At 42.1% G+C, this 139,048-nt stretch overlaps 2 protein-coding genes across 2 annotated transcripts; one reads left to right on the top strand and one right to left on the bottom strand.

Moving 5' to 3' along the window:
- Positions 1-35,521: 35,521 nt before the first annotated feature.
- On the top strand, positions 35,522-103,016 carry LOC139213326 (cell adhesion molecule DSCAM-like). The gene is made up of 34 exons (XM_070844003.1): positions 35,522-35,564; positions 36,146-36,178; positions 36,933-37,250; positions 37,382-37,531; positions 72,772-72,918; positions 73,784-74,062; positions 74,231-74,506; positions 75,046-75,342; positions 76,690-76,965; positions 78,205-78,483; positions 78,799-78,918; positions 80,206-80,385; positions 88,374-88,570; positions 88,972-89,068; positions 89,162-89,290; positions 89,537-89,704; positions 90,394-90,464; positions 91,519-91,762; positions 92,150-92,296; positions 94,778-94,933; positions 95,383-95,516; positions 96,171-96,324; positions 97,099-97,216; positions 97,349-97,512; positions 97,735-97,833; positions 97,955-98,143; positions 98,317-98,607; positions 99,490-99,666; positions 99,761-99,791; positions 99,914-100,029; positions 100,126-100,275; positions 100,743-100,940; positions 101,107-101,409; positions 102,637-103,016. Exons 1-34 carry the CDS (start codon positions 35,522-35,524, stop codon positions 103,014-103,016), a joined length of 6,111 nt encoding a protein of 2,036 aa, XP_070700104.1.
- A 6,396-nt stretch (positions 103,017-109,412) lies between these two features.
- LOC139213472 (calmodulin regulator protein PCP4-like) lies at positions 109,413-130,011 on the bottom strand. The gene is made up of 3 exons (XM_070844176.1): positions 129,907-130,011; positions 114,920-114,971; positions 109,413-109,600 (listed from the first exon to the last, which is right to left on the bottom strand). The coding sequence occupies exons 1-3, from the start codon at positions 129,913-129,915 to the stop codon at positions 109,470-109,472; spliced, it is 192 nt and encodes a 63-aa protein (XP_070700277.1). The 5' UTR covers positions 129,916-130,011; the 3' UTR covers positions 109,413-109,469.
- Positions 130,012-139,048: the final 9,037 nt, after the last annotated feature.

The following is a 139,048-nucleotide window of genomic DNA, read 5'->3' as shown; positions in this document are numbered from 1 at the left end:
TATGGTGTGGCTAGCAGTGCTAGCACCAGCAGCCTGCAGGTTAACATCCTCATGCCTGTGCTGAATGTGGTTACTCATTGCCCCGGTCAAGTGGTTACATACCAGTATTTTCTGACACACACACATTTTCTCAACGTAATCAATAATTATCAGGACGTTAGTATGACCGTGACCATGACAAACCTCACGATGCCATTGACTCTCTATCATATTATTATTAATACAGTCTTTTAGAAAAATCTGTCAGGCTTTTAGGTTTGGTTGCTTATTTCCGCCTTGAAGTGATATTATTACCTTATTTTGGTGATTCGGTTCCTTAAGCAACAAATCAGTAAAGACACAAATAATTGATAGAAAAGAAAGCTATACATAACTTTTACAAAAAATGCAAAATGGATGATATATTCATTGGTTTGTCTTTCTCTTTTTCCAAGCTTTCTCTTTATAAAGTGTCCTCTCCTCTCCTCTCCTCTCCTCTCCTCTCCTCTCCTCTCCTCTCCTCTCCTCTTTCATCTCTCTCCATCAGCTTGGCTGTCTAATCACCGCTCATGGAGGTTGGCTCACTAAATGGCAGATGCTCAATCCCAGAGCCTACATCTGCTACCTGTTTGTACCAATTAACAGACCCGTGATACAGCACTGACACCTCTTCAGTGGGTTAACAGATGCCACAATTAGCCACTCATTTCAATAGCTGCCTGCTTAGCAAGAGGACCCTTGGTGCATCATCTCCAACTGTGGGGACCGCCTTTCATCTATTTGCCTTTTTCTTTCCTTTTCTTTTTGCTGCCTCTCAAATGAGGCGTGGGAAGGCCAGGGAACCCCGGTGTGTTGAGGAAACAGTCTTTTCACCAGATCCCTAAATTAGCTCTCCAGACTCACTGTTGCAGCTGAGGAGTAGCTGTGCCGTAAAGTTGCATAGCAAAATGCACTGCCTACATGAAAGAAGAGCTGCTCAGTGGTCTTGCACGTGATCACATTTGACTCATTTCAGGCATGCTGTGCTTCTTTTAGTGAGAACAGGAGATGATACTACCTCTGTGTTCCACGATGTTCCACGTGTACAGTTGGTCAGCGTGTGACAGCTCCTGCCTGAGTTTGGTCTGTGTTTAAGGTGCCAGGAGAGCCTCATTATGCATGCATCATTCCATATGCTGAATGCATCTGTAGCATGAGCCATTCCTAAAGTTTCAAACATCTTAAATTCTTTTGCATCATAATCTCTTTGCATGTTTACTAAAGAGCACTACATACCAGAGATCAGGATTATTGCCTCATGTTTACTCAAGCATTGTTTAAAGTTCTGTTTCTCACTGTGACCTTTGTGGTTTTCATGTACAGTGGATGTTGAAAAATTCAAACCTAAAACCTAAACAGACCCCTGATTGTTCAAGATATAGAGAGGCATAGGTTTTTTATAGAGCTGATTGATTGACTGGTTGATTGATTGCAATAAGCAGGGTGACAGTAGTCCCAGTATGACAAAACTGACATGAAACTAATAAATGATGAAAGTGAAGGAGCGCTGCACGTATACATCACGGTGCACAGTGTGTGCACAGCGTGAGCATGTAATGGTGTAGCAGTTTACCAAACAATCCATGCATGTGTTACCGTGTTCCACAGATGAAGCGGTCTGAAGCTGATTATTCTAAAAATGATTATTTATTATATCAAATAATTATTACTGTGAAGTGCATCACATTCATACTGAACTATGATTGGCTTCCAAACTAGCTGTGATGTCACAAAACACTGCTCATATTTAAATGTGTTAAACTGAGATTCAGGGTGAACACAGAAACATTCAGCAGATGAGTGTGCAACCAGTCTTTCTTCACACACGTCATTCTGACAGTAAAGCTCAAACATCCCAGTGAAGTAACAATGTGTAAACACAGTTTAAAGTGGAGTTAGACTATAATGATGGTACAAAGTCAAAAGTGTAAATGCATACATTTTGATATTGGCCAATAGAGAAGAATATTTAGAATCATGAGTCTTAGCGTTAAAAGTTGAAAATCATTTTTACTATGGTTGTGTTTTTTTTTTAAACTTCATAGTTCTTGTCAACACGGTCACGTAGTTCCTAGAATCTGACAAAATGAGGAAGCTCCTGTGTGTGGTCAGCTAAGACTCTGAGGACCCCTTCATCGTGTCCTGTTTATGGTTCTGGTAGAGTTTCTCATTGTCCTTACATTTCATATGTATGATATGGATGCTGCTGTGGTCCCAGCTTTGACAGCTTTTCTATCACATCATTATCATCAAATCTTCAAGCTATTCTATGTTTTGAAACTTGATATGTAATCACCATGCGACAAAAACATGCTGTATGCTCTGTCATGCTATAACGGCAAGCTCTTCATATTTTTAATATTATCAGTGTCCAAAGACCAAATCTTACAGTTCCTATTGAGCGGACATAAAGAAGTATGCAGTAACACACATTCTGTGAGTTCTTCAGATTCAAGATTCAAGATTCAAAGCGTTTATTGTCAAGTGTACAGTGCAGAAACGGGTTTCCCTGTACAATGAAAATCTTACTTTGCCATCCACACTGAATGCCAAAGAGTAAAAAAAAAAGAAGAGGATAGAATAAAATATAAGAACATATAAATATAAACTACTATTGCTAAATAAACTGCTATTGCTTAACATATAAATATATTTACAAAATGTGCAACTTAACATGAAGTACAGTCAATGTGCAGATGAATGTGCAGTACAGTCACATTCTGTTGTATTGCTAGTCAACCTGCACACACTGTAGCCACTGAGGCCAAGTGGACTTGTCGATTCTTTTATGATTAATTGAAAGAAAATCATCAGATTAATCAATGATGACAGTACTCGTTAGTTGCAGCCCTACATCCTTTGTTGCCAGATGATGTTCACAAAAGTCCTAGTACCAATCATAAGTTCATTTACCATAAAATGTCATTTTTTTCCAAAGTTTGATTTGATAGGAAATGGGAAACCTGTCTTGTCCCTCTTCTTGAGACTCAGTCAGCTACAACCCAGCCATGGTTAACATCATTTAAAATGTCTTTTGACTTAAAAAGTGAGAAAACGTCCATGTTGTTGGAAATTTCATCTTAAATAAATGTTCTTAACCAAAAGAATAAACTATGTGCTGCTGCGAAAAGCAGCCAATTATGGAAGAGGGAGTAGTGTTTACATAAAGTATGAACCACGGTGGGTGACGTGTAACAACAAAATGACAGCACTGTTACTAGGGGCTAAGTGCTAATCTTGGATGGGGGAAAACTGAATTCTCAGTAGATATTTAAGTAAAAAAGAGGCTTACTGGCGTAGTTCTGCCCTAGTTCTCACCAGTACTCTGTCAGTGTGTGACTGTGAGATGTGTGTATGTGTAATTGTGTGTGTTTGTGAGGATGATAGTGTGTGTGTTTGTGCACGTCTAAGCCTCAGACCGTGCATGCGCACTCACAAACTGCTGTGTGTGTGAGCATGTTACTGTAATCCTGCCTGTGTGTGTGTAGATCAAAACCTCATGTGTCATTTTTGCACAAAGAGTATGATCAATGCAACATTCTTCAGCAGCCAATGAGGAGAGAGCCCTTGTTACTGGGCAGTTATGTGTTTATTCCCCCCCCCCCCCGTTCTTTCGTGAGGTCGATGTCACGCGTCAAGCCTCATAGACTCTCAGATCAGCATGAGTCTTTACGACACACCAGGGTCCTGCGGTTGTGATGAACATCAGCACTCTCACTGGTTTTGTAGGTCAACCAGTATTGAGCTACGGGTACAGCCCAGCTCACAACACATGTACTTGTGTGCGCAGCCTTTGTACACAGAGCAAAGGTCATATAGGAAATTCTATTCACAAAAATCCAGGATATTGGCTGGAGTTTGTGATGGAAAATCTCCATTGATTTTTTTGACAAGAATCTACAAATCTAATTTCTCTAATTTCTTAGTAACTAAAATGAGCTCTTTCACAAGGTGAGGACACTGTTTCCAGTGTTTCCTCAAAAGCATTATCAGTTTTTGGTTAATATTGGGGGATCACTGTCATGATTATCACTGTCGACAGATGAGCTACATTCTTATTGCATTCCATATTTGCTGTAAGTTGTGACAAAATATTGGCTTCAGTACTCATTGCCAGTGGTGGAAGAAGTCCCGAAATCTTTTACTTAAGTAAGTAACGTAAGATTTAGCACAAACTTGTGCTTATATGACTGATGCCTTAATGTGCAGGCTTTATGAACTGCTGGGTGGTTTCATCTATAACAGGCTGTCATGTTTTATTAGCATATGTTCTTTGAACTGTAACAAATTGATTTGCCAACTATTATATTATTAACACATATATAATAATTGCTGGTCCCACCCTCTCAAATGTGAGGATTTCCTGCCATTTTCTATTTTATATCACTGTAAATTGAATATCTTTACATTTTGGTTTTGAACTCACAACATTTCATAATTTATTCATTGATTTAACTGAATCTGGTTAATTAAACTGGTAATCCTAATGTAGGATACTGAAACAGTCAAGTTTGAGATGCTGAGATCATGTCCTCAGTGTCCCCAGTGGTACTGTAGATACAGCACTGGCTCTGGATGCTTGTGATGGCCATTTTTAACTGTTTTCCTGCATTTTATAGTTTATACGATTAATGAAACAAATAATCAACCGATCAGGTGATAATGAAGCTAACTAAGCTTTACTAAGCTGTTAGTTGAGGCCCTAATGATTTGTATGAAAAAGTATTGATAATGATGCAAGTCTTGAAAATTGAACAGCAAAATGTCGATGAGTAAAAAGAATACTTCCCTTTTAAATTCAGCCAAGTTCCAATCAGTGTAGTACTCCAGAAAAGTGTCTCAAAGTTGTACGGCAGTACAGTACTTGAGCAGATGTACTTATTTTTTTGCTTTATTTAATATCAAATATATTGCATGTAGTGGTTAAGTGATTAAACTCTTTTCTAAAAAAAAACTATATTTTCAAGAGTACATTCTCAGAGTCGTCTATTCTTGTAAAGTTTGACAAGTAACACAAACTGCTAACAATTCTGAGCTAAAATATAATGCTGTAAACTTGAGCTTTATGAATTACCACATGTAAAGAAACTAAACAATATAAAACACTTGATTACCAGTCCTGATAGAGCAGGACTCACAGTGCTCCACCAGCAACACCACCCCTGACCACATGGTGGCAGCAGTCCTCACTGACTCAGGCCTTGAATTCAGCAGCAGTGATGAGCTGAATGGAGAGAAATCCTCTTTAGTGGAAAGGTTCAACTTTAATCTTAACAATCTCTTTTCACCCTTCATGTAAAAACCATAAGTCAATAACAATAACAATAAGGCAAGCACATCTGTCTGAGCCCCTCAGACAAGTAAACAGGAGGAACAACAAAGGGATTTACAAATGAGCCAGCTAGTTACAGTGCTAGGAACCTGATCTCCTTCTATATTAACGTGTCCATCTTATTTACTGAAGATAAACACATGTATTTTACATACACAAAGGAATAACCTTATTTTGTGTACTGCTGAGGTTTCCCACCGGGGGGGTGAATTTGTCCTACTGTATGAAACAATGAAATAGCCATTGGAGACATGGATCCCCAGTTGAGGTATTTTAACTGATGCCGTTTTTGCAGAGTTAAATGTTTGTGTCCCCAGTGTTCTCCTTTGGTTGGTCAGTGTAGGATTGCTGTTGACAATTTTGAATTTAGGTCAGTGTGGCCCCCTCAGGGTCTGACAAACCACTTTCTCCCTGAGTCCCCATGATTGACACATTTTCTTATGCCAAATGAAGTCTTGCTCCTCCGGTTTTAAATTCTTGATGAGTAACATGTTATAAAATGCAACACTAAACGCTGCTGTTGGTGCATTCTCATTTAGATGTCCCTGAATACCATTTAGTTATCCCCCCAATACCACTGATAATAGTACTTATAACAATGCCAATAACATTGGAATGATCTAACAAGCTATCTGTCTATCTGAGCGTTGTATTCCCTGAATGTTAATCTCATCACTCCGTCATATACTACAAACAGACATATGTCCCCTTTGGGTCTTGAAGATCGTGTTTTGCTTAGACTGGAGCACCACGTGATCCAGGCAGCGAAGGCTACCTGTTGTCCTCTGTGCTGCCTCTCATCCTCACCACTTCTAGACACTGTGGTAATAATCAGCAGCCTGACAAAAACTAGAATTACCAGGACATCCTCTAAGAACATAATGCCTGTCTTAGACACTGGGCATCTGTTGGCATTTCGTTGCGTTGTTCTGGATACAGGGGAGGGGGTGAGGTGAGGAGGAGGAGGGAGGAAGGGCGTGGGGAGGGAGGGAGGGAGCTTCATGCTGGGATTAAGGGGGAGCTGTGAAGGGGGCGAAGAGAAGGAGAAGAGATGACCTGACCACATGCTCCATCCGTAAAGCGCTTTTCTTCTGTGCTGGTCCTATGCCCTGGACAGCCAGTCCAGGTCAAACGCAGAGCCCCCACTGAGCGATGCCCCATGCTGCAGTCAGCAGCCACTGTGATCTGCAGGGCTCCCAATCGGCCTCCCTAGTCTGATGATGCGGTTTGGGGAGGATCTTGGGAGGTCTGCGGCTTAATTCTTCACTCAGTGCTCGGCTAAAACATTGTGTTGAATTGGTAAGCATAAGGGTAGAGGGTGATACGATAGAATACACTGGATTTTAATACAATATATCTGCAACTGGTTTGGAAACTACTTCTTATGCAGCACTAGCAGTTGTAACTTAATGTATTCATAAGAGACTGATCTGATTGTCTTTGAATAATAATTTGGTAAAGAAAATAAATACATACAGTATTTATCTATACACAGCCCATATAACATGGAATAAGTCCTAATTCAGTGTAATAAGTAAGCTAATTTCTATATTTTTACACTGTCATCAAAGGTGCAAGCTCATCTTGTGACAAAGGGGAGAGTTAACACTTCAATACTTTACTACATGTTGGATTTTAATAAGGTCAGAAGAAAATAAAAGTTGTTTAAACCAAAAAAAAAAATTACTCATTAATTTGCCTCTTATTTTCTTACAGTCTAAAAAAACATATTCAGGTTCCTATATTAACTGGCAAAAGCATCACATCCTCACACTTGGGAAGCTGACGCCAAGCAATGTTTGGCATTTTTACTTGAAAAATAATGTTCTGAAAGTTTTGCTTGAAACATTTAATTGATCATTAAGATAGATTGATCTTCTGTCAATCGACCAATCATTGCACCTCTACACAAAGTACTGGGATCTGTGTGAACATAAAGAAATGTGTATCTAAAGAGTCAAGTTAAGAGTCTATTTAAATGGTGGACATTTTATGTAACCACACAGGCGTGCATGGAAAATGTCATGTCAAAATGACACAATCATCCTCAATGGAAGCCAAGCTCCAGAGACATTTATCAGGAAAGCTGGTCAGCGTCTGACAGTAACCCAAAACAGAAGGGCTGCTGTGTTAAAACTATTTTTTAAATACATTTCTTCAGTAACGTTCAATCACAATGCTAACTGCATCGTTTTTCACATTGGTTTCTAATACAAAATCCCTACATTTAGTGGTAATTATTATCTTTGTCTCTTTTACCAGCAAATGATATGAATCAGGCTTGCTGGAAACTGATCACGGTTAAACACACCTTGCTGTACCTTATTACAGTAATATGTCTGCTGATGCCTTCATGTCACTCTAGGAAGACTGTCTTTTTACAGTCAGTCAGACCATTTTCGAGAAGGCTGAGCAGCACTTAATTGAGCACTGAGCTGATTATTCTGAACATTTCTGGAAATTTGATATTTGGCTGTTCATTTATTTGTCCCTGAATTGGCCCTTAGAACAATGATTTAGGAAAAAACATTTTTATTTCGCTGTTGCGCAGTGATGGGGGGTGTTGGCTGTCTTCTGACTGTTTGCGTTGTTTCTGTTTGTTGAACCGAATAGATGGATTTTTATTCCCACTTTGTGTCCCTAGGAAGCTAGTGCAGACTACGAACAACAACAATTTACAGGAAAAAAGAAGAAACATTGGATGTAGAACAATATGCAGTCATTTTGTTGCACATACTGGGCTGCATTCTCTGTACATATTTATAAAGAGTAATCATAGTATGTCAGCTATACCCAACATGACACACCACATGAAAAAACACAGCTGATGAGATGAAACCTCTGGGACTGTTCTAAGACTACAGCATATAACCTGACCAGAATCAGGGTCGAGCTATGGCAAGCTGTTGCCTTGGGATCAAGTTAGTTAGTTCCCATTCTTGTCCTTCCACTGTCTGCTGAAACTGCCCCCCCCATCCCCCACCCCCCACATTCAGCTCCAATGAAACCACCCAGAGAGTACAACGTTTTTGCGCAAGGTGACTTCCAACTCCTGACAGGCTTTCTGTCGAGTAAACGTTGAAGATGCCCCAGGGCAGAGTGCCAGCACCGAGGCCAGATGGGAGCCCCAGTCTCTACCTGCCACCCCCCTCCACCCAGTGCCAGTCCCCTTACACCCCCTCCTGCCATCTGTGCCGACCTGCCCCTAGCTGTCAACAGTTCAAGAGCGGGTTGTGGCGTTCCCGTCTGCGCGTGGCAGCCGACAACACAGCTGTGCAGATGTTGTCAGGGCAAAAAGATGGCGACGGCGGCGACAGCAAGGCTAACATCTGTGCTCCCTGTGGGAACAACAGAGCAGCACTTTGCAAGAAAGCCAGTCGCTGTGATACTGTGTCAATGAGCTGACAGACGTGGCGCTTAACGTCCTGTGTGGAATCATCAGCGCTGCTCCTGGCTCATAAAGGCTTTGGAAAACCCCACACAGTGATACTCAGGGCCACCACAGCATAATACTTTGTCAGTTCCATAAATATGTTCTGGGGATTAAACCCAGATTAAGACACTGTAAACTAGACAGATTTACGTCAACTAAGTAGATCACAGTGATGTGATACTGAAAACACCCCAGATCATAGGTTACACAACACGTAATCCAAATATCATTATGTTGCTTTAATCTGCATCCCTTGCATGTTTTTTATCTTTAGTGGCATGATGAAGATGTGAAGCTGCTGTAACACTTGCATCCTCTGTTTTCCTGTGTGACTTGTGACTGTGGCTGATTTTCCTGTCATTGGATGCTCTCCCCCACCTCACTCTCTTCATGCTGCTTGATGCAGTTTGTGGCATGTGTCAGGTATAGCCCTTCATTACCACCCTGCTGCTCCCCCCCCTCTCTCTCTCACACACACACAAGCAGAACACATTAGGATGTGTTTATCTGAACTGTGTGTGTGTGTGTGTGTGTGTGTGTGTGTGTGTGTGTGTAGGGTGGGAGGGGGCGTGTGGGGGTGGGGGAGGGGGTAAGAGAGAGAGCACAGCAGAGAAGGGAAAATGAATAAAAGGACTTCATACATTTTTATGACCGTACCGATAAGGTCAGTCATGTGCTGTGGTTACTAAGCAACACTGCCACCCCATGTTGGACAGTTACGGACCAGAAGAGTCAAACTCCAATACGTTTACTGTTGCTCTGTGAATGACAGTCGACCAGCCTCTTGCGTCTCTGGTCAGTAGTCTCACAGTCATAATAAGGTGAACACGGATAGCATGAACATTACATAAGCTCATCCCAATGCTGTGTTGTATAAAATTATAGAAAACCTCTACCGATAAATGAACCACCACAAGCCTCCATGTGTGGGATTTTTCTAACAAGCCTCAAATTGATCTTAAATCACTGTAAATCACAGTTAAATGTTGCTCAGTTAAATCAAATATGTGATGTGATGTGATTAGACTGCCGTATTGGTTTTCCCAATATATTGGCAAAATGTGTGTTTTAATGATTTTTTAAAGATCCATCTGTGATGGAAATTATGAAATTTACATACATATCTGTATATTAATAATAATAATTTGTTGACCAAGATTCATTGTCGTTCATATAGACTTTCTAGGAAATACTTTTTTGCTGTTTAGCCATTCTGGCTGTGAATGTCAGGTGACCTCAAACCTCTGGTTATTCCAGATTATTCAAAATTGTTGCAGGGAATTAAACCAAATTAATGATTAACTTTGATTGATTTGAACTTTGATCACTGTAAATAAATTGATTTCATTATGGAATATGTTTATCAGCTTGTTCGTTTGTAGAATCACATAATAACACTTATACTAGTTGTTAGTCATAAGTACATCTCAGTATCTTAATGAAATTATGCTTCTGTTTTAATGTTCAACTTTTCAATATCTTAATTAATGTGCATTGTACATCAGTATGACATTAGATTAGGTGGCCAGATAGATTAAGATCAAACTGCAGTACAGTGTACATGTACGTGTGAATGTACAGACTCTAAATGTTAATTCCCTGTAAAAATCAGTGCATCTCTCCCCATTATATTTACATTCCTTGGAGCCAGTTTTTGTGGATTAACAGTCCAGAGATAGATACTGGATTGCAGTGTGCGTACAAAATGGGATTAAGTTTTATGCATCACTGCGTCAATAATCAGCTCAGAGCACACCAAAGTTATGAATTCTGCTACTTAAATTCAAAAGCCTTGAAATCCTAGAATTACCTCTGGATGACCCTCCTGTCCACTTAATCAGGACTGGACAGGAGTGTATTGAGCCATGAGATGCAAAGTAGTCAATGAGGAGAATCAATATATAGATTAACTCAGGTGGGCCATCAAGGAGCTCTGCTTTGTCCACTCATTTGGTCGCTACCATATGAGGCAGGGTGATTATGGAAACCAATAAAGGAAAATTAGTGTTTTTCAGCCCTTTTAACCAGGGCTCTACCTGGCATTTAGTTAGCTCTGCGTTCCTGAAAAGAAGTGTCATGTATATTAGGATGACCACAGCTAATTTATAAAAGAAAAACAAGTTTAAGTCCTTGCATCTGTAACAGAGTGGTATAATTTGTGAATATCTCTCAGGAACATCCCGCTAGTCAATCAACATGCAAAAAGAAAAATACATTAAAAGTGTATGAATCTGTGTTTATTTTGTACAGTAATGCTATGGATAACTGCCGTCACATGAGACGTATCCATGTTCATTTTAAACTGAAAGTTCTTGAAAACTACACAAGTCTATATATAATATACTTTTTCATACACATAGTAATCCTGAAACTGTCACTTTGTCAGGTTTGGTCTCTCTTTTCCTTTTTTTAGCCATGATAGTGGCCTAGCTCTACATTGTAGATGGCAGGGTCAGTCTAAGGCTTTGGTGGCCCCTCAGTCCACCACATTGGTCCAGACTAAAATATCTTGACGACTTGAATGAGCTGTCATGAAATTTTGTACATTCATGGTCCCCAGATGATGAAAGTATTTTTAATCCTTTTCCTGTGTTTATCTTCTGGTCTGGGCTAGAACAGCAACTGTGAGTGTCATGTTTTCACAATTTTTTATCAATTTCGCTGTAACAAATGCATCACAGATCATAGAAGAGGAAGAAATATCCTACTAAGTTCCCTTCAGCAGTAACCTCAGTGGAGTTTAGGAAAAGGCTGCAGATGTGACTCTTTCTTGATTGGAAGATCATCAACAGATAGATGACAGTTATCCAAGGCTGAATTTGTCTTTTGAACTCTTTGTTTGTTTGGCTTTCAGAGCAGAGTATCAGCTTTTGTTACACAAAAACTGCAGTGCCAAGCTTATGGCACACAGCTTATTTTCAAGCAGACACAGCACTTTCCACCCTGTAATGGCGAAGAATTACTCTCAAAGGGAACACGTTTCCTCCATTTCTTTATTCTGGAGCCATGTCGACTCATTAAACTTGAATTGTGACTTTGTCTCACATTCCGCTCAGAATTTATGGGCAGAGAGAAGGATTCAAAGATGATCTAATAAAACGAGGGTCTCAGGATGTACATTAGACTACTGTTGCTCCATTTCTACCTCATAACGTGGTGTGAATTATTCAACAGTCTGACCCAGGCTGCAAAGCTCTCTTATTCCTTTTGAGTGGCAGATTGAGATGAACATGCCATCACTGGTCGTCTTTAAGACATTATCAGATATATATTTTATTGTTTGAATAGACTCAAAGTACTTGAGAGTATTTTGTTAATAAGAGCCATAAACGTTTCCCTTGGGGAATCCGGCTCTTTGTAGTGAAGATTAATGGTTATTATTATTCCCTATTGTATACTGCCGTCTTGTTGAACTCGTATACATACATTATGTTGTAAATGAGCCCCTACAAACCTGAGCCACACAGAAGAATGAAAGTAAAGAAAGCAACATTAATATAAAAATAGCTCAGTTGAACATTATTTTGCAAATCCTTAATGTAAAGCTTTATATAACGAACATAAACCTGTCCAAAGAATCCATCCATGGCTGCCAGTGGAAGTAAATGGTTGTGTTTTTGGTCGAGCCCAAATACTCACAACCTGAAGTGTTTGTCACAATGTGTGCTATGTGGGGTATTTATAGGGCTTGTGCTGGTCTCTGTGTTTAATAATAAGTACAGGCTCGCTGTTGTACTCACATTTCACTCACAGTGTTAATGTTCTCCCATTGGAGGATCTGTTCCATCCACTGACAACATAGTCTTTTGCTGCAGTGTTCTATAAGCTGAAAACAACATGTAGCTATGCTAGCAGTGTGTGGATTTCAGTCCACCACTCTTGTCCAGAGTGAAATATCTCAGCAACCAGTGGATGGATTGGTGGCGAATTTCTAACGATGTATCCTTCGGACTTTTTGATCCTGTGACTTTTCCTCTAGCATCACTGGGAAGATATTTCGGATTTTGAGTCAATCAACTATTGGATGGATAACCATCAAATTTGGTTCAGACATTCATTCCCCTGAAGACAAAATGCAATAACTGTGTTGATGCTCTGTATCTTCATCTAGCTAGAGCAAAACAAGGGCTGCCCCCTGGTCAAAGATTTTCCTGTAGTCATTAGTAGTCATTAGTTCAAGCCATTTGTAGACTAGTTGTTGCATGTTTGTGATATTAGTTCAATCATGAAGCTTGGGTCCTCTACCAGAGGCCTTGGAGTTTGATTGTACTGCGGAGTTTCTTAGCTGTTCCCGTGATTGCGCTCTTCTGGACAGAGACCTCAGATGTTGTACCAGGGATCTGCTGGAGCCACAGCACCACTCTTGCCTTCACTCCCCACTTCTTTTCCAGCTCCTCTTTTAGGCCTCGGTATTTTTCACACTTCACATGTTCCTTCTTCCTGATGTTGCTGTCACTCAGGATTGCTACGTCTATCACCACTGCCTTCTTCTGTTCAGTTGTTAGAAGTGACATTGTTAACACTGTGATTCCCTACAGAGTACAAGTCTGTAATAATGAGCCTTAAATATAAATTTTACAAGCGCACACAAGAAGTGAGCTTCCTGATATCCTGATAATGTGTCAGGATAATCCCCTCCACTCCTGTCTTCTGTCAACTTTACCCTGACTAGCACCAAAGGTAGGCTAGCATGATAATTCAAACCTTTCCAAATAAAACTCTGGCAAAACTGATTGGATTGGGCCATTTTTTTGACTGCGGACTCAGTAACAGGGTGTTCTTTGTGTGGACCCCATTCCAATATCATCCTGGCCCTAACAACAAGTTGCAGCTCTTGAGTGGAGTTTTTTCGATAATCAAACGACCAATGAAACCTTGGTCAAGAGTCGCTTCTCACGGACTAATGGTTGGGACAACTATTTGGGGACAGCCGTATCCCCATCAGCCTTAGCTGTACTTTGAACATAGTAAGCATTACACCTGCTAAAAGCAAGTTAGCATTGCCATTTTGAACATGTTAACATGGCATACGAACACCTCAGGTTCCGTCTAAACACATTAAATTCACCATCATAATGCATATTGTAATACCTGAATGAAGTATTCATTTTGTATGGAACAGTAAGGTTTCTGACATTTGGTGATGTTGGAAATATTCACAAAGTTGTCATTCATTTGCTTTTTATTTTTTACCATTTATATATTTTGAAATAATTATATATTGTAACATTTATAGTAGTTATATTAGACTTTTTGTCTCAGATTAACAGCACAGTACACCTCTTTATCAGTGCAGAAAAGAAGTCCCAGAAATGTCTGTAAAGGTTTAATATGTAAATAAAGGAAGGGTTTAAAGAGGATCATTCTTTTGATGTGATCATAACCTCACAACATATCATGGAGTTAAAGCGAAGATTAGAGAAATAGGGATTGAGCTCTTTATGACCATGTAGCCTGTGATTGTAATCCAATCTCTGGTCTGATACAGTCAGCTGGGATGATCACTGAAGAGAATCATTCACCATATGGCTGAATGAGTTGACATAGCAAAACAAAAACAGCCAACGGATCAAGAGACTTGGCTTCTGTGTGTATTTTATCAATAGCAGAAACCAGCAACTATGTATCTGCTGCAAATAGGTCACATTTACTTGTTTGGATTTTCTTCAGTCACATACATTTGGTCATACAGTAACCGTTAAATTGTGTATGTCTGGGTTGTGATGTTCTTTGGCATCAAATCCAAATACATTTCTGACTTGCAAAAATAGATGAAGAAAAATGTGACCATCGAAGAGTATAGCACTGACATAACAGAAATGAAACTCCAAAGTGTGCAGTAAAATATGAGAAGCTGTCAACGGGAAGGTTCTCTCATATTTACACACCGTCTCAGTTGGTACTTTACCTGCCTGCAACTGGAGCAAAATGTGTCCAGTGTAGTTTCTAAGAATAATCCATTTAAAAGGGTGGTGAGGTGTTGAGAGTGCCAGACTGCAGACCAGTGCTACAGTGGCAAGTAGAGGGAGAGGAGGCGTGCACATTAGAATGAACACAACACCAGAACTGGAGGAACAACAAACCCCCTCACTGCTGGGAGCCAATGAGACTGACAGGGAGGGGATTAGGCAAATTCAACACAAACAAAAAAATACTTTGTATTCAATGTGTGAGAAATAGCGCATGTTTTCCTCCCTGCCGCCTTGGTTCGGATGGTTGGAGTCAGTGATAATGATCTGTTTTATTTTGGGGATGCCTGGCTGGAAGCACATGCAGGGGCCAGACAGGCGGTGACAGGTCCTGTAGTCCTGGTGCAGAGCATGCTCATGTGCAGGTCTGATGTGGATGCTAAGTCTAAGAGACAGACACTGTATCTAGGCGGAGGACTAAAGCCTGGCTCCGGCTCGCCTGCTACAGTATTTGAACATAAATGGGCCACGCTAAATTCAAACAGTCACATGGCAGCGGATGTCACTGCAGTTTCCATTGTGTCAGTGCCTTCAAAATCATTTCAAATTCAACATAGAATGCAAATGTGACTTTCTTATCACAACACCGTGCCTGAGAAACATAACATGGATGTGTGCTCACTGAAGATTGAAAAGGAAACATTTATCCTCTGTCTTTCCCCTCATGTCTGTTTAGTAAAAGTGATCATTTAAAAATAAACGAGGTCCACATGTGACATTTTATTTTCATTAATCGTCGTTATATATTAACATGGAGGTCACACCTCATCGTTTCAAATAAATTATATTTACACCACCAACTAGTGCAGTAGTTGACTTGTTGAAGAAATGAGTGGAATAAATACGAGGAAATAGTGCGGCTAGAGAGGAAGAAAAGCGCAAGCTTGGATATTGAACGGAGCGGGGCGTGTGGATATTGGCTCTCATCTTTTCCCAACGCATCTTGAAAGCATGGGGCGCTTTTGTTTTCACACATTAATCCACAGCCTCCCTCCTGTGTGGCTTGAATGGAGGTGAACTCGTGCAGGGGGCTGTGGATGCCTGACATGGCCGCCGTTTGATGCCCCCTGGTGCATTGGGGGGGTCGCTGCTTATATTTGTCAAGGTCAATTAATGAATGCAGGGGTAAGGCTGCCAGGATCCCCAAAATGCCCCTGGGGCTCATAAATTATACAGAAAACACATTAAAAGACAGGATCTGATCTCCTCCAATTAAGATAATTTAGCATTTTTTCCCTCACCAAATCTCTACATAGTATCCAGTCAGGTGTAGCCTACATCACTCCCTCCCCCTCCCTCCCTCAGCATCCATCCTCCAGCCTGCTACAGCACAGCAGTGACAGCAAACCACAGAAGGACGTCCTGCATGGGCTAATTCTCTCTTGTTTATGTTAATGCACAGTTTCCCTCTCTGAGTGGGACACCGTGATCCGTCTTCACTGTGTTAAAACAAAAGAAAGAGTTGGGTTTTTTTTTTACCGCTCCTTAAGCTGTGCGCCCCCTCGCCCCCACCCCACCCCTGCACCTTTAAGGCAATGGAGAGGGAGAAAAGCGGCTGCGGAGAAGGAGGCGAGGGTTTATTCCACAGTGCTCTAAGGCAGGGCAGGTTTTAAGCGCAGGGACTAGTGTGCGCAGTTTGTGTGTGCGGCTGCGGGGGGAAGATGCGTGTGCTTGTTGCTCGCCGGACGGAGAGAGGCGGCGAAGAGAGAATGAGTTTTCAGCGCAGCTAACAATCAACTCCATGCGCTCCTTAATCCTCGAAATATATCCAACTTTTACGCATTTTTCCATATACCTGAGATGACGCGTCTGGCTGTTTTCAGTGCATAGACTTCTAATTTATTTATTTATTTATTATTGATTGTTTCCTTTATTCCGATTTTGGAGCTTTTTGTTTTTCGTTTTGTTGTTTTAATTGCTTAACCGTGGAGTTGGGTGTGCGCAGAGGCAGTTTGTCCTATGCGTCTCCAGCCTCTGACTCAGCAGCAGCAGCAGCAGCAGCAGCAGCAGCGGCACAGCTCACCTGGATCGGAGCGCACCGAGCCGAGCTCCCTCATGTTCCACGCAGAGCAGCGCTCCGACACGGGGGGACGGCTGCGCTGAGGCCCGGCGCGGTGCGGTGCGGTCAGTCCAGAAACGGGGAGACGCACAGTTGTGGATCATATACAATCTCCCGCCGTACCAGGAGACAATCAGCAGCAGGAAGAAGCTCAAACCTCCTCCTCTTCATCTTCTTCCCAACGTGAAGGATTGAGGGAAAGAGAGGGAGAAAGAGAGAGAGAGAGGGAGAGGGAGAGATATTTGCAAGCTCCCTTTTCTTTCATTGCAATTGACTTGTTGAAGAAATAAAAGGAAGAAACAACAAGAAGAAAGAGTGTGGGGAGAGAAGAAGAAAAAGCATAAGCTTGGATATTGAACGGAGCGGGGCATGTGGATATTGGCTCTCATCTTTTCCCAGTGCATCTTGAATGGTAGGTGATGCATTTGTGCACAATAAACTTCAAGTTTGTGTTAATTGGCCCACCTGACTGTGTGTACTAATAATATCCTAAATAGTTTGCAAGCATTTCCACATTGAAAATATTGATTTTTGTTTGTCCTGGAAATTTGAACGGAAGAACAGGCTGTTGCTATGTCCTGACACAGGCAGAGGGGTTTTTAGGGCTGTGATAGTTGCATCCACGTTAGCCTTTTCTAATGTAACAATGTTTAACCACTTGTGCAGTTTAAAATTTAAGAGTAACATTTTATCAAATAAAGATAGCCAGAGATACAGAGAGGCAGAGAGAGAGGGGAGAATTGTAGGTTGAATGATAGGTGCAGCCTGTGCTGCATGAGGAACAAGGCATTTTTAATGTTTTTTTTTTTTTCTTTACTTGAATCTTTGTATAGTGAATTTTTAGGAAATTCTAGGCTTAAAATAAAATCTCACAATTATTTAGTTTCATTCTCAGTTTGTACCGTACAGGATTATTTATCGTCTCTCATCAAACTGCATTGGGCCTCAGTCTGGGTGGATTTTCCTACATCATTTCTATGTGCTTAATGTGCACATTAATCGTTTTCAAACACTTTCCTCTGAATATAGCTTATGAAAAATGATCTTTTAGTAAATCATTTTGTTGCAACACATTGGCATGTTGACCTGGTGTATTCACACATTGTGTGCTTGAATCTCAAACCTGCCTGTAAGTTGCATTCATACAGAGCAATTATGCACCTAATTAAACTGATATAATTTCTCAAAAGACATTAATTTTTGATTCAGAAATCCACTCCTAAACAAAGACGTATGTTAATGAAAAATGTCGAATATTTACTTGCACGTTAGAATATAAGTAAATATGTTTAATATTTTAAGTATTAAATAATTTGCACATATGATTGCATGTCTGCATGCTTTCTCTTAGATCTATAGAGTATCTTCTAGAAAAAGGATTAAATAGGTTGGCTGTGCTTTTTTTCTGGCATTGCACCCGCCATATTAGAAGCACAGACATGGAGTCATTTTGGATTGGAAAAAAAGAGACAAGCCCTTATCACCCTTGCCCAAGTGCACATCTTGCAAAATGCATCCAGATCGTATTTTGTTCAAGGTGAAATCCTCAAAAGATTGGTTTGATAAGTGCCAATTGTGTTTGTTTTTGGACTAAAGGTGACTGATTTTTACAGCGAATACAAGAAGGGTGTGTGAGGAAGGGGGGCCAATGAGGAGGACAAGGGGCTGTGGGGTAGGGGGTGGGATGTGCGTGTGTTGGGGGGCAGAAATCAGCTCGAAAGAAAATTGGGGTATTTAGAAGATTTAGAAAACGGTAGACGATGGGAGGGGGGTTAAAAAATCCAAAGTGGACACAATGTAAACTGAGAGTAGAGGGCGATGCGTCAAGCAAAGATGACAGGAAAACCATTTTGTGGCCATGCTGAAGGGTTCAATGAAGGCAGTGGTTATTTATAGGAGAGAATGGAGTAAAAGCAGTGACGGTGGTGTAGCAAAGACACCTTTCTGTAACTGAGGCAAGACCATTTCTAGAGACAGAGGACACTGATGTCCTTTTCACAGCTCACTCAGTGCTGACTGTGTTTGCTGAGGACAATTTATTGCTTTGCTTTTGAATGGCTTTTTCAGTCTCTTTGGTCCAGGCAACAGCGTTGCAAAATGGCTGCTGCTACAGACATCTACATGGAAACTTTGAATGGCAGCAACAGCACTTGTAATTGTGGCGAATGCTACGTCTGTTGTCGCTGCTGATGCGGTGCCATTCATATCGACAGACTCGGTTCATTTGACAGTGACCTTTTCTATTGATGAAAAGATTCAAATGTTGGTTTTGCGGCAGAATTTAGAATTGCCTGGAGTGCATTATGACAGTCCTGTCTTTGTATTTTGTCTCTTTCTGCACCATGCTAAATTGAGTGAAGGCAGAATAAAAGGGCCATGATTGTTGATCTTAGACGGTATTCTTTCTGCTGCACGTTTGTTTTCCCTGAACAGACCTGCAAAGAAATCTTAATGAGCAGCTTCCATCAGAATCGTACATTTTGCACCACTTCTGGACGGAGAGATGTAGCTTCCTAAAATAAAGGCTTTTAGGGCTCTGGTCCAGTACAGGCGGCTGAGGTTGTCTCTATGGAGACCTGGGTAATGAGTGTTACTGCAGTGTGGGCTTTGGGCTTGAGCAACACTGCACTCTGTTCAGGTGACCCTGGTAGTGCTTCCTGATAGATTTCAGCCTGGCACTCTCCGGATAATAGTTATGGGAGTCACATTTCATTTCAGCACTTGATCTGATTTAAATGTTTGATTGCTCAAACGCATAAATAGAGTTTTGTCTCTTTAGGTTATCCTTTTACGGCTGTTTATGTAGACATTGATATTTGCATTGCCTGTTAGTAGAATATATCTTTAAAACGGCAGCTTTACTTTTTCGGTGGTCATTTATGAATAGTATCAACTGTAGAAGCTCCATTTTGCTCTGAATTGCCAGTTTGAGGACACATTTGGAAGCTCATCTACAGTAGATATAAACAATTCACAGCGATAGAGAATAAAATCTGCTGTAGAGTTCACTTTGGAGGTGCTTGAGCTTTTAAAGTGCTCTTGCAGAAGTGTCTATTAAAACCTAAATGGAACGGGAACAACATATTCCAGTTATGAAGAGATAAAATTGGGGAAATGGCATAATGTTGTTTTTGCTCAGCTACGCCAGGGGGGGAAATCTGACACATGCTCAATTGGACACTAATAAGCTGTGTAAATATACAGCAAGGCTCCCCAATTGGCTCTTAGTATCACTCTGTGCATGTGTATTTTTAGCTTTCAGTTTAGGACGGCGAGGGGCTGCTGGAGAAAAGGTACCTCTGCTTATTAAAACATAAGCATTTTCAGTATGACTTAATCCAGACTTCAAACATGATTAATGTAGAAGCAGAATTTAGTTTCTCTCTACATTTTTTTTCCACTTCAGCTCATCATAGCAACAGATTGAACACAGAGCTGTCTCCTAGCTCCTTCATGCTGAACAACGATTTTTGAGGATTAAAGATAGAAAACGCCTGAGCATCTGCATACCTGTCATCAGCAGTTAGACTGCTCGTTTTGATCAGGAGTAACCAAGGCATGGTATTAACCCTGATAAGGACAGTGATTAGAATCAATCAAGCACAGAGAGCAGGTTAGTTTGTAATGAATCACACAGAAGAGCAACTGATTTTTATACCTTTAGCATGTGTATCAGGTTACAAAACCTGTTCCAAACAAATTACAATGATATAAGACTCATTTGTTTTTTATCATTGTAATGAGGAAATGTTTTTAATGAAAGTGTCTACCAAGTTGCAGACTGTTCATGCTGGTTGTACCTGCACAGCCATCACTGACCAGGTGTTTCCTCCTCCTGGATTTGCTCATGCTATACAATGTTAGATGTTAAAAAAAGATTGTGAAAAGTGACTTAAAGCCTGATGCAGGACAAGTTTACCACTCACCACCCCCACCACCTTCTTGCAACTTCAGTGGTACAGAAACGCAGCACTTTTTCACTCAAAACATTATTTTTGCCGCTGAACATAATCCAGATTAGTAGTATAGAGTATGATCACAATTTCTAAGAGACAGGGTTATGTCACCATTTTAAGAGCCTCGTTTGTGTTTCTAATCCCGTTTGATCTTTCTTGGTGCTAAAAGTGAAACATTTGTCTGTATCTTTGCAATTTAATGTCGTATACCAAGTTTGGCTATATTTTATGGTTTAACCAATTATCACCAGTCAAAACAGCGTCGTTTAGAGGTCACATTAAGGCCAGTGGGAAACTAGGTCTGCGCAGGCTGGTGTCTTTTGGTATACATCTGTCACTTCACATAGAGCCAGGGCGGGTTGACAGAGTCACAGCAACACACATCAGCAAACAACAACTGAGCTCAGCTCCTCAGTCGCACATTAATATCAGCACACCAGTCAACACAATGTAGGCCACTGGAAATGCTGCAATTATTTAAGTGAGAAGTAGTTCTGCTTTGATGTGCTTTAGGTCTGAGCAAATCTACAGTGTATACATCACATAATGATTTTTCATATTGGTAGATTATTCATACATTTCTTTAACGCACATTTTTAACATCACATGTGATGATAAGTTGTAGTCACCACTGGCAATCATTGATTCACTCTAGTGCAGCTTAGTAATGAAAACAGACCGACTTTTCTCTATTGTTAAATACATGGAACTTCATCTCATATGTAGCCACTAGCCAGACTTTTCTCCCTCTACCAAAATTAAGCTAAATTACACTTTAAATGTCCTGGAGATTTTTCAAAGTTTTAGATTATTTTATAATAATTTCACAAAATGTTTTACTTGTATTCTGATTGTTTGAATCCAGGTTAGAGCTTTGATTCTTTATTGACTTTATATTTTCAGGCACTTAAAGGTTTTTAATTTAGCATCAGGCTTAATATTAGAGGGTATTAGTGACATGCTGTTTTCATGGACTCATTAATCACACCAGGATTTGTCAGTGCCATCAGGTCAAGATTTTTGTGTCACTGCTCTGTGTGTTCTTGCGCCTCAGCTTGGCTGTTCAGACGAGAGTAGACTCAAGCATATGTTAATGGGTGCACATTGAACTGTTAAAGGTTTCATTTAACCCAGACCAGAATGCTTAAGGAGATGATAGTGTGTAGTGAGGCAGAAAGAGAGGAGGAAGAGAGGGGGAAGAGGGACACAGAGTCAGCTTGTGTTATGTTGTATCTAAAGCTCAAAGACTCATATCAAATCAGCCTGGTTTTCCATGCAGACACACAACCATTATAGGCACTTTCCATTATTCCAGTATATCAGTTATAAGGTTGGACAAAGACTAAGGCTTCATAATCTTGATGTTATATGCCATAGGAAAAAACACAGCTTGTACTTGTGTTACCCGTATTGAATGCCACAATCTTCTTTTACTGGTATAAATAAGAAGCGTTGCTGTAGCCCTTTATTGCTGTATACTATGGTTAGATAATATTAAAACAATGCTTTCTACTGCATTTGCTGGTGACAATCTGTGATGCAACTGATATGAGAACAGCGTGATGATTTATTAAATGTCAGCAAAATATGAAATTGAATTTAATAAGGTCAAGGCAAATGGGGCAGAAACATGCTCTGCAGTCATTAGAAATCCAGTTACTACAACAGCTATTAAGAGACTTTGAAGCTTGTGAATGTTTTATAGATAAAATGAACATTGTTATAGATCCTTACTAAAATCTGGCATTCATCAACGTCGGCCACTTCACATGCATCTGACAATCACAGATTACTGGTCTTTAATTTGTTAATAACTCATCAACTATAACTGAATTTGCATCAAAAGCCAGAAGGCCCTCTTTTACGTTTTCTGTTTGAATGAGACAGTAATTGGCTGATGCATCACAACAATTTAGTGAGAGAGCAAAGCTTAGGCCAGAGTTTATTTTCATTTTGTGTGACGTGTATTTCCTGTGCAGAATTGCATTGCATGAATGTATAATAGTACAATAAGACAAAGTATTGGTGAGTAAACTATGTAAAAAAAACATGGATGATGGACTGTGACTTAACAAGATGACAATTAGTTGCGTTGTTTGTGTCTGTAGGCTTTCTTCATAAAATAGGGCAGTAGGTTAATGCTGCAGCCACGCAGCAAGATGTGAGCTGAGCTCAGGCAACTCTATAAGTAAATGCCATTGCCATTGCTATGTACACTACACTGTCTGGTTTAAAATTCTCATTGATGTACCAGCAGGCTAATTATATTTTTCATTTGGAGAAACTAAACTGTTCAGACCCTTACAGTGACATGTTTGGGCTAGATGGCAGCTCCAGCTCAGCTAAGATGACCCACTGCAACTATTCAGTACAACTGTGAGGATGCAGTGGTCATTTAGACTAACCTCAGCACATAATGTGTACATGTAAGGTACCCTATTCTATACAGCCTGTATCTTTACCCTGCTGTGGAAAGAGCCTGGAGCTTTGCTGTATTCACAGATGTTAGAGCAGAGATCAGCTCAGCTGCTGTCAGGTATGAGGTTAGTAAAATCAAGAGGAAATAAGAAGAGGAATCAGCTTTCTCTAAAGTTGTCTGCTTAATGAATGTTTACTGGCAACATTCAGAAACAGGGTGACAGTCATTAAGTTCTGTGAAATGGGTGAACACAGTGCTTGACCTTACTCCGGAGATCAGGGTTTGTGTTCATTATATTGGAAGCCAGCATTAATACTTCTGTATTCAACCAGAGGATATCTTTTCCTTAATTTTACCTAATGATTTTAGTTGAGTAACCCATATCATGCTTTAGTTACCTCGAGCACATTTCCTTGGAATTAAAAATTGAGATTTGGTGGTGCATGGGAAAATGTTGTTTTTGTGTATCTATATCTTGTGTACCTCTTTTTACTTTGAACATATCTGCAAAATATGTCGCCAATATGTATATATATATATATATATATATGTGTATATATATGTCATCAATGTTATTCTTAGGAGAAAAGAAAAGGTGATGGAGTTGTTGCCAAATGACCTGAACAGAGACTCTGGCCATTGGGTTGTCGGCCTAATATGTATTTTATAGCTATTTGTGTATGTCTTTGAATAGAGGAGAGGGGAGTGAGTAAAGCACTGATGCAGAGACTCTTCCCTTTTCTTTATAAACCCCAAAGAGCTACATACTACATGTACAGGTAGATGATGCTCTCTAAGCACGTGCTATTCCTCTATAAAAACCTGCATCAGTTCAACAGAGGCTTTTAACTAGCATGATAATTAGTAATAGTAACAGTAGAAACGTTTGAAGCCTAACGGTATCTGGCACTGAGTTTCTCATCATCATTCGTTTCTACTGTATAGAGTGGTATCACTGACAACATACTATACCCTGTGTCAGTGTCTCCTCTAACTTTGTGTAACCTTTGTGATTGGGCCAATGTAAGACCCAGACTCCTGCTGAAGTCCAAACAGAAGATCTTTGTAAAAGATATCCATGTAAAGATTCAGACATTTTAAATAACTTTTCTTCCACTTTAACATAATTCTTACACCTTCCGAGATGTAAAAAAGAAAAGGTTGTCCTGCACTGCAATGATTACGACCACTACACACCATTTATGTATATTTCAATACGATCAAACGTGTGTAGAGCATAACAAATGCAGTAGCTTGAAAGGTGTTTAAGCAACACATAATTCACATCAGTGATATTTTCCATCTTGTAAAAGACTTCTAATCTGTACTAGAGAATTCATGCTTATAACTCAGTATTTGTTCCTCAACCACAGACTAAAAGCAAATCAACAAGGCCAATAATGACACACACGATACTATAGCATCTCACCTATTTATTCTCTGTATCACCTGTTCATAATACAAGTTGTAGACTACATAGAATGTGATTTGTTAATTGCTAAATATGGATATCCCATTAGACTAGCCCTCAAATGTAAAATGTGAATGCACAGCCCCTTTGTTCTCTGTGTAAGTGGCCAACAACCAGGAAACTGTTAAACTGTTAGACTATTTATGCAATTGTTTTATCAACAAATGGGTAAATAAGGACAAGAAGCTTCAGTCAAGACATATATAGTGTAACTGGTGAAAACACAGTACATTTTGAACTTGGGACTCTCAAAAGGTCAAGTCCCTTTGCTCCAGTCTTTATAACAATAGGTAGAGTTACCCTGGGACTGCGACAGTAACAAAACATTGGTTGAAATACTTGTAATATGGAGCTCTACAAGGGCAAGGTGTGGCTTCATTAGATGGAATAGAGAGAGCGGGAATTAAATGAAAATAACAAAAATTAATGATAGTATTAAATGATAAAAAAAATAAATGTAGTAACAATCAAAGCATAAAAGATGTTACCAACAAGAAATTATAAAATCAGGCCCTCACTGGCAATCTCTTCCCCTGTGGCTGACTGTTGGACGTGTTCAGTAGGCATAACCAAACCTCGCTGATTAGCATTCAAAATCCAGCTCTGTTCCTGTAGCCTGAAATGTGTAACATTTTCAAACATTCTGGCAAATGTTTCATTAAAGTGTTGCTAGCCCCCAGCTCCATTCCGCTCCAGTCTCCACTTTATCAGGCCTTCCCCAGAAGTGATTATGCTAATTGCTGTTTGATCAGATGATTAAATTATAATTTGATTAATCCCAGGCTCTAAACGCTCTGAATACGTTGATATGTATTTTGCTGCCTGGCTGTGTTTGCAGAGCCCCTTGTCACCCGGCAGGCTGTCTGATACACACAATCCAGGTATAGGACAGAGAGAGATGAATGTAAGGCTGCATTGGGAGGTAGTTATGAACAAGAATGAAACACTGTTCTTGATGTACTGTGGTCGAGTAATCACACAAAAACATGATGATTAATAAAGGATCACTCTCGTCTGTGTGTGCAGATTGAGTGCAGCTCTAATGCAGATCGCTGCCATTTTCTCAGCCATTGCTCGTCTCTGTTACTCTCAATTGACTGTGTATCCATCAGGGTGATTTATAATAGTGCTGTATAGACAGGCTCCTGCAGGACTAAATAATGAGGGTCCTATATTATATGTCCACTATGGGATTCAATGCCACTCTGGCATCACAAGGTCTATTTTAGTATGACCATTCTGTGATAAACTGAAGAGTTAAAGACATGTTTTCACATTTTGAGATTTTGATCCACATATAGTAGCAATAAGGGAGGACTGTTTCCTGCAGTGGGGTTACTGAAGATGAAATACTCTCGCCTTTGAGGCAAATAGAGGGCTGTCGAGGGGAGGGGAGGCAGGGATGGAGGGAGAGTGTTGGCGGGAGGGTGGGGGCTGGGGGGGGTGATATTTTTCTGAGGCACAAGAGGATGGCTATGAGCGGAAAGGCAACAGTGTCTAGTCATCTGACCCACAATCCCATTTAACCCCAGGACTTTGATTTGCCCTCCACTGTCAACTGCTTATTTCGCCTCTTTGTTTCTCTCCTGCAAATGGCTTTTGTTTTCACCACCCCGAGATGATGCAAAACAATGCTACAATAAAGCACATTTGGAGCTCATTACAGAGCTAAAGAAAGAAAAGCACTCCAAAATCTTGGCGCTTTTAAAGTCACCAGTGATTTAGGTAATACTATATTCTGTTTATTCACTGTGATAGAATTTTTTGTAGTTACTTGGTAGTACATTGCATATTAAACACCACTATTATAAAGATGTAAGCAAATGTATTCTATGTTTATCTCTATAAATCAGAATCAGAATTCCTTTAATAATCCCCAGGGGGAAAGTGCTTTTGTTACACACAGCTCCAAAAAGAATAAGAACAAACTTCAAACACAAAAGTAAAAATATAATCTGTAAATGATTGTAAGTAATGCTTGCAACCATTGAAGGCAAAATGTGTTATCCAAAATTTGTATTTAAGTACTAATGTTTGCATGGACATCTCGTGCTTTATATACGGGTGCTAGATGCACAAAACCACAAAATAGAAACAATAAAGGCATTTGCTTTGAAATAATATTGACCTCTACCATGCATTTCTGCATTACTAAAAGGATTCAGTCACCTACCGCCTTCGTCTCTTTTGCATGCTTTGAGAAGGTGTGCTAGAAAAGTACACATTCCAAATGGGCCGTTTGTGTACCAATAGAGCATCTCACTGCTTCCTCAGTATGGATTATTGGTTCACAATCTCAAACAAGGCCCTCGGAAGCTGATGTATGTGTGTTATATAAACAGCGTTTTCATATCCCACACACTTGTGTTAGTGGCGAGGTGCCTGGCATGGAGTATTTGGCAGGTCTGATGCTGCAGCTGCACTGGTCACACAGGAATATGAGTGAGAGCGTTGCTTTATCTTGGTTTGTTTTGGAATTGATTAGATTCAAGAAAGGCCTCTTCAGTCCTACGAGTTCATCCTCTCCAACATTTCGTTGCACTTACTCATTCATGTCAACGTGTTGTTGTGTAGTCGATGCGTGCCTTCAGTCATATGCCAAATAAAGTCAAACTTATTCTAAAGAAAAACTATTAAAGGAAAAACAGGTTAGTCATTAAGAAGATTACTGAGTTTTCTTACAAGTGACCATTAGAAGAAAGCTTTGCTGACACAGCAAGTATTTTTAATGGCTAAGCCCATCCTCTAAAGCAGAATTCAATAGATTTCACATTAGTTAGTGCCCTGCTGCACTGTTGGAACTCCTGCAGGAGAAATAAACTCAAAACTCTCCTCAGATTTGTATTTAATATTGTAATTATTCTACCCGGGTGCATAAGGTATGTATATGTTGGCTATAGGCTCCTGCGCTGTGCTGTAATAATATGTAGATGATCTTCAAGCTGTCAGCCTTCCTCCTTCAGCTAATCTCCTCGTTCATCCCTCCCTGCTGGGTTTAATGTCCTTCCTCACAGCTCACCTGAGATCCACCTCCCCTCTCCCTCTCTCTGTCTATCAGCTCAGTCAGAGTTGCACTTGACAGTATAGCAGGCAGAGGTGGGAGGAATTTTACCAAAATAGAAATAATGCCTCTCTTCCACTCTCTAAAAGCATGAACAGCACAGTGTATGTTGTGCTGGCATATATTACACACACATCTGAGTCAAGCACTGCATAACTGTTCAGACAAAAAAGTCAGTAACTAACAGTTAGAACTAAAAATCCTCACACACTTGGTTGAATGACAAGACAAGACTATGACATCAAGTCTACATTGTGCTCATGTTAGCATTCTTGCCATGCGCAGGACAGTTAATCCATCAGTAATTTTCAACATAATCTTCAGTCATGTAAAAACAGAAGGGAATGCTCAAACTAATTTACTAGAAATAAACAGCTGGTTAGCCTAGCTTAGCGCAAACACTGGAAACAAAGGGAACAGCCTGGCTCCTTTTGAAAGGTAATTTAGCATTTTGTAATTAGCACTTAACACAAAGTACACTTGAGGCTGAAGGCAATGTTATTAGTTTTGCAGGTACTTGGTCATGAACCTTAACACTGCCCTAAATGATAAAGAAGAGGTCATGAATGGGAATGAATTTCATGGAAAGCCGTCCTGTAGATGTTGAAATATTTTACTGAAGTGAATACTTTGACCTTCTGGTGGCACTTGATAAAAAGTCAGGGGATCACCAGAGTCAATACACGCTATCCTCTGGGGACCGTGAATGTCAGTATAAAATTTCTTGGCAATCTATCCAGTAATTGTTGAGCTATTTCACTCTGGACAAAAGTGGTGAACTGTCTGTGCGTAGAGTCTCCAGCATGGCTTTCAACCTGTGTGAGGGGAACACAGGGATTAGTTATGATTAGTTTTTTGCCTCAGCCTAGACTAAATTAAGAAGATTTCAATCCCACAGACAAACAAGTCTCATGCAGTGTAATGTGTCAGAGGACAGGCACACATGGCTAGTGTATGTTGTGGGTTTAAATTGGCCCTGCAGTACAGTATGTGAGCTAACATCTGTGGCTCCAGAGCGCTGGAATGTAACCAGCATCTACATCAAGCTCTGATTCACACTTTGATATTCATGTGGAATAATATTAGAAGTTGCTACATCGGGTACATCCTGTCGTTTCAATGCTGTGTCACTTAGGAAGGGTAATGGAGCATTATGAATGTCTCATATGTTATTTTTTTTACCTCTTTCTCCTCTTTCTCTTGATGTGCCTTTGCATATTAGCTTCAGTGGCAGCAGCTAGAGTTTGTTTACTCACTCGCAGGAGTTTCTCCTATTCACTCTAGCCATCCCGCTTTCTTTTATTTCTCTCTCTCCCTCTGTCTTTGACGATTTGCAGTATTTGTCCACTTCCACCCTGGTGATGTAACTAATTAAGGTCTTCAAAATACCCAGCACATGGGAACTCCCTCCTCTACTGGTGATGCTCATGAAAATGAGCATTCATATGCATCAACTAACCCATTCCACAGTGACTCTCGTCTGGCCCTCCAGAGAGTTGACATCAGAGGAGGGTATCATTGGTTTTACATAGCGGCTGCATGGCACTGAACGCAATCCTCAACATTATTCATGAGGGCAAAATGGGAGCCAGTGATTTGGGAGTGAGGGGACCCTGTTCTCCGATCTGCATCTCGGATCAGCGCAGCACTTCTCTTTACTGCTTATTGTGTAAGCCCCTAGGGCAGGAGAGGAGGGGGTGGAGGTTGTGGGGGCGGAGGGGGGCTTGGATGCTTACTCACTGTCATCATGAGGCCGTCCTGTCCTCCACCCCATCTCCACCCCTCCCTATTCCTCCCCCCTTTGCACTCCCCACCCCCCACTCTGCCCTCCCTAGGCAGTCTCTGCAGAGCTCTGCCTTAATTACCTGCATTGCCTGCCATGAGCTGTCAGTGTGGCTCAGTGCTTGTTTGCCCCAGTGGAGTTGCCCTAATGTCTTGATGCCCGGGTGCCCACTGTAGCACCACAGAGATCTCTGACCTGCTGAGGGCCACACTGTGGCTGAGAGCCAGTTGGACTGTAATGTTTAAATACATTAGCGGCCCTGGGCACTGCAGACATGTTGTGGCTAATAGCTAATTCAATGTGATAAAATCACAGGAGAAAGGGTGAATATCAGGCTGTTGTTGCAGAAAGCCAAGCAGTCAATGAGGACATTATGAAATAATGTGAAGCATCAATGAGTTTTTTCATCATTTCAACAAGAAAACAGGAGGCCCTCAACCACATTCATGTAAGGCTGATTAATGGTGTTTGGTTGAGGTAAACACAGGCCGAGCAAAAAGCCCCTGACACATCAGTGGGCTAATGCACAGGCTAATGCATAGGCCTATTTATGTTGTGTGTTAGTGGGACGCCTATTGATCAGACATTTACTTAAATAAATTGCCTGGGTGATTTGGAAGCGACCACTGATGGGCATTGTCAGAGTGGAGGTTCACCGGTCTTACTCACCACACATCACAGGAAAATAAAGCCTGGTTTGCTTATTGTGTTGGAACAGGAATATTAATATGGATCTTTGCTACTGGTGCTTTTTCAAACCAGTGTCCCGATGTTTCATTATTATATAATGTGTTTGTCTACATATATCTACATGTATATTGGAAGAAACATTAAAAATATTCTCTGTAACAGTGGCAGGCTAAACCAGCAACATTACTAGCTGCACTGACTCTCACCTGTCAACCAAGCCCATGTCAACCTCTATGTTCATGGGCTCCCAGACATTAGCGCTCATCCCCCCACATCCCTCTGACATGCCCGCGTGCACTCTCTTTGACCAAAGTGTGTCTGGTGCCCTTGAGCTGCAGCAGAGGCTCCACAATGGGAGGATTGCATTAAGAGTCACCTGTGATCCACGATTAGACGCTTCAGCAGGGTCTGCCACCAATACATGCTGACATCTGGGACTGTGCCAAGCATTATTTCACAGCACACGAAGAAGGGACCACCCTCGCTGACCCAACAGGATCCGCTTCCTGCCCCTCTTCTGAGCTTTGCTAGGAAAGAAAACACAAAAAAAGAGAGTTCATCTATTATACATGTGTGGGATTCATAATTGAACAATATCACTTTTCCCTCTTTGTGGTTTTGGCTCATGGAAAACTAATGTCGATTAAGACAGGCTCTGCCACAGGCGGCCATATGGTGGCTGCTTGTGAGACCGTGTGTGTGTGGGCATGATAGGCATGGGAGTGCGTTGGTGTTCAGCATATTATTGTAATTGTAAATATTGTATGTGTGAGATGCCAAAGCCACATGAAGAAGGCTGACATAGAATGAGTTTAAGGATTCGTTCAGTTTGTACATTTGAGGAATTAAACATACTGTAAAAATAGGAGCAATAACTCGTTTTATCCTAAATCCATTCAGTCTGCACTGTGGGACAGGACACAATGAGGAACTTTAAATAAAAGGGAGGAAAGAAACAACCCAGTCATAGTTTTTAAAGTCTATTCAATAAGCAGCCAGAACATCCAAAGAAGATAAATGATTTTAAAGTAAGATTCATTCAGAAGACCAACACCATCAACAGAGACAGAGCAATCCTTTGAGATGTGGACCAAAGCGTTGCAGACTGCAGCCTTAATCTGCCAACCAGGCTGACGGCTGACCGACTATCGATAGGGTCCACATAAATCTTTCATCTCCTGTTTCAAGACTCAGTCTGCTCTTGTTTTGATCTTACTCCTGTCGTGTTCCCAGCATTATCAATAGATCCTCAAATGCGTACCTCTTCCCGCTGCAAAGCAACGCGGTACATTTCTCCCAGATGCACATTTGTATTTCTTACATCTTACTATTTTATGACAGCCGTTAATAAGATTATTGTTTAACGGTGCTGTACACAAACACACTTGATGACAGCCAACAGCCACCCACATACTGTCTCCTTTGCTTGCAAGCATTATGAGAAATTGGCCTGGTTTGTCTTAGGCCATTAATTTACAAATGAGTATTCAAATAATATCCCCCAAAAATACAAACTATGTTTATGTCATTTCTGTTTTATTAGATAATTCTCAGTGAAGGAAATCTACTCAAAGGAGTGTCTACCGTTTACTCTTTAACCAAGACTCAGCAGAGTGGATGTGATGTTTTCAAACATCTCCTACTGCACTTTCTGATTATAGTTGCAGGGACTTGTGATGGTCCAGTGATGGTAAACACAGATCAGCAGAGTCAGACCGTGGCCGGCTGGGTGCGGTGTGATTCGCTGACTTCCTTTCCACCTCTTCACATGCACCGTGTTTTTTGCACCTGCATCCTCGTGTAAAGGTGGAGCAAGTCAGAATGTGAGAGACAGGGCCAGAGGAGCGTGAAGGAGACCCGAAGGTTAGAAAGGAATGCCAACAAACAAAGCAGAGCTTGCAGAAAGAGAAGGAAGAGAAAAGGAATCAGGGGAAAAAATAATTCCTTTTTATGAGGTTGTGGAATACAACAGAGATGGAGCATGCCTTTGACCTCTGTCATGGCATCTCTCCTATCATTCTCCCTTTTCTTTACATTCTCTTCCTGTCTCTGTTAATAGCAGCGTGCATGTCGGTGTCGAAGTGCTTTCCAGCTTTCCCGCCTCCCCACTCAACCCCCACCATCACTGTTTTCCTTGGCACTGCACTGAAAAATAAATGCACTCCCACTGTATCTATCTGAACTATTGGGATCTGGCAGGGTTCTGCGTCCATCAGGCTCTCTCATCTTAAGGAATCAGCCACCCAGAAATGGGTGGTGGTGGAGGTGGTGGGGGTCTCAATTTTTTATGAGTTGGTGCAAAGCGGATTTAGACAAAAGCAGTTATGGGGCAGCCTCTTCTTTGCTCAGTCACCTTTCAAACACACTCAGACCAGAGGCTGCATGATGGCTGTTTGTCCTCATTTAGAGTGTCAGCTACCGCAGCACCCATCACGCTGCCTAAATAGATGTCCCTGATGGATGATTACAGTAAAACGTGACTTTTACGGGTCCAAAATACTGTACTAGGGATGTAGATGAACATGGATACATGATTGGCAGATGTACAGATAAGATTTGTGTCAGTTTTCTCATTATTTTTCATAGACACTTACATGCAAACTTTATTTTCATTTGGACCTCCTCCCATTGCATATATAAAAGTGCACAGTAGAGTGCAGATCTCTGCCAGGAAATCTGAGCTACTCCTAACGATAACCTAACCCAAACCTATAACCACTGTCAGCTTCACAACATCTTTTTGTAATCTTTCTAATTAAAACCTTTGGTCCTCCTGGCATGTTTGTAATTGTAGATTTGTACATGGTGTCTTAAATTTCTTGTATACTATAACTGTTTCAGATGAAGTTGTTAAGAAAAAGTACAGCCAAGATAGCAGTGAGGACAACAGAAACAGGGATTTAGTCATGTTGTATTGTTCTTAACTTCAGTGAATCAGTCCTTTCATCATATTCATTTATCAAATGGTTTGTCTATGGAGATAAGAAAGTAGCAAGTAGTTCTAAGTTATCTGTACAAATGAAGATTAATACTCAGCATGGACGTTTTGTAACATGTTTTTATTGAACCTTGATGATGAACTGATGATTACTTAGTGAGTAATCATATAGCTGGCCGAACTGGCAGTCAGTAAAAAATCCTCCAGAGCTGATGTGTGTCATGGCTCATCTGCCTTTTCTTACTGCCTCTTGGATAAAAAAGTACAGTCTTGTAGCCGTCGACAACTACAACCATTTGGCTTTCAACACCTCAAGGCCTGGCCCTCAGAGTACTGCATGTGTGAAGTGAGTGCAGCTCGAAATGTGCGGAAACATGTGTACACCGTGGTGTTTGTTTGTCGTAACAGGTTGAACGAGCAGTGGGTGGAAGTGGCCGGTGATTTGAGCGTGCTCATTAGGAATTTATGAAGCGCTAAAATGCTTGGTCTCCGGGGAGGGGGGATTGGCAGCTGTCGCACAGGCAGGCAGGCTGGCGACAGGAGGGAAGAGTCCACAGCAGAGAGAGCAGAGACTGTAGAGATACAGTAGAGATGCCTCAAGTGTTTACAGTGGGTCACTGGAAGTGGCTGTTCACAGATTACCACCATTAGCATTAACTTTAACGGCCAATACTGGACTTCTTGTCACCCATATCATTGCTGTGGAATTATCATTTGCAAATTAGCATTTTTTGTTTGGTTTGCCCTGCGGACGCAATTGATTTCAATAAAACAAGCCTACTAAACAGCACTTAACAGTGCAGTGTGTAGACACGCCTCAGTCAAGTTGTTTAGCTCGGCCATTCAGGATTTGTAGTATTTCAGACAAAGAGCTATTTCTAAAATGTGATTCCTCATATTTTTCTTGTAGTACCAATTTGTCATTATCCTCGTTTAGCCTTAGAAATGCAGAATTCAATCAGATCTGATCTTCTAATCTTCAAAAGGTTACTAGCCACTGTCACAGATATTGTGGTATGCCTCAAAGTGCTACAGCGAACACAGCTTTACATTGGGGCACATTAGAAAGGAGAAAACACAAATAGAGAAAACATAAGAAAATGCCAGAAACATCACCAGTAATTAGCATTTAGAAAAAATGCTGCAAACTGAGAAGCACATTCTCACAATTAGACAACATGCAGCACAACAAGGCACCCTGCAAATGTAGAAAACACATCCAAATACAGAAACACACCCTAGTTTCCTGCCCATCAGTGGGTTTGGAGAAAGACTGGTTTAAGTTGAATTCAGTTTTAAAATTCAGATTGAATGATTCAGATAATATTGCAGCTATAATAGAGTGAATCTATTATAACCTCAACCTATAACGTCTGCTGTGCTGTTGAGGGGGTCAGGGTCTCTTAAATGGAGTGGACAAAATCCACTCCAGTTATGCCACTGAGGCTAGGCTGAATACATATGTATTAGACTACGTTAGCTTCAGCTAGGTGTACCTAATAAACTGGCACCTGAGTGTATGTTTATAGCATGTATGTTGTACTGGCCAACATAGCCTGTATTGTGCCAAGAAAAGTGATGCCTTGAGGCACAAACCAAGATGACAGCTAGCATGTTCCAACGTGTTCCTCAATTTCTTTTGTTTGTTCATCAGTTTCTGCATTTCTCTATATGCTTCTGTTTTCTCTGTTTGCAGCTTTTTCTTTTGCGCTGAGTTGTCAAATAGGGGAAGATGTTTTCTTCACTGGATTGTGTTCTCCTCTGTTCGCATGTGTCTTTTCGTTGCAGTGCGTTAAGCTGTCAGGGCCACCATACATTAGGGCAAGCAACACGAGTAGTCAGCCTAAACTGTAGGAAAAAATGAAAAACTTCTGCAGAGTGTAATTACAACAGATTGTACGTGTTCACCTTTGCATTTACAATCAAATAATTTGGTTTTGAGCACTGGGTTAAAACATGTTTTTGTCTGAGCACTTGCGTTCTGGTCCAGCAATGTTACTGCATCCTCAGATCTCAGCAATTAATTTATAGATTGTTGTTATAAGTAGCATATAGGACAAAGGACTAATGGTAAAAAACTATGAACATAGCACCCTGGTTGTTAAAGGTGTTAATATTAATATTTTGCACAAAGTAGGCTACACTAATGTCCTTTGTGCATTCAGTCTTTCCAGGTACAGATCTTAACTACAATAAGTGACAGCAACTGTACACAAAGAGTTTTCAAAATGGCAGACTTCTAATAATGTGCTATAAACAGGGGTCTGCAGTCATCTCATATGATGTTTATTTTCTTCACTATTCAAACAACAGGCAAAAAATGAAAAAGGCAGTGGATGTACACGTCCTCCATGGTTCCTTGGGATCCAGCCAGTGTACATATCCTGGCTTCATGCCAGCAGACTGGGCTGTCCATTACAGCAAAGAGTTGCATTGTCAGTTTTTATCCAGCACAGTAACTTACTACGGTGGAAGTGCATCACATTACACTGACTTGCTTCATTAGTTAAGATGATTCTGCTGTACACTGTGTAGATGGACATGACAAATTGACTGCATTTCAGCTCTCAGGGCTTTTTTTTGCCAATATCCAAATTTTAATCATGGAAACTGATTCTCAGTGAGTGTTTGACACCACAGCAACAACATAATTGTCACAATGATCGATTACTTATTTAGATCAAAGATTAAACCTTTTTGGAGGCAGCAGAATCTATGACAGCTTTTAATTCTGATGAAAGCTCAGATGCAAATTAGTTTGTCAAGAGAGAATGTATGGTTGTTTGTCTCTGAGAGGGTAAACACAAAAACAGTAAAAAAAAAAAGAAGACAAACACCATCATGTGACTTTGTGAACATTGATGCTCACACAATACGTGTGCCACTACTATTATACATGTACTGTTTGTTTTTGGATGATTACTTAAGCTTGAATAATGATGCCTCTTTCCTCCGTATGTTTTCCAAGAAATGCCTCTATTGTTGGAAAATTAGCCCTGAAGCCACTGACAACAAGCACTAAGTGGATTTCTGAGAACTCTGCTGGGTGGTGTTTGCCCTTAGAGCTCTTCAAATGGTGCAGCAAAGGATTGAGGATATTTTTATATGTGTGTGTGTGTTCGGCCAATAAACAGCCAAAAACTAGTGAAAAAATGCCCATCACTACTTCACAAGGTGACATCGTCAAATGTCTTGTTTTGTTCAACCTAAACCCCTCAAATATTCAATTGACAATAATAAAGCAAGTAAAAGCAGTAAACCCTTTCATGTGAGAGGAACCAGGAGCCAGATGATGTGTGGCATTTTTTTCACAATTTTTGCTTGAAAAATGACATTTGATGAATGGATTAGTTCTGTTGTGTGCCGTATGCACTGATGGGCATGTTTCAGGGGAAGGGTGTGGCCACAGACATGCACGGAGTGTTGTGAAGGCATGTCTGCTGCTGTGCTGGCTCTGTTATTTCACATCCACTGCTGCTCTCCCAGAGTTTTGCTGCAATGTCTCTTCATAGACAACAAGAGACGCACTCCTGCAGCCTCCCTCCACTGCAGTGAGCACAAACACAATGGTCAACCAGGGAAAAACACACGGCCTAAATTCAAAAACAGGGTTGCGGGATAGCAGCACAGTTCTGTCGGATGTAATAGTTATTCTGCTGTTTTGGGGTTTAGTAACAGTGGGTACAGCATGACAGTTTAATTATGTGAAGACTTCCTCCTTACAGTGTTTAAGTTTGGATAGGATGTAAAGAACATCTCATTGTTTGTCTAACATGTCCGTTCGCTATCTCCTCTTTCTGCAGTTTTCTGTGAAGATCTACGTTCCAGCTTATATTTTGTCAATGCATCTGTGCAAGAGGTAGTGTTTGCCAGCACCACAGGGACATCGGTGCCCTGTCCCGCCGCAGGCGTGCCCCCTGTCTCACTGCGCTGGTACCTGGCCACCGGCGAGGAGATCTATGATGTGCCAGGGATCCGCCATGTGCACCCCAATGGCACCCTTCAGATCTTCCACATCCCCCCTTCCAGCTTCAGCAAACTCATCCACGACAACACCTACTATTGCACAGCGGAGAACCCCTCAGGGAGAATCAGGAGCCAAGATGTCCACATTAAGGCTGGTCAGTTTCTCTGCTCATCAATGTCTACACTACCCAAACAATCATGGTTCATTATGAGGAGTATCTTGTCTTAGCTCAGTATTAGCAGTACCATGTTATACACAAAACACCTCTCTGTCCCCTCCTCCCAGTCCTACGAGAGCCCTACACTGTTCGGGTGGAGGACCAGAAAGCCATGAGAGGCAATGTGGCGGTCTTCAAGTGCATTATCCCTGCCTCAGTGGAGGCCTACATCACTGTTGTGTCCTGGGAGAAAGACACAATGTCAATCAATGCTGAAAGTAAGTTATGACACCTTTCTTTACTACAGTAACTACTGCAGAATGTCTGAAAGGTTGAAGTCCAAGTGAGCATATGTGGTAGTGTGGTAGTTTGAAGCATCAGTGTTTAGTCACTGTTGAGGTTCTTGTTTGCCTCCTTGCTGAGCTGTTCTTTTAAGATTTGTACCGATGACTCATTGATTGTTATAGAGAGATTATACTAATGAACACAGTCAGGATTGATTTGATCTGGTGTGATTAGATTTGATGGTGATGTATTGTAGAATGCATACATGGTACCACCAAATCATTGTGAGCCATCGGTTCAGATGCGTTGGGAAATCTACTGAATGGTTTTACATCATGAAAGGTGATTTCTTTTATAGTATGAATTGGGCTACTGGATGGAAAAAGTGAAAAGTTGGTGGTAAACATGGTCTTATTTTTGAGGAATGCCGTAGCATGAACAGTACTGCAGGGGGGAGCATCTTTTGATCACAATCATACTAGAACATGAAAGTTAATGTCACAGTGTTGTGCCCTAAAAAACACCTTTAATGAAGTGTCTCCTGGCCGAATGACCAGTACAAGTAGTGTTGTCATGCGATGAGCATTGTGACAGCAGAGATGTGTGTGCTGTGAGTTGACCGTACGAGTCCTTTGACATGAACCTACACAGAGGCCCAGCTTGTACCAGCTAGCCAGGCCCATTCTGTGTGCGTCTGTGTCTGTGTGTCCACGTCTGTCTGACCCAATGACAGTGAGGTCCCGCTCCTCTTCCTCTGCCCAGTCTTCCACGAGAGCGCAGGCTGCCAGCCATGTCACTTAGTCTCAGTGTATTGACCCATTTCTCTGGCTGATAGGAAGCACTGCAGCACTCCGATCATTCAAATCACTTAAATGGAACGCTCGCCTGCGTGATTGTTTCCCAGCCCTGGGGGGCAAATTCACTTTATGTGGGGCATTTAGCAAACTCAATAGACAAGAGCTAATGTCATTTCGCTTTTGGATGGAGGGCAAATGCTGGCTAGCGACTGCTTTTTTTGTTGACGTTTCACATTTGTCCACTGAGGCGAAATCAGCCATGTTGAAATCTATAGCAATCTCTTTAATTGTCCATAAATGGATTTGCCGCAAGCATGTTTTCAGATATGGGTATGTCCAAGGGTTATGTTGCTGATGGAATATATACTGTAGGTTTCCTCATTTAGAATACATTCATGTGTTTGTACTTTTTGAACTTGTCACTTGAATTGTTGAATTGGTGTTTTACAGCATGGCTATAGGTTTTAACTGAACATTTTGGAATGCTAGGTCTATGAGAGAAAAAAAAAAGTTTCAGCACTGTCAAAACAAAGTGTTAGTATCTTGAGCGGTAAAAATCATCTGTAGCCGTCAGCCATGTAAATGCTGTCAGAAAAATCACCCAGCCACCAATCCACTGCTCTTCTCCATGCTAAATAATGGATGACGGAAGCCTATGAATCCATGAGCAAATGGTCTTTATTCACGTCTCAGTGCACGCATCCTACTGACGCACCGTCCATTCCCCTCATCCTCTACTACACACGTTTTAAGTGCACTTTGTGTGTGTGTATCCATGTCTGTAAGTCTATATGCACACTAACTGACAGCTCGACGCAAGATGGCTTAACCCCTCAGCTTGATGAGCGAGCTTCGACATTTTAATTTTTTATGAATAAAAATAATATCAACACTTGGACTTGAAACAAAAAACTTTGTGAAATATAGCTTTTCTGTCTTTGACATGAATAATTGAATTAGCTTTTCAGTTTGGAAAGTGTAGCATGATGTGCAGGGCCCCTCAGACAGGTCCTCTGTAAGTCTCACTGGACGTAGACCTTTTTAAGTTGTTGCAGGGTAGACTAACAAAGCACCACTTAAAGAGCCCTGGTGTCCATTAGAAAAGAATGGAAAATTATAATGAAAAATGCATTCAGTCAGTCAGGACATCCAATAAAAGTAGCAGTACAGTATAGCTTTGTGATGTAGTGGTTGTATAGTGGTCGGGGGGAGAGCCCTGCGCAGGACTATTTTTTAAACTCCACACTCCCCAGTCCCGCTGGACCCATAGAATCCTAACCCCATTGCAGTCCTGCAGTCCACTAATGCCTTCCTCTCAGTAACAGCAAAGCAAAATTACATTCTCCACCTCTACATTTAACTCACTCACTCACTAATTTCTACAATTGTCTATGTTCATGCCCATAGCAAAGTTTAAACTGCCCATTCCTGCAAGATCTGTATCCCTCTAGTTTGAGCTAGTTCATGCTCCAATGTTGACTCTTACACTTGTTTTTAAAAAAGATGATATCTGCTAATGAGGCTGGACAGTCTCAGTTTTCTAATGTATTTTTCTTTTTATAAAGAAACTTTTTGACAAATAGTTTTTTTGTTTTTTTTTTTGTTTCCACTCATTTCATACAAGACCAAAGTAAATCAGTTGTTTCCACAGATGAATATTGTTTTGCATTCTATTCTGTGCAACAGCTTAAGCAAATGTGCGGAAGGAAGGATTAGGCAGTACTGTTGTTCGCCATGACTGTCCAGCTAAACTGATTCTTGGACTTGTGAATCACTTGGTCCAATGTAATTATTTTACACTTGTGATTGGACCTGGGTTTAAACACTGATCTTAGCTGTGACTAACTATAAACTATAACTTGTATCTGTATTCAACGATGTAAAATGTTTGCACCCATTTATCTGTGAGCACCAAGGCAAGTTGGGGGAATGCATCAATTCAAAACTCACCCAACTAAGAGGATTTCAGTTATTGTTTAAAGAGGGGAGCCAATCAGGACCAAGCCTGATTGTGATGGGTTTACTGCGATTTGTGGACACAATAGAAGGATGGCTGTTATTGTATAATAAGGCGCTGAGAGAAAGTCCGTCATCACGAGGGATGAAAAAGGCAAAGTTGACTCCAACATGTGGTCAATAGTTGGTGCCACCTATGCATACTGTACACACTTGATTATTCATTTTAAGGCAAAACATGGATGCCAGGAAACACATAATGTATATTTTCAAGCTTCTTGCTTTAGAAAACCACAAGTTGCTAGGAATAAGAGTTGATGTTTTGTGGTAATTTACTTTACCACAAAATTCTAATGTACTTTTTCACTGCATTTCATAGGTCTTAATCATATACTCCAGAGTAGAAGATGAATAAGAATAGCACATGATTGTATTTATTTGTAAGTCTGGGTTTATGCTGAGATGGTGCTGAGAGACTGTCCTCTGCAGTCTGTGTGTAACACAGCAGAGCTGTTTTGAAACAGCTGTAGTTGGTAATGGTGGTATGCGTGTGTAGGTGATGTGTGCTACTGTGTGGTGGATGAACCATGTGTTAAATTACCAATGGCTAGCTTGCCTTTAAAACACTGTCTGCCATTGAAAAAGATGAGAAGGCCCGGATGGTTACTGTGATTAGATTTTTAGTGATAAGCAACAACATAGTTCACCAGGAGGAGATTTAAATGTTGCCTCAGAAAAAAACAAACTGAAACCTTGCACTTAAGTTATGGATGATGGTGAAAATATCTGCGCTTCCTGTGGTGTTGCTGTATGGGATGTGTTGTGATGGACTGTGGCTGTGTTGCTGTGCAGGACCATTCCCCAGGTGCAGCCTGTGCTGCAGTCACTGAGGAGGCCTTGTAGTCATTTGCCTTGGCCTAGCACTGCCTGCTCTGCATTCAGCACCAGTACGGCCAAGAGGGGGCCGACCCCCCAGCACTACTGCAGAGACACACACACACATAAAAACACACACGCACGCACACACACACACTGAGGCTTCTTTTTATTCAGCACACGAGCAAAGCACAAGGGCCGTCGGCCATCACACAGATTCTCTTTGCTCTGCTCAGCCCTCATCTTTTTTCTGTTTCAATCTCTTCTTTTTTTGCACACGCTCCCTCTTTGCACTCTGTTCCTATGTTATCTCATACATACATGCTGTCTATGAACTATTACACTGTGAAATATGCTTGTGAGATCTCCTTATTTCCTCCACTACACTGAATGAACACCAGTGATCAGTGTTTCTGTTATATACAATTTGCAGTGGTGGCTCACCACTTCAAAGTTATTGCTGCCACTGCTTCAGAATTTTATGAAATATAATGAAGTCACAATTATGCAACTCTGCAGAGCTGTCTGCTCCACTGAACTCAAACGAACGGTCGTCCCATCTCTCCCCACTTTTAGGATGAGTAACTGGAACATTGACAGGACGTCAGTCAGTCGCAAAGTCATGACAACCAAATAAACAAGAGCAAGAGCAGCATATTTCCTCAGGCAGAATTACAAGCAGGACAGAGGTTAGGATTTCACTATGAAAGAGCTACAAACCACCTAATGTTAAAGCAACTGGACGAAAGTGTGTTTCCCAGAATTAAGTGTTGGAAAGATGCAGATCTGGTTTGTTTTGCTCGACAAAGGCAGCTAACATTAGCTACACTCAACCAACATTAGCTGAAGTGTTAGCTAGCTGCGTTCTATCCACTAGTGTAAATGTATATACTGATGTAAAACCACGCCTTGCAGTATATTTCATGAATAAAATAAAATTAACCACAGTTCTCTCCACCTGTTGAATGACCCATCAAGGTTGACAAGGCCAGGATCACTTTTTTGGCTAAAAAGTGATCCTGCCCCACTCTTACCCATAACCACCAAACATAATGTCAAAAATAAAATTCTCTGTGAAGAAATCTTCTCCTGCTTCCTTTTCAGTTGTTCACACACCACTCACTGCAAAGCTCGGCCTGGGAAAATGTAAACATAAGCTCTTTCAGTCTGTGAGCTGGAGATTGTTTCATCTAATTTTGTTGGGAATCTGACCTGGGACAGGCATTTTGAATGACATAATAGAAATAGGCAAGCTTCTTGCTCTTATGGTCTGGAGTCCTTGTAGCTGTTTTAAATTAGATAGATTTAATAAACATTCGCAATGTATTCTCTATTGATGTTCATGGCTAACTAATTATTATTACTAGATAACTATATGAAAAGATAGATAGATAGATAGATAGATAGATAGATAGATAGATAGATAGATAGATAGATAGATAGATAGATAGATAGATAGATAGATAGATAGACAGATTCCTGATTACTATTCCTGATTGCATTTTCAGATGATTTAGTCAAAATATTTCTCCAATATTGCCCGCCCCCGGCCAAAAAACCTCCTAGAGAAAACAATGAGGATTTTACAGAAGACCCATTTAATGTCTTGTATTAACCGTCGCTCAGTGCTGCTGGGATGCTGGGTGCATGCAGAGACAGTTGTTTAAGGATATTGCAGATTGCTCTAACACTCTCTGTCTGGCCATTTACTAAAAGCCATCTTGTGCATTTCACACTTTCTTTCATGTTTGTTGACATTTGGAATGTGTGTTGGAGTTATTTCTACAGCCAGTCTCGATCCCCGCATGCCAAGAGGGAGAAGAGCCAGCCACACTATGTCGGCTTAATTGGCTGTGTATAATGGGCCTTTGAAGTAAATATCAAGAGTTACTATCAAAAGGCTGCTGGACGTTATCATGTGTTTCCACAGTGCCCACTGTTTCTCTTCCATTCCTCCTCCTCCATTTCAAGGCAGCTACAAAGCCGGGCTGGTATGGAGCCATGCAAATGTCTGTGGGTTTGGGGTTGCACAGTTGATGGCAGTTGATGTAAGGAAAACTAAGCTGACCTGTGTGTTTTCAACTCATCCCTGTCACTATGGATTCACTCAGTCAACCCTGAGGTGTCCTGAGGCTGCTGTGTTTGACCACACAGTGTTAACAGTAAAAATGTTATCAGTTAGAATGAATGCTTCATTAACATGTAGTAGTGACATAAATGAAAACAGAAGGGAGTTTATGTATGTTCATACTCTTTGCCTTCCTGCATCAAAGCCAGTGTGTATTTTTAGAGGGATTGTGACTTTCCTGTATCACTGCTGCCCTACTGTAAACATTTGTCTGGAGGGCAGAATGGAAGGTAATCATTTGCCTTATACTGTGTGTTGTAGCCTACAGGTAGTGTGGTATAATGAATGTCTTTTGTTGGTAGCAGCCTTGCAGCTCACTCGCTGTCGGTTTTGCCCTTTTCTTAGAATGCTATGTAGGAAGCGCAGCCATTGGTGCAGCACAACCTTGAGCTGGGGGCTGGGGTGGTAGGTAATGGTTTTACTGGTCTCTGTGTGGTAGAGATGTGAAGGGAGAGGGAGGGGAAGGTAAGGAGGGAGAGAGAAGAGAGAGGATAACTAAGTCCCTCTCTCTCTCTCTCTCTCTTTTCCTCTCCGTCCCTGCCTCGCTCTGTCGACAGGCAGGGCTGGGACGCTGACGTGTGACAAGCTGGATGTAGAGTCTTTTTCCAGCATTCGCCATTCTGTCTGCCCATGATTGGCTGGAGTATTGTTATTCACACAGAAAAATGGGTCAGGTGGCCTGTGGAGAATGGAGTGTTTGTATGGACGGATGGACGGACAGCACAAACACACACACACACACACATATGCATACCTACACATGCATCCCACACAGAGCAGGATTATACTCTGCAGCAGAGCAGTGGCGGCAGATAAATAACAGATACATGAAAATAAATCCAGGTTATGTGGTACGCGTCTCTCGTGTTGAATTCACTGTGTTCTTTCACAAGCTGCAAGCTGGTTCTCTCCTCACACCCAGTGGCAGGGGCTTAGTGAGATAAATAAAGGGTTGCACTGAAGGAAAAAAAAACTGGGAAGAAAATCAATACCTGTGTGCATGAATCTGGCTGCAGCTGCCACAAAGCATTATGGGAACATGACGGCTAGATACATTTGGGCTGGGCAGTGTGTTTGCAGCATGAAGAGCTGTAAGGGTAAAAGAAACCCAACAAAAACAGAGAGACACAATTTGACTGAGCCCCATGAAAATATATTATGTGAAATTATGTCACCTAAAAATATGATATGTTATAGTCAGTGCAAAGATAGAGAAATGATTACTTACAGAGTTAGAAATAACTGATTAGTATTAGTTTTGTTTAATATGAATTATTGGTGGTGCTGGTGCAATGATAGAATTCTATATAATAGAAAATATAAGATAAAATAAGCTTATTATTCATACAGGTAATGCGCATGCATGATTTTTAGCTTATGTAATAACATAATGTAATGATTGTACAGAATATGAGGGACTTTCTGGAAGCAGAGCACAAGCAATGTCTATTTTCTTTAGTGCCCCCGTATTGAAATCCAGGCAGCTGTAGTCATTTCAGAAATGTCTAAGTCATGTTTGGTGTGCTGTCATGGTATCAGACCTTACATTGCAATGAAGCATTGCTATGAATGCTACATTAAACCACTACAGGTAGAAAACGTGCATGAGTTTGGAGTTATAGTATTATAACATGCTCATCAATATGTCCAGTAACACTGTAAAACACCAGCATTAGATTATGCTCCTGCGCTCGCTACATCTCTCTCCACACAGCCTGCTGCTCCAGTCTTAGCCTGAAACTGACAGAGATATTATTTAAATTGGCTCATGCCCTTTCTCTCTCTTTACTGCACTGGCGCTGCAATGATCACACTCCCACCTCCGTACTGTGCTGTTTGCTCACCAATAACCGCAATTTGTTCTTTATTAAACTCTCAGGGCTGGGAACAATTAGGGTGTGAGCTGGAGGTGGTGTGTGTGTGTGTGTGCGTGCGTGTGTGTGTGTGTGTGTGTGTGTGTGTGTGCACGCATGCGTATATTTGAGAGCAGGCAGGAGGAGGAGGAGGAGGAGGAGGAGGAGGAGGAGGAGGGTCGGGGGAGAGATACTAAACACTGCTTAATCTTTGATAAACAGTGAGGTCTCCTTTGTGCCGCTGCAGTTTGGCACATCTTCTCCAGGCTGCTGCGCGCTGTGCTGGGCTAGCTCATGGCTGCTGCCTCCGCGGCTCCCAGACCTGGATGGAAGCCAGGTCATGCGTGGCCCCCTGCCAAGATACAGATTAGCTATAAGCGCAACATGAGCTAATCATGGAAGGAGCCACCAATTAATTGGCACTTAGACATTCTGTGGACTGTATGGATTTGGGGCTGAATGTTATCAGTGCATCAAAGTGATTGGCATGGATGTCACTGGCTGGTAGAAATATTCACATGTCACATACTGGGAAAAAACGATGTGTTGTGTGGGTGTATGTGTGATAAGGAGCTGAGGTTCCAGCTATATGTAAATCACAAGCCTGAAAGCTGGATATTAAGCCGTTGAGAGGGCTGGGGCCGGTTGTGTGCATTTGAGTTTGTGTGTGTTTGTATGGATATCATCCCACAGAGATGACTTCCTGTCTGGGCGGGAGAAGGCAGCATGACATGGATGACACATTCAGGCCTAAATATCTTTGGACTGTAAGGTGACGTAATGCAAGTTATGCTTTTGGTGCAGAGACAATGATCTTACCCAACTTCATAGCAAACTGTGATACACAAAAGACAGTCACAGAAGTTTAAACATCCTGCTGTCGTTATGGAACAGTCGTTATCAGGCAGCTCGTTTTTATATTTACTATCAGCAGAGAAGGCCAGATAAAATACATCTGAAATCAGCGCAGTAGAAATGCCACTATTGCTGCTTGCTGATTGCTCTATGTCAGCGATAAAAAAAAAAAAAAAAAAAAAAAGAGGTGATTCCCCCTACACCTCTATCCCATCCCTGTTTAACCCTGTTGTACCTTGATGTCAGAGGAATATTTGGAAAAGAAAAAAAAAACAACACAAAATGATTTGACTCTTGACAAAGGCTGCTTGAAATCGCAGCATCTGTGTAAGAACCTGCAGTGTGGCTGATGTGTATGTGTAAATGTGTGTGTGTGTGTGTGTGTGTGCGAGCGTGCGTGTGTGCTAGAGAGAAGAAACAGTGTAGTGGTGTGTGTGTTGGTGTGTAGGAGAAGGAAAAGGGGGAGTTGGCTGTGAATGGTTGCTCTTATCGCGTGCATGCAGCTGCTGCAGTGTCTTTGAGAGACAGAGGGGCTGTCCATGCATGCCACTCACTCTGCCTATTCACAGCCTCCCTCCCTCCCTCCCTCCCTGTGTCCCTCTCCCTCTCTCGCTTTCTGTCTGCATTTTATGGCACGGAAGTGAGTGAAAGAAAGGAAAAAAAATCATGACTTGAGGTTTAATGCAGACTCATGACGTGCAGGCCCTCAGTTTCACATCCTCACGGTGATTCTTACAACAAGGGACAGGCAAGAAATGAAATGTCATTGGACATCACCACACCACCCCGACGTACGTGTCATTGTTAATGCGAGTGCACACCAGTGTGCTCCTTTGGTCGACGCAGACATTTTAACATTTCAATAAATCATGCTTATTTATGTGCAAAACCTCAGCAGGCCTCAAATGCAGCTTAATCTATTATGATATGATTCAAAGATTTAGTTTCTTTCCTGTAAAGGAGTAAACATGCAATTAAATCACATTCATTTTTCTCCAAAAAATCACTTTAGCTGCACATTGTATTGCATAAGAATTTAGATAGTAAGTATATAAGATAAGTAAAAGTAGAATTTTAGGTACCAACCTTAACTGTCCCAAGTCAGTCAAAGTATAATAGCAATGAAGATTTCCTCCCCCTGCTCTGTGATGCTAATCAAAACTACGAATAATGAAGTGAATTCATTCAGTGGGGAGCCAGTGCCAGTATAAAGGTGACCTGTGGAAAGGTATTTCCAAGATGAGGCGCCATGGGAAATCACCTTGATAGATGGACGTCTCAGGCAGCAAGGGAAGTGATATCCCCAAGCAATGCATGGTGCATGCAGAGTGCATTCTGGGATTTGAAACCCACCCGCCTCACCCATCTTCGCCCAGGTGCCCTGTCATGTATCGCTACAGTCCCGCAGCCGTATTTTTCAAGCTGTGATATGTAACCTTGACTCTGAAAGAAGAGTGGAGGAGCAGATGGTGGGGAAGGATGATTAAGAATCAGTTTGGAGCAGAAGATCTGTGAGGCCTGGAGACAGACACTTCATGTGTTTATTTAAGGTGATTTGAAGAGAGGGGCTTTTTTTTTAAATTTAATATCAGCTAACCTGATTGTACTCAGCAACAAGAAATTACTTTCTGTTCATTATGTTAATTTAGTTATGGTGCACTGAAAGATGAACTGCAATTAGACTGTTAATGAATAATTTAAATGAACTGTCCAAGTAAAAAAATTAAATGCATTTTTGACATTTTTATAGGACTAAAACTAATTTATTACATATTCAAGGCCAAAAAGAAGCTGCATATTTTCTAAAATGTTGGATTCATCTAAATTAACTACATTTACAGTGAAGCAAAAAATTGTGTCACATTTTAGTATTTTTTTTGTTTAATAAAATGAAATTGATATTTATTGTAGGACTAATGATAACCAAGATTTCAGTGTTTAAATGCAAGATTTAAAATAATTATGCAGTATTTTGTTCAAGATATATTTATATGTTTGAACTGAATGGCTTGAAAGAATTACATTCTGCACACAAAGTCCTAGTACTGAAAACATTAAAAGAAAAATTTCCATTGGTCTTGCCAACCTACGCTTTATATTATTTTGTCTAAGGTGAAGAAACATAATTTTTTGGAAATGCTCGCATAATCCTTTAGTTCCACTTGGCAACTATAGAGAGAGATACAATACGGAGGGAGTCTGTGTAAAAATAATTCAGAGAACAAAGAAATTAAACTGATAAGTGAACGCATGAGGGGTTTTTTGCATAATCCGAGTTAATCCATAATGTAGAATACAAAGTGAACTGTCTAAAAATATCTCTGACAGCTTTCAGAAAGCTAAAGAAACATGTTTCATTAGCATGTTCGGTGCTACTCTCCTTTTTGCTGCTGTCGATGATAATCTATGGCATGTTTTATTTATACTTTGTCCCACACTAACTGGTAATAGTGCAGAAAAATATTAAATGCCACTAAAATTCAACAAATCTATTACATTCATGTATGAAGACAATTTATTTCATGTTTTGGTGTGTGTGGTTTGTTGGATGAGCAGTGATGAACCCCAAATAGATGTTTTTCTTGCATACAGTAAATAGTCATGTTGTTGCTGAGGGCCTGAGTTGACGCTGTCAGCTCCGTCTGATTGGCTGGAGCCTGCTATGACTCGTCGTGCGCTTAGCCAATGCGGTTTGCTCAGGTTCTGCTCCTTTTATTTTTTTTTCCCCACCCTAAATAAATTGCCTGGAGAAATTGAACAAAAAATTAGAGAAAGGAAGAGAGCCTTTCATCTAATTGAGAAGCTCGTATTAGCTGTGGTGGGAAGATAAGCTCCTCTCTCTCAGCAGCTATTAAGCTCACTGTATGTTAGCCAGTTTCTTCTTCTTTTTTTTTCTTACTCTAGCTTGATTCTTTAAGCTGTCACCTCGGTGCACCCAGCCTCAGTGACGTGCAGGTTTACAGTTATGCATGTGTGTGTTTCAGGTGTGTCTAACACCTGCACACATGCACAGCGCTCCAAAATGGAGACCAGATCATGTGACCTTGTGTAGTAATTTGAACACACTTTCCTCAGTTCAGCAGCTTTTTACTAATTTTGGCACCATCCTACACAGCACAAACTTCCACAAACATACACTGATGCATTAAATAAGATTCAGTTGTCTTTGACACACTCATACGTACATGCATGCAACCATGAAGTATTTTTAAAATAAGGTCTTTTCTTTTCTTGACAATAAATTATTTATTAGATGGGACTGTGAAAAATCTATTAAGTGTAGAAATGTAATTGAACATTTTGAAAATGTATGTGTGTTGTCCTCAGCATGCATGAGCGGCCAACATTCAGTAAGTGTGTCGTGTGTCAATTAACGTGTCCCAACATATGTTCTAATTGACATTGTGGATAAACCTCTGCTTGGATTTATCTTGTGGTCTGATTCTTGGGGTGTAGACGTTCTTCCTGATTACATTGTGTCCTCTAGTGCCTTGATCCCTTTAGCCCCCAAACCAGGATTACATTTCCACAAAATAATCCCGGTCGGGCAGCTTGGGGGTCACACAGCAACCCCCTAATGTCTTGGTGCGACGGTGATACCGTGGAACTCTTGAAGGGGGGAAAAAAAGCAATCAAGTGGCGGTTTACTGGCGATTTGTTAATCTTCTCTCAATACGAGTGAGGAAAGAGGGAGACCGGTAAAAGGTTTGCTCTGTCTAGGCTGCTGCTGCTGCTGCTGCTGCTGCTACTACTGCTCTGGCTTATTGCCTCTTTCAGTCCAAGGCAGCCATTTTGTGTCAGCCAGTCAGTGTTGCTCGAACAGTGCTGGTTCTCATTTCTCATTGAAAAGACGAGCTGATCAGACATAGCACAATTCTTTTTTTGATTCCTAACCAAGGCATTTTTTCTGCTTGGACAGAGAGCATTTAGTGAAATGATGCATTATTAATGTGGTGTAGGCTTTTTAGATACTGTATAATGAAAGGACAAAGTGATGAATGCCTGGGCTGTATCAGTCTAATTTCAGAGGCCGTTTGTGTACAGAAGCATTAGATAAATTCAAACAGTTGCGGCCTAATTCTCTATGCCAAAGCTGCCTAACACAAGCAAAGCGTAGCATCCAGTGATTCCTGCAGAGGTGCAGCTGCAATTTATTTCATGTTACAGCATCAAGCCTGTATTTTCAACTGGAGGTGAACACACACACACACACACACACAGCTATCCTCTCCAGAGGCAAGTGCACCGCTCATCACCTACAATCATTTTCCTGGAGTTCAAATAGTTCTTTATCTGTGTAGAAATAGTGGCGCTGTAGCGCGCCCGTGTAGGGCCCGAGCAAACACACCATCTATATAAGTGATCAGTCGGCCCATTCAGAGAGGCCCCATAATGGCCAGTTTCTTGTGGCCTTGTTTGCTGTGTGTTTTGTGGCTTTGGTGTCTGGCAGATGGGCCATCAGGGATTATACCTGCTAATGAAGAGAGGTGGTAGAAGGTGGGGGTGAGGGTTTATTACAAATTATGATGTGACCAAGCAGAGGACAAAACTACAGGTTCTTTACTGAACTCATGGGACTGGAAACATTTTTAGGTTGACAGTTTATGAATTTAGGTTTCCATCTTACCAGAGAATCTGTATTTATTTGTGATGTATGACATTTTATAGCTTTTGAGATTCAGGTTGCTTTGTTGTGAAACTCTGTGAAAGCAGATGCAGAGATCCCTCGTTTCCTTAACGTAACTATGGCAGCATTAGCAAGTGGAAAACACAAAAGTGATTATGAATATATGATGCATGAGACAGAGCTTATGTTTATATATACAGTATATATACCTGTATGTATGTGCTTTATAAAAATCTGATTTTGATGTACTTTTACATTTTCTTGGTCTACTTTGTATGTTAATGTACTTAGCCTTTTTAGACAGTTCTGTAAAACGTGATTCATCCCATGTCAACAGGCTGGAGCTCACAGCAGCCTGTAGTCAGATTCAGGGTGTACATGTGAGTGTTTCTTTTTTTTGGAAGGGGGGTGGTCATTGAGGTTATGATGGGGTCTCCTGGGGCCCAAAACTCCACACTGGACAGAGATTCACAATGACCAGCCCTTCCAGCGTGATTACACAAGGCGTATGTCCAGACAGGATGGCCTAATCCCTGACAACCCACACCCATACACACACTCACACACACACACACACTCCCCCCCTCCCTCGCCACCCCTTAACATATGGAGTTGGGAGGAATTAACACAGTGGAAGAAAATAAATGAGTCAAAGCGGCCAGCAGCTTAGATCCTACAATATTTGTTCTTGGGTGACCCGTCTGTGACTTTCTTAGAAGTGACGCACTCGTGGAGGAAAGCCTTTTGTCTTTACAGTTATTCTTGCCATTCAGCAATGAAAAAAAACCCAAAATATACATTTAGTGTATCCTGCACACACAGTTTGATTGTAGTGGTGACAGCCACTGAATATGCATCTGTGTCAGTGATTAGGGATGAGCACAGGCAGAGTTCAAGGGACATTGTTTGGGACCACACCTCCCACAAAGCCACAGCCTGACCCCGACGGGCTCCTCGTGTGACCCCACCAACACGTCCCACCACAGATTCAGCCCAGATCTTGTTAAATAGGATTAAGCTGGCTACCTGCCATTTAGTGGCTTGGACAGGACCTCTTATCTCCTGTCTTCAGATGGCTGCCAAGAACAACATAATGCACAGCGACCTACATTAAACAATGCCACGTTTAGTGCTGGGCCGATGCCTTGTGGTCACTGGAGGTATTGTCTTCCCCATGCTGATTTCCATGGCTAAGTGTAGGTTACTAGGTCATTTACATGCTTAATTGGGATCTAATGACTGGCGTAATGCTAAAAGACATTTTGGCTCAAGCCAATTAAATGTTTTGATGTGTGTGTAAGTTTATGTGTGTGGTCGTGTCTCTGGCTTATATATGATGTCTATGCAAGCAGAGCTGCATACATGTACTTGGTAAAGCATGTGCTAATTCCCTGCCCGTGTTCTGATACACACAAGTTTTGTGTATGTGTTTAGCAGGACGGGGCCCTGATAGAGACTAGAGAGCAGTAGAGTCCATGTCCTCCAAAGCACATGTGACATGTCTAGAGCACCCTCCCATACTCTCCCTCGAAGCAGGGACACCAATTCAGCGGCGTAAGAGGCTTTGTGGCCAAATCCCCAGTTGATCTTCATAAAGTTTGTGTCTTACAATTAAGTACAGATGGTTTGCAGCTGGTTGTAAGGCTAGTAAATAACTTGGGCCTCTATTTTCGCCAGGGATTTGGTGGGGTAATCCCTCTCTCTGACAGTTTACCAGATTCAAATCAGTCCGGGCTTTGCTTTCCTTCCTCCACTTCTTCAACCATTTTTTTCTCCTCCTATCCCCCTCATTCCATCAAAAGCTCCTTATCCTCATTTGAATAGGCGATCATTTGGTGGAAGCACACACACGACATGACTGTATCTAAGAACGTAGATGTGGGTGTTGCAAGAATCTCACTCAGTTACCCCTTAAAACCCCCTGAAAAGTCCAAAGTGTAGGTTGGAATCAGTTTTTATGGCACTATTGAGGAATCTGTAAAGGACAGTATGTACCCCAGGAAGAGTAGCAACTGCTATGGCAGACACTAACGGAGATCCAATAAAACAAACAAACACATTGCAAGCTTCCACACTGTACGTTTCTCCATATAAATATATTGTGTTTGCTGTTTGTCGTCTAATGAACAGAGGGTCTAGAAAGCAAACAGGTAGCCTTTTTTCATTTGTGACATTATTTCCTGCAAATGCTCTGTGGCTGAAATTACACTTTGTCTGTTCAACATGTTGGCTGTCACTTTGTTGACACCTAATTCTGTTCATTTGAAGGTCACAGAAACATTTACACACCATAGATTTTTTAAATTTAGGAATTCCTTCCAGGTATTTGGTCTTTAGAAGAATAAATGTTCATAGTTTTATTAAATGATTACAGATTTATTATAATTTATTAAGATGGTCTTTGGATCGGAGACACAAGGCAGATTTTTTTACACCGCACATTAAAATGTGGTACATTTCCAGTCTTCAGATGCCATATGCTCATAATTTGAAAGCTGATATCAATTTTAAAAAATCGTAGGACATGATGATATTATCACTATTGCTTAGCATTCCACCATATCTTCATAGCTCATATAATGCATGTCAGTGTGTACAGAGGACCCCTGTTAAGCAGATCTCTCTCCTGGGACGGTGCCGGGGGCCCAGAGGAAGGCAAACCCTAATGAGGACATAGTTATGGTACTCACACATCCTGAGAGAGCTGTGATCATTGGATGGTAAAAAGCAAACGCTCCCTAGGAAACAGCTTGACCCTGCTGCTCCTTGTTTCCCCATCCTGCCATTCCTATTATTCAAATATATTTATATATTTATATCATTATTTATCCGCTGTAAGTGGAAGGAGCCTGCACAGCAACACCTCATCTGCATAAGACAGTAGCTAACTGCCATAGTAGCGCCTCGGGGTACGAACAGATGGGAGTGTTTAGCAACCTTCCCCACCTACCCCTCCCACCCAAAACACACACATACCAGAACCCACACACACACCACCTCCACCTCTTCTTCCCCATCTCTCCTCTACCCTTTTTCTCCCTGTGCACCCCTACCACTCACTACCCCCCGCCAAATGTTCAGTTAACCTGTCACTTCTCATTGCCCAAAATTCAAGATGCCATATGCCGCGCTCTGACTTCTAACCCTCCACCACAGCTCTTCCCTGTCTCCTTCATGGTGACATGAAAGTCCCCCTTGATACACGAGGATGTCTCTCCTCTGCTGTTTGATTCAGAACGCCTGGCTGAGATCACAGCGATTGCAGACATAGCTTGTCTTGTATAATAAAAGCAGTCACTTAGCGCTACATGACGCAGTAGGAACGCATTTACCACAGCGGCATTGATGAGACTTTTGATGATCTACCTGGGTAAATACAACAAATAACTTATGATGTGCCGTCCTCAGCTTGTAATATGCTGTGTCGTGAAAGGGAAGGATGACTGATATGTGCAGCGTTTAATACAGAGCTCATGTGATCTCATCAGCTGGTTGAGGGATGAACATAAATGTTCCATTTCTCACTGAGACTGACTGATTGCTATAAGAAGCGTGCAATAAACCCCGGCAGTCCAAGAGCTTGTCCTGTGTTAGAATATCTAATAGCAGTCTCTTCTGTGAGCTTTGGCAGTCCTGTCCAGTGAATTCCAGGCCATTTGCCCTTGCACAGAGGGCAGCTCCCAGCAGGCCTGGCCACAGTGACAGTTTGTTGTTGTTTATAAGGTCATCCCCACCATAGGGGGCAGCATATTCATTACACCCACCCCATGGCTCTGTTTGTCTCTGGCAGTCTGTTTCTCTGTGGGCTCCTGTCATGAGGTCAGAGGGTACTTACTATCATCCTCCTCTTGTCTTCACAACAGGCCAGGAAAGTCATAATGCCTCTGGAGTTAAAAGGCTAATTGGCCTCATCTAAACAAAAATGCCAAGTTTACATTGAGAAGTGGGGGCTCAAGATTCAGGTAGATTATTGAAATGAGAGCTGCAGTGATTCATCAATTGATTCCAAAATAAATTATGATTGACGATTTGATAACTATTTTGACGATGGATTAATCATTAAAGTGACATTATGTAACTACTGACGGGGTAAATAGCACATTTTCATTGTAAGAAATAGTGATGTTTCATTCCCAAACCATACAACACACCACCAGTTCACTATGCTCAAGGTTTGCTGCTGTAGCACAGTTTAAGTAGATATTTCTGTGTAAGTGTAATTCTTGAGTCACTTTGCTAACATTGTGATTCTTCTCTACTTGTGATACAGTCAATATTTACCATAATCCCACAGTTGTCAATGGCTAAGTGAGACTGACATTTTTGGAATAGCAGCCACTGTAATTGGACATTTATGTAATAATAGTAACTGCTAGCATAGTTTAATACGCAATTCATCAAGGCATTGAACTGACTCACTGATGTCAGTTGTACAACAGTGTCTCTCTAAAATAAACCAGTATTAGATAACATTAGCTACCATAAGCTTGTAGTCATACCAGACTAAGAAAAACTGTACTGAAAGGTGCATTATATTGCATGTATAACATTTATAAGAGGAATAATGTGCCTTTATTTCTCCTTCCACAAGTTACATAGGCTCACTTTAAGTCATTTGTCAAGCAAAAAAGTGAACCATTTGTTGGGCCCGGCCTCTCAAATGTGAGAATTTGGCTCTTTCCGTTGTCGTTAACATCACAGTAAACTGAACATCCTTTTGGACTATTGGTAGAACAAAACAAGGCATTTGATGACGCCTCCGTGGATCTTAGGAGAATGATCTGGACAAATAATCGATTAATTACAATCAGCGCAAAATATATTTTACTAATTTTATTGCTCAAATCTAGCAGTTGGACCTCAACCAGTGGTAAGTTTTAATCTGAGAATCACCTGCAATAGACTCAGGCGCGTAGTGCTCTGAAAGAGAAACAGAGAGAGAGACATAGAGTAAGGAAGTGTCTGGGAGTGGGAGCAGCCAGCTAAGTGAGGTTGTTAGGAGGAAGCACTGACAGTCCAATCCAGCACAGCGACCATTCAAAAGACAGCTCCTTTTGTTTCTGCCTCCCTTTCTTCTGCCAGGGTAGAAAAAGAGGGTGAATCTCTCTGTGCGCAGTAACCCACTGACACCTCCCTCTGATCTGCCTCCTGCACTCTACCTCCTCCACCACCACCACCACCACCACCACCACCCTCCCCTCCCTCTACTACATCCCTTCACCAGCACTCTCCTCTCCCCACCTCCTCTCCCTCTACTGCTCCCTCTCTCTCTCTCTCTCTCTCTCTCCCTCCCTCCCTATGCATATGCCATTGCCTAAGAGTCATTCTCCTGGTTGCCACAGTAACCACCTTACCTCTCTCTCGCTGTCTTTCTCCCTCTAACAATGCACCTAAACAGGAGAATCTGTCTCAGTCTGACAGAGACAGAGAGAAGGGAAATTGGGGGGAGGCATATTTCAGAAAGATTGCTGTTGCACAATTGTCTTCCTTTCTCCAATTCTTATCTATACACGCACCACATAGCAGACAAGGCAAGGGAGAGAGAAAAGAGAAAAAACAAACAGGAGGGAATAAAGACATGATATAAAAGAGAGCTCTGAATAACTGGGAGACCACGTGTGTACAAACCAAGCGGTCCGAGAGTGACAACCTTTTTTCTCTTACATTCACAGCACCAGCGGCACCACTGCTAACCAGCATTCTCCACCTGCTCCAGCCACATTTCCCCATCCCCCTCCTCCGTGTCAGTCCTCCTACCTCCTTCATCCCCCTCTCCTCTCCCTTGTCATCTATGTGGGGCAGTCAGGTCGTGCATCTGCCAATACAGCATCGTCCCCGTCTCTGTCTGTCTGTCTGTCTGTCTGTTAGCATCTCTCTGTCTTTAAATGTGCCCAATGCCTAATTACACTCTCATTACCTCCTAATTACCCTGGACACAACAGCAACTGGTAGCACAATCACAAAGAGAGCAGAATGCAAATCAGTAACATTCGTTCTGACATTATTTGTGGGACTTTTTTTTCCACTGGGTGGTGGCATGTTAAATGTTCCCCCGGTGATTGTGGTAATTTAGAGCAATATGGTAATAGGGGTGCTGATGGCTATTTCTCCTCTCACCAGACGCTGTTTTTGTCCTTTCATGAGCTCTTGTGGGCCAAATTACATTGAAGGTTTAATTGGGTATGTTAGATCACAGTTGATGAATGATAAAAATCAGCTCAGTGATCATTGATTATCACTTTTCAGAGCATGCATCATAAATTAAACCATCATTGCCTCATGCTGTTTTATTCATATAAGCTAAATAAGAATATTAGGGCACAAAAAACACTATCTTTTATCTGTGTGCTACATAGCCTTCTTATCTCAAAGTTTCTATAACAACAACTTGGTTATAAAAAAAAAAGAAACCAACATCAGAAAGAAACAGTATTTTCTGTGCGAATGCCCAATGTTTTGTTGACCGATACATCCAACGCATCCTCAGTGTCTCTCAAACATCACACGATTTCCTACTTTGCTTCCAAGACAACAACCATACAGTTCTGCAGCCTCTGGAGGTTGAAGCCACTTTGCTGAAACAACAGATGCTATCATTTGTCTGGGGAGGTGTGTCTCCAACAATGTACGTTTTGTTAGAAACAGCCAAAAATATTACATGTTAGTACGTTATTACAACTGTTGTGTCATATTTACTGTTAGAACATAACATATCTTTGAAAATGCTGATCTATTTAGTGCCACAGCGGCACTTGGCCCTGCTGGTCTCCTTCTCTCTTATTGGCTAACTCAGTGCATGTTCCCGTTGTCTCAGTAGACCTTCCAGATCTGGTCAAGTTTCTTTCTCCGTGTGCTGATTTGAAAGGTTTTTACTAAACAAAGAGCAGCCGCTCTGCCCACACATCAATGCTTTAATTGCACAGTTGATCTTTTGCCAGATGCTACTCTGCTCCTCGATGAAGGCTGCACACCTTTATGGGTCTGAAAAAAAGAAGCCACGGAAAAGTACATGGAAGCATCACTGGCTGTCGTCTTCCCTTGTTGGTGCCAGCTTTTGCTTTATGGATAACAAATACGGGCTCCCGAACCTTGAAGTGCTTTCAGAAACAAAATACTGACTCCAATGCAGACGCCATATGGATACTTCCGTTAACATCCTCATGTTATGTAGAAAGCTAATAGAAAGCATCTGTCTGTTCCAACTGTTGCTGCAGAATGAGCTCCTCATCAAGGTGAAACATTTTAGCTTCATGTTTGCACCCCTCCCTTCCTATGTTTCATCAACTCTAATGGCCATATCCGGACAGATCAAGGCAGTCCACAACCTACTGTAGCTTAGAAAAAAAACACTTGAAGTGGTTCTAGGTGGTGGGATTTCTTCCAACGCCACTTATTTGCATTTGCAATCCTTCGGCCTTGTTACATTAAGCTGTAGGTTGTGTGGTTTGAAATAACATCTCACACATAACAGATTTTCTTTGGCCATGCTCAAGGCATAGTTCAGAGGATGGCGGTGCTCTGCTGGTTCAGCACAGTGGTCAAGACTGAAATATCTTAAGATGGATTTTCATGAAGTTTTGTACAGTCATTTATGCCCTGCAGAGGATGAAACTGGATGTCTTTAGTGATCCCCTCACTTTTCATGTGGCACCACCAGCAGTTTAAACTGTGTTCAGTGAAGTATCTGTACATCTGCAAGATTGATTGACATTTTGATCATTACTTTCACGGACCTCGGAGCATTAATCCTAAAGATGTTGGTGATCCCTTGACTTTTCCACTAGTGGCTCCAACAGGTCAGCGTTTGACTTTGTTCACTACATTGTTTTATGACCAAACAGTTAGTCTTGTTGAAGTGGTGGCAATGTAGCACCAGAATGAGCCATGTGCAGTGGCCACACTGGCCTATGTTAAAAATACTGTTCAAAAGTCAATTGATTCTTTAAACCAGTGATTCTTCTCTTGTGTGTCCATCCATCCCTCCTTCCTCCACCCATGCAGTCTGGTTTCTGGTTTTTATGGGCTTCCTCAGCAGGCGGGGTTGTTTAACGAGGGCAGGGGGACAGTGTGGCACTAATTGCTGTGTGTGATTTATACCAGGCTGGGACCAGGCAGGAACACAGGCAGACGATGGTACTCTGAGAGCAGCTGCTTCACCCAATATTTACTTAACCCTCCGCTGGCGGGCCTGGCACTAGTGCCACTGACGATGGGTCTGTGGGGAGTCATTTCACTGCTTAGTACTATGTATGCAGTGGGGTTGGGGCCATGTTTGGGGACAGGCTCGAAGTGGGAGTGTGTGCCGTATGGGAAGGTAGATTGGAGCAATTAGAGGGAAGAATGTGATTGGTCTCCTGACAGGTGGCTGACCCGGAGGAATTGTTGCTAGGTGATATAATCACAACAGATTTTTAAAATAGGATTTATTTTTTAGCCTTTTTTTCTCGCTCATGTCACTTTTTTGGTAACAAATAACCAAATGCTGTGTATGTAAGCAAAATATATATCAAAAATATCTCGCTACAAAGTTTCTTTCTGCATGAATGAACATAGTAGTCCTTAATGGTGATTAGTAGCGCTTTCAGTGCGGTCCTATATTGAGCAGCATGATTTGTACAGTGCTCACTCTTCTGCCATGTGTTAGCAGTGATAGACACTTCCATCCCACGCCTGTCTGCATGGCTCATCTGGAGTGATAGTCTGAGACATCGTGCCGTTTGCATCCGCAACTCAATTAGTCACACCTCAAACAAATTAAATAAATTAGCAGCAAAAAGTGCCTGTAATAGATCAGTCCAGGGACTTAAACAATACTAAATAACCACAGCTTGTGTGAGGTTAATGATCCATTTACACTTTCTAGAAACAAACAAACAGTGGATCATGTTCAGTCCATGAACAGTCACATACGAGACGAAGATGGTGGAAGGATATGAAGGGTGGAAAATGAAGGAGGGGGGCATGATTCTGTCTCCACAGCAACATTGATTGATATTCTTCAGGTGGAGCAGCTGTCAAGCGGCCTGACCACTGCAAGCTAATGCTCTGCGGGGACAGAGAGAGGTGGGAGCAGGAGGAGGAGGGCGGGGGAGGAGAGAACGGGAAACACCAAGGAAAAGGCAAGAGATGAAAAGCAAGGAGACAGAGGGAACAGCGACAAAGAAGCAGATGGGGAGGGCAGCGAGAGGAAATTGAAAAGCGATGATATAAAGGGAAGGAGAGATATTTTTTTATTGTGGTTTGAAGCCATTGTAGGAGAGGTGGAGGCTGCTGTGACAATTTGATTACGTGGTAGTTGAGTGGTCCTGTAAATGAGGGGTGTGTCTCCTTTTTTTCCTCTGGACGTGTAAAGGGGATAAACGGTGTGTAGCATCAGGCTGTTAAAGACTTGTCATATTGCTGAAACCTAACTTCAGGACAAATGGATTAGGATATACCATATACAATGATGAGATACTATCACACCAAACTGTGTAAAGCTGTTATGTGTTCAGATGATATCATTCAGTTTGTGTCACTATCTCTGAGTGTGGTCAATATGATGTGATTTGTTTAAGTGCATATTTGCTCTTGTACAGTATCACTCTGCTTGTCTGAAGCCTGTGGCCTAAATTTCCTGCAATGTGACGTTTTGTCAATCAGATGCCACAAAATACTTGTGCGTCTTGTCATTTCCTTTGACATGAAATTGGCCAAATTGAAATATTATCTGTCCACAGCTTTTTTTTTTATTTTGTCCAAACCTATTGGTGTCTGAATCACCCTGAAAAATCATTCTCCTCAAACACTAATATACACCAGATCTTAGAGTTCACGTGGAAACATGTGCACATGGGTGTGCAGGTTGCTCCACATCTGCATAGCTTAGTCATAAATATTCAGCCGGACCAATAAATGAAGGTGGGCCTCAGCGAAACAACATTGTAGTATAATTGCTGTTTGAAACCTTCACAAAGAAGACAGAGGAGCATCTATCTGGGAAGCTTCCTCAATCCTTTCTTTGTGCTCATGGAGAACACATATGATCAGTGAAGCTTGAGAAGATTCGTTCATTCAGTTGTTAATCAGTTTAGATCTCCATAATTACTCCAGGTGGACAACAGGTAGACAAAAGTATAATGTTCCAGCAGATCTTCACAAATGTTTTCTGTTTCTTCATCTTCAGAAGTGCAGAAATATGAATATGAAAACCAGCAGCAGTTTGTATAAAGAATATGATAAGCTTGATAATCAGCTGTTGCCCATTCAGTCCCATCTCACCATGTTTGCATCTTTTTCTCAGTGATAGAAAAGTCTGTACATGACTACTTGATTATGTGAAATAAACACACACAGACAATTACAGGAGTCTTTGCTCCAGCTTTGCATTAATAATTGAAGTTTGTTATTAAAGATAATTGAGTTTAGAATATGTGATATTTTGGATAGCTCGATACAACCAGAAGGAGGGGAAAACGGTAAATATTATTTTAAGAAGCTGGCAAAAAGAATTAATTTGCCTCAGAGGTTCATTTTGAAGGGTATTTTCACTTCACTGTACTTATGTGCCAGCTTACTGTACTTACTGTGCAGGTTGACATTTTATGAGTCTACACAATGAGCATATAAAATGGTGTATTGTTAAACTAAATTAAAGAACCCAACAGTACATACAATAGCAACACTCAGCTCCACCTACAACATTATGAATCCTGCCTCTGTGTATCAGTAATAATAGTAATAATAATACTACAGCAATATGATACACAATAATGTAACTGATAGAGACAATTTTCTCTGTCTCTGTCAATGTCTTCCACCTAAATCAAAATTTCATTTCAAATCATTTCAATTTTAGAAAAAACTTTCCCTAATCGTCCATAGTACAAATTAACAGAGGTAGCAAGTGCAGTTACTCCATTCTGGTGTTTGCGGTTATTGTGGCTGATTTGCAGACCTGCAGGTTGGATTGATTGCAGAGCTGCAGTATGTTGGGATTTACCTGAACACATGAAACTCCGTGTACTAGTAAGAATGATAAAGTTGTGACTTTATAGCCACAGTTGTAACCACAAAACTGAGTGGAGAGCGACAAAGATGCCAATCAAGCCCAGTCTGTGCACACCCACACAGTTGTGAGGCCTTGTGAAAAGGCCTAATGAGGCAAATAAGTGAAAATACCTGTGGGGGTGGACCGTGGGTGTGCAGGGTCTTTCAACTACCCAGCACAGTTCAAATGAGCTCTTTTTATGTCTAGATTTTTTTCTTAATAGTTTCCGTATATTTTTATGTAGATTCATGTGTTTCAGTAAATGACACATTAGCTTGAAACAATTCATTAGGATATAAGGATCAGGGTCATTTCTCTTGATTCAAGAGAACCCTTAAAACAAGCTGCTTTGCAGTGGAGATTAGCAAAATGATCTCGCTCCATTGGCAGACTTTGAAAAATATGGTTTTATGCCTGAACACTAGAGTAAATGTCATGTCAAGATGTAGTTTGTGTAATGTTGTGGAAGGAGGCTGTAGCTCCAGGCCATGATAAGACAGGATGACTCATTAGAGAGCAGCACTCTGTCTCTTCACTTCCTTCTACATAATCACTGTAATGTGGTTTTCAGTCTTTTCATTTATAGACTTTCATACTCACAGGCTGTCACAGTAGTTCTGACCTGTCAGGATGTCTTTTTTGAATGTTAAACTAGTTCCATTAGTAAGTAAAATAACAGTTTTAATTTCGAAGCTTCAATAGGTACGTACTGGCAGTCTAATGCAGAGCGGAAGAAGATTTTTTTTTTTGTCAATTTGTCAATGAGATGGTCTTTAAATGACTTCAGATGTTTGATTGTATAATCTTTATGTTCCTCACTGAGCAGTGACAGGTGAATTTGCTTTTAAGGTGTCCGTCTAATTAAACCAGTGGTGTATAATTGGTCGTTCCTGTGGCTCAGCATTGCACTTCCTTTCAACATGAGGAGGTCCGGTTTGTTTTGTTGTTTATTGAGCTCAGTGGTCCAAAAGAGATGCTTTTTTTTTAACAGTGACAAGTTGAATCATTTACTAGTACTTTTTATAACTGCTAATTTGGTAGGGACATTTTTTTCCACTGGACCAAAGTTGTGTAAGTGCATTTGCTTACATAATTACATTTACAGTTAAATTCTACAAAACAGTTGCTTTGTGAAATCTTTATTTGCCTATATAACTCTACCAAAGCATGACTTTCATCATTTGTTCTGTAAATGTATATCTGAGACTTAAATTACTCTTAAAAATGTATATGTGGTTGACTTTCACTCTGCTTGATGTGTCTGTCAGTTTAAACCTCAGCTGAGATTCTGTGTCCTCTCATTTATTCTATTGATTTGGCTGCACAACCTGAGAGTTTCCTGAAACTAATAAAAAAAAGTGTGTCATGACAGATTCACAGCCCAAACCTTTGCATGTATGTAAGCCTTCTGGAAAACATCCATATATATTTATTTTTCAATCAGCAGGCCACATGATGTCAGAGCTGCACCTGACAGCCTTACTCTCCAGTCTGTGTGTCTCTGTGCTGGTCAAGCTGCTGCTTCCAGGATCTAACTGATAAAACGATGCCAGACATTCACAAATTTAGCAACTGAACATGCTGCGGCTAATTCTGCATATAAATAACACCCACGTCATAATGACCCATACAATAGAAGATCATGATAGAACAAGGAGCACAGAGTTTGATAAATATTGTTGCTACACAAATAGCTTACAGGAGACACACACACCTCTTCATAGCCTTTACTTTACTGGTTTACCCGATACAGGGTTAAAAAGACACCATCATTTGAGACACTTCAGTCATGCCTTGACATTTGTGTACATGATGTGAGGACATCCAATTATTACCTGCAAAACTGTTCCCAGCACACACTTTCTGAATACATAAAAAGCGTTGTTTCTTCACAGTGGGGATCAAAGTAGATCTTTGTCTTTGTCAAGCAGCGCTCATATGCTTGGTCCCGCCAGGACTTCCTCCCACTGCCTTTCCCTTACTCCTCTCCACCTTCATCTTTCTCCTGCCGCTCCCTCCTTCCTCCCCTCCTCAGTGTGGCTTCTGAATATTTAATAAGCCTGAATTACTGAGGCCCTCAACCGTAATGACGGGGAAATCAGACAATTAAATCAGAAGGGCTCCGGCTTTAAGTCTCACCTCCCCCAGAGGAGCCAGAGATTATTTAAAGTGGCACACTGTTTGATTATCTAATCCTCCTCTTGCCCCCTCTGCTTTACTCACAGAGCGGCATCGCCTGCTCCACTTGCCACCACAAATTATCATGAAACACCAATGAGCACTGTATTTAAGTCCTTTTCCATAAGCGGGAATGTGGTGCCATGAAGTCTCAAGGGAATGGCACTATGGGAGTAACTCTTTTACACTCAAGTTATCACAGTTTAGCAAGGGCTTGAAGGGTTGTCTTGTTCTCACTTAGGAAATGTAATTAACAACCACGTTTAAATGTGCACATTTGCATGAAAACCTCTTCGGCATGAAGACGAACTGAAAATGTGTGGGCACAAACATCTTTTCTGAGTGTGTCAGAGGTATTCAAGACAAAGTTGGTTGCAGTCGATACCTCTCCTCTTCCTTAAGTGGTGCAAAGGCTATTCAGGCTTTTCCATTTTTCTCCAATCCTGAGCTTTCGTCAAACATGATTTCGCTCATGTTTGGGGAGCATGAAGCGTGTGTGTGTGTGTGTGTGTGTGTGTGGGTGTGTGTGCGTGCGTGTGTGTGTATGAGTGTAAATAAACAAAACAGTGAGAAAAAATTGTATGGGATCCACTAAGATCACCCTAACCTGCCACGTTGCTCTTTGAAGTGAAAGGCTGCAGCAGTGGAAACAGGCTCGGCTCTTCTTTTGCCCCTAAAACAAAGCCTGTTTTGTTTGGGTTTGGCAATAAGCAGAATTGTTGTCAGCTTGACTTATTATCCACACAAAGTGACTTGTGATAGGATTGTGATAGAGTAGATAGTAATAGCTTCCTTAATGCCCGCCAGCGCAGCACACACACAGAGGTTCTCACAGACAGAGATGAATATTCATGATTATACAGCTGAGGCTCAACACTGGCTCATTTAGTGTTGGCCAGAGAGAGGCCAATGATAGCATTGTAAACACACAACCATCAGGGGTTTAATAGCTCGACTCCAGTACTGGCTAATTACGCCGCACATGCAGCCCTCCACACACTGCGGAGAGAAACACACCGGCACGGATTTGAAAGCTATTGTGGTGGAGATTTCCCTCCTCAGTTTTGACTTCAGCAGACAAACATTTGTCTGGTAAAAAAAACCCTCACACAGCTGCCTCGAAACAGCCTGGTGGAGAATAGAGACATCCTATCATAGTATGTCACTGTCTGCCAAATAAGTCCTGCACAAATAAACTCCATTCTTACTCGGTCTGTTGTTTGATTCTGTTTATATTTGACGAGCTAGAGTTTCATTGGTCTGTCTACACAGCCTCTTATGCCCACAGTTTGCTGAACACAGACGCACTGCTGCTGACAAAGACTTTAAAGGGGAACTCCACTGCTTTTACATATCAAAGTCTGTTTACAAGTGTTTGGGAGTACTACTGCATAGTGAGGAAAAAAACTGGACAAAGCCTTTTGTGTTCCTAGAGGGCGTGTGTGAGATCTGATAAATTGCCTCAGGTGATGTCACTTGAGTCAGTCTATGTGGGGGCAGAGGGGTTAGATAGCGGTGAGCTTAGCCGGCCTCAGAGTCACAGTCGTATTTATTACCAAGTGAGTTTTTTACATACAAGGAAGAGAAAATAAAGAAGTGAAAAGCGAGGACTGCAGGTGAGGAGACACCATTATAAGCCCACTCCTCGTGTCTGATTGTGGCTGCTGCTACTAGCATGACACACCAACTCCGCCAGGACTGTCATTGGCTGAGGTGCATTGTGGGTAATGCAGGAAGCAAGTTTTCACAAGGAAGAAGAATGATCCTGATCCTCTGATTTTTGTCCATTGTTAGCTTGACAATGTTCTAAATTAGTGGGATACTCTTTTAATCCCAGAATCACAGCCACGCTGTGTCTCTCTTAGTGGGTTGAAGTGGGAGGTGTGCCTGTTTTAGGTAATATCATTTTTCTTTTTAAGACTGTGCCCTTTAAATGTTCAACCTTAAACCTTATACAAGTGGACAGTCGCCATCTGTCATATCACTCTTGCTCTTGTATTGTTTCATAGTGATCCAATGTCTTGTAGAGCATCTCTCTGAAGATAGACAGTATCTAAAATCTCTCTTCCCTTTAACACGACAAAGGAATGTGGGGCAACGTTGAGGCCAAGCGCTTCAGGGTTTAAGCTTCCCTGTTGCCTCCTGATTTGAATATCGTTCAACGTCCATTTGCATCTAGTCTTAATAGTGGTTTATTCAGTCAAGCAGAAGATGACATCTTTATCTGTGGTTGACATATGAGGCCGTTAGCCTCAGGCTAGCGTGTGTCTAGTTAATGAGCAGAGGGATGCTGCTGCTGATTAGGAGCGGCAATAAAAAAGCTCAGCCTTCTAGTCTGACTCAACTCTGTAGCGAGCAGATAGGGTCTAGACCCAGATAGGCTGCTTCAAGTTTGTAGTCCAGGTGTGAGGAGAAATTAGGGCAGGTGCTGGGTTTGTGTGTCTGTTTGTGTATTCCTGTATTAATGGGCCCAATATACTTCAAACTCTTTATGGAAGGGAGAGACAGAGAGAGATTCTTAAATCAGAGCCTGCCTTTGTAAGTCTGTGCGTGCAGTTCCAGGTTACAGTGTTTTTACAGTGGGTTTAGTGTAGTCTGGACTAGCTCATCTCATGGCTGTCTGTTGGATCAGTAGCAGCTTGTCTCAAAAATAAAAATTTACACTTTATATGTTTCTCAAGCTGAATTTATGGATAGAACAAGATTTCATAAATTCCTGTCTAGGGCTGCAAATAACAATTATTTCATCATTGATTAATCTATCATTTATTCTCCTGCAAATTATTTTCTCAAATAATGGATTCTCTAATTCATTGAGAATAAAAAAATTAAGAAGAATATAAAGATTTTTTTTACCTTTTCCATTTGGGCCTTACAATCTACAGAGCTTACAACACCCTCTATCCCCAGACATTGGTTTATGACATTAGCAGATAAGAATGAACAAAACGATTAAATCAAAGGAAATCAGAATGACATTAAACGGTAGATTGAAAATGAAAAATAAGTATTTTGGAACATTTCATTATCTAGGCTGATAACTTACATCAAAGTATAATTCTTTAGGCGAGCCATGCGGTGATGAGGAGTGTGTGTCTAAGCACTGAACCATTTGACTGGACAGTATCCGTGTGGGTGTTTCCACCTCTCCACCATTTACAGTACTGGGAATATTGCTAGCTAAGCGAATGGTGGCCAGTGTGTTGCCATGGCAACCGCAGCAGCTGTCAGTGTGCCTCCTGTAAGAATGACAAATGATTTTTATTATAGGAGCTCTAAATTGGTGGGATCCCCCTCTCCATAGAGATGCTTATCACAGCCTGATCAAACCAGAGTCACTCTGCCAATAACTCTGACCAGACCTAATTACAACACAGGCCCTCCTGGGCTCATCATACACTCATTATTACTCACAGACTACACCGGCAATTCTGGCGCCAGTCACTGTGTGACACTTCTCATAGTGGGAAACAATGTGGCGTGGCATATGGCAGGGTTATGGCTGCAGTTTCAGACTGTTAAAAAGACAGCACTTGCTATGTTCAAATTGTACTGAATGGGAATCACATTTTACAGTGCTTTTCATAAACGAAGAGATGTAAGAATTCATCCAGTATGTTTGTGATTTGTTTGTTTTTAGATATTTGTTCCCCTGTGTGAGCGTGATAACAGAGACAATCTGTCTGCAAAGTGAAGCTTTCAAAGTGCTATTGGTCTTAGAAAAAAGGGTGCATACATACAGGATTTAGGAAATGTTTTTTTTTTGTTGCTGAGTCTGTGAATGAACAACACCTTTGCCAAAATCTGCACACACCTAATCGCCTCAGTAAAGTCATTCTCCAAAACATAAACTCTATTTTTGCTCTATTGCTTAATTACAGTCCAGCACACACGTGGCTTTACATGTGCAATTGTTGGGTTCAGGTGAAAAGAAAAATCTCTAAGCTCATACACTCAAAATGTGCTGTCTTAATCTATTTTTGATACATCAACAATAAAATTCAATTCAAGATGGAGATAGGTTGTTTGTTAGTGTGCAACTGTGCAAGCATCATGGATTATCTTTTTTTTTTTTTTTTTTTGTCAAGCTGTGTGACTTTGAGTGGACAAGGTTACGGTGACACTGTAGGCCCCGGCTGTCTCCAGGGACAACACTCCACTTGCTAATACACTCCAAGACAGTTGCACAGTGGGGACACTGCCAGCAGAGTGATGAGGAAGCAATTTTTATCTGCATTGTTTAGCTGACTCCACCCTTGTTGGTGTTGATAGGTCAGACGATTCAAAGTTCTTCAGAGTCAGAGGATTGCAGGTTGAGGTGTTCAAGGTCAGAAGAGGAAAGTATCACTCCCAGTTTTTCTCACTGAGCAAAAAATGTGCCGTGTGGAAATAGGATCCCTGGTTTTAAACAGTATTTTTCTTTTGCTAAAATAATAGACTCAGAGGATTATGTGGTATGTAGACATAAGCAGGTTTACTCCAGTCAGTGCTCATGTGGGTTCTAGTTTTTCATTGTAACAATATCTTTACATTGTGCTATGTACAGTACTTGCTCTTCCTTTTATTGCATTGGAGGAAGACTGACAGAAGGTGTAAGAAACAGAGGTACTGGGTTCTTGTTGAGATCTGTCAGACAGACAAGGCTGACTTTTTTTTGGATAATTGCTCTGCCTAGCCATGATCTGAATTAGCATATGAAAGTTGTGTCTTTTTTTCATTCAGTGGGAGCGCGTAGCTGTAAGCTAATTTGTAAGTCATTTTAGATGACAGAGAGTGGTTGTATCCCAGAGGTGCTCTTTCCCTTTTGATCCTTTATTTTTTCTCTCACTCTCTCTCCTGCTTGCTCTCTCCATCTCTTCTCTCCCTCCTCCCATCTCATCTTTCCTCCAACCATGTCTCAGTTACAGAATATTGAAATCACTCAGGCAAACAAGGTGACTCTTTCAGATGTGTCGGGGCAGATGGTCGTCCAGCAAGCATAGGTCAAAGTGTTGTGCTATGTCCCCGTGTGTCATTGTGTTTCCACCTTATTGGAAATCTGTCTGTCTTAGTCCTTGTAACACGTTAACTTGTCCAGTGACAACACACCCACACCAGTGCAAACTGTCCTTGGTGAAAAGTAATTGTAATATAGACACATTTCAGCTTTTCTCACTGATTCTGTTACGTCTCACAAGCAGTTTAGGTTTCAGTGAAAAACTGAAAGGCCTTAGGCCAATTTGAATGAACAAAGAGTCCACTTGCAGGCTCAGTGTGGCTTATATGGGGATTAATTGAAGCTATTGAGCGTGGATCCACAGAAAGGGACTTGTGTTTGTGGCACCGGCGATGCCAAAGCAGCTGGGCGGGCCGAGGAAGGGAAGAGGCGACGACTGATAGACCAGCAAGCCACCTGGGGTGAAGTGAAGCCATAGTTTCAGAAATATACACTAATACACCCAGGTGTGGACACAAGCGCATGCGCATATGTCTAGCATGTTAACACACACACTGCAAGAACAGTGGAGGCTGTCTCTCAGGCGGTGTTAGTATGCAGTAGGCGGAGCAGAGAGGAGCAGGGAATAGCGTAGTGGAGCGCCTTCGATCGTTATTATTGACCATTCCTCCATGCAGCTGTATGCTGCATAAACACATTCACACTCACTTGCATTCGCACACGCATAGAAACACATATGTTCACACACACAAAGACTTTAATATGCAGACACACAAGCCAGTGGGATTTAAGATAACTGCAGTGGTACGAGCGTAACACAAAAATGCCCTCAGCTTACAAGGACATGCACATACAATACAGTGCTGTTGGCCTGCAGCTCTGTGTGAGACAATCAATTCTGTTTGTTGGTGGGGAGCACAAGCAGGTTTTGCGAAGCAGGAAATAGAATCTAACCAAGAATCAAGAACTTAATCAAATATAAACAGCCTTGAACATTTCTGTATTTTTAAATGAACACCAGCCACGACCTCCTTCTGTTCCCATTGCAGTGGTCTGAATATGCACCTTCTGAAAAAGGTCTTACTTAAATTCACCCCCTGCTGAAAAGCTCTAATCTTCAATTCTCAAAACTCTTTTTACTTTTCTACATGATGGCACTTCACAACATTTCAGATTTTAGCTGTCAGTCTGTTTAGTTTGGGCTCTCTCTGTGGGTTAAATAGGTTAGCCAAAGCTCACCAGTAATTATATTAACATTATGTTAAAACTGAAATGTAAAAATGTTACTGTAAGTTGTGCTGGTAGGTAGATTTTCTACCTTTGGACAGAGCCAAACTAGTTGTTTTCCCCTGCCAGTGCTAAGCTAAGCTAACCATCTCAGTGGTATCCCAGTGGTACCTGGGACCGTGGACAGTGGTATCAGTCTTATCAGCTAACTGTTGGTGAGTTACTCCTATTTCTAAATACTATTTCTTACAGTGTCTAACTATTCCTTGAAAGCATATTTCTGAGTTATGCTAGTGAAAACTGCAACGTTTCCAGTATCAAACATAGGCCTAAATATAATCCTTTAAATGAACCCCATTCTCCTCAGCGAGAAATTCACTAATAGTCTAGAGCCATTTTAAAATGCTGTTGAACAAGAGACAAGCACACACACACACACACACACACTCGTGCATGTAAACGCATGTGCGAGTGTGTCTACGGTCTGTTTTAACGTGCATTTAAAACACACTCCCCTCTCCCAGGCGTGGCCTTTTGTCACAGTGACAGGCGGTCTTTTCTAATGAAAGCCCATCTCATTCATGAGCCTGTCTTGTCAACTATTGATGCCAGACAACTTTTCGAGGAAAGAATGTGGAAAAAGGAGACAGGAGAAGCAGCCTGCACCCCCTTTTTCCTTTGATATCTGCTTTCTCTGAATTGTTTTCTCCCTTGAAAACTAACTGTGTTTGCAACCAGCAAAATTCAAATTTGCTAATACTCCATGGCCTGTGTCTGTGGTTATGACGACAGACTCGTATGGGTCCGTACTACCTCTCCGGCACCCCCCCCCCCGTTTTACCAATGCTTGTCTGTCACACACTGGAGCATCTCGACCACAAGCTGAAAAACCCCTTCAGGATATCAAATCCATGGTCTTTCTAACTAGGTCATCACTTGCTCACAATAGCATCCTCCTCTGTGTATTCCTCCCTCTCAGTTTCTCCCCCCATTTCTCTCTGTCCCCTCATTCATTCTATTCACATTGCACCATTACTGTAATCTGCAAACATGTTTCCATCTATCTGCCATTCGCTCCATCCACTCTGGCTGTGAGAAACATAAAGATTTCTTTCAACATTTTACTAAATATTTTGCTAATTTTGTACTAAAATAATATTTTTTTTCTCCCCTAAAGTGGCAGATCAGATTTCTTGTGATATTCAAAACATAATTGCAGATGTCGGTAGTGACCAAATGTAGTAATTGCAGAAATTCCTAATTTATTGTTGGGTTGTTGCAGATAACACCTTTAACACAACAATGATCATAACTTGCACTACACCTCTTTCTGTTATTTAGCTTTATTCTGTGCTAAACTGTCATGACAGGACTAAATGAGAGTAATTCAACACCCCATAAATTCTGCATTATGATATTTCTCCCAATATTGCCAGAATCCCCCACCGTACGACGTCCCATTTGATCCCCACCCCAGATAGGCTTCTCCATCATCTGTGACATGAAATACCACGGCAGCCACCGGCTACAGCACACATCACTCCTCATAAACACTGACTACCTCTCTCTACTTCCATGTGTTCACACAAATTAGCATAACATCAGCATGATATTAGCACATCCGACCTGCACAGCCATGCCTTATCAAAGCGCTCTGTGATCCCCGGCTCCCTGCGCTTTAGTCTGGAGCAGAGAAAGAAAGAGAAACTAAGAGAGAGAGACAGAGAGTTTCCCCCCAGAGAGAGAGGGAGAGAGAGAGGAGAGCGATGAGCTACATGATAACGAGCTGTGTTACACTGCTATACAACACACAGCCCTGTCACACCGCCTCAGAGCTGCGCTGAGCTAAATGGGCTGCAGCAGATGTTTTGCGACTACAATCACACAGCGCTGCGTACCTCACTTGACTTGCAAATATTTGCTAAGAGACTTCAAAATTGGATTTTCTGTATTTCCTTCTTTAGAATATGTAAGGTAGTGATTCCAGTGCATAAGAATGAATACACAGAGTAAGCTTTCTCTGCACACTACATGACCGGAGAATATTATTCGTTATAAAATGCTACTTGTCTCCTGTGATGAAATCTGGTGGCAGTTGATCTTTTATTTGTTTTTTTTCACGTGTCACACACAATGTTTCAGGCACCACTAGTTAGATTTTGGTGAAACATGGAGTGTATTTCATCCACCGGGGCATTTTCAGGATTTCAAAAGGTTCAAAAGATGATATTTGAGTTAGTTGTGCATGGTCCAGGGTGGTCTGCCTTCATCAGTGGGAGGAAATTTCTTTACCTACTTTGTCACTCACAATGTGTCTACTGGTAAATATGTTCTATAAAATGAACCAAATAGTAACACCACACCTTATTGTTTCTGTTTATGAAAATCTCATCACACATGTTATGAACAGCTGAGCTGAGTTTGGAGTCTGGGGATTAATCAAATGAGAGGATATGATGGATGCTGCTCTCTTGAGGTTGAGTCTGCAGACCATAGGCTCAGTGTCTCAGACGTGTTTTACAGAGCATCTGCAAGCTACAGATAGCTTCTTCAGAATGTTTAGCATTATGTTGATTGACCAGAGGCATTATAAAGTACTTGCAGGTCACATAATTGGGAGGTATTTGGTGCTGATTGGCCCACAGACAATGGGATACAGTGTTCACAGGAGCCCACATTTTCAAATTTTACTTTTGTTTCATCTTTTTATTAAGACCCACTGTGTACTGTAGCTGTTACATCAATAATGTTTTTTTAAAATCTATTTCCAGTGTCACGGTTTCTCATCACATCCACGGGAGCCCTGTATATCCTGGATGTGCAAATGGAAGACGGGCTGTACAACTACAGGTGCATGACACGCCATCGGTACACAGGAGAGACCCGACAGAGCAATAGCGCCCGCCTCATTGTCTCAGGTAAGAGGAACACCAGAATACGTACGGTGAAAATGATGCATCAGGCACAGTGTCAACAGGCTCTGCTGCAAAATTTCAATACGAGGCATCACATCATATCCTGCCATACTCATCGTTTATGAAATAGATATTAATACTTCACTACAAATTACACAAGTTACCAAAACGGACCATACAAAATTACACCAACCTCTGTAGAAAATTGTGTGTGTGTGTGTGTGTGTGTGTGTGTGTGTGTGTGTGTGTGTGTGTGTGTGTTTCTTTGTTTCATTTAGTTTAGTTTTGAGTGTAACTGTTCATTTTGGTTGGTTTCAAAATCTGTGTGTGCAAACTGACAGAGGACCATATGGAAAAAAATTGTACTTGTTAAAGAAGATCTAGATCATTTGAAAAAAATAGAGAGTGACAGGGAAAAAAAACACATGAATTAAAGAGGGGGTGACATGTGATAAAGGTCATTAGATCTGTGCCAACACAGTTTGTGGGAAGGACTTTCACAACAGAATATGCCCTTCCTTTCCTTAAACCATTTAAAAGGGAGTTTAAAAGACATTTACCAAGCAGGAATGGTCTTCACGAAAGACGCTATCGAGTTGCATTATGAGAATAGCAGGATCGGTTGTTTTTGGAGCTTGAACCATATTCTCTGGCCTCCGCTGCTTTGATTTTCACTATTCTTTTTTTTTGATCTGCCTGTTGCGAGTGCCCAAACACTATGTGCTGTGCTAAACTGTCCTTTAAGGAAAAGACTTTGCAAGCAGCTTTAAACTAGATGTGATACTTGATACGTATGAAAATGTCAGATTGGTGATCCAATAGGATCAATAAATCGAACCACTTACCGTTGCCTGTCACCCTCCTGCAGACCCCACCAACTCAGCGCCCCACATCCTGGACAGCTTTGAGCGGCGAGAGGTGATGGCGTCTCATCGAGTGGAGTTGCCTTGCAAGGCTTCCGGTCACCCCACACCCAAATACCGCTGGCTAAAGGACAACCGGCCGCTGGAGCCCGACACACGCTTCAGACAGAGTGTGACAGGCCTGCTGATAGAGAGAGCCCAGCCCAGCGACACAGGCACATATGTGTGCGAGGTGTGGAACGGATATGGCAACGCTGAGGTGGTTGGCAGGCTGCAAGTAAAAGGTCAGTGCCCACGGGCTGGTGGGTTGATTTTTAGCTAGGAATCTAAAGATGCTGCTTCAGGTTTTTACATGCAGTGGTTTTAAATTTTCACTGGGAAGGTCATTATGATATTAATAATGATATTCCAGTCTGCTGCGGCTAATGAACTCTAACCTCCCTAACCTACAGAGCCCCTGAAGGTTGTGGTGAGCCCACGGAAGGTGAAGGGCAGCGTGGGAAGCCAAGTTTCACTGTCCTGCAGCGTTACCGGCTCCGAGGAGTACCAGTTGTCCTGGTACCGCAACGGAGAGCTCATCTACCCCAGTAACAGTGTCCGCATGACAGGCCAAAACAGGGAGAATCTGGTCATGGCTGGTATGGCCAAGAGCGATGGAGGAGCTTATCAGTGCTTCGCCAGACACGGCAAGATGTCAGCCCAGGACTTTGTTCAAGTCATACTGGAAGGTCAGACTTTACAGTGAACTTGGTGGAGATGTGTGGTTGGGAGCAGTTATCCTTCAGTACTTTATATGGATAAACAACTGAATCAACTCGAATGCCTTTGATTTGTGAGTGCAGGTGTTTGTGTAGAGCATGGACATATGAATCTAAACTGTGTGTCTGTGAATTCTTGTTCAAATTTAGAGTGTGTACGTGACGCGGCAGTCAGTGGTGCACTACAGCTTAGCATTATTAGATTTTCTGAAAGAGGCAAGCACGCTGCTGCACAAGCTGTGTTGCTGCAGTGTCTGCCTCCCGTGACCACACCAATATTAGGAGGCTGTTGATAATCAATGATATTGTGAAGCCAGAGACAGAAACTGTATTAAACTGCTTTACACTTTGATTTGGCTTTTTATGCAGCAGACTAATCAGTCTGAATTCTGAACAGGTTCTCTTTCATAAAAGGCTTCAGATGTGTTTTTCTTGTGATCTGTAATAATAGTATTCGGTGTAGAATAATAAAATCTACATCGTCGTGTGTATCTCCTTCCAATGCCTAGATGGCACCCCCAAGATTCTGGCTTCATTCAGCGAGAAGGTCTACAACATCAATGAGTTTGTGTCCCTGTCATGCACGGTGAAGGGCACACCGGAGCCCAGGGTAACGTGGACTCTGGATGACGAGCCTGTGGTACGGGACAGCCGTCACCGCATCTCCCACTACACCAACGCCGAAGGCCATGTGGTCAGCCACCTCAACATCAGCCAGACCCAGGTGCCCGACGGAGGGGTGTATCGCTGCATCTGTAACAACTCAGCCGGGACAGTTTCCTACCAGGCGCGAATAAACGTAAGAGGTGCTTGTCAGATCAACTCTTCCAGCACACCATCACATATACACATCAACATGTCTTGATTTATTCTGTTTCTAAATGTTTTTAATTGGCTACGTTTAAAGCGCCTGGATGTCCAGATGCTGAAAGAATGCCTGACTAAGTTTGTCAAGAGCTTTTCAGTTTTAGTCATTAGATGTGTTTTGAGTTTGTAGCTTCAGTCTGATTCTTCTTGCTTAGAACAGGACAGACACTTCCACAGCCCCCTGTAGCATCTCCTCCTATCATCAGTCATTGGTGTCAGCATTTGCTTTTCTAATGCCTCGCATCGTACCCAGCACCTGCTGATAGCTTTATATTGGGACGCCATTAGGGTGATTTACTGTTAGCTCCAGTGTATGACTGTAGTGCTATCTGTTCTCTACAGGGACATGGTTGGCTGGATTGCTGTCGTCGTGTAGCAGTAATACTGGGGCGCTCAGGCTTTTGGTGCTTGGTGCAGAGCTATTAGTATTTCTCTATGGCAGAGAGAGAAGGGTACTTTCTGTACACTGATTGGTTTAATTTGATTGTGTTCATTCTTGCATGTTGTAAGGCTAAATAGGGCGATCCTCTAGCCCTTAAGCGTGGGTCCATGGATGCCGAAAGCAGCCAAGCAATGAAGATAAATCTCCACAGGTGCCATTGCTGAGAATGTGTAATGATTGTTTCTCACATCGTTGGCTCCTTAATCGTGCTAAAGAGAGTAGCAACCCAGGATATGCCTGTGCTCAAAGTACACTACAGAGCCTAGTTAAACTGTCTTCTACAGTACTTTAAAGAAAAGCCTAATAGTCCATTTCCCAGATAGACACTGAGCTATGGAAGCCTATTGGTTATTCTGTTGGTTTTTCACAAGTGTGCGAACAGCTGGCAACATGAGTAATGGTTTTGATAATAACTTCATGAGTGGAGAAAGGGAACATTCCACTCTAATGCTTGTCAGAGGCAATCACAGTCGGCACTGAAGAGCTGGGAGCGAAAGGTAATATTCACCACAGGCTCAAATAGAGGGGTACACAAGTCCCTGGTTCTGACAAGGCAAAAAGCCCATTTGATATGAAGGAAATAGAGCAGATTGGGTCCACTGCTAATGATTCTGAGCCTGATTTCCTTTTTTGAGTTGCTTAGATGCCTTTCTTTGAGTAACTACAAGGGTATCTTAGTCAGGCAGTCTCTTAAATAAATCTTTCGTACTACCAGAATGAATCAAAGTACATAAAGTTTGTGGTGTCTTGAAAACACACGCAACACAGCACAACTATCCTTTATACCACCCCCCCTGCCTCAAAATCATTTTAAGAGAGTTGTCTCTCCAATGTGTCCTTCAAGGGCCTGCCAGCATCAGACCAATGAAAAACCTCACTGCCATCGCTGGCCGGGACATGTACATTCACTGCCGTGTCATTGGCTACCCCTACTACTCCATCAAGTGGTACAAGGACTCCAATTTGCTGCCATACAACCACCGCCAGCGGGCCTTTGAGAACAACGGCACCCTGAAGCTGTTTGATGTGCAGAAGGACGTGGACGAAGGAGAATACACATGCAACGTGCTGGTGCAGCCTCAGCTCTCCACACACCAGAGTGTCTATGTTACTGTGAAAGGTATGAACCTCTGTCTTATCTGTCCGTCTTATCTTACAGTTCACGACTCCACACCGGACAGTAAGCCTAGACTTGATATTTAGAAAAATAAGATTTAGATTTAGTGGCTGTGGCTGTGTGTAATCATGGGTACTCCATCAGGGTCATTAACAATCTGAAGTGTCAAGTGAGCAGCATAGGCCATTTATTTGAGATGTACAGTACATGCACAATGCATCACACTCCATTTGTTGAGTACATTCGTGGTTACGTCATCGTTAATCTCTCAGTCTGTGGATAGTAATACAGAATCACTTTATCACTCTGCACACTGACCCTGTGTCTATCCGTCTGGCGTACATGCTGTACATCACATTTAAAGGATACATTAAAGCAGCACCTTAGTATCTCTGTTTCCTTGTCACAGAAAACACAGATATGCAGAGGTATATATTATATATCACAACCTGTAAAAAACACATTCACATCACTGATAGCAAAGCACCATCTCCATCATCCTGGCCACTTTATCTGGGCTCATCTGAATATGCAGCGGGATCTGAGCCAGATGATGATAACCTCAGATGGCTCTGTTTCTTCAATGACGCTGCATAATTTGAAATGTCGGATGGGCAACACCACCCCCCCCTCTCTGGCGGGTCTTGACGTGCTAACGAGTGTGCGAGGGGGAAATCACACGGCGTAGACAAAGCTATGCCGCCATTCCGCCTCGGCTAATTTGCCTCTCGGCTGCTTAGCATTCCACCACTGCCGAGAGGGAATCCCCAGGAGCCTATTATGCCTATTTTGTTGTGAATTAAATAAGCGCTGAAGTGCCGCTTATTCCAATTTTATTTTAAATCATTAATTTTCCAAAGCATCTGGTTCTCACGATGGCTACAGTGTCCCCAGAGAGCAAAAGAGAGTGAGAGAGAATGTTATATGCATGTTGTTTGAGAGAGAATTCAGGCACTCTATATGGTTAGAGATAATCAAATATTTCTCTCATTCCTGCAAAATCACAGCATAATGTTTTGATATTAGGAGCACTGTAATAAAGGGAAAAGTGTGACTAATGAGTTGCTTTATAAAGTACCTAGGCCATGATATATGTGAAACTGTTGTCTGTTTATATGCATGTGAATTATGACTCATATCGAGCATCATTCGCTGCTGTTGAACCTACATTATATGCATGTAACTCACAGGCCTAAGGTAAAACTCCTGAGGTCAACTCTAATCTGCATGTCTCTTCCCCAGTCCCACCTACCATCCACCCGTTTGAGTTCCCTCGGTTTTCTATCGGCCAGCGAGTCTTCATCCCTTGCGTGGTCATGTCCGGTGACCAACCCGTCTTCATCACCTGGCAGAAGGATGGTCGACCAATCCCAGCAAGCCTTGGTGTCACCATAGACAACATAGACTTTACCAGCTCCTTGCGTATCTCCAACCTCACACTGATGCACAACGGCAACTACACATGCATTGCACGCAACCAGGCTGCTGCCGTAGAGCACCAGAGCCAGCTCATCGTCCGAGGTGAGGAGGGGGAAACGGTGAGAGGGGATGGGGGTGATGAGGACGCAGGATAGGATAACAGATAAGGATAATGTTTAGATCCTAAAATAATTAGAGTTCATCACCCAACTATTATCTTTAAGGTAATATTGATTTTGACTTTGACTTGATCTTTCTCTGTGAATACAATGAAAAACACCATTAACCAAGATTTTGACCGACTGAAGACTGGCAGATCACAGATTCCTTGAGAGATTTCTTAGCTGTTAGTGATCAGTGGACATATATTTGATTTGGTGATGAGTGAGTTAAATCTAATGGCTACTTGATTTGCAGTTCCTCCCAAATTTGTGGTGCAACCTAAGGACCAGGATGGCATCTATGGAAAGGCAGTGATACTAAACTGCTCAGCTGAAGGTTATCCTGTTCCTACCATCCAGTGGGAGTACTCTAAAGGTAAACACACAGCATGACACACACATGAATATACATGTGAATGTACGCCACATGCACACATTGTCAGACATCACTATTAGACTTTTAACTGAAAAACGTCCCCGTCTTTTCTTTCGACAATCATGCTGAATAGTGTATGAAGGGTGTTTTTGTCCTCCAGCAAGCTTATTCTCTGCGGTAGATGATCTTTTTACGAATGCCAACACAACAACCATAATGTCCACAGCCTTGAGGTTGAATGCATAATAACACCCACCTCAAGTCTAAACCAGCACTGTGAGATTAGAAATAGCCTCAGTTCATGGAAGAGCTTCTTATTTCTCTGGAAGTAGGAAATAGGTACAAGATTATGTAAGCAGTAAACTTACATTATGCCACCGTGGCTGGACCCAGTACGAGTGTTCAGAAAGGATCGTAATTGACATGAATATCCCTTGGTTTGATTGTTGTCAGTTATGACATTGCTTACATAGTTCTCTGCCATTCAGTGAAGTGGTGACAATGTTTTAAATCACGAAAACATTTCGTTACATTTTATTTTACGTTTTATTGTTAATGGACAGAACTTTTAACCCTAAGGTTAACATCTATTTTTAGTTTGTCTGGCAATATAAACATTTGTAGTCATGCATGATGCTTGCTTTTTAGCTGTAGGTCGCCTGCCTTGGTCTAGATCTCCATAACTACGGGAAGTATTGCCTGTGGTTATGTAGATATAGAATTTTGTACAGACATCCATGGTCCCCAGGAGATGAATCCTACTGACCCTCTCAGCTGCACTTTTTGTTTAGCACTGATTAGCAAATGTTAGCATGTTGAACTCTAAAAATATACCTGCCAAACATCAGCATGTAAGCATTATAATTGTGAGCATGTCAGCATGCTGACATTAACATTTAGTTAAAATGTTAACGTCTGTCAAAGCCTCTTGGAGTTGAGTAGCATTGACAGAGACTCTTGATAAACAACATTTGAACTCCTTGAGCAGAGGTATGCTAACATGATATGGCCTCATTCTAGTGTTGTTCTTCAATAAGCCTTCACAATGTCTTTTTCCTCACGCTAATTTAAGACCATCAGTTGTAAGTGTGTTGGCATATCTGATATGGTCATGGAAAATTGATTCACTGTTTATAGTGGACATATTGTAGTAGGGTTTAAGTTTCAGTGATTGGGTTTGAGCAAGTTCTAAACCTTCAGACATCTCTGTGATAAGGGAGAAAAATATAGGCAGAGTGTGTATTTCAGTCAAACCCTGATCAGCACTCACTCTGTTCTCTCTGTCAGGCGCCGGGGTCCCTCAGTTTAAACCCATCGCCCTCAACTCAGGCTTTCGGATCGAGGTGCTGGTCAATGGCTCTCTGTTCATCAAGCACGTGCTGGAAGAAGACAGTGGCTTCTACCTGTGTAGAGTCAGCAACGACGTTGGAGCTGATGTCAGCAAGTCCATGTATCTCAATGTCAAAAGTAAGTCTCATGGGAAAAGACCACTTAATGTAAAATTTAAACTTGTTTCTAAGGTGTCTGTGAAGATTCTCAGTCATCCAGGTCATAGTTATTCCTTAGGAGTTGAGCAAAAGTCAACTGGACTTGTTGAAGGTACTTGAAGACGTTTCGCCTCCCATCCAAGAGGCTTCTTCAGTTCTAACTGACTGGTAGGGAGGTCAGGCATATACACTTTTCTAACCTCTCTAAGGTGCTTTAGGTGTCTGCATTAGATTATCTCTGTATTTACAGTTATGTGCGTAGTGTATTCTTTCATAGTCGGCTTTCCACAAGTAATTATTAGTCACACATGATTTTGTTGTTCAGTGCTGCTGGTAACGATAAAGTAAAAAGTTAACACTAAAGCACAAAGGTTAAGTGAGTTGAACTTTGAATCGGTTTTGTCTGTGACAGTCAGGCCACCAGCAAGATGCCGTCATGGGGCGAGCTCTGTGCTTTCTGCCTGAATGAATCCCACGAAAGCAACACACAGAGCCACCACCACTGCATCTCTTGGAGAACGTACAGCGTTTATCCGCTGTGTGGCCATGGATTTAGCTCCCCTCCATTAAGCCCTGAATTCTGCATGCCGGCAGGAGCTGCCATGTGGAAAAGAGGGCTGAGGGATGGAGGGAAAGGGAGTTGGAGGTGGAATAGGTTATCCATGTCCATGCAAGTGCAAGAGATACAGATTTTCCTATGTGTGGCCCCTGCTTACATGATGGACATCTGTGGCCTCCCTTTCATGCCTGACAAATGTTAAATTTGTTGAGCCTCCATGTTTTGATCACCACTGAGTGACATTATTAAAGGATTGGAGCTAACACCCATTGTGCTCACTCATTCATGCAACACGGATATCCATTTTTATTTTAACTGATCAGAGATCATGATCAGGACCACAAAATGACATATAAGGTGACATTATTTAGGTGCCTCCTGTACCAACTCAATCATATACGTGACACATAAACATTTTTTGCTGACTTGCTTTTAAATTCATGCGGTTCCCTGAAATTTCAATGTTTGCCTCCTGCTAAGTGTTTGTGTAATGATATTAAACTTTTTTCATTAGGAATACTGCCCTCTTGAGGTTCAAAAAGCACTTTATAAACCCTGGGAATCTAATACATGATTTGATTTGCCATAGCTTTCCAAAGAGAGAGATGCTAAAAGCAGAGGTTTGACATCCTACATACTTCCTCTGTGACACAAAACAACACAATGTTAAAATTGATATTGATCTGAATTCCACAAAAATACAGGACACGAGTTTTATGAGTTTGAGCTTGTGTTCATGATTGTGGAATTGTATGTGAGTGTGTGATCTGCAGCCAGTCTGCTGTGGCTGGGTGCTCATTTTGATCAGTCACTGCTAGATGAGGCTTATGCCCCCGTGGCTCTTATCAAGCCAGAGCAGAGTACTCCCTGCTGAGTGTCTCACTGTCTGCCAGCGACAGCCAAATAGGCTACCACTCCTCCGTGACCCCTCCTGACTCCAGCCTATCATGCTCCCTCACAGACAAACATGCATGCACGAAGACACAGAGGCACCAACTCTCAGTACAGTCCCTGTCATGAGTGATTTACAATTAAATACCTTAGAAGGTATTCCTTTGAAGCTTTTTTGTAATACTCTCGCGCCCACTGTAGGATGCTGCCAGTGAAACGTTCTCCATGATCTGAAATTGTTCTAAATCCATGCCTTTAGCTAGAGAAAGAGGTTGGAGTGCTTCCACATTTTTACATGAAAACATAATATATCTGACTGTTGATCAAATCCTATATACTCCATGTTTCTTGACTCTTTTCTTATTTCTCAAAATTCTAAAAGATCATGACACCATATACGGTGTGCAGGCCAGTCAGAATATCTCGTAAAATGAACCTATGGAAGGAGGGTGCTGGGACCTGTTGGAGCGCTGCATCATATTATATTAACATTGTTACAGGTGATTGAGTCACATGTAGTATTTAACTGCTGATTTGACAAAGTAGCAAAATACCCCCCCACCGGCAGCTACAAAGTGATAAACCACAGGACAAGTCGAGAAGGTCTTTATGGTAAAAAATGATTTTTTATTCACATGAGCATGAAGTAGTCTACAGAGTTGGACTGCAGCTGCCTAAAATTCGCACAATGACACAACCTTTTTTTTTACAGTCAAGAAAACTCTCTGCCTTTAGGTGTGGCCACTCAGTGAAGGCAATCCAATCTAGAGAAAAAATCCATGATGACAGATTATTGATCTTTGTCTTTTTATGTCTTATGGCCTGTGTGTGTGTGTGTGTGTGTGTGTGTCAGCAGTCCCTCAGGTGCATGCTCTGCTCTTAAAGTGTCATGCTGTTGTTGTGATAGTTGTGCTGTCCTGATTTGTGTCTCTTTGCTCTCTGTAGTAACCTGAATCTCCCTGGGCGCCAGGGGAGCCACACCTCATCCTATTTCTCATGCATGCGTGTGTGTGTGTGTGTGTGTGTGTGTGTGTGCGCGCACCAAGCTCATTAACCCTTAAAGCCTCTCCATGTTCTTAAAAAGCGCAGTGTTGAGCGTGTGCAGTCCACGATAACGTCTAAGACTGTAATGCTTGGTAATGTTGGAAACTGTGATGTTCTGTACACTCTGTGCTGTTTTTATGTTGTTTATCCAGGCCAGCCTACACCACTTGAGTAGTGGCAGCTACTTAAGAGGCTTAGGAGCCAATTAGGGAGACACACAAGCTGACGCATGCTGAAGTACTCACGTGATGGATAGTATGATCTTCGCTGTGTATTATTGGCTGTCCAAGTGTGGCTTGATGTATCAGTAAACAAACAGTGGAAAATCAATAGATTTAATCAGAAACTCTGAGAGGTATAGTATAGACACATGCATGGTGAAGATGCTTTCTGGTCAAACATGTAACGCAGGTGAGCAAACAGGCTCATAAGCACACACAAAGAGACACAAAGCCCCTCACATGTTAATGCAAAGCCATGATGTAAATGCACTGATACAGAGCAGCACAGTGCAGCCATTACAAAAGAATAATGGGCCAGGCGGCTAATGCTGTGGTTTAGATAGATAATAATAATAATAACAGCCTGCGCTTACTACACCAGGATTAAGTTGTGCATATCTGCATGTGTGAGTGCAAGTAGTGCACTTGTCTTTATGTTTATTTTCTCTCATAGGAGTTTTGTCATCACACTAGTTGCAGGTGCAGCCTTAAACAAATGATTTTTATGCAATTTCCAGTCAAGCATCCCTACCTCCAAAACAGATGCAATTCAGTCAATTCATTACCAATCCACAGCGGATGCTATCAGAGTCAGTCAACAGCCACTCAATGTTTATCAGGGCCAATTAAGACCAATCAAGCCTATTAGACATCATAATGTCGGCAGACACGGTGATGAGGGCAGAGCACTTAATGAGGCTTCACTGAAGAGATGTGGTAAATGGTCTTGTGGTCACTGAGCAGTCTCCCAAGCACAACGTCCTTCAGACAGCCATAAGGAAGTCCCCTCTTCCTCTGATCTCCATTTCTTTCATCTTATTTACTCATCTGCATCCAAGCCCCCTCCCTCCCACCTTTGCACAGAAGCACGCCCAGTCTGCAGGCATACATTTGGTATCATGCTCCATGTCCAAGCCAATTGTGCAGCTAAGGGAATTATTTCAGTACATTGCAGGCGCCCACTGAACCAGTCGTCTTTGTGCTGTCCCCAAAGAGCTCTCCCTTCCCCCCCATCCACGCCGTCTCTTCCCCAGCTCCCACTTACAGTGTGCCTCCAGGGCAGGGAGCTATACGCATCTCAGCTGGCCCCATTGAGCCGGGGCGCCCTGTGGCTTACACTGGCCAGCCAGGCAGCCAGTGACAGTGTTAGGTGAAATGTAGAGAGCATCCCAGCGGGGGTAGCTCATCAGAACAAAAGCTGGCAAACCATGTTTTTTTAATCAAACCTTTTCAACACGTAGGAAAATGATTTACTGAATACAACTTTGACAACAGGAATTGAAGTACCCACTGTAAGAAAAAAAAACTGGTGCACTGTGGGTAAAAGGTTTAAGTGTTGATGTATTCTTCATCAACAGAAAACCCAAGAGAAAGGACATCACATTATCTCATACAGTTAAAATAAAAAGTGATCTGCCCACATCAGAGACCTCATAACATCCTGAATCACCTGAATGACCATCATCATCAGTCATTTGCTTTTTGCAATATTTCCATTTGGCTTATTCTGTTTTCCACATCACTAACACCACCAGTTAGAGACACTAGAAACATTTGTATTTGTATCTCTTTTTTTGGCCCTGCATTGCGACATTCAGGGCGTGATTGTGTAATCACCATCACACTCCTGTGAAAATCAATGGCAGGTCCACGTTCTATTCCTGGCTACTAGAAATGGCCCTTTTTCTAAGGGTAGAGACTGGAGAGTGAGAGAGGAGAGGAGAGGAGGAGAGGAGAGGAGAGGAGAGGAGAGGAGAGGAGAGGAGAGGAGAGGAGAGACTGTCCGATGCTGGTTGGCATGGTAACCTGGCCAGGTGAAAGGGAGCCTGGGAGAAGGGAGGGAGGGGGGCTTTTGTCTCACGGGAGTAGCCTATCAGCAACCAGCCTATCCCCCACAATCCCCTGCAGGCTTATGCGTATCATCACTGCCCTCTGGGTTGCTGTGGAGGAACAGGGCTCTCCTCACCTCCACATAAAAGACACATTGTACTGTGCAGTAAACATACACTACACACTCTGCCTATTATTCCTTGGTTCACCAAAAACTGTAATGCTGATGTTTTTCTTTGTTTTCAACTAATGTAAGCTGCAGATTTCCAGGAATAATCACAGGATGAAAAATAGACATGTTTGGGACTGCAACACACTGGCGTACACACTGTTCTCTGTCATCATCCTCCCCTCTTCCTCAGACACATTACATCTTACTGGTTTCTGAAGAGGAGCAGGGTGTGAGTGTGTTTCCTGTGCATGTGTGCGAAGACCACTGAGCACTATTTAGTCATCTAGCTATGCTTGATTTGAGAATGTCAGTATGTCTTAAAAACCTAGATGTAGACTTTTCCAGACATGTTCATACAGCAAGTTATTGATAAAATAGTGGAATCCAGCCAGATACATAAACAATGATTTCCATGGCAGTATGAACTAGAGATGATTCAAAGTGACACACATAGACTGATAAGCTGTAAAATAAGACTGAAGGTGAAAGCCCCTTTTTCTGTCAGGCAGCTCAGCCCTGTGTGTTTACTGTGTGTTGTGTTCAAGCCTGAATTAGATTTCAGGAGAGCTGATGCCTAATGAGACAGGGGACTCCTATACCTCTTCTCTGTCTTTTTCTTTTTCTCTCTTCACTCCTCCCTGTAGTGCCCATAATTCCACTGGATATTAAAGAAATACATCAACACAGCAGTCACAGGGCCACAAAGTGCACCTCAGGGCCGGCTCAGCTGGGCTGCTTGCACACACACACACACACACACACACACACACACTTGTGCACGCATGCATATACATAGATATGAGCGGATGTATGTACAGAACCCTCATCGTGTTACATAGACTCTCCCTTTGTGAGTGTTTGTTTGCTTTTGTGACTCAGCCTTTTTTGACATCTATCTCAGATCATGATGTCATGTTGTAAAATAAATTTAGTTTGACATTTGCAATATATTAACTGCAGAGCTCCACATCAAACATAAAAGTGACTTTAGTGGTTTGATCAGAGAACTGAATAAAATAATAGTCAAGTCCGCAAAATGATTTTCTATGTGCCGATGTCAGTAACGGATTAATGACGCGGCATTAAATTGATATTTCATTCCGTGGTTCAGTGAAGGGTTGACTTCTCTTTGGGGTCTGACAAACAATTTCTGGAAATATTGGCTTTAACAGTTTGTACAACTATAATTCATCTTATATATGTATCAATTTGGCCTCAAACCCATCTATGTATGTATTGCCAGCACAGCTTTCTGTAGTGACAGGATGAACTTGAAAGTGTACACCAGCTACAGTATGCTTTTTGTGTCCTTCATGCACCAACGCTCTCAGATTTTAAACACATACTGTAAATCTAGAAACATCCCATGCTCGTGTTGTGTTTCAATCAATCAATCAATGTTGTTTGTTCCTGTTACCCCTCTCCCAACTAAAGAGCAGTATATGGCCATGTCTTGCAGCTTGGAAGAGCCACTGCTTTGATTGGCTGTGAGATCAAACACAACCCCCTCACTCCCCCCACGCCAAACTGAAGGTGATTGGTTGACTCCAGTTGGTTCACATTTCTACACCACCAGCTGATCGTGCTCACATGTTCCTCCATGAGGTGTCATGTTTTCTATAACTTAGAGAAAACAACACATAGTGAACATTCAAATAGCAAATACCACACCACCTATTTGTAAAATTAAAAAAAATGAAAACATAATCATATTGCTAGTAATATTTTTTATGATTACGCCAGTGCAGTATGTGTGTTTCTATACAATACAAAAACTTGCCCTCCAGATCTCAAATGCTGAAGTGTCTTTAATATTTACAGTACAGACATCCTCTACACACCTACCGGGCGGAGCCGTCTCCATCTTTTCACCAGCCTTGCTTTTTGTCACTTAGCACAGGATCCCACTCTGCCAGGAGTGTCAACAACATCGCCCTGTGCCACCTCTGAGCCACTTACACGGCAAAATGAAAGTAGCTGTGCACTTAAACGATAACATTTAAATAAAGCCTGGGCAGTTATTTTTCCCCTCACTTTTCCAAATGTGTCTCACAAAAAATTCATACTTGTCATGCAAAATAAATCAGCGTTCTTTTCCATAGCCGAGCCCCAAATGGCTGCAGAGTGAATAAGAGATGAGGCTTAAATGTTTGCAACCTCTTGCCTGACACTTCCCATCACATCACTGAGGTCACGCTTTGTGTGCTTGTGTGTGTGTGTGTGTGTGTGTGTGTGTGTGTGTGTGTGTGTGTGTGTGTGTGTGTGTGTGTGTGTGTGTGTGTGTGTGTGTGTGTGTGTGTGTGTGTGTTTGTGTGTGCGAGAGCAAGCATCACACATTTGTGTGTGTGTACGTGGGTGTGAGTGTGTGTAAGCATCTGGGAGCAGAGGGTTGTTATACACTCTGCTGTGGGTGTAATGAGGCATGTATGTCGTTAGTGTGCGTTTAGTGTTGTGTCTTCAGAGGGTTGTTAGAGCATCACTGTACCATTTAGGACCCTCAGATACAAGATACGTGGTGAGGCTGCTTGTTGCCTTCAGCGCAACATTAAAGGGAAGCTGTATGTTCAATTACAATACTGTAACAATGCTCGGAATACTTTCTTATTCCTTATTTGATTAAGACATGTCGAAATGTTTTTATTTTCTGTTTCACAAATGGAGTCGTTTTGACAAATAGCTTAGCACAAAGCTAACCCTTTCTCTGAGGAGCATCTTTGGATTGCTACAGAGGGAACTCTGGATCAACCAGCTAGTGCTGCCGTTACTACTGGCTCTTTACTTTGATGCTGAATAAGCTCACCAGGCTGCCTAGCTAGTTAGCTGGCGGGTCACCAGTAGGCAGCCTTGTTAAGCTACATGAAAAAGAGGCTAGTTACTGTGTTTGAACTGTGTTCATTTGCCTCTAGTTGATTGAGCTCTGCAGTCAAATCTGAAATCTGGTAACAGTTGAGTTGAGCTCACGATGATAGGCCAAAGGCAGGTTGAAAGTAAAGGGGGTTATGAAAAGTGACCTTATAAAATAAGAGCGACAAACAATTGTTAAATTAAAGCAGATTTTTTGGGGGAAAAGGGCATTTTGAAATACATTTTAAAAAATCTAATAAAAATGAACTCAAAACTGTTCCAATGAAAACTAGAGTGATGACACATTTTATAACAATGACTTGAGTTTTAATAATGTCTTTTCATCATTTCTGCTTATCGGTTTACTTAGATATTTTATCTTTTCTTTCTCTCCACCTTATTTGCAGTCCCTGCCATGATCACATCCTACCCCAACACCACACTGGCCACGCAGGGGGAAGAGAAGAAGATGAGCTGCACGGCCCACGGTGAGAAACCCATCATGGTACGCTGGGAGAAGGAGGAACGCATCATCAACCCAGAGACCAGCCGCTACGTGGTTTCTGTCAAGGAGGTGGGCGACGAAGTCATCTCCACCCTGCAGGTAGGAGCTTGTGCTACTTGGAAGTATGAAATTCAAGTGAGGGACTTGTGTGATATATGAAGCCATAGCATACTCCGAGGTTTTGTCTTTATTTACTGTGACTTGTAAAATCCTTCTAATGACACAGTTTTGAGTCTTTGGTTGAACTGTTCACTATTCGTGGCTACACAAGACTGAGAGCTGTGATGAGGGGACACAAGTTGACTTGGTTTCATTTTAAGCCAAAAGTTCATGGGAATGATAACTGCATAGAGCTGCTCTATAAAAGTTAATATATCAGATATTGACATCACTTTTTTAGCATCAGTATCACTAACCAGTGGACCAGTGGAAATTCACCTGCATATTACCTTTTGCTACATATCATTTCTAAACTCATCTTATTCCCGTGGGTGCATCAGATCATGCCCACAGTGAGGGAGGACTCCGGCTTCTTCTCCTGCCATGCCATTAACTCCTTTGGTGAAGACAGAGGAATCATACAGCTCACAGTGCAAGGTATTACCTTCACACCAATTGTAGATAACAGCAGATTGCCATTTCCCTTAAGTTCAGTAATACTGAAGTGCCTGATAACTATGTGCCTTGTAGAGCCCCCTGACCCCCCAGAGGTGGAGATCAGAGAAGTGAAGGACAGGACCATTGCACTGCGTTGGACTATGGGTTTTGATGGCAACAGCCCGATCACAGGCTTTGACATCGAGAGCAAAAACAAATCAGGTACAAGAAAATATTCAAAAGACATTTATATCTAAAATTAGATGGTATGATCATGCTATTACTTCATATAGTAGTTAAAAGGTGTTATCTTGTAGAAAATCATGTGCTTTGGTTGGTGAATCATGCCTGCGCTCACTTGGTCTCAGCACTATGATTTATTATAGCCTGTCCTAATGCACTTTGCCAGATTCAGCCTCTCCCCTGACTTCAGTAACCCCAGTAAACCTTGCCCTCTCCCCTCTACAGCCTCCTGGGACACCGCTCAGAAGACCAAAGATGTCTCACCTCAGCTCAACCAGGCCACCATCATCGACCTACACCCCTCCTCCACCTACAACATTCGTATGTTCGCTAAGAACCTGATCGGTAAAAGCGAGGCCAGCAACGAGCTCACCATCACCACTGATGAAGCAGGTGAGAATGCACCCACCCGTGAACATACAGTATCTACTGCAGAGTCTGTGTTGTATTCTTTACAGAACTAAATCATGCACAAATGTGGCATTTTCACTGTTTACTTTCATCTCCAAGTGCACAAATAAACAAGTACGGAAACAAGAATATAGCATAGAATAAATCTGATTTGTTACTATGACCCAGCAAATCAGAGTAACAGAAGGACAGCGTGAAAGACAAGAGTCAGATATGAGTGTAGCTGGTGAGTGAAAGACAAGAGGCAAAAGGAGGTAAAGGGCCAACTGAGTCAGTTCATTAACAGCCCAGTGACGTTAGCCCCATCAGCTCTGCTGCATTATTGAACACACGCTGACCCTGCACTAAAAGCAGAACTTTTCAATTAGCAGCCTCAGTAGTAAATGTCACACTACGGTCAACAGACGGAGGCTGGACCCCATCTGCAAATTACCCCCCTATCCCTTCACCTCCCATCTCTGCCACCCCCCAACAGAGCACTTCTCCTGCCCCTCTGCAGCCACCTATGAAAACAACCACCACATTTGTAAAAAGATCCAGATCGGGACTCTCTCTCACGTCTTGACATTTGTTTAGTGGGGTTTTGTGCAGAACTGTGTTGTTTTAAAAGTGTCTGTGTGACAGTTGTTGGTTTTTTTTATAATGTGCACATGTTGGTGATATGATCTCAGCTCCTGATGGACCACCTCAGGAGGTGCAGCTGGAAGCCCTCTCCTCTCAGAGCATCCGAGTCACTTGGCGGGTAAGTCAATCTGACCCTGTGGGATAAAAATGTTTGTATGTCTCCATGAAATGAGTATGTAGCTGTTGACAGATATGTACAATCGGGGATGACAGTGTTGAGTTTTGGCTTGTGGCTTAAAGATTTCTGTTTCTAAATCCCCTGAGGAATTCAGTTACTGTTTCCTCCTAAGGTAAGTCAATGAGTCTTTGAACTAAACACTTAACCTGCTGCTGCAAGCAAGCAGCGGCAAGCAATAGAAGATTGAAGCTGTACTGGTCGGCTCGCAGGTGTTGCTGTGTTTTACTTTAGAAATGTAAAGCAGAATATTGCAGGTAAACAGCATGTGTGCTCAGCTGGCTTTTCCTGAATAAATAAAGGTGTTAAAAGAATTGTGTGTGCGTGTAGCTACAGTATCTGTGAACATCATCAGTCTTTATCTCTATGTCTGGTGTTTTAGGTGAGAAACATCATCATTTCCATCGTTTTAACGTTAAATCTGGTCTTCCAGAGTTCATAAAATTGTGTGTAGATCGAAGAGAGACAAATTCATGTCACACATGGCCCCAGAATGTATCTAAATACACTCCTCACATGATGACTTCTCATCACATTTCACTTCCTGTCTCTCATTCAGTTTTAACATGGAAAACTGTGACTGCTGCTTAATAGAAAAAAGTGCACATTTCCACTCAGTCAAGACCAAGAGAGGAGGATTGTTCTGGCTGCTGTATGTGTTGCCTCATTTTGGGTGCCAACTTTGGTACTTTCAGTGAGTTTCTGGCAAAGACAAGCTGTTCTCGATGATTGCAATGTTATTCACATACCATAGTGCAAAAGTTCATGAGATCTGCCTTCAGCACAATCAGGAAAGCAATTGCATATGTGCATATGTCAGATCTGGATACATCCTCTATGTGGCTTGGGGTCTTTTGTTTTGGAGTATAGAGCTCTCCACGTAGTGGATATAAGCAGTTTTAATTCTTGTAAAATGTCTTACTTTTGCACTCGAATAAAAAAGAGCAAGAACGTTCATCAGCATTATCACAAATAACCCCCGACATTCTTTTGCCAGGCACCGAAGAAGCATCTCCAGAATGGAGCCATCAAAGGCTACCAGGTGGGCTACAGGGAGTACAGCTCTGGTGGAAACTACCAGTTCAGTGTCATCAGCGTGGAGACCACAGGGGACAATGCAGAAAACCTGGTACTGGACAACCTGAAGAAGTTCACCCAGTATGGAGTCGTGGTGCAAGCCAGCAACAGTGCTGGGACAGGGCCCTCTTCCACAGAGGTGGCTGCGACCACACTTGAGGACGGTAAGACAGGAGGGAGATGCTGTGTCAGAATATTGTGAATAACGCTATAACAAGAAAACACGAGTAAAGTCTGATACAACATACAAGAGAAAGATATTTAAAAGTGATCGCTCAGGGATACTGTAAGAACCAACAAAGGATTCTACAGTGACATCAGATGTTATATGTTGAATACATACTGTTCCCTAGCAGGGCTGATGCCAGCACAACACAACTGTGAATTTGCTGCTCTCAAAGAGGCAGACAGCCCCGTTCACTTTTGGAGAGATTTGTGAGGATATATCACAACCTAGTGGAGACCAGAGGGTGCTGCCACATGTTGTCAGTCCTGTAGTTTCTACAGAGTCCACGTTTTTCACAGTCTGTCTCCTGGTTCTTCCCCCACAGTGCCCAGCCGTCCTCCAGAGAATGTCCTGGCCACTGCCACGTCTCCAGAGGTCATCTCTCTGTCCTGGCTGACCCCTCCCAAAGACGCTCTGAATGGCAACCTGCTGGGCTTTAGGGTCATCTACTGGGCCAACCTGCCTGATGGAGGTACACATTTAGAACTGTGCAGTAGTTTAGACATTAACTGCAATCTTGTACACATGGATGGAAACAATGCTGGATTTAAAGTACGGATACACACAATATACACACACTGTGTGCTGAGTAATACTGAATGTACTCTCAGACTGAACCAATCATAGCAGGGCTGGAAAACACAGTCTTGTACTCCTATATAGGAGATACACCATGCATATGGGAAGGGCAAGAAGAAAAGAAATGATTGAGAAAAATATATATTGTACACTAACATATTGGATTTAATACATCACAAAGATTAAGTTCAATTAAATGTAATACATCAATCACACAAATGATCCAAAAAGAAATCAATCAAGTCGATCATTAAAACTACGACATAGACAAAGATATTAGATCGATCGATTAGATCATTATTTTATTACCAATGAATGCAGACACCCATGGCAGATTCCCACAAAGACCGCACAACTTCCCCTGATGTATCAGAGGGGTCAAACTGACACAAGACTTTGATTGTCTTACAACAAATTTGTTTCTATTTGCCTATTGGCTGTTCAGTCTCGATGTGAGTCAGTATTTATTCAGCCACTAATATCTGCTGAATACCAAAGGCTATGAGCTAAAAATTGTTATGCTGTGTTTATATAATGAGTAAAGTAATTGTTATCGGGGCTAATGAGTCAGCTATATCTAATAGTCACCTCGGTGTGTCCTGGATATCTGACTAACCTCCACTGCTGGCTGAAAGTCTACGTGGTCCTGTGACAGTCAGACAGCATGCCATGCCATTGTCACATGCCGGGTTTGTGTCAGTGGGATTGGTTGTGACAGCATGATTACCTTTGACCCCTGCACTGTCACATCATGTTGGCCTGCCTCTAGAACGCAAACGCTCAGGACTTGACAGCCACGACTAGTTTGCATGGTAACAGTCTGTAGCTCTGTGGGAGAAGGCTCAAAGTTCAATCACAAGGTTATCATTTTTAAATGGTCTGACTTCTATTGTATGTAAATATCACATTATGTAACACTGGTCAACTCCACAGATATAATAGAATTTGTTGTGAAACTGTTACCTATTCTAATCCTCTCAATCCCAGACAGGAGCAGCTCATCCTTGTGAGAATGTCTTTGACCAGCAGAGGGCAATACAAACCTGTTCTTAAAAAATAGTGCCACACGTTTTTTCAGTATGTGAGTGTCAACGGTAACAGTTCAGGGTTATATTAAGGTTACACTGAATCATTTCAGATGCTGCCAGGGAGCCGTATGTACACATACAGAGGTGCCACTTGCATTCATGCAAGTTATGTAAATGTGTGTAAAAAAAGACTTTACTGCAGATCAGTGTGATGTTTCTGATCCACAGATAGATCTCATGTTAATGATTTGTTCAGGGCCTATCATTCTCTAGTTTAGTCAATTCATTATTTTGTTGTAACATGTTAAAGAATGATTAACCACAGTCTCCCAGAGTCAATACTCAAATTACTTGTGAACTCCAAAAGCCAAAAGTATTCATGTTTTCAAAGGGTTCAAAGGATGAACCCCAGCAACCAGAACTGAAAACACTACAAAGCACAAACCAACCCACCAACTTTTCAGTGGCCTTCATGTTGGGTTGAACACTGATGAATAATCAGTAACCTGATTGTTAATACGCAAATCAACACAACAACCCTAAAAATGACAAGTTGCATTCTGAACCCTACGTCTGAACTAGGCAATAAAAACAGTAGTTAATACAGTTTAGGTAAGAAACAACATAGAAGTCATTTACAGTAATTGGTGACATTAAGAGTTGACAGCAGCACAGCACACATAAAGTGATTAACACCTGTTAAACTACTTAAATCAAGTAATGGTTTCAGAAAAGGATGTTTTAATTATTGTATCTGGACAGAGCAACTGGATATCAAGACACTTGAAAAACACACACACACACACACACACAATGATGCATGAAATGCATTTACTGTATGTTAAAACATCTGCAGTCCTGCAAGTGCGATTGGTATTCCAGACGTTTTAATTGCTCATTAAAAGCCAGAGCAGAAGAGATGCAGCTGGTCTCGTAGATCTCTGAGAAGAGGCGAAAAGAGAGAAAGGAGGGAGGAAGAACATCGTTAAAAAGGATAAGGACTGAGAGCAGTGGCACAGAAGGACATCAATAATTCAGACCTTAACAGCTGAGGGTAGCAGGTTGTCAGTCAAGGCCTGCCACCACTGCAGTGCAGACCTTGGACACAGGGTTGTTTAAACATTGTGATTGACTATGGCATTATATCCAAGGCTGCTCTATGGGCCTGATATCTACTTTTATGTATGTCATCTTACATATGATATATCAGTGTCATGTTTGGATCAGTGGCAGCTTGTCATATCATTGGATTATTTACAATCACAGACTTACATTGGATAAGGCCTTTGACCTGAGGTGTCCTCGCTAAATGTGACTTTTTTCTCCCACTCTGTCCTGTCCATCAGAGCTGGGAGAGATCAGGAACGTGACCACCTCTAAGCCCTCTCTGGAGCTGGATGGACTGGAGAAGTACACCAACTACAGCATCCAGGTGTTGGCCTTCACCAGAGCTGGAGACGGTGTTCGCAGTGAGCAGATTTACACCCGCACCAAGGAGGACGGTAGGAAGATTAAGTCACCCCTCCCAATAAAAGGCATAAGGGCAGCTGTCACATTGCACTTGGCAAGGCGAGCTCGTGTCTCACTGTGTTTTACAGATATGCTCAGACTTGTTACAGGCTGAAGTGTAAGTTTGACTCACTGCTGTAGGGCTTTAAGGAATTACACTATGTCTTTATATTAAATGGAGAAATGTCAGTTTTGCTAAATTGAGAATATTTTGCAGCAGTGAATGAACCTCTGTAGTAAAAATGAGGCAGAGTGGCAGCAAGGTTTTAAATATTCTTATTAAGTGGAGAGCTGTAATTCTTGCAAGTAGCAGGAAGTCCTGCAGACTATGACATGTGGCCATCTGTTATCTTGCTTTATAATCAGCACCATTAAACTCTTGTGAGTAATAATATTAACTTAATGTGGGAAATCCATCAACGAAATCATCTTTTCCTTTCAGTTCCTGGTCCTCCGGCGGGTGTGAAGGCAGCAGCTGCATCAAACTCAGTGGTGTTTGTGTCCTGGCTTCCTCCTCTCAAAGTGAACGGCATCATCAGGAAATATACTGTTTTCTGCTCCAACCCACACCCCACGGTAAATATTTAAAAAGATATCAGATAGATATTCAAATAGTTATTTTAGTTTGTGTATTACATACATTAGCACTTTGAATTGGGTCAATTTCAAATAATCCATCGCTGCCGTGTAACATAACTGACATAACTTAAAGGCTAAGGCTGGCATTACTCCATCTTTTCTTACCGTTAACAAATGAAAAGACCAAAACCAACAATCTCTCAAAAGTCTCTGACTGCCTTACTGCATCTGTGGCACTCACCTCCATTCATTCCTAAAATAAAGCATTTTAGTATTTTCAAGTAAAGTTGGTTAAAAGACAACTTAAAGCAGCATGATCAAAGTATGATCAAAATTATAATAAATTCCAGTGCGTTGAGGGGCAATGTAATGTATAATGCAAGCTGAACTTCCAGAGACCTGCTGTAAAGTATTGTGAAAAAGCCTCATCAGGAGGGTGTACATGTATGTTGGACTGACTAAAAACAGAACTATGTAACTCACTGATTAGTGTTAATAGTTTTTGAACACCTGAACTCTGTGGCACAGAGGAACACACACAGCACTTGTAGAATCAATTCAGTTCATTGTTGTTGGTTTTCATGTTTTCATGTCAGTGTGATCTGCAGCAGTGAGTTCTGACTGAATGTCTGAATGTCTTCCCTCACCCAGGTGAGCAGTGAGTTTGAGGCGGCCCCAGATGTGTTCTTCTACCGCATCCCCAACCTGAGCAGGAACCGTCAGTACAGCATCTGGGTGGTGGCCGTGACCGCCGCAGGCCGTGGAAACGCCAGTGAAATCATCACTGTCAAGCCCATGGCTGAGGGTAGGTGGAGCTGATCTTTGGCACAGTTTGACTGTCAGTGAGTTCTGAATAAGCTGAAATACTTGGACTGCTCTTTGTTCCACATTCGATCTGTGGAGAGCCTGATTTACTGGTCAATAAAGAAGTGAACAGTACCCTCCTAATGGTTTATGTCAGCCTGAAAAAGAGGTACATGACGGCCTAATCTGCACGCCTGATGGGACTTTAATGTGCATCATTTTGGGACACCTTCACTTTGATACACAGTGTTTTAATAGCACAGTTCAAATACAAACAGGATCCCTTGTTGGGGGGATGACTTTGCTTCACCGTCTTACCCCAACTCTCTTAACTAAGCCTCGCTGATGTGTAAAAGTAGCTGATTCCTGTTATCTCCTTATAAGAGGACAAGTAGGGGAGCACCAGTTAGATGTGAGTAACCCTGTGTTTGGCCCTGCCAACACTTAACATGTTTGATGATGAGAGCTGATAAGCTGATTGCACATGCTGATAGAGCCCATTGTGTCAGGACCCACAACTCCTATTAGACCACTCACATCTTGTGTGAGGTCTAGATGGTGGATGTCCCCTCCTCCCTGCTCCACTGCTCAGATGCAGAGAGAAACACCACCAGACTGTGGCCCCTGAGCCTGTAGCCCTCACTCAGTGAAAGTGAAAGTTAGAGAGTAAATGAAAGAACAACGTAGCATGTGTGGAAAAGTCTGTGTTTTCTAAAATCATTCAGAAAACACATGCCACTGCATCTCCTCTGACTAAACGGGTGTGTTTTTGCAGCTCCTGCTCGGATCCTGACCTTCAACAGGACAGTAACGACCCCCTGGATGAGGGACATTGTGCTGCCCTGTAAAGCAGTGGGGGATCCGTCCCCAACCATCAAGTGGCTGAAAGAGATGTGAGTACAGTACAAATACTATCATACAGTAGATGTTGCAGGGTTAAATACTTGCATATAAAGTCACCAGCACTCACTGAATTTGTAACGCTGAAAACATGACACCAATCTTTAAAAACGTCTGTGTCTCAGCAATGGAACCCCAGCACCTGTTGTGATTGACAGTCGGCGCAGCGTCCACGGTAACGGCAGCCTTGTTATTCGCACAGTGAAAGCAGAGGATTCTGGGAACTATACATGTGTGGCCAGTAACAGCTTTGGGTCGGACAAGATAGTCCTCAACCTGCAGGTTCAAGGTACGAAACACCACCTAGCGCCCATCAGAATGTATAACAGCTACTCCGACGATGTGAGCATGCTGCACCTGTGGGCCGGGGTTAATTCATTCACACACCTTGTTAAAGCAGCAAAGGCTCTGTGTGGGATGCAAACAAACTTTTCAGTTATACACATTTTGTAGTCCTTTGTAGTCCTTATAATTAGTAACTTGTGGGCTTTGACTGTTTTCTTTCCTTCAGTTCCACCTGACCAGCCTCGCCTCACAGTGACCAAGACAACCACCACCTCAATAACCCTCTCCTGGATCCCTGGAGACAACGGAGGCAGCTCCATCAGAGGTCAGACACACACACGCAGCCCAGTGTTTTTCTTTCTGTTGTTGTCTTTCTGTTTTCCTCCTCAGTAAAACTAGACGAGCTGTTCATCCAAGTTCATGTCTCCTCACGTGCTCTTTTCCAGGCTACATTCTGCAGTACTCTGAGGACAACAGCGAGCAGTGGGGTAACTTTGCCATCAGTCCCAGTGAGCGCTCCTATCGGCTGGAGAACCTCAAGTGTGGCACCTGGTACAAGTTCACACTGACAGCCCAGAATGCAGTGGGGCCTGGACGCATCAGTGAGATCATTGAAGCAAAGACCCATGGGAAAGGTATAAACAAGTCTTTTTAGAGGCACATGATATTATAGTGATAGATAGAATTGGTGAAAGTTAGATCATTTTCAGTTACCGCTAAGCACAGCTGCCATGGTTTGCAGGTTTTTACTTTCTCTGGGGTTCACTCTTACTACCTTGACTCACTGAGGTTTTCCCTCCCTCTACAGAACCTCAGTACGCTAAAGAACAGGAGCTCTTCACTAGCATCAACGCCACTCGGGTCAAGCTCAACCTGAATGGCTGGAATAATGGTGGATGTCCGATCACCTCCTTCACTTTGGAGTATCGGGCTGTAGACTCGCCCACGTGGACCACGGCACAGCGCACCTCCCTCACCAAGAGCTACATCCTGTACGACCTGCAGGAGGCCACCTGGTACGAGCTGCAGATGAAAGTCTACAACAGCGCCGGTTACGCTGAGAAGAGAGTCAAGTTTGCAACACTCAGCTATGATGGCAGTGAGTTAACACAACAGCAGGGGACGACACTGTTTCCCACTCATGTCTTTGCAGGGAACACAGTCACTGAAATATCTGGCATGGCCCGCTGCAACTGGCAGGGAACTGTACCTGTATGATTCACCAGCTCCTCCAGAGGTAGTTTAATGTGAACACTGACACTCTGTCGAATACGTAGAGAATCTGTGATGAAGGACCTTAGTTTCCAGTAACTGTACCACATTGGGTCTGGCTAACAGCAGTAGTTTGAAGCAAAGAGGAATAAATCACCCTCTCTGTTAATGGCAGAGCTCAGGAAAGGAGGTGATTGAGGCTCCCTTGATGAACGGGGCAATAAAAAGCACATTTCGTGCTGACTTTAGTGGCTGGGGCTGCTTATGACACTTCCATCACAAGCCCACTGAGTGCCACCGCCTGAGTTAAATAATGTCATGATCTCCTTTGATATAAAGGATGTGGTCAGCTTATATAGCTCAGTGGTATTCTGCCAAAAACCAGGCTGAGCCTTCAGCCATGACGGATGAGTTGATTGACATTTAAGTACAGTTTGGCAGATTTGAAACCAGATATCACTGCTAATTTGGGAAAAGGTCAAGTGCTGATATTACCAGAGTGCAGCAGTTTGGGGTGGAACAGTGTGTGTGATCACTTGGAAGAAAATGTTAGAGTTTTAAAGCTTTGAGCTGCTGATTGTCTAGAACAACTTTTATGCAATTTGACAAGTGACATTCAGCAGCTACCGTTGAAGGACAGAAATCAAATGGTTTTGTGGAGTGATTCCTACAGCAGCAAGTGTTCTCTATCATGTAAATGATGTCCTAAAGCACATGTGGGCTGAGCACCAGGATGCGTCATGACACAGATCATGTGATTTCTGCACAGGTACCATCGCGCCTTTGGTCAAGGCACCCAACGTGAGTGAGGAAAACTCTGGGGGCAGCGAAGGTTTGAAGATGATGGTGACTATTTCCTGTGTGTTGGTGGGCATCGTTGTAATCTTCATCGGGCTGCTGGTGCTGAGGAGGAGGAGGAGGGAGCAGAGGCTCAAGAGGCTCCGAGGTGAGACGAGAGAAGTCGTCTAACAGGACAAACTGTGGCCTCCGTTCTCCTGTGTTCAACAAGTAAAATGATGTGTTCTCTGTTTGTTTTATAGATGCTAAAAGTCTGGCTGAGATGCTTATGAGGTGAGATCTGTTCAACAACTTCACTGCTCAGCCTTTATCAGCACTGCACACAGGACTGTCACCTGAGGACAATTCATCATGATTCCAGTGGTTAAGTTCTCTTTTTGTTTCCTGTTCTCCAGTAAAAACACACGTCCAGCAGAGCCCATTAACAAACAGCAACAGACGCTCCGCATGCACATCGACATCCCCAGGGCCCAGCTCCTGATCGAGGAGAGAGACGCCATGGAGACTGTTGGTAAGCCCGCTGCTACTGTGTACTGCTGCCGTGCATGAAGCAGCAAACAAACCAGATTATTGCAGCGCTGAGCTTGTTCTTGTTGCTGTCCCACAGACGACAGGTCCACTGTGTTACTGACCGATAACGACTTTGGGGAGACCCAGAAACAGAAGTCTTCGACCGTCACCCACACAGTCCATTACCAGTCACTGTCCCAGGCCACCGGTCCACTGGTCGATGTGTCTGATGCCAGACCAGGAACCAGTAAGTCCAGTACGGACGCTTTTTTTTTTAAATGTCATAACACATAAAACGTACATGTGGTGTGTTTGTGCCTTTGGTTTAGCCAGCTGTGCTCCTTTTTCTTTTGCCTTTTGTTCACCTCTTCTGTGTGCTGAATGAATGAAGTGAAGCGAATATCTGTGCATGTATGATTTCTAACGGTTTCTAAACATCCTCTGAGTCACTAGTGCATTTTTTATCCTCAGCATCAGTTTCTACAGTTCCTGTATTTTTCACATGATCATTTGTCTCCAAAGTGGGAGCTGCCATGAGTTTTAGTCGGTCCGTGTCTTTCCAAAAAAGAAAACTGCAGGTTTTGCAAATGTTTTGGCAACTGATATGAGATTCAATGCATTTCCTACTATTACCTTTACTATCGTGACCATTTCATTAGATCTAGTCATGTCCTTCCTTGACCTGCATAAACAGAGTCCCATTCTCACTCTCAGACCCCACAGCCCGCCGCACAGCCAAAGCCGGCCCAGCTGCTCGCAACCGCTATGCCAGCCAGTGGACTCTAAACCGCCCACACCCCCCTGTCTCCTCCCACACTCTCAGCACTGACTGGAGGCTGCCCACACCCAGAGTTGCAGGGTCTGTTGACAAGGAAAGTGACAGCTACAGCGTCAGCCCATCTCAGGACACAGGTATGCGATATATCCAGATACAGCAGTTTTACACTGTAGCTGTAACAGTTTATAACACGACTCGTCAACGTCACTAACAATAAATCAGTAGCAATTAGTTACATCCCAACACTTGTTCCACTAACTCCTACCACTAATCCCTCCACTAACCCTGGCCTATGTCCAGACCGAGCGCGGAGCAGTATGGTGTCAACAGAGAGCGCGTCCTCCACCTACGAGGAGCTTGCCAGAGCCTATGAGCACGCCAAGATGGAGGAGCAGCTGCGCCACGCCAAATTCACCATCACCGAATGCTTCATCTCTGACACTTCCTCGGAGCAGATGACGGCGGGCACCAACGACTACACTGACAGCCTGACCTCCAGCACACCGTCCGAATCGGGCATCTGCCGTTTCACTGCTTCCCCGCCCAAGCCTCAGGACGTCAGCCGGGTCATGAACATGGCCGTGCCCAAGGCCCACAGACCGGGTGAGGCCATGCTGTCAAAGGCTCAGATCCGGCTCAGCCTGATCGCCGACCACATGCTAACCTTTACAACTGGCCTCATGACGAGGCTAATAACGCTAATCCCTAAACCTCAAGCTGTTGTCTAATACTGATAACTAACCATTAACTAATGCCGACAGTGAGTCCAGATGAAGTGACTGTCTCACAGCAGTTAGACTGAAAGTCGGCCCTTAAGAGAGAAACTGGGGAACCATTAAATGGAAAATTCAATCTGAGTTGAATAGAATAGGACATTCCAATATATTAGACAATGAATATTTCATACTGCTGGCATTCAATTTATGAGAACTCAATTATGAGAAAATCTGAAGTAGAGATGAGATGGACTTTATTGAAATTTACATGTTACAGCAGCAACAGAGGCAGGGCCAAGACGAGCACTAATACAAAAAATAAGCACTAGTAGAAAAGTTATGCAGGACAATGACAATGTTATTAACAATAATTAATATGTACACTATGTCCCCCTTTCACTCGTGTGCAGCATATTGATATGGTTGTTCATGAGTAAGGTGAAATGGAAAATGAATAGATAATTATTGCACAGACATGAATGGACAGTATGGATGAGGTGTTTTGAAATTAAGTAAATCTGTAGAAAACTGTAGCTGTGTATTTCTTTTATCCAGGTTTTACACCTAAATGAGCCTCACTTCACTTCACAGAGATGTTAAATCAGATCAGTGCCCACTGTCAGTGAAGGACACAACTGAGTTTGAAAAAGTGACAAATAATCCAAACCTGTTCTGATATGTGTCGATATAAGACGCTCAAGTGTGAAAATCAGGCTTTTTAGGATGGGCACGCTGGATGATACTACTGTTAAGAAAACAGTCCAATGTAATAGTCACATTAGTACATTATTATCACGGCAGTAATATTGTAAGTCTGACAGAGTGGCAGTGGGTGCAGGCTGAGTGTAAGATCTCACCGTTAAATTAGATGAGGTCAGTGTCAGTGAAGGACTTGTGTGTGTGTGTGTGTGTGTGATCATACTGAATAAACTCTGATTTATGGCTCTGAGAATAAAGCTGTGTTTTCATCACCTCTGAAGGTGAGTAAAGACTCCTGAGGGCCAAAAAGTGGACAAAGTCTTCTAAAACCAGCGACTTGATATTGTGAGCAGCTGTTGGAGTGGGGGAGTTGTGGCGATGTTTCTAACTCTGATGTGTGTGTGTTGTCCTGCAGGGGGCGAGTTGGTTCACCTTCCCCCGTACCTGCGCATGGACTTCCTGTTAAACCGAGGCATGTCCTGCTCGGGCTCCTCCAGGGGGACAGCTAGTGGGGAGAGAGCGGCCATGGGTCAGGCCTGTCTGGAGCCCCAGAAGAGTCGCTCACTGAAGCGGCCCTCGCGCATGGCGCCCCCAACGCCCACAGAGGCCCCTCAGGCCAGCAGGGACCCAGTGGCCCAGTGGCAGCCTGGCTCTGCGGCCACGCTCCCCCACAGAGAGGGCTCAGAGCTGGCCCAGGCCGCCAAGCTCAGCACCTCCCAGGAGTCCCTGCTGGACTCGCGAGGACATCTCAAACAGAGCAGCAACCCCTACGCAAAGTCCTACACGCTGGTATAACAGCAGGGGCACCTAGGGCGGGACTAGAACTCACTCTAACACTGGACTTAACACTCAAGTGCAGTAAACTGACTTTCACCACGCAGTTCTGTATATACGTCCCCCCCTGCAAGGGCGGGGTCACTTTTACTAATCTCCTTTTATTTATTTTAGAGCTTTCTTTTATCTCTTGTTTGTATTTCTTTTTTTTTTTTGTTTCACTTGAGAAAAATTCACTCATCGGAAACGACTCCATCCGGAGCTTTGCCAAACTAATTGAGTAATGAGGGAGCATTATTTATTCTTGATTATTGTTAATTCTTTATAATTAATCAGTGATTATTAATTGTTAGTTGTCAGCTATTAATGATCATTAATTATTGATTACCAAATGATCTATTATCAGCATTACTACAATGTTTTCATAAGAACCCGGACATCTTTGTTTTTCTGGAGTGGAAGATGACCATTTGGAGTCATTTTTTTTCCTATGGAATATCCTTCTGAAACACTGAATGAAACTTGGGAGAAATCTTGGAATGAAAGCAATTGACACCAGTCCAAACTTTTCAGCTGCTCTCAAATTGTTACTTTTTTTGAAGAAAAAAAAAATCTATTTCCTATGGATGCATGGGGACTGACCAATTAAAAGACAATGAGGATTACGATCGAGGCTGGACGGCCCAGTCGAGCATTTTGTCACACTATGAAATGATCCAATGTGAAGATTTATTATTCTTATTACTATAAATATATATATAAAAAGAGAAATCACTTTTATTTGTGGATATTACAGGGAAGAATTGATTTGGTTAATAAAGTCCTTAGTCATGTTTGCACATATCTCGTTTTAATTAGGAAATGGAGTCTCTGTTGATCTTTCTCTGTGTCCCATTCTCTGATGGTGCAATATGAAAAAAGATATGAAAAGTATATGAAAACTATTGCTCTATACTGTACTGTACTGATGAAAATAACTATGTTGTGAGTATACTTACAGGGCCGGACGCTCTCCAGCCATGTATTCAGGTGTAGTTTACCACTGCTTGTCTGCCAGGGTGGTAAATGATGTTAGCTAGAATAGGGAGGGTTTAGAGAACTAATGGTTTGCACTTCACAACACCCCGACTCAAGTGTGTCCGGATAGATCCCCCTACTCTCAGTGCACTAGGTAGAGTCTTCAGGGCTCTCACTCTCCTCAGTAGATTTACTGTTGCTGCATTGCAGTGACGCTCCTCTACAGGGAAAAAAAAAAACGTGAGACAATCCAGCAGAATCCCCCCTTCAAACCAAACCTATAATGTCTATGGGAAATATCTAAAAAAAATTGTGGATATACGTAAGAAGCTGTTTTTTGTTCCTGTCTACCCTGGCCCATTTCTGTTCTGTTTCTTTGAGTTAGCCTGAAGGGAGAAGAGTTTGATCCAAAATGCTGTGAGGTCATTATGTCAGTTTCTATGATTAGTTTCTATGATTAACTGTCTTCATTATGATTATACATTTTAACAAAAAAATGTCACTTTTTATTTTTAACATGAGTGTTCACCGTGGTGGCACTGGAATAAAGAGAAACTAACACAAAGTTCAAATTTGATTAATAAAATGGCTGTTCCCCAAAGTGTCCTCCACGGGTGTGACATGAGTGACTGGTGGCGGTGTGGAGGTGAAGCAGACTCACGCAGAGCAGAGCGGGTGGAGCCTGTCCTCTCCGGCCGTTTGACTCGTGAATCTCAGCAGGACATCCCAAATCTTCGCCTGGTTTTCATGAGGACAGCAGTGAGATGTCCTGAGGGTGGTCAGCAGCCTCAGTGACTCGTGCTGCTCAGTCAGACCCTGTTGTGTGAGTCTGTGCCTGCAGGGGGCAGTGTCGTCAAGAGTCACTCTGATCCAGCCTCCTCCATGAACTCTCATCCCAAATCATTTTAGAATTACGCCCAGTGCATGTTGGGATAAACTCCAGCTCTCGTCACCTAAATAAGAGGGGGGGGGTTTACACTTCACCTGTGGCCTCAGAAGAGCAGAGTGCAATGAAAGCAGAGCTGTGTTGGACTAAATGTGGTGTAGCTGTAAAAAACTACAGTTAAAGTAAAAAACTAAAGACACAGTAACTTAAGTTTTTAGTCTGACGTGTGTTCACGCTAGAGAAGTGACAAAATAAAGTTTCATTTAGAAGTGAGTATAGAGCAGATGTTTGTGCTGTTGATGGACGCTACTCCCAGAATGCATTGTATCACTGAGGAAAGAGTTTCTCACCGTTATGAAAAACCAAAACTAATCACGGATGGTGGTGCATCAGCTCTGTATCTATAAATGGTTTGGAAAACATTTGTCGCTTTGTTGAGTTGAAGTGACATCATTTCCTGTTAATATCCAATAGCTAAATGTGTTGATTTCTTACACACTAACCTGGTGGCTCCCATTTATGGAAGGGCTTTCAAAAGGCATTCTGGGAAATGTAGGCAATTATGGACTTACGTTACAACCATCCATCCATCCACTGTATGGGGTCTATACTGCTTATCCATCAGGATCGTGGGGGGGCTGGAGCCGATCCCAGCTGTCACTAACAAAATGTACTGAATATTCTGCTGAAATCCACCAGTTAAAGAGAGTCCTTCAGATTAAATCTGTCCTTTGATGAGTTAGTATAAATGTAATTCTTTATTAATTTGAATCTTATAGTAGCTGTGAAGAGTCACATGATTGTAATCATTATAAAGACTTTCCCTCCTAAAGTGGTTTAGTAATTGAAGACTTTCCAACCTGCCACACTGAAGCTTCTGCCTGAGCCTCACATGTCTTGCATGCTAAATTGCTTCCATGGTCTTATTTCACCAGACGGGGGGGTTAGCAGGAGGGTGTATTACTCAGTACGACAACTGCATCTGCCATCCACCTCTGAAGTCCACGGCAAATTAAGCATGGTAACAGAGATTTACTTGCAGCCTCCCTCGGCGGTTAATAACTGCTGTCAGGCTGCTGTCAGATTCAGGCAAACTGAATTCTTCCCTCTGATCAGCCTGAGAAATATGAAGCTGTCGCTGGCAGCGCTGGGAAATGATTCTGAAAATGTAAAGTAATAAACGCATCCTGGTGCAGAAGTGGAGCAATGAGCGCTGCCACTTCCTGAACAGTTTGCATCTGACAGCAGGCGCTGTTTATACTTCACTTCACAGATATTTTATCTCTTCTCAAATTCATTTATTGGATTATGGACAGAAAGACGGTGATTTCTACTAGATTGTATGTCCTGTGGCCCTGAGAAATCCCAACAGTGGATTACAGTATGATCTGGTCATCCTCACAGAGACAACTTCAGTAAGAACGCACACTTCAGCAGACCGTTAAGCATCCTTAAGAGAAAGTGATAAAGTCAGCCAGAGGATCAGATCTAATCTGACTGAAAAACAGGAGATAAAGTGGATCCGTTGTTAAGAACCATTTTAAATGAGAGATACCTTCACGCTGCTGCCTCGTGTCCACGACTTTATTCTTCTGTCTTTCCTCTTGTGAGCACTTTTTAACCCAATATGATCAATGATGTAACACACCTTTATTTGTAAAACTTTATTATGTAGATAAGCAGTCTTCTTTCACCAGCACTGATCTTAAATGACAAATTTCCCACATGCATAAAAAGATGCATTATTCATTTAAGCATTTAATTTCACCTTTATTTTGTTGTACTGGGTCGCTCATTTTTTAAACCTCACAGACACTCCTCCCCCCCCCTCTCCTCTGAAGCACAGATTAATAAGAGACACATGTGCTGTCTCAGTGGTCGCTGTGCAGCTGCCTCTGCTCACCAGGACTCAGTATCTTACTGACTACCTGGAAATAACCCCGTCTTACCGCGGAGCTGCCAGATTACACGAAACTCAAAAATCTAAGCAGCATTGTTGCCTTTAAGTGTCAGCTGTTGAAGTGGTGTCACTGTGATGTCAGCAGGTCTTTCTGTATGTGCGGTCTCTCTTTGGCCTGGTTTAAACACTTTTATAAAAGACAGACTTAAGTTAAGCATAAAAAACTAGCTAAAGAGCCATGTTTCCATGGTAACAATCAGTGACACTTGCTGACCAGTAGCACTAACTGACAATAACGACCAAAGCATGGCTCATAATTTGTGGTTTGCTAACGATGTTGTGAGCGAGTGACGAGAATGGGGAGGATTCTTAGAGAGCGCAGTGAGCTGTTGTTGTGAGGACGCCGTCAGTCAATTTATCCAAAGAAACTCTCCTGAGCCTGACTGACGAGTTGGCAGAAGCACTGAGTCCTGCCACATTAAGAAGCCTCAGCAGCTCTGCACCCTACCCTCTACTGGGTTTTCCCAGTTTGCTGGATGGCCTTTTTACCCAACAAGTAGTGCGAGAGAACAAAAAAAGGAAAGCAGACTAGAGTCTGGAATATAAATATTTCTGTTTGTTTTGTTGCAGAGCTGAACAGACAGTGACAAAATGTTTCAGTCCATGTTGGACTTTCCTCAGTGCAAACTGAAGCATGCATGATGAGTCGCCCTATGAGTGGGACACTCTGCAGGCGAACCTGATCAATGATCTGGGGTTTGATTGTCAGCAGGTCAGATTATAAACACACAGTCACACTTAAGCACTCACGTAAGATTTGATCCATGCTACCACCATGATGATTAGGAATCTTTATGTCAATGCCACAGAATGCTAAATCCTAAAAAGACTGATTTCCATCTGCAGAGTCAGCAGATTTAGGATCAGTGAGGAGAATTATGCTCACTGAAGTTTTCTCTTGGTTTTTCGTACATGTTGAATGTCACATCTGGTTAAATGAAGATGGCAGACAACATTACTATTTTTTATTTTAATCCAAATGTGATCAGGTTCGCCTACAGAGTGCCCACAGAAGGGTTACTGTTTCTGTTGTTTTGCACTGAGGAAAGTCCACTTTTGCACATTCTGTCACTGTCTGTTCAGCCCAATGCAGCAATGTCATAAATAGAAATATTCAAATTCCAGATCCAGAGTGTACAAAGCTGGTCTCTGTTAACCATAACCAGTCTTGTGGTTATCCAAATGTTGTAGGAGCCTGAAGTGAACCAACCATGTTGGGGCAGCAGATCAGAACGTGCTCATAGACATCAGGTCTGAACCATTAGTGGAGGTATGAGCTATGTGGGTATGAGGCATATTTGTTACTGCACTTCCTGCAGGCATTTTAGTGCACTAAATCAGACCATGTTCTAAAATCACTCAAGATCGCTTAATGTGCAATATATATGCAGTTTGCTGTAAAAGGGCATGAAAACCCATCAGCACAGTGCTTTAGAATCTTGTGCTGACCACAGTGTGTGTGGTCTCAGTGATTTAGTTCATTTCAAGGTCAAGGTCAAATAATCCACACTTCAGTCATTGGTTCGACTTTTTCTTCCAAAAAGGCCGCAATAGATCAGAATAAGTTTCAGTATGATCTACTGCACATGTAGTGTACGTGTCGAGTACGCTGGACAATAGGACTCATTACAACCACATTTGCTAACGAAAACTATTTGAAATAACAGAAATTGAATCAAATTGCACTCCTTTCCAATGTCTTTATTTCTTTCTCTGTATACCTGTATATGCTCGTGTGTGTGTGTGCATGCATGTGTGTGTGTGTGTGTGTGTGTGTGTGTGTGTGTGTGTGTGTGTGTGTGTGTGCGTCTGTGCAAGCTTGCATGCATAACTGTGTGTGCTTGTACAGTATACATGTGTTAGCCAACTGAACAGTGACATTTTTGAAATCACAAGAGCAAAGAAAGAAACACAACTGGGATCAAATCACAAGCACAACATCTACAGTCTCTACATAGACACACAGCTCATGCCGTCAGGTGGAACGATACGATGGACGTCCAAATACAAATTAGACACTGATTTGATCTTAAAAGCAGCAGTGATACAGCGTGAACGCACTGGTAACTGTGTGGGAGGATTTTAACCATCCAGAGGGAAATGCCACTAACAGACCTCCAGCAGAGCTATGACACACTTTGATTATGACGCCTTGCTAAGACTGTGGATGAAATCACGACCCCAGTTAAAAAGTCAATCACAGCAATGCATGTGGCTTTATATTCCCCCTGAATTAAAGATTATCACTGCTTGAAGACTCGTTTTAGTCTGTTGTTCACATGAGAATATTACACTGAATGTGACATAAGTTCTACTGAAGCTACACTCACTGAAGTAAAAAACAGAAACAGCGTAATTATAGGAAATATTTAAATACATACATCCAGAATTTGGTAACATATAATGTTTGTATATAATATTCATTATAAGCTAGTAATCACACACAGATTTTCACAAAGATACTATTTAGCCCATGATGACCCCACCCCCACCCCCAACCCCCCATCTTCAGGAGTCCCACCCCCACCCCTCCTTTCAGTTCATGACGGTGCAGTTTGATTGACATGCAAGATCAGGCCCACATCGAGATGCCACACTGACGGCGGCCGCTCTAAGACTTGAAATCCTGCTTCTTTTTCTGGAATTTCCTGAACTGCGACTGGATGGCCACTGCGGCCTTCTCCGTCTCCGGGTTTTCCATGTCGATGTCGAAGTCCTCGGGGACGTTGTTCTTCTTCTCATCTGAGGAGAGGAGAGGGGGAATGGTGAGAGGTGGCAGGACAGATGAGTCTCAGCAGCTTCATGAGTCTCCAGGAGTGAGATTCTGCTAGCACGGCTGTACACTCTGACATCTGCTGTATGATAATGGAGCTCAGCTGTGTGCACACTACACTTTAACAGAGGTGGGGAGGCCAACCAGACTAGCATGTGCCAATCATCCCTGAAATCTTCTGGAAAACCTCGACATACTGTTCAAACATGCATCAGATAAAGCGTGAATCTCATCTTTGTGGCTCCATACTGCCCTCTGAGGCAGACACAGGGGGCAATAATGTACCACTGTTCCAAACTTGTTCTCGGTTCTCGCAAACGTGAGATTCGCGCTTTATCAGAGTTTTCAAATATAGAAGAATTTTGATGACAAAAAATTTGACAGAAAGCACAAAACAAATTTTTTTTTTTAATTCAGTCTTCAAGTCAGGTAGTACAGGCGTGGGGTTTGTCGTCAGTATGCTTACAATTCATCAGTAAAATAAACACGTGCTCTGGTCTAATGTCTTTCTCCAGCTGTTCCGCTCAGCGCTGCCCCTAGAGGCCTGGAGCACTTCGCTTGTGTTGCAGCGGTTGACTTTGCATCATTTCAGTATTTGCAGCATGTTTGCTGTTGATGTATTTGTTTTGGCTTTCTGCAGCACGTTTCTCTTACTGCAAATGTTTTGGGCCAAATGTTTCCCTCGGCCACCATACGAACTGATCACTGATGTTTTACGATGAACAGGGGCTGTTCTGTATTTCTTCCTTGGTTTCTATCTTTGACTGTGTGGAAAAGCTTCTATTATTGAGTCCAGACAATCATTTGAGAGGGTAAACTCTGTGAGGGGAAGCTTATAAAAGAATAATTATTTTTACATAACTGAACAAATAAAAGAAACGTCATAAAACATGCAATATAATTTCACTGCCGGTTTTACAGTCGTTTCTCTGTTGCAGCGTTAAAGGAGCGACCTCACTCATGTCAGACGTTAATGTGATTACAGATGTCTGACATTCAATAAAAGGACAGGCCCACATATCGACACACAAGGCTAACGAGTGCTCTCCAGAGTCTAATAGATGAGACCTTTCATCATGCATTTAGAAATAAGCTGACACCTTTTCTACACAAGCAGCAGACAAACTTAATGTTCACACGCAATCCCCTCTAATGCTCCTCGTTCAAAATAAAAGAAATGCTGCTGATTTAAAGGTTCGATATCATAAAGACATAATACACAACAAAACCACATTCTCGGTGCTGAAGTGCACAAACAGTGAGTGCAGTCAAGTGTCAAGTCAGTGCCGACTGCTCCGGAAAAGCAAAACAAAAAAAACCAGACAGCATATATGTACTGAGATTAAAACAAGGGAGCAGGTTCAGTCTTACCCAATGTGACACAGTCAGATATTTGCTCAAGCAACATAGTTATGCGTCATGCGCTACAGTGCTCCGTGCATGATTGTGCTGACCTGCTGTGGAAGGCGTGCGCTCTAGCAGAAACGGAGATTTTTCCAACTGGCCTACTTACGTTTAGATGGAACCTTTTGTTGACCTTGAGGCCCTTGGATGGCACATGTGACAATGAAAACAAATTCATATTTGATGACTGTAGAAGCCACACACACCTCTCTCTCTCTCTCTCTCTCTCTCACACACACACACACACACACGCAGCTTCACACCTGCCCCACAGGGTCGATGCCCTTTACACCACACAGGGTGTAAGACTCCATAAGCCACCAACGTCACAGCTTCAGCAGTGTGTTGTGCTGCTGCATGAATGAACCAAATTGCCACAATGGATGATGGGATTATTTCCATAAGAGGTTTGTGAAAGGTCATGTTCAAATTGGTTCCTGTGAGATTTGAAGCAGCCTGTGAGTATATGGATTATGATTGATGAAGGCCCAGGCTTGAGCAACGAAAGCTCAAAAGGTGACCCGTGAAGCCGAGCAGTGAGTGAACCACAAGGTCTCTATCTGCTGGAGATATTTACAACGATGGAAAAGGAGCCTGTTTGTTCCCTGTAAAGTGCTGCGTCTATAGGAGAAGGGTAAGATTTTCATACATCATGGTGCTCTTTGAGTCAGTGCCAACAGGTCATGTCACCCTTATTCATGTGGCAGGTAGAGCTCCACTATAAGACTTGTGAAATGAAGAGGATCTTCATTGTATCTGCCATGAAGATGTCTGGGAAGATTGTTTCTGGGCCTTCAATTCTCTTTTTTTTTGCAAGAAATTCAAAGAGATACAATAAAGGACATTACATAGGCAACACAGATCACCTCATGTTCCCCCGTAGAGCTCCGTCATGAATTAACAGTAAACTGACAGCTGGGATTTTCCTTCATCAAATATACATTTATGTTGTGGTTGTGTGGAGCCCAGAGATTAGCACTGACATTAGTGTACATATGGGGGGTCAGTACAATACTTACCAGGGACCAATGCCGAGACAAATAAAGTCAATATAAGGGAACAATTTAGTGTTTAAGTGATGCTTAGAGATAAATCACAGTGTAAGTATGTTTTACAGTGCTGACTGACTGTTCAATGATTACAGTGGACAGTAATATTGTTGCAGTGTTGATATGAGTTATGGTATAATCTATAACATTTTTACATTTGAATTCTATACATACAAATATGCTTTACTTTGCTAAATCAAACTGTAAAGTTCCTAAATATCGTAGTATTGTTGCTGCAGGGGAACAAACCTGCCTGTTCCAGGTGAGTCCTGTCGGGTGTTTCTGGGTCCCTCCAGAACACAAATGTGTTTCACTGGCACCACGTGTTCAGAGTATTTACACTAAATATGAGCTGTCATCTCAACTGTTTGTTAGAGATCCAGGCCAGTTTTACTGGAGGTGCCGTCTGCCGAGGAGACCTCAGACTCACGTAGATCTACGCTGGACAACCTTCGCTTCTTAGCAAGAAAATGAGTGACACAGGATCTACAGCAGCCTCTGACGAATCTCTTGCCAAGCGAACTGATTGGATTAGTGACCTAATGCAAAGATGGAGGGGCACACTGGATGGATGTGATACGTATCACAAGAGGACTCTTGTGTATACAGCAGTCGTTGGGGGACGGTGTGTAAATGTATGCAAACATCTTTACTGTACAAGGGATCCATTTTCATATCACTCCCTTCTTTTCCACATTCTAGGCCTGCAGTATGGTTTCAATTGTGATAATATCTTGAGAGTAGTATAAATAAATGTAATATGTAAAATGTAACCTGTACTTTTCCTAATCCGTACATTTATTAGAGTGAATTAAAGTTCAGTATCTCACCGAAACCAGAAACTATTTAAAGGGGCAGAAAGTGTGACAATAGGCAAATGTGAAATGAATTCACACCTCTATCAATTTCAATCGAGCAAATCCCTCCCCATCACTGACGAGATGTTTCCCTCTGGACCGAGCCTGAGCTGCCTCATCATACACCTCATCGGCCCGGGGGCTGGGACAGAATCCATTTCAACACGGGCTCTTCACGGTGTTATCAGCAGCCCCAGGGAGAGAGGAGAGGTGACACATGGTCTCCAGGTACACCAGGCTGCGGTATGTGCTGAATGGGGCCATGGAGCCGTTTAGCGGTGAATGGGCTGCTATTAGCCTGCTGCATCTATTGTGTTAGGAGAAGGTTGACTTCAAGGAGTGGAGGAGATTACATTCAGTGATTCCTTGGTGTACTGTATCATACGCTGCCAAGAAACCTCATTTTGTAAATGTGCAGACTGCACTCAGTATCTGCTGCACGGCTGACACACAGAAAGCAGCACAGCGCCTAAGCGTCTAAATGGATATTCATGATAGCGTATCAGCTTTTTTCAAAGCTTAGTTAGCATCTGTTAATTCTACAAGCCGCAGAGGAAAATGTCAGACTGATTCACATTCGTCTCACCTGAGCTGAGGTCATGAGAAGAACGATCCGCTGGTCTGAGGTTCATTAGAAACAGGCCTTTGTTCTTGCATACTCTCATTTTGCCACGATGACAGTTCTGCACTTAACACCATTTACGAATTTCAAAGGATCCTGCCAAGGACCAATTTTACCGTTCATAACTCGAGGGATTTGAATTACATTATTATGCCAACAATCCCATGGCCCAGTTTGCAAAGTAGGTCTTCCTGTGAATTGTTTCCATGGTAGAGGAAACCTTCCTATCGCCGTAACCACTGTGGTGTGGGGTTTCTCATGTAAAAGCAGAAAAGAGATTCAACTCAACCATCCTGTCAGATTCTCTCTGATCTCTACAGTTGATCTGGTGATGTTGGGACATTTTTAGAAGAAATAAGTGAACAAACTGATCACGTGTTCACACGATGACCCCCTCAGAGGAATCGTCTCATTTTCAAAAGGGGCCTGACAAGTCATCGCATTTGACCTGCTATTAGGTGGTGCACACAGAAAAAAACAAAATCGTTGTTCTGACATTAATTCATAATTCTGAATGTGAACATTACGGCTGGGGTGTTAGGGATTCAGTGTGACGCTGAATTATTCCAGTCAACTCCAGTCTTAAAACAGTGTTTTGCTTTTTTTGGTTTTTTTAATGTTGAACCAGTTTGTGTGAGGACAAGCTGCTTTAGAGCAGAAAAAACTGCTTTAAAGCTGTAAACTGCTTTCAATAAAATCATTGAAGTGAATGTGTGAATGCAATTTTCTTATGACATTTAAAGGCTCATACATATGATAGGATAATAATAAAGGATATGACAGTAACATATCAGAATAGTACTGAAATACTATTTTAGTACAGTATAAATACTGAATGAATGAATGAATGAATGAAAGATTTTTTGATGAATTGTGTGATAATTCCCAGGTCTTTCAAACACAGTATAACGACAGAATGTGACTACCAGGTCACATTCACATGTTGATTACGGTGTTTAAATATTTCCACAATAAAATGTTATCCAAATGTAATTACATCACATACATATCATTTGACCTGCGCTATACTAATATTTCAGTTAAACAATGAATGAAAGGTTTTGTATCTTATTTTACTGAATTTGTATCATCTAGACTTTGAACACTTCCAATCTAAAATGTGAGCTGTGAAATCAACTGATCACATGACAATAGAATACGTGTGAGACGATCATGGTGATGAAGTTGAAAATCATTCTATTGTAAGCAAAGCGCAAAACTAGCTACAGCTTTGTTCTCTCACTATAAATAATCCGGTCCACACCAGCTTTGGTGAAAACAGCACATCAGTGATATTCTGCACTGTATTTCTGCATGGTTGTACTTTTCAGACTGAACACGGTGGTTATAAAGTACCTTGGCCAGCAGATGGTTTGCTGTTTCCAGTCATTGCTCCAGATGCTTGTCTCTGCAAAGAAAACAGAGAAAAAACACGATCATCGTTATTTTTTGAAGATGAAGAAAGAACACCACATGTGAGAATATGAGGATACTGAAATACTTTCCCCCTGATGTAGTTAGTTCTTTTCAATTCATTCCACAAAAAAAAGCTCATTTGCAGTAACTTCAGCGCTTTAATTCTGAGATCTGTGTTGATAGCAGACTCTGCTCCGTTGAGGGGAGCTGGATGAGATATGTTGATCTATAATCCATGTTTCTGCAGCAGAGGCACGCTCACTCTGCCTGCTCTAACAGCTCCCGACTGTTCTCCCCTGACGGGCTGCTGATGCTCCGCAACGTTACAAGATGCACTCAGCTCTGAAAACAAGAGCGTCCACATGCAGGGACACCACAGTGTGTGTGAGAAGGTTTGCTAACCATTCAGATCATAAATATGTTTGCTTTGCTGAGAGATAATTCTGCACCACACTGATATTGTGGCTACAAATTTCCAATTATTCACATAACACCCCGTTTTTAGTAGCATTGCTGCGTTTTCAATCCAAGAGCATCACTCATACAGCTGAGCATTGTGGGTGTGATTTGATTTAGAGCACATTGCATTTCACAGATTCATCTGCCCAGCGGAGACCTCTCCATCTTACCAAGCTCAACCTGAATTATTAATCCTGTGCTTTCAATGAATTTCATGCCAAAGTAGTTTTGATGTATGTGAGCCAAACAGGAACAAAGCAAGAAAACACTGGCCAAAGAAACCAAGCGTCTCCCTCCCGTGTCCCCATGTGTCATCACAAGTGCCAGTGGAAGAGAAACTTGTTTGGCAGCGTGGCCATCTGTTTTTCTGTTTACACGCACAACTCAAAGTGAGTCAATGCCGCTGGGACTCCCAACGCCACGCTGACTCTCGTCTGCTTGATTGTGCTCTGGTATTCAGCGAGGCAGGAGCGGTGTCACACGGCGATGGCGCCATACATCACACCTCCACCCACCAGGACACAGGCGAGCGTTCAGCGGACGTCCAGGAGCAGAGCAACAATAACGTTTGAGCGATCATCTCAGCGCAGCCGGGAGATGCACTGCAATATCGAGAAATCAAGACAAATGTGCTACAAACTGAAATCAATAACCAGCAGCAGGTCACAACTTCCTGCTGCCTGTTTCTGCCATTTGACTCTAGTTCACATCTATTCTTTACTCTTCTTTTCCAGCCTTGTTGTCTCTCCTGCTCTAGTATCTAGTATTAACCTCCACTCATACAGTACTCTAAGCAGATGGACCATCTCCCTGATCACATTAAGAGGAGGTGTGGGTGCTATTTCTGTCTACGGTGGGCGGCTGTGTTGTGATAAAAGTATCCTGAGGGAGATTATTTTTGTCTCTAACAAACAGAGACTAAATGTCGTATTGAGTCGAAGATGATGATGGAACATTTGGCTTGTATTTATCCACCATTAAAACTGCACCAACATCAGTTTCATGAGTACTTGTCACCTTCATCATGTCACATTGAACTGAGGTGTAGGACAAAAATATACTCAACTGCATCAGCAGATGAGATATGAACCAAATGTTTAGATATGAGCGAATCTAATCTGTACTAATCTTTGAGCTTCTGATTACAGGGAGGTCAGAGGTCAGAGGTCAGAGGTCAGAGGTCACTGTCTGGACAGAGATCCAGTCAAGCCACACTGTTGCCTTAAACCTGCATTTGTTACTGTTTAATATTGTTTTAATACTCTTTTAAACCCACTCATTCAAAAAAAAGCCAACCAACATATTCTAGTATAAACACAGAGGAAATGAATCCTCTGCTGCTCCTCTTTTGTTCTTCTCTTCCCTCTACAGTACTTAGGTCATCATCATCATCATCATCATCATCATCATCATCATCGCCCCCCCCCCTCCCCCCCTCTCTCCTGCTCCCTCTTTCTGCCTGGATACAGTCAGATCTTACATAACTCCAGTCCTAATGTGCAGGGAGATAACTCTCCACACATTAGCACATTTTCCCCACACTATCCCCCTTTCTGCTTGGTTTCTCCTCCACTGGAGATTCTCGCTCACTAATTTCATCACATTCTTTGCTTTACTGCGCCCGATAAACGTGGAGGGAGCAGCGAGAGGAAAGGGACATTTGCATAAAGATTCATGAAGATTTTCAGAAGCTGTTTCAAATGAGATGTTTGTCCCACCGCTGTCTTTGCTCGAGCTCGGCTCGGCTTGATTCTTATCACTTGCTTACTTCTTGCAGCCGATGAGGAATTGTCCCTCTGTTTGCCTGCAGCATTTTTAACGAAGGACCGGAGACTTCAACAGGAATTTTAAACGGTAAAAGAGAAAACAGTGCTCTGTTTAAATCAAACACACTCAGCTGGATGATATTTCCTCACATCAAGCACCGCACAGGCTCTGAAACTCAACCTGAACGACAAACTGTCCGGGACTAAAGCTGAAAGTTTCCCTAAAACCTTCCTGCCAGGAATGAAACACCTCAAACACAGTGAAGCTTTTGCATTTAATTGTTTAGTCAGCTATATTTTGTGTTATGGAATCAAATATACAGCAGTGCTACAGATATAAATAAATACACCTGACACTCTCTCTGTGTCTGCTGTCTCTTTTCTGAGACCACAGTCTTCTTCTGGCAAAACGGACCGTGGCTCAGTTCAACCCACTCAGGGACTTTACTGCTTCAGCCTTTCTTGGTCAGGTATGATAAGCCAGCTAGAGTTTACTGATGTCACTGAGTTAGTTCACTGAGTTTATGTCTCTTTTCTACCTGCTCTATTGTTACACCAAGTTTTAGCATTTAGCATTATTTTATAATCCTTCGAATTGTAAAAAATGGCAAGTTAACATGATGATCAGAGAGAAAGTTTACGATGTTTATTTGCATCTGGGTGCCTCCCTTTTTATAATGAATCCTATAAACCTTACATGTGAACTCAGTTATCAAATTGAGTTTGTCATATTGAATCGTCACGTTAGAGTTGGTGAAGAAAATCACTTTAACAGTTGTCAGCTCAGTCAAGAACATTTCCAGGTTAAAAGCTATTTGAAAGATGGAGCGAAACAGCCAAACTTTCAGTGATGGATTCCTGTTGAGCAGTGGCTCCTACTTCTGCATGGAGGTGCGTGGTGGGATGGTTTTAGAGAAACAGATTTTCATCCAAAGTTCCAGGATGTGGACAGCTACTTCAAACAACATCTGTGAGCGCCTCAAGACAGGACAACCCATCTGTGCTGTACTGGCTGCAACAGGGCCGAGTGAACGTACGTTTGGCATCGCAAAGTCCTCTGTGTGCTTGATTGTCGATGCAGAGCGATGTAGTAATAATTCTGATATGACTGTTTAGACTGAGGTCGCACTGCAAATAATCAAACCTGATTTATGGAAGTGGTCAGAATCAGAATTGAAAAGATCAGATTCCATGTGAGAGGATGAGCAATATAGATGATGAATGCATGAAGATACCATTTGATTTGTGCTGTTCAAAAACAGGCACACACACTGAAAATATGAATTCCCTGAAAGCACAACACAGAAAAACAGTCTAACTTGAACCACTCGACTTGAGGCAATAAAAAATAAACTCGGTGTGCACATCAGAATACCTTCTTAGTAAGAAGAGGTCAGAGGACTGAGAGAATGATTCAGACTGATGCACGCAAGCATCAGCTGCCACCGTATCTCATCTGAACTTCTCTCTCTGTCTGTGGCCGGGCACTTTTCATTAACCCTCACACCTGTCAGCCGTGACCTTGACTGCCACCCATCTCGGTCTCATTTAAAGGATCACACGTGTCACCGAAGCTCGGGACACCCAGCTGAGACGCCTGCTATCATGATGATTAACACCGGCAGAGGAGCAGGTGCCACCAGACCTTTTGTAGTTTATAATTAGAAAGACAGAGGAAAAGAAGGAAGAGAAGAAGGGAAAGAGAGTTTATAGCACTTTTAGAATTACCACAATTAGAAATGCTTTGTAAAATGCTTTACAAAAGATTTTTTTAAAAAGCCGATAAAATCAGCAGCAGTTGGTACAAAGTACGATGAACGGTGAAAGTGAGGTGAAACAAAGTGATTGCACACAGTAGAAGTAAGTCCCTAAAGAGAGTTTTGAAGGCTGAGTTGAAAGATGAGATTTGGCCGAGCTAAGCCTCTCAGGCAGGTCACTGTGAGCTCTCTAAGCACTGATGGCAGACGACTCTTTTTAATCTACATTTGGGAGCAGCCAATTGGGACCTAAATATTTTAATCTAGGCTTTGAAGCAGCCAGTAGGAGCCTGCAGGGTTCACACAGGGTTAAAAGATGTGTGTGATGTAATGACATGCCAGAGCTATCCATGAGTTAAAGAAGCATTTTGTATAAAAAAATACCTCACAACTCAAATAACTGTAGTAATAATTATATCAGCCTAGAATCACCCAGTGTGACAACAAGAGTGAACAGCATCCCATTACTGGAGTTTCCCCTGAATTAATTCCAGGGTTTGGTGACTGACCAAGTTATGACCAACTTACTGTCCAGTATTCAGCTGGTGAAGTCATCCGTAGTCTATAATAGTTAGATTTATGGCCTCGTTTCTAGACAGCCAGGTCTTTGGCTAGAGCAGCCTGTTGGGCTCATTCAGACTTGTTCATCAAAAAAGGTCCATCCATCTTTTCCCTTCTGTTTGGTTTGTTCTGTGCAGTACTGCAGTAAAATCCTGTTGAACTGTGGATAGGTCAGAGTGATAGTGTATTTTTGTTCCAGACAGAGTCGAAGCAGCTGCGCTATGCCGGCTGCTGATAGGACAAAAGAGCTGATAAAACATTTATGATCCTCTTACCCTGGATGAAAAAGGTTAAAAATCTTGCTCAAAAACGGGCGACTCCCCAGTCCAGGAGGGGATTTGCTTCCATAAATCAGTCATTAGTTCTGCATGTATATTGTTTTATACATGAGGTAAAACAACTTATCAGGAATGAAACTGAAAGACAAAAGGCTGACTTGAAGGCCGACTACAGCTGTGTGAGTGTGAGTGAGTCTCAAAGTAACGGTCACAGAGCTGCAGTAGGAAACATATGACTTTTTTTCTCCACTTGAGGGCAGAGGCAACAGGCTGGAAACACACTCGCAGATTATCCCCTTCTACAGCTGATGTGGTGAACGTGTTGGCAGACAGCTGCCTATTTACACATCCAGCAGTTACAGAATAACTCTTATCTTTCATTTGTCTGGTCCTGCGATTAATGTACGTTCAGTATTCACTCTCTTTTAGCTCTGCTATGATCTCCTACAGGAAATATTCAAAGCAGCTAAATGCCCCACTATATTCAGCAGCTGGTCTGTCGGCTGTTTGGTGCTGAGCAGGTAGTGTACAGTGGGTTTTAAAAAGCTTTTCACTGAAAGTAGCTGTAGGATTAGAGAAGAAGAGAGCGGTGAGAGTGAACCAAAACAGTGATGCTGAAAGGCTCTGTAGAGCGGAGTCAGGTGATGATTGTCTCTAATTGTCTGTAATCACTACAAGCAACACCTTTCACATACAAGCATTTACATTGTTAATGTCAATATTTAGATCAGAGCTGCTCTAACCAAACTCTATTTGCTATGTGCAGATATGGTAGAACTAGGATGAACTAGACATTCTTGTTTAATGATATAGCTTTAATCAACCTGTATAGTCAGTGGTACTGTTAATTGTCCATTCCACAGTTTGTCTGCATTTACTGTCATAGTGATTGTACTGTTAAACTCATTTCATACTGCTGCACAAACACACAAACATCAACAACAGACACTCTTTCAGTCCTGCCAAACAGCACAGCTCCTCATTAGGAAGCTGGACGAAAGTCTCACATGCCTTCAGTGCCAGTAACGTGGCGGCCTGAGCTGAATCAAACAGTGCTGCTAGCTGGTGGTGGAGCTGGGCTTGTGTACAGCTTGTGCAGAGATGCTGTGCTGTCACAGTCCCCGAGGAGGAACTGCACTGTTTGCCTGCTCCCGCTCCCATATGCTAGAGACAGAGGGAGCTTGACAAATGGATGGCAATGATGATAATTACATCACTAATGATGATGTCCTTCTGCACAGTGTATGCGCCACATATGGCTCTGTCTGCTATGGTTGACTAACAATGTACAAAGCCTGATAAACACTAAAGATTATTATTTTGTTCAGCCTCGAGCTACTCGATCAGACTCCAGGTTTTTATAATCATTTCAGTCCCATCACAGCAGTGTACCGTGACGTGTAGCGACTGTCACAAGCTGAATGTCCAGTATCAGCGCTCAAAGCCCACGCTGGTCTGGTCCTGTGTGCCGTGCTACAGCAGGTCCAGATATCTTCAATATGGGTCCTTTAAAATGATCTTCAGTGGTGGTTTGGATTGAAATAAAGTGAAATAGAGGACATGTTTTGGGTGGACTGCTGCATTTAATAGTTCATTTCATTGTTGTGTTTTTATTGTTTCTGTTTGCTGATTTAGTCAAATCCAGTGATACCCTGCCTGCTGAGTGTTAGGTAGTGTTAGTGCGGAGTGCATACACACAAAAGAATTACGTACTGTCAGTAACTGTCAGTAACTGTCAGTAACTGTCAGTCTGCAGCAGATTGGGGGTTTTTTTCAGTATCAGCCAAAGATTACATTTGCATCCGCAGAGTCAGGATGAGTTGTACTGGTGCAGTGTCTAAACATCCATTGTTTCCATCTTTGCTTCCTTATGTAATGTTTAGACGTGTTTTTGCTCATTGATTGACGGTATAAAACACTACACTGGTGTGAAGGGTTGGCGTGGACATGGAGGGGATTGGTAAAATAAATAAATTACCTTCCCAGTGTGTGGGGGGGCTATTTTTGGTTCTTATGGCAGATCGGGCTCCCCAGAGAGACTCCATGCTGCACTCAGGATCTATTAACAATTTAACGAGGAGACAGCAAAAGTAGGTCACAGACAGCTCATCCCAGCACCATTACAGGTCCTCAGCAGCTTCCCCACCACCAGACTGGAAACAGGGATGACAGCATGAAGAGTGACACCGCTGAGGAAAGATGGACTGAACAAGCACAAGCAACACGATGGCCTGATGTCGGACTAAACTCTGCTTAGACTATGTTTAATATGACTTTTCTATTAATTCGATTAATTAGCTTTTGGAGATGAACAGCAGCTTGTCTTTCTTTGATGATGTAACATACTGTAGAGGACATGATGTCACCGTGAGATATTTACAGCGCAGGTACAATCGAGTTTAAAACACAGCTTCTTTTTAGAAATGATGTGTAACATTTGCTAAAACAAAGCACTGAGGCCTCTGGCAGCTTTCCCCACAACACAACGCAACTCTAACCCACATGTTTATCCCGTGATCACTGTGATAAATATCATAATAGGTAATAACCTCCCACAGCCGTAAAATCCTGTCTTTAATTATTACAAACTGTTGTGTAATGTTTTGGCACCTGATAGGCTTTTAATCGCATTAAATCTGTTACTCAAACTGGCCTCCTGGATCATATATCACCGTCTCACTGGTAACACGCCCCCACAAACACCCATGTCATGGTTGTGATATTCACTCTGCTCATTTATTCAGTTTGCTGTTCATATTCTAACAACGTTGTCCACTCCCTCCTGCTCCTCCTCCTCCCCGCTCACCTGTTGCCCGTTCCCTCATTAGCCCTCCAGAATACACACGCCCTGAAGCCACCGGCCCTCTGATAGCTTGTCTTTGTGCTTTGTGTCTTAGCTTGCCAGCCTTGTGTTTTCTGCTGCCTCTCACTTGATCTTCATCTCTTTTTTTGAACCAGCCTGTGTTCTGCCTCGGCCTGACCACTTTGGTCTTTGTTTGCCTGCCTGGATTTTTGTTTCATTTAACTTTTTACTCCAGACCTCTGGGCTGTGATTTGGGGTCCATAGTTTTTTTTAACTACCTACCAACACAGCCCAGTTTTAATGCATGGCTGTTTTTGGTCTCATTGCTGGCTATGAGTCATTCCAGTGGTTCTATGAGGCTGTATTTAGGCATAAAGGTAACACACTAACATGCTCACAATGATGATACTAATACAAAATACCAGTGTGCTGGTTCTCAGCAGGTACTGTATAATCACTACTACATTTATCACCTTAGTTTAGTATGTTGTGTATGTGTAGCACACACATATTAGTACTAAACACAGAGTGCAGCTGAGGCTGGTGGCATTATCACTGTTAAATAATACTGGCTATGCAAAAAGAATTTGGAATAACAAATGTCACAGTGTGTTGTTCACTGTGAAGTGTTTCGACACAGTGACACACACACACACAGGCAAAAGCCATCAAATGAACACTGGAGCACTCCAGTTGATGTTTGAAGATCCTCCTCAGTTTAACTACTGTAACTGCCCACTGGCAATTCTTTCATCTGAGACAATAATACAGAAAATAATGAAAGCTAATTTTCTGATTCCAATTCATTACCACCCCTTTAGGTAGAGATTTGAACTGGAAGTTGCTGTAATATCGTAAAACGTCTGCCCGCCTTGAACCTGGTGACCGAGGTTATACACAAGGCAGTGTGGAGGTTGTCATGCGTTAACTCTGTTGATTTAGACGTAACGTTAGTGTGAAAGCTTATTCATCTTTATCTGATGCTGATCTCATGTTCACTAATTGACGGGAGTCAGTTACACCCCAGACTTCAGTTTGATTGGTGGAATAACTCACAAAAACGTGTTTCTAGTGCTGGAAAAGGAAATAAAAAGGAACGACTACTATACAATAAAGCTAGAATGACAAAGTTACCTCAGGCTGTATTTTATGTGTCTGCATCCTGCCTAAGTTTGTTTGTTAGGAATCTTCGTATAATCTGTGTCTGACATTGGGTCCTCTCCCTGTGGTCCTGGCTACCAACCTTGTGACAAACAAGACCTTAACCGTACAACTGGGAGACATTTTCAACAGCGACCTGTAACAATTTTAGAAGGCACGTCAGAGCAGACTGAGTCACTGAATTAAATTTGGAGGACAAAAATTATCTAAATTTGATGCAGTTGTATGTGTGCAAATAAGATAAAAAAAAATAAAACCTTATACTCAATGAAAAGTGTAGCCGGTGAAGTTGAGGGATTATCCATTCATTATTGAATGTTTTACAGTTCATTCATTCTTCCATTTTGTTAGTGTGGAGGTAGAAATCTGAGACACATCTTTGTCCCCTTTAATTCTTAATAGATCTAAACATGTACAACAGCATCACTACAGTATAAGGAAGGTACAGTTTGCCTTCCAGCTGGAGTTATTCAAGTAAAACTAATGGCACAGCAGCCTGGTTTTCCCAAAGAACATTAGCATGCATTAGGGAGCGTACGGCCCACCCAGCAGCGTACGTTCAACTCTACATATGCTTTCTTTGGAGAGAATTAAAGAGGGAAATAAGCAACATTTTTGCCGCTCTGCTGCACAAAGAGACTGTAATCTATCTGCAGAAGTTGATAGAGATCAGATCCCGCTCATGTTCCATCCTGTACTCCAGGTCCAAAAACACCCTGTGGACTTTAAAAACTCTGCACCACAGCTTCTGTCTGTACCTGCTCACAGACGGAGGGCAGCGTCACCGGTGACTGAGAGCTGTGGTGAACCATTCCAGTGAAAACACAGGCAGGATCTCAGGCCAAACTGTGAATGAGGAGGAGTGTTTTTTGTTCAGGCACTCTGTGGCTCTAATTAGCTGGCTCACTTGAGTGTGACTTTATTGTTTGTGTCAGCTACAGGCAACCACAGCATGAGGAGACAGGTGAGGCCTGGCCCAGCGGAGGAGACATTTCTCTAGGTTTTTTTTGTCCAATTCCCAGTGGTAGATTTGAAGTTTTATCATCCTTTTTCTCATTTATTGCCTAAATCTTTACTTACTGAAGTGCAACAAAGAAAATGATCATTCTACTAAGAGACGTGTTTTTATCACTGAACAGGTGAATGTACCTACTTTTCTTGTGTTCCTTTAAGGTGACCGTGTGTGAAATTGCAGTCTGAGTGGAGTGGTGGTCTGAAGTGTATTACTCTACATGGCAGTATGTGGAGGGGAACAGCTGTCCCTCTGATATTATATGCGATTTCTCAGAGAAATGATTTTAAGAGCCACGGGTTAAACCTATCTGTGAGGGTCTATATAAAAGCTGATAATGCTACTGTAGCACTGATCCTGTCTTGGCAGTTTAAGTGTAATCTGCTCTATTTTCTCTTGTGTTGACCGTTCACATCCCACTCCTCGGTCACTGATGTTTGTCATTTTCTCTCCGCAAAGCCCGGCTGACGCCAGGATTACCCCGGAGGCCGAGTTACAGGGAAGGCACCACCAAAGCCTGCTGACAGTTTAGATGGATTACAGATTATTTCAATGTAATCTCTGTTCGTTGTTTAAAGCGGGATTAGGGTCAGGCTACATGCCTTCCGACAAATCACAGAGAATCGCAGATTAAAACGTGTTCATATTTCAGGTCAATAAGTGAGAACAAGAAAATCACATTAAATCAACACGTGTCAAGCAGTATTCGAACATTTCCACTAGATTTGCAGACGAGCGTTTCTTTTCTAACGACCACTTTGGTCCGGATCTCGATCACTTCATCAGTCTTAAGTCAGCAAAAGGGAGTTTTAAGGAAAATCCATCCCCAACCACTTTTCGCCATTTCAGCTTGCTGTCCTTTTCACATTGATCAGCAACTTTTAACGCTCTTATCTCATTAATTTAATAAAAAGGGCTCCAGCCCACTTTGGATGATGAAACAAATGGCTTTGCCAAGTAGCCACCATAGCCACCACTTTCACTGTAATTAAAGTACACAACATGGGACCACTTAAACGTTGATGCATTGATTGAAGGACAGGTTGTCACTAAACCAGGATATTCCCTTTAATGCTGCCTATGGCAATCTTTCCATAATTACATTTTGACTAAGAAAATGTCATTTAATTATCGGTGTGCTTTACCCCCCCGCCCACCCCCCCGACAGCATACGGAAAGTATTTCACCACCATAAAAATGACTTTGCATCCAGAGGGCCAGTCAATTCTTACAAAACCTAATGTCAAGCAGCACTTAAGCACAGTGTGCTGCAATTACACAGCAACAAAATTACAGCGATATTACAAGAAAATCATGTTTCCACTCCTGTCCAGAGTGTTATTTGCATCAGCTTTTAGCAGCTGGAGTTGTTCACTAAAAGCTCTCAGGTGTTACAGAATCTGACACCAAATACGCTCCGTTATACTAATGGAATGGGAAATTCTACAGTGTCAGATATTTGCTGATTAAGCGATAAATCCAGTTTATTACAACTTGTATCTTATTTGCTTAGTTTGGTCATCTTCCTATCCCTGTAACTCATAAATCATTGATGACTACAAAAAGATAAAATTGTGACAATTAAACTGAACCAATATTTAAGGTCAATTGAGGCCAAAACAACAAACCAAAGAATTTATTGTTGTATCTTGTCAAAGCGGTGGTTAACCCATGGGACACAGAGGCAGACATTCACCGAAGCTGACAGGATACAACAGCACAGTGCAAAAGGAAATGGCTGCTCACCCCAACAGTCACTCCCTCCCTTTGGTTTTATCTCCAAATAGACGGGTTCAGATAATCTGGTTTGACTGGTCTGACCGACCGTCTGCCTGTTTCTTGCTCCGTCATTTTCATTCATTCATCATTTCCAACGTTACCGTAACTGATAGAAATAATCAGCAAACTATCAAAGTTGTTGTAATAAAGTGAACACGAAGTTCTAGTAAACTGTAAATGTGCTTTAATATTAATCTTATTGTCAGTATTCTTAGTTACCCAAAGACATTTCTCATTGGCATTGAATTCATCACTACCAGTGGGCCGGAGCTTCAATGTAACAGATCTTCACTTTTACATAAAAATAACGCATCTCAGCCTTTATTGATTACTTGGTGTGAAACACAAGTCAATGTAAAGTCTCCACTTTAACAAACATGCAGTCTAAATTAGAGTTAGGAGGCCCTGCTGGTGGCCCCGACAGGCTGCACAGTGATTTGACTCGGACTGAGCGACGGTGATGTGAGGACAACATCTATAAGGACAGAGCAAAGTTTAAAGATGGAACCGACTCAATGCAGATATCACAAATTGCTGGTGAGGAATATTTTGCAGGTGATCAAAACAGATATGATTGTTGTTTATTTTCTCCTTCTATCTGCCACAGTAAATACTGTGCTTCACAGTTGACATTCTAACTTTTACTTAAGAGTACAAGCATAGGCATGATTAGCATGCACCTACATGCACCCCCGTGCTATGTAGGTGCATCTCCTGCTGCGAAACTGACAGCTAATGGGTAACGGAAGAAATCATTATCTTTTGCAGAAAATCTGTAGAGTGAAACTGACTTATCTTGGCATTTGCACACAACAGTTGGCTGGAGCCTCACCACTGAGTGCCATCTAATTAAAGTTTTGTTGAACAACCTGAGGCTTAAACAGAGGAGGAATACGTCTCCAGATCATCATGTGAGCCAAACAGCACAACAGAAGCCAGTAAGGACAGCATCCTCCATTTGAATAAGCACATCGGCCTGGTTAAAAAGATGCTCCTTTGCTGAGTAGAACACAGTAACACAATATCTCAAATTAAGTCTTCTGCTAATGAGTTACCAACCACAAGAATACAGCATCCTTACTGGAGTAACATTTACACCAACAGGTTCCTGAAATGTAATTTGTTTTTGCTGAGCTGCAGTCTGCAGAGTGTCTGTGCTCAAACTGAACACACAAGTCCAAAATGTTCATTTCATGTTGTCATGATCTGCTGTGTTCTGCAGCCTGGAAGTGCAGAATTGTTCATCACTATGGTGACTGACCACACATTCGAGCTAGAGTCACCACAGGAACCTGAAACTGCCTGATGTTTACGGACACAGCTAAAGATGAATCAGCTGCAGCGACACTAACAGAGACTCTGTTAAGAAGCCTCTTCTTCTCATCCATCTTAGCACAATATAACCATTCGTTTGACAGTGGTATGGATGTTTACAATACCATCAATCCAAACAGTTAAAATGTTGGAACATGTGTGTGGTTTCTAATATTCTATCAATCATGCTGCCACTCTCTGGTCGAGAAGGCGTTTAGATTTAGTGGATTGCTGAAATGCAGTTACATTGAAACATGGCTTTACAACTTTCATAAACGTGATTATAAATAATATACTGCCTGTACTTGTCTGAGTGGATATTATCAAGTGCCCCTGGAGAAAGAAGCTGCTCTATTTGTATCTGACAAAGAGACTAAATAATTCCAGACAGTGAGTGATAATTAATTTTTCTCTCCTTTGTCCAAGACAGTAACGTCATGATGATTCAATAGAAAGTTAAACCTCCGATCCCACTGATCACACTGCCAATTATCCTGATGAGCTCTGGGGCCCCACTCAGACTTTTTGTGAGTCTGAACAGGAGACAGGTGAGGCAGAGCAGTGGAGGTGGGCAGAGGCTGCCATTGATTTTTATTGAATTATTCATTCAGCGCAATACTCTTGTCTTGGCCTTGGCCCATTACAGGGATATGAATCCATCACTGACATGAGATGCAACTACATTTCCAGAGTTTTCCTATGTGTGTAATGTCTTATTTATAAGACTCTAACTTCCCTCTCGGAGCTGTTCACGGGAGGGTAGCAGAGAAGCCGATAACATGACTGTATCGTGTGTGTACAAAAAGACATCACAAGTCTGCAATAAAAGATTCACAAGCACTGATGTGGCAGCTGGTGCTGATCGAGAGGCAATATCCCACTCTGCCACGGAACAACAACTTCTTATATTTTATTTCTCTTATTATACAAGAATGCCTCCTAGATAACGAAGCTCCAGCAGAAGACTACATGCTGCAGCTGTGTGTAGCCACCAGGACTGGACACCGCTCACCACAGCAGCTCAACATGCAGCAGATTAAAAGCAGACTTGCATGTATTATCTGCCTTTAGTCAGTCCAGGTCCTCGGGTGAACATACTCGTGATAAGGGCTTATTGGAGCCAGGGCTCCCCCGAGCACACTGAGAATGTTTTATTTCTCTGGGTTAGCAGCAAGCCTTGAATAATTCAGTGACTATAGGATGTGCTCGTTTCTTGAAGATCCTTGCTGGGTTCCTTTCTAATCTCCACTCTGACATTATCGGAAACTCGTTACCTCTCTGAAGTCCACATATACCAGTTATAATGGCTTAGCCCCATGAAATGATGCATAGAGTAACCGTGTAGGTCAATACTGCCTCTGCTTCATTCGGCATGTGCTCATGCTGGATTGAGCTTTAGTTTGAAATGTCAAAGTTAAACCACGTTAAGCCGCAGTTACCAACAGCGTTGTACTCTGTAGGCTCACGGACTGTCACACATCCTGATTGTCATTTGAAGTTTGAGATTACTCAGATGTGCTGCCCCCTTTAACACACTTAGTGGATGCTGGCCAGGCAGCGCTGCAAGTGCACATCATCACCATCACAGTCAGGAAAAACACAAGGACTGAACTGTGCAAAGTAACTGAGCTCCAATGGTCATGTGCAGGAAAAATACATTATTATTATTATTATTATTAGTAGTAGTAGTAGTAGTAGTAGTAGTAGTAGTAGTAGTAGTATCAGTACATTGTAGGTACTCAGAATTCCACATCTTTAATCCTAAAAGGTGAATTTCTTACTTCTCACACACAGAACCTCAGTTCCCTCTCAGTTCTGTGCTCCTGCGTTGTTAGGCTACATTTCTCAACTATGCAAACATGAAATGTCAAACATGGAGTTACTGTATCAAAAGTTCAGGTTGTCTGACAAAGCGCGACGTCCATCAGCCAGTTCCTCTAACCTTGTCTCTCAGTTTCTGTGGTTTACTTCTCCAGCAAATTAAAGCAGCTCTTTCTGTTGGACCCATGAAGAAGCACAGAAGGCGCTCCTACCTACCTCACTCATGGCTGCGCTGCGTGTGTCTGCGTGTGGATCCCGGGGATGTGTGGTGCGCACCGGCCGGCTGCTACAGTCCTTTCTTCCTCTCTCCTCTTTTCTGCTCTTCTCTCCGAGACGCTCCGCTCACACACACGCGCGCGCTGCTTTTATAGCCCCGCTCTCCTCACCACATCTCCGTGAAACCAATAGGCACCGGTCTCCTGTCTCCAGCTGCACACTGAGCACCAGCCTCCATCCGCTCCACGACCTCACACGTGTTTGGCTTGTTTTCAGTTTCTCTTGTCAGTGGGATACTGTGGGTGATGAAAATGAGAGCAAATGAATGCAATATCCCCCCCCCCCCCCCCCCACTGAATGACGAAGACGTTAATCTTAACATATTGATTATTGCATGTGGAATATGCTCTGCACATTCTAGGCAAACACATGAAATGTATTTGGATCACTGTGGCTTCATCCTTTAAAATGAGATCCTAAAAACAAAAGAGAACCTTCAAAGTACAAAATGTACAAAATGAGTCAGAGGGTCTGTTACTGTTTGGACATGTGCATGCAGGCCTCCCCCACACTGACTGACTGTCTGTTTAAAGCACTCACCCTCACTACACCTCTTTGGATGGTTCAGACCTGTGAATCATACAGGAGAGATTTGGGATCAAGAGAAAATGTATCGAATTAAGCTCAAATGAGTCTTTACTGTGATGCAGCTGCATCATCCCAGGTACAGCTGTCTATAGAGTTCGGTCTGTATGTTTAGTTGAATGAAGATAATGTGTGTGTGAACATGAATTCAGAGCGCAGGGACGGTCCAGCAGCTAGTAAGTCAAAATCATAAAGACAAAGGATCATTTCAAACAATTTCTTGAAAGCTTACTGTAAAGTGCCAGTCAGGTGATGGTGGAGGATGGAGGATGGAGGATGGAGGATGGAGGAGCAGCGAGGTCCATTAAAAGTCCTCCATGTGTGAGAGAAGGAGGCCACCAAGAGCTCTGTGATTACTATGAAGGAGCTACAGGCCTCCGTGGCTGAGAGGATGAGAGACAGGAGAAGCTGTGTGTAGCAGTGGTTGCCAGTGGGCAAAAAAAAAAGCAACAAGACATCTGGGCAGGTGGTTCTGGTGAAGATGGAAGACGGTTCCATGGTGTGATGAGACCAAAGCTGAGCTTTTGTTTGGTGTAAGCCAAAGGTTATTATAGTGAACTAAAACTAAACTAAAAACTAAAACCAGGTACCAGGTAAAACCATTTTAGTTACCTGAAATACAAATAAAAACTAGACCAGCCTTTAAAAAAAAGAATGAAATCTGACTGAATATTGTGTACGCACAAAACTAACTAAAATAAAACAAAGATATACTGGAAATGTCTCCATTTTTTTGGTCAGTTGGGTCAAACTTGCCAACGCAACCAGCCTGAGGAGGCGTTGGACTGAGTCAACTGCCTTCACAACGTGCCAGGGTTGTATTGTATTGGCAATTCTGAACCATATTCTTAAACCTGCACCTCATTTTATAATGAAAAAACGAATTAAAAAAACTAATACTGAAACTTATAAAAACTAAACTAAAACTAAATGTTTTAAAACCAGGAGTCAGTCTGTCAGTCTGGAAACCAAGTGAAACTAAACTAAACTAAACTGTAATAACTCTGCAGCAGACTCACACCGCCCCCAGCATGAGGCGGTGTCTACAGTAGTGGTAATGATGGCAGCAGCATGGCAGTGTGAGGATGCTTTGCAGCAACAATTTTTAAGCCCTGAAGTGGCCATGTCAGAGTCCAGGCCTGGACCCACACTGATACATCTGATCCCTGCCAGTCTCTCTCAGCCCTCAGGACAGCTGAGCCTGATGGAGAACAGTGGCAGCATGAGATGCCTCTTTAACTACTGGCTACTGAAGGGAATGAATACTTATCACCCACTTGAAGAGACTGATTTTCACTTTGACTGAACAACATGGCTATGTTATTATCTCTTTTTATTATAAGACCTCTCTGGAGGACTCTCTACTCTCCAGAGGATAAAAATGCTGAGTTGTTGCGAAATAAACAACACTGGCCATATTTTTTATACTGAAAGTTTATGTCACCCAGTGAAACAGTACTCTCTTTGATGTGTTTTTAGTGCACAGAGGAGTTCTACAGCACGGAGGGATAAGCATAGTAAAAAATATAGTGGTGTGTTGAACAGCTAAAGCCTGAAGCATTACCTGATATCTAAACAATCAAAACAGTGCAGCCATAAAAGTGTTGTCCATTAACTGACCGTGTTAGCTTTAAATTTTGCACTGCATTAAAGAGCAGCAAGAACGCACCCAGCAGCCAAAGCCGGCATGCACATTACACCCAGTATATGAGGAGTGCTGAGTCGAGGGACCGGCAGATAAAATAATGACAGTCGTTTGAGGGAATGAAGTCAGTAATTTGTGGGCATCTTTACACTAAAACTAAGCTCCTCGTCTGTCGCTGAAACTCTGCTCCTCTCTAACTGCCTGGACCAGACACAACAATCTGTAGCATCAATTACTGCCACGGCTGAAGACGCACATCATTCATGTGAGGACAGGAGTTAAATAATGTTATTAATTCCAAGGCGTGACTTGCTCATTTGTACACGAAACAAACCATCGAAATGTATGTACGCAGCATACCAGGGCAGCAACAGACGGAGGACCAGAGAATGTTTAACACGTCCTTATAGTTCGCTTTAAATGCTTTTATTGATCTAGAGGAGGACACTCAAATCTTTCAACGCATGTGCATTTGTGTACGTGTGTGTGTGTGTGTGTGTGTGTGCTTCAGTCATTAATCAGGCTGAGTTTGGCAAATCTGTCACATTTTAATCAGAGCACTGAGCTGCTTAGAGATCCAACAGAGCCAGTGTCCCTCAGGATCCACGTTTGGGGACTAATTGATCACCCGTCACTCTGAGCATTGATTTATCTGGATTGCCAGCAGACACAGAATCTCATCAGCTACTTGAGTTGGAGTTAAAGTCTCGAGCAGCGCCTAAGAGCAGTTAGTAACACACCACATCATTGTTGTTGAATTTAATAAATAAGTTAACCCCATTTATCAGTTTTTCACATGATCCATATCATACAGACATGCCCTTCTATTATTCTCTAATTAGTATTCCATTCACACATTTAACAAGAGCATTCTTTTTCTTAATAGCTCGTAATTCTTCAGTCAGTGTAAGCTTGGAGTTTAATTACTGTCACAGTTTGTTGTAAGAGTTTGCAGTGCAGGCTGAGGGGCTGCAGCACAGCAGTGTGTACAAGAAATGCACTCATAGCTTATTCAGTTCCTGCTGCAAAAAAGCAAAAGTGCTATTTTGAGTTTATGTTGGTCGGCTCATTGCTTATCAACAGCATGTAAAAAGTCTTGTGTTTTACATGTTATTGTAGTCTGGTGCTTCTGAGAAGAGAAAGACTCCACACGGCCACAGTCACGTTCCTCTGCTCTTTTAAAACTTTGATGTGCTCACAATGACTGCCTGCCATCCAGGAATATACTGTCTATGATGTCTATGACTGTTTTTAAACTGTTTATGTTCAATAATCATTGCACAGAGAAGGATAAGGGACGTCTTTATGTTTCTGTGATTCACAGTACCTGGATATTTAAAGCCACTATAATCCATATTTTTAGAATAACAGTGGATCAAATGTTAAACGTGAAAGATGTTGCCCGTAGTAACAAACATACAGAGAATTATCAGCCGATTCTGCAGTTCCCCTCAGCTCTCTGGAGCTTTTTACCATCTTTCTGTGCTTTGTTGTGTGTTTACCTGACACACAACTGTACTGCTTTAGTTGACTCTCCCTGATCTCAATGTGTCCTCTTCAGCTACAGCAGGCTTCAACAAAAGAGCTATAAAAACCCACTGTACGCCACTCAACTCAGCTCAGCATTGATTATGTGGCATTTTTCATACAAACATGCAGCTTCACATTACATCAATAAAACAGTAAAATGTTTTTAAAAAATGCATGAATAAGAGTCAATAAATTTAAATAAAGCATCAGGGACAACAATAATGTGCTCTACTCACCAAAGGCATCTCATAGGCTTTCAGATTTACAGATCTGTTGTTCAAACTGCACTTCTTGGATTGTTATTTTCAGCTTTAAATAATATTTCTGTTTTGCAGTTCTAGCGCTCATGCTCATAAAATCTGTCAATGCTGTGTTCACAGATTGTTTCTGCTGCCCCCAAGTGTCCAAAATATCAAAAAAAAAATGCACAAACAATGATGCATAATGTCATGTTGACATAATAATGTCATATTACAATAAAAATGTCCGATTTGGGGTTTGTCTTAGAAACACATCTTGTAAACCTGACCAGGACTTCAACTTCACATTCCTTCAGTAATCCACTCCACAGTCTGTAGTCAGCCTGATCACCAGACTGAAATGTTGTCACATAATTGAAAAAAAATATCCGAGGAGTGGGCAGAGATTGTGAGTGATATCTATTTTAGCTGCATTGTAAATGTAATTATGGTAAACACACATACTGGTCTGTTTGCACACTGAGTCATTGTTGCTGCTGGCAAGAATCAAAGACAATCACAGGACTCCTTTAAACAACTTGGACACATTTTCATTTGCAGCTCATTGATCGAATGGATCTTTAAAAGATAGATAAGAAAATACAAGAAAATGATGTAAACATTGCGAGGCTGGTGGGGTCCTACTGTAGCGTGTCAGGGCCTGTAGTCAGCTGAAGAACGTTACTCAGTGGACCGTTCATTAGCATATTTTTTCATATTGGTTCAATTATAGGGGCAACAAACGAGAGCATACTGCAGCTGGGACGACTGTTTGTGCTTCTTCTTACAGCATAGAAGGAAGGCACTGTTCTACACGTTCATTTAAATCATCGTCACACTTACTGTGTGAAGGAGCTGACTGACTCTTAGAGTAAATTAAAGCAAACATATTTTCACTACTTTACTACTTTCACTTCTAAAGTGCAGGCCTCCACCAAGGCCAATCGTCCAGTCTTCTATGATGTGCAAACCAGCAAGTATAACCTCTGTATACATCTGGATACATTTCCAAAACTATTGGAAATGTCAAAAAATCTTTTGTTTAATTGCACCACACCATTCATTTTGCCCCAGGCAGCAGTGCTATAACTTCATTGTTAGTATTGCTTTATCTGCTATTATTGCTTGTTTGTGAGTCAGATCCAGATCAGCTCCGTTTAACGGGCTCCTCCCTGGTCTGTGCTACACCCCTCCACCAAGTTTCATGAAAACTGGGCCAGTAGTTTTTCTGTAATCCTGCTGACAAACAGCACTGACCACATATCCTCTTTTACCCTTTCTAATCTGCAGATGGAAGCAGCACGTTTTATGGGAAAAGTGTTCCTTATTTGGGTGATTCTCACAGACTTTCATCTACATTTATTTTTCAAATCTGCCCTCTTTCTAAACTCTAAACCTTCTTGGCCTCCATCTCCTGAAGACATATTGACCATCTGACAAAAGGAGCTCTCAGCTGTGTTCTCTCTTCGCAAGCTAAATTGTAGGGTTATCCATTACTAGGGTACTGCATCAGTCTGACTCTCACCCAGCTTCATCCTGACTCCTCTAATGTTGCTGAGGCATTTATAGATACTAGCTGCTACCTTAAGACCTGCTATTTTTGGCATTCTTTCTGAGGGAACATCTTCATCTCAAAACAGTGGATTTGTTTTTTGACAGTTTTGATTAGTGCATCACACTGTATGAGGTAAGGTCTAAATCAGAACCATTTGCATTGCTAATATGAGTAAGTCAGCACAGACTCACAGCATGATGCAGTAAATTCCACCTGACAAAAATTCAAATGAAAAGAGATGATGGTTTAACACACACACACACACACACACACACACACAGTGTAGCACAGTTATATATAAAATATTATGAAATATTTTAAACTTTGCTAAAATTTCAAAGTAAAGATTGATAATCTAACATGCATGAAAGAAGAAAAGACATTTAGAAAGAACACATGTTACCATATACACTGATTTTCAAAGTGCTATTGCTGCCTTTACTTACAGAAAATCATCAGTAACAGCCAATATTTCACATTTTAAGCTTATCTGGTCAATAAAGAGCACTTTACTTTCCATTATGTTCTGCCAGCCTGTGGCTTATGCCAGCAGGAGGTATGTGTCTCATCCCAGCTCCCTGCACAGAGCCAATTTGATGATTGAAGTCTGCTTTGGTAGATTAATTTGCTAGACATTCCTTATGTAATGGTAAAACTGCTTAGGGAAGGACCCCTGAAGCCAGCACGACTTGTCAAGCCACACTATATATGGCTTATCAATAGTCATTACCACAGCTCTATTCATTACTTTTATTGGTTCTATACATTGACTCTTTCAGCCACTGCCAGCCTGCTGCTTAAAGTAAGTGTCTATATTTAGGAGAGCCAAGAGAACATGACGATATGCTGTAAATTAATATATAACATAAACTAGCCAAAATAAGATACTGCTGTTTTTATCTCACCTGAACTACCAACTAAAGACATCTCTTAGAAGGAAAAATTAAATGTAAAATCTTCTCTCCTATGCCATTTATCCCATGTAAAAGTAGCTAAATGCAAGCAAACATCACTGGCACTAATGAGATTTCCAATATGGAAACATAAACAGAGCAGGTAATCGGATTTAGTGTTGTGTTTACCAGACGTGAAGGGTTGTTACTGCAGGCTGTAAGACACTCACCCTGAAAAACATCCTCAGCAAGCCAGGCTGACGCAGCAGCACTCCACTGTGCATCACTCCCATCACTGGTCCAGACACAGAGACACAGAACTGAATGACAGTATGCCCACACTGTATAGAGGCTATAGTGTATAGTGATGGTGGGTAAATGGAGATGGTCGGGATGGAGGGGGATCACACTAATTTGCCTGAAATGACAGCTGACAGAGCGGGTTTAAACTTTGACAGCCATGAGATGATTGGCTGCTGATGTTCGGTGCAAGAGTGAAAAAACATCCACAATCAGCTGATGAGTTAGAAGCAGGAGGAGAGTGAGAGAGGGAGGGAGGGAGAGAGAGAACACACCGAGCTGACAGTGACAGTCTTCTTTGTTGAACTGCTAAGTGTGATTACAGGTTTAAGTAGTATGGTATAATAATCAGAAACCTCTCAATAATCTATATACATAGTTCTGTTGGTTTGTCTACGCAGTCATTCTTAGATCTAGGTCTAAGGTCTGTGTAACACATATGATGAAATATTCTAAATTAATTGTGTATTTTACTTATAAATGTAAATATATATACACACTATTAAACTAAACTAAACTAAACTATTAAACTTCTTTTTTTTTTATCAGCTGTATTGAAACAGAAAGCACTTGATGTAAATCAAGGAAAACAGCAAAAATAAATTGAACGAGAAAATGTACAAAACACAAAACCTTGCAAGGAATTAAATTACACAAATCAATAAGTTCCAACAGTTCAAATATACAAAAAACAAAATTCACACAGGAGAAAAAACAACAATGTCCCTTTAAAGTCTTTCTCAATCTCAATGAGAGGAAAAAAATTAAGAAGGGGGAAAAAGAAGTTTGTCGGCACAGTACGTTACCATTGTAGCAGTCTTAACACCACCAGGCTTGAAGTCAGCACCCAAGCCGGCTTGAGGCCTGCACCGGACCAGGCTTGAGGCCTGCACCGGACCAGGCTTGAGGCCTACACCGGACCACGGAGGTTTGTACAGTGGTTCCTTTCTAGCTCGCCATCATGTCGATCTGTTCCACCAAAAAACCTGACCATCCATTCAGCAGGAGAAGCCTCATCCTGAGCAGCACAGCATATCACGCATCCTGAGCGGCAAGCTGCTCACTGTTGGATTGAATGAATGGGTTTTTTTTATAAAGTGAAATAAATCCGCAGGGTTTGGTTGGTGTATGAGATGGTGTATGAGATGGTGTATGAGATGACATGATTCACTCACCACATCGGTTGGTATTTGTATATGGATCCAAGTTCAAGGTGCAGTTGTTTGCTGAGGATGATAGTGTGTGTTCTTCCAGGGCTTTCATGACTGAGTGCATGCATGCTTGAATTCACCTGCTGCACAGGTGTAGGGCGGGTCCAAGGGGTGTTTCCATTGGCCCATGAATTCAGACTGACAGCCCAACTATCCAATCCAACACAAACTAGGCCTTCTGATGTATGGCCAACAAAAATCTTTACAAAGTGGCCTATTTTATCTGGGTTACATCTGACTGGAAAACTTGGACAAAATCATACAGAGATTAAACTGATTCTCCTTTCACTGGAGACCTTTCAGGATTCATTCAAGGACCATGGTAGGACACCACTTTGCACCAACAAAAGACATATCCATGTCACTCGGTGAGCCTTGGGCAAATGGACAATCACAGTGATGGAACTTTTCCAGCTCATGAATGGTCAAACATAAGCTTCTATAGCTTCTACAACTCGTGTATAACCAAGAGTCAGACCCTCCAAATCTCCACTCAGACCTGCAGTGGCTACTTAACAAAGGTCACATTAAATTCAATCACAAATTAAATTAAACCTCTAATTAGCCAGGCCTGATAATGTGGAACATTGCCACAACACAACGACCAGCGTGTTATCACCTGATTCGATCCACGGTAAGAAATGCCATTGCTGGCTTGTATCTGATCCTAAAGCTCAACCAGGGTGAGTTCGCTCCCTGCTGCCTCTTGGCCAACAAGACCAGTTTTTATTTGTTTCCTCGCCAAGTGAAGGTCATCTGAGTTCAGCCAGCTCAGCAGCACAAACCGTGCTGACTGGTCAGTCTGGATCTGGACTACTTAGCTACATTAGAGAGTTGATAATTGAATGTGTTTCTATAGGAGGAATGCATTAATGATTCCCAACCTTTGTGGCTTGTGACCCCTTAAACTGAAGCAATGTCTTCATGCAGCCCGGCTTCACCAGCTGCATATGTCCTCTAGATCTAGTCAGCTTTTCTTGTATTAGTTTAATATTTCCTGTAGAATAAAATAATACAGTTATTCAAGAAAAACATCAAAGAGCAGAAAATCTGAAGAGAGTCAATACTTCCATTTAAAAACTGATGATTTAACTCTTCCAGAGGCTTTCAGTGAAATTTCTTTT

The sequence above is a fragment of the Pempheris klunzingeri genome, chromosome 14 (assembly GCF_042242105.1).
Source record: "Pempheris klunzingeri isolate RE-2024b chromosome 14, fPemKlu1.hap1, whole genome shotgun sequence".
Classification (NCBI taxonomy): Eukaryota; Metazoa; Chordata; class Actinopteri; order Acropomatiformes; family Pempheridae; genus Pempheris; species Pempheris klunzingeri.
This window is presented reverse-complemented; position numbering and strand designations above follow the sequence as displayed.

Bases quoted from the DNA above. Each gene is read 5' to 3' on its own strand.
- LOC139213472 (XM_070844176.1), bottom strand. The intron at 109,601-114,919 runs GTACTTTATAAC...TCCTCTCCTCAG, and splicing joins CAAACCATCTGCTGGCCAAG to ATGAGAAGAAGAACAACGTC.
- LOC139213326 (XM_070844003.1), top strand. From the start codon at position 35,522: ATGCCAGCAGACTGGGCTGTCCATTACAGCAAAGAGTTGCATT. The intron at 74,063-74,230 runs GTCAGTGCCCAC...CCTAACCTACAG, and splicing joins TGGCAGGCTGCAAGTAAAAG to AGCCCCTGAAGGTTGTGGTG. The intron at 94,934-95,382 runs GTAGGAAGATTA...TTTTCCTTTCAG, and splicing joins CACCCGCACCAAGGAGGACG to TTCCTGGTCCTCCGGCGGGT.